The 144,179-nt window shown below is 34.8% G+C and overlaps 6 protein-coding genes, 4 long non-coding RNA genes and 1 pseudogene across 20 annotated transcripts; 7 read left to right on the plus strand and 4 right to left on the minus strand.

Moving 5' to 3' along the window:
* Nucleotides 1-22,111: 22,111 nt before the first annotated feature.
* Nucleotides 22,112-26,919, minus strand: QS (quinolinate synthase). The gene is made up of 7 exons (XM_022033166.2): nucleotides 25,955-26,919; nucleotides 25,090-25,374; nucleotides 24,431-24,649; nucleotides 24,127-24,306; nucleotides 23,073-23,579; nucleotides 22,654-22,815; nucleotides 22,112-22,560 (listed from the first exon to the last, which is right to left on the minus strand). Exons 1-7 carry the CDS (start codon nucleotides 26,741-26,743, stop codon nucleotides 22,495-22,497), a joined length of 2,208 nt encoding a protein of 735 aa, XP_021888858.1. The 5' UTR covers nucleotides 26,744-26,919; the 3' UTR covers nucleotides 22,112-22,494.
* Nucleotides 26,920-29,979: 3,060 nt separating this feature from the next.
* FC2 (LAMMER-type protein kinase AFC2) lies at nucleotides 29,980-33,838 on the minus strand. Of its 2 annotated transcripts, XM_022033160.2 has the most exons (12): nucleotides 33,622-33,838; nucleotides 32,639-32,834; nucleotides 32,264-32,290; nucleotides 32,025-32,178; nucleotides 31,874-31,922; nucleotides 31,663-31,777; nucleotides 31,334-31,425; nucleotides 31,042-31,198; nucleotides 30,893-30,957; nucleotides 30,713-30,810; nucleotides 30,518-30,620; nucleotides 29,980-30,374 (listed from the first exon to the last, which is right to left on the minus strand). In XM_022033160.2, exons 1-12 carry the CDS (start codon nucleotides 33,721-33,723, stop codon nucleotides 30,228-30,230), a joined length of 1,305 nt encoding a protein of 434 aa, XP_021888852.1. In that variant the 5' UTR covers nucleotides 33,724-33,838; the 3' UTR covers nucleotides 29,980-30,227. The 2 variants fall into 2 exon arrangements, with proteins under 2 accessions (XP_021888852.1, XP_021888853.1); XM_022033161.2 differs by lacking the exon at nucleotides 32,639-32,834 and having other exon boundaries at nucleotides 33,622-33,794.
* A 97-nt stretch (nucleotides 33,839-33,935) lies between these two features.
* Nucleotides 33,936-36,184, plus strand: LOC148240092 (uncharacterized). Its single transcript, XR_015816547.1, has 3 exons — nucleotides 33,936-34,371; nucleotides 35,691-35,730; nucleotides 35,811-36,184. It is a non-coding gene; the product is annotated as an uncharacterized LOC148240092 (long non-coding RNA).
* Nucleotides 36,185-36,323: 139 nt separating this feature from the next.
* LOC110807887 (Rhodanese/Cell cycle control phosphatase superfamily protein) lies at nucleotides 36,324-45,682 on the minus strand. Of its 2 annotated transcripts, XM_088211937.1 has the most exons (12): nucleotides 45,313-45,340; nucleotides 45,075-45,170; nucleotides 42,987-43,662; nucleotides 42,766-42,849; nucleotides 39,577-39,684; nucleotides 39,228-39,324; nucleotides 38,913-38,952; nucleotides 38,738-38,812; nucleotides 37,913-38,000; nucleotides 37,688-37,755; nucleotides 36,800-36,872; nucleotides 36,324-36,702 (listed from the first exon to the last, which is right to left on the minus strand). In XM_088211937.1, the coding sequence occupies exons 4-12, from the start codon at nucleotides 42,778-42,780 to the stop codon at nucleotides 36,619-36,621; spliced, it is 648 nt and encodes a 215-aa protein (XP_088068063.1). In that variant the 5' UTR covers nucleotides 42,781-42,849; nucleotides 42,987-43,662; nucleotides 45,075-45,170; nucleotides 45,313-45,340; the 3' UTR covers nucleotides 36,324-36,618. The 2 variants fall into 2 exon arrangements, with proteins under 2 accessions (XP_088068063.1, XP_088068062.1); XM_088211936.1 differs by lacking the exons at nucleotides 42,766-42,849; nucleotides 42,987-43,662 and having other exon boundaries at nucleotides 45,313-45,682.
* On the plus strand, nucleotides 40,286-42,273 carry LOC148240093 (uncharacterized). The gene is made up of 4 exons (XM_088211508.1): nucleotides 40,286-40,526; nucleotides 40,648-41,318; nucleotides 41,627-41,669; nucleotides 41,864-42,273. Exons 1-4 carry the CDS (start codon nucleotides 40,286-40,288, stop codon nucleotides 42,271-42,273), a joined length of 1,365 nt encoding a protein of 454 aa, XP_088067634.1.
* A 9,448-nt stretch (nucleotides 45,683-55,130) lies between the features above and the next one.
* Nucleotides 55,131-55,926, plus strand: LOC148240094 (cytochrome P450 71A9-like; annotated as a pseudogene).
* A 7,246-nt stretch (nucleotides 55,927-63,172) lies between these two features.
* On the plus strand, nucleotides 63,173-64,887 carry LOC148240095 (cytochrome P450 71A9-like). Its single transcript, XM_088211914.1, has 2 exons — nucleotides 63,173-64,141; nucleotides 64,222-64,887. Exons 1-2 carry the CDS (start codon nucleotides 63,239-63,241, stop codon nucleotides 64,852-64,854), a joined length of 1,536 nt encoding a protein of 511 aa, XP_088068040.1. The 5' UTR covers nucleotides 63,173-63,238; the 3' UTR covers nucleotides 64,855-64,887.
* Nucleotides 64,888-83,777: 18,890 nt separating this feature from the next.
* LOC148240096 (uncharacterized) lies at nucleotides 83,778-89,644 on the plus strand. Its single transcript, XR_015816479.1, has 2 exons — nucleotides 83,778-87,196; nucleotides 87,466-89,644. It is a non-coding gene; the product is annotated as an uncharacterized LOC148240096 (long non-coding RNA).
* Nucleotides 89,645-89,979: 335 nt separating this feature from the next.
* LOC148240097 (uncharacterized) lies at nucleotides 89,980-100,568 on the plus strand. The gene is made up of 3 exons (XR_015816480.1): nucleotides 89,980-91,750; nucleotides 92,527-92,592; nucleotides 99,728-100,568. It is a non-coding gene; the product is annotated as an uncharacterized LOC148240097 (long non-coding RNA).
* Nucleotides 100,569-119,382: 18,814 nt separating this feature from the next.
* Nucleotides 119,383-131,165, minus strand: LOC110812804 (uncharacterized). Of its 9 annotated transcripts, none has more exons than XR_015816153.1 (5): nucleotides 130,462-131,165; nucleotides 125,640-126,409; nucleotides 124,989-125,046; nucleotides 124,845-124,886; nucleotides 119,383-123,880 (listed from the first exon to the last, which is right to left on the minus strand). It is a non-coding gene; the product is annotated as an uncharacterized LOC110812804 (long non-coding RNA). The 9 variants fall into 9 exon arrangements; XR_015816151.1 differs by having other exon boundaries at nucleotides 119,383-122,889; nucleotides 123,521-123,607; nucleotides 123,700-125,046; XR_015816154.1 differs by lacking the exon at nucleotides 124,845-124,886.
* Nucleotides 131,166-136,430: 5,265 nt separating this feature from the next.
* Nucleotides 136,431-137,613, plus strand: LOC148240098 (uncharacterized). Its single transcript, XM_088212067.1, has 3 exons — nucleotides 136,431-136,534; nucleotides 137,077-137,155; nucleotides 137,389-137,613. The coding sequence occupies exons 1-3, from the start codon at nucleotides 136,431-136,433 to the stop codon at nucleotides 137,611-137,613; spliced, it is 408 nt and encodes a 135-aa protein (XP_088068193.1).
* The last annotated feature ends 6,566 nt before the right edge of the window (nucleotides 137,614-144,179 follow it).

A 144,179-nucleotide genomic window follows, 5' to 3' on the forward strand; every position in this document is an offset into this window, starting at 1 on the left:
ATGTGATGGAGATCCTTCCTTATCAAGAGAAGATTCATTTTCCTACAAAGGTTAAGCACCACGGAAGATATAAAGAAAGGGGCCCAACTGGTAGATAGGGGAAGTCGTGTTTAGTTACTAATTCTTTTTATTTTTAATGATAATACCTTGTAAGATTTTGGAGATTACTCACAAGAAAATATCATACTTCAAGGAAGTCAAGATTCAAAAATGAATCTTTTCGAAGAAGGGGAGTATGATGTGAGCACAGTCAAGCCAAAAAACCTCCCAAAAATCCAAACAGAGTCCCGAGAGGCGAAGCCCTTATGCAGGAGGAAGAAACCTTGCAAATTGAGAGATTCCCATAAAGTGTAGGGAACCACAAGCAAGTGGCAACCTATGGGAAGAATGGTGCTCACGTGGATAAGGCAGCACGGGAGGGGGCATTGCACCCACAATGCACACGTGCACCTGACCAGGACGATGCATGTATGTAAGCCAGTGTGCAAGTGTATTTGTGCACATAACAGTTGCGTAAAGAAAGTCCCTACACCCATAGGAACCTGCGAGGTTATAGGAATGCAAACCCCTTGTCCAAATTGAATTCTCGCGAGTCCTGACCTAAAGAGGAAACTATTTTCCTTTCTAGTTTGTTTCTTGAACAAGTTTACCACAAGATTGACCAAAGAAAACCCACAAGTATTGGATTAAGATGAGCATAAAGGCCTGCAAGCTTAGAGGAAAACGAGATAAGAAAAGGGGCTTTAATTTGAGCCCAAAGACAATAGTTCATGAGGCTGAAGGACAATAACCATCTTTAGGCAATGGGCTTAGTCCACTTGGCCCCATTGGACCTTAGCATGCAGCATGTTGGAGGTGCACATGTACCAGCATGGATAAGGCCAATAAGAGTTCCACCCACGAATAACTTTTTCTCCCTTGAGACTTTTCACTCAATGACCTCACCATCCCCCAAATTTGGTTATCAGGGTCCTTTTAGGACTATGAAGTGCGAAAAATGTAGTGTTGGAGACTGATTGCTTCCTATAGTCTAAAGAGGAATCATTCTTCAAGAATTAATTAAAATAAAGGAGTTGGAATTAAAAAAAGAAAAAGGAACTCTAAAGTCTATCCTAGCCAATTTCACACATGGGAATTATCCAAAGGATAGGATTTGTTCTTACTTCAATTGGGATACCTTTTAAGGCATATTCAACTCAACTTTTACAACAATAATTAATTAAATATTTAAGACCAAATTCAAGATAAAGACAACATGTAGAATCCGACCATAACACTTCTTTGCTTTAAGAGAGGAAAATTTTATTTTTGATTAAATTATGCATTTTTAATTACTATTTTAATGTATTTTAGATAAAGATTATATTAGGAATTTAATTAGGATTTTAATGTCCAAGTTCGAGTTAAGTGTTAAGTGAAAACCTATATAAAGGCCTCATCGCTAAGTTGTAAAAACAACTTTTAGAAATCAATAAATTAGAGTATTCAGTTGAATATTTTCAAGAAATATTATTTCTAGCTTTGACTTGAGTGAGTGTTCAATCATGAGGGTGCTTTAATCATCCTATTGATGTAGGAATCGAATCGACTTATCGGGTAAACCGTGTCATCTTGTTTATGGGAAGGGGCATAAACAAGGATAGTTATTTCACTTGAACATGGATAATCAATTTTCTCAATCTTCTTAAGCTCATGTTTTTTCTTCTTTTTGTTGTTATGTTTCTTCTTCAAATAACATTGATAATAAAAAGTGGTGTCTTTTGCATCTGACACCTTGGACACCTCATGCAAGTAGACTTGAAAATATGTTTGAATTTTGTGTTCTTTCTATTCATTTAGATGTTAACAATAATTTTTTAAAGTTTAATTGTGACAGTTGTTCTCTTGGTAAGGCTACAAAGTTATCTTTTACTCCTACTTCTTCTAATGTTGATGCACCTTTTAATCTTGTTCATACTAATTTATGGGGACCATCAACATCTTTTTTTAGGTTGGGTTATAGATATTTTATATTATTTATTAACAATTACACACGTTTTACTCGGGTATTTTTCTTGCATGTTAAATCTGATCTTGTAATATAGCAAAAGCATTTATCAATATGATTGAAACACAATTTGGCAAGCTCATTAAGACTTTTCGATCTAACTATGGGAGAACTTTTTTGTTCATAACTTACCATTTTTACTAAGAAAAAAAAATTTTACATCAACTATCTTGTCCCTCCATAACAGAACGAAATTGTTGAATGAAGACATCGACATGTTGTTGAAACTGCCCGTACTCTCTTATTTGATTCTAATGTCCTGTAGAATTTTTGGGTGGAAGTTTGATGGGTGTTGTATCCACAAAAAATAAATTCATATCCTAACAACAAATTAAGAATTGTAATAATGGTGAATAGAGTTAAATTCACAAGGAATTGAGAACCAATATTCTTCTATGGCCAATGATAAAAGTAAAAGCTGAGGGTTTTTATTTTGAAACAAAGTGATTAAATAAAATAGCAAAACTTTAAGGCAATTAAAACAAAAATTAATTTAGCAAAATATCGTAGTAGAAATCAACTATGAGAGAGCTCCAGTTAGAGAAGTAATATCAGTTTTAACTTGCAAGATTGATCATTGATGCAAAGATAATTCCTACTAACTTTCAATAAATTGTGTCTAATTGTTGGAGACACTCCTAATAGCCAATCTTTTCTTAATCCTAAATTAACTAAGAGACACTCATTGATTAAACTTTACTAATAGATAAACCCTAGATAGGCTCCTAGAATTTAGTTTACTAATAACATTAAAAACTAGAAAGACCTGATTCTAACCAGTGAACTCAATCACGCGGTCAATTGAAGTCAGATTATATATCCCCTTAGTATGACACTAATGTACCACTAGCATCAAGACAACCTAAATAATTATATAGTCAAGAATCTTGAATGGTAATATGCTATCATACTATTTGCACAATGGGCCCTATTGAACAGATAACAGATAACAATGTTTGTATGCACCACAGAATACACAAATACTGAAGTTAAATAAGAATAAAAGCAAAACAATTCGATCTCACAATCTCAAAGTTGAAACTTTAATTAAATCTCTAACTAAAAATAGTCATGTTTAGCTTCTCATGTTAAGCATGATATAACATAAAATTGTTTTGGAAATAACTGAGAAAAATACATAAAGAATAGTGGAAGAAGACGAAGTCTGCTTCTCATTTTTCTTGCTGCTATCGGCCTCTTTTTCTTCTTCTATTTAAAGAGTGAGTTTATGGGCATCTAGGGTTTTTTTCTCTTGATTTCAGCCTCCTTTCTATTTTTAAAAGAGTTATTTTTAATTGGTTTCCATATTTTCTCTTATTCCTTTTCATTTTGACAGATTCTAAAAAATCTAGATCTGATGCCATGCTCGGGTGTAAGCCTTGCCCAAGGCTTACCTGCACACAATCTGATGTCAGCTGCTACTTCTGGGCATAAGCCTTGCCTGAGGCTTAGTCACGTACCTGTTGTTGTATATGTACAACACCAGTTCTATTACACTATTTTTCTAATTTTGAATCTTATTTCTAGACCTACATCAAAATAAGCAAAATCACCTAAATTAGGCATTAAATGATTCAAATATACACTCAATCTAAGTAATAAAAGTGACGTTTATGCACATTATGAAATTCCCCCACACTTATCTTGTGTTTGCCTTCAAGCACCACATAATACAGAACACTAATTTCGAACCCTTTACCTTCAACCCATTCATTCCCAATCATTCCATTACAAATAGCTTGTTATATCTCAATCATCGAGTTGTAAAAATAACCATCAACTAGTAGTTTGAAGGTTTGAGTTTCATGGAACCACACTAATGAATAACTACTTTGACTAATATCCAAACATGACATAAGAGAGTTTTATAAATTTTAGCACATAAAAATTTTCATTGAGATAAACAAGCAATACCCAGTAGAACAACCACCAAACTTATTTAGATATAAGGATTTCATACAATTAGTTCATGCTAAAAACAGAAAATCTATTTATAGCTAACTTGAGCACTTTTATTGCTTTCTTGAAATGTTACTAACTTTTTGACATGAGGGTAAAACATTTGTGATGAGTGTATTCGATTACTCAGTTGGTCACAATTTCAAGTGGCTACTAACACTATTCATAATAATTTAATTTGAAATGTTTCTAACCTTTTGACGCAAGGGTAAACATTTGTGATGAATGCACCCAGTTACTCAGTTGGTCATAATTTCATTTGGTCATAACTTCATTTGAATAGAGGACTAGATTATTATTTGTGCTCTTTTTTTGTTCTTTTCTTTTTTTTTTCATATTTTCCAATCTTATACATGAATTATAGAATTCTAGAGACACAAATTCAAACAATTTGTAGTAGAATTCTTTTTAAGCATTGGAATTTACTCAAAAATAAGAGAAAATTAATTTTTAAAGGCAATGCTCAAACAAGTCATGTTTAAGACACATAATCAAAAATAACTATTCATGGTGTGAAAAGATGAAAAACAAGCTAAAAATTCTTAGAAGATGGTCGTAATTACAATTAACTTTGCAAAATCTCACATTTGAGGTGTTTTAAACTAATTGAGATAGTTGTGAAAGTTGGAGCTAAAAATTATTGAAAGCATATTTATGGTGTGATAAAAATTAGACAAAAGGCAAAATAAACAGTGACGAATATCATAAAGAAGGAGGATGCAAGAGAGATAACTGAATGAAATGCCATTATTAAGAGTTTCCCTATTTTCTCTCCTTCCTTTTTATTTTGACAGATTTTTGAAAATTTAGATATGATGTTGCACTAGGGTGTAAGCCTTGCCCAAGGCTTAGTCACGCACTTGCTGTTGTCTCTGTACAAAACTAGTTCTGCTGCATTGTTTTTTTATTTTAAATTTTATCTCTAGACTTACATCAAAATAAACAAAATCACCTAAATTAGATATTAAATTATTCAAATATGTATTCAATCTAAGAAATAAAAGTGACATTTATGCACACTATTAAAGCTATTCATATAACTATCTTCTTTATCAATTGGTAACCTACACTTGTGCTTAAAATAAAACACCTAGGTTTTGTTTGTCTAATAAAGCACCTAAGTACTCACATCTTAAAGTCCATAGTTGTGTCTACTTTGTCTTATTACCTTCGCATAAATAAACAAAGTTATCCCCCCAGTCTACTACATGCGTGTTTCTTGGTTATAATGACAAACATAAAGGCTATCTGTGACATCCGAAATACTAATTAAGTCATAAGGGTGCTAGATACAGAAACAAATTAGAAGTGCATGATAAATAATTGTATGCAGCGGAGTAAATTATTACAAATTCCTTAACAAAATATATATGAGTTCTAATTACACGTATCTAACTGAGGCCAGAAGTGGCAACAAAATATAAAATATCAAAATACAAAAAAAAACCACTTCTTTCACTATTTGAATGAACTCATCAGAGTGTTGGACAAAAGTCACTCAATGTTTGTGAATCTATGAGATCCTCATAGACTTCAAGAGGTAAGTCAGAAATTGGTTCCTCACCATGTTCCTCATCTGGGGGGGAGGGCATGGAAATGAGTGAGTTCCATATACTCAGTAAGCAAAATAGTATTTAAATAACATCACAAAAATTTTAAAAGTAAATAATTATGTCATCAACACTTACCATCAGGGGTCACATCAGGGTCGTTTCTTACTTTATAAAAATAATTTATTTATTAAATAAAATATCATATCTATTATATCATAGTCACAACTATCAAATCAATCATGCTGATAATAGAAAAAATCAAATAAATCATGAAATGCTCATATTTTCGTGTCATGTTTCGCAAAGTTGTTCCGACTTCCATCTAATGAGGGTAAATACGAATTTCTAACTACCCGTTTGAAATGACCAGATTAGATATATAATGATAATTTGTTCACGACACATTTCTGGCTTGCCAAACCATGTCACGATTTATGACCACGACCGTATCAACCACAATGGTTTTAAAAGATATTTTATAGTCACGGTAGTACTTAACCTAAGATGACTCCAACAGATAATTCGCATCACCACTCTCATTAGAGAGTACACCGTCATCCACAGGGAATGGTCCTCTCACATCTTTCTAAATTAGATGGGGGAGGGAGAAACAGAAACCCCTCAGAGATAAAAAACCTAATGAGATACTTGATGCATTATTCATGTCAATATAGATACACATTTTTCATACCATTTCATGCTCAATCTCCTTTTTGTATTTCAAATAATTATCACTAAACTCATGTCATTTAAATCACATATAAATCATCAAGTGCCTATATAATCTTATAACATGCTTTATGAAGTAAAATTAACTTCATTTGAACAATCAAACATAAATAATGCAAATCATAAATTTCAAGCTTTATAATTTTGATTCTAGAAATGCTCCTTAATACTAAATTTTTTACCGAAACCTTGAAGTTTTCTTGCACATTTCTTCTTCTTCTATTTTCCTTCTCTCTCTAGATCACTCTCTCTCTCTAAGCTCTTGGAGGATGAAAGAATGGAATAGAAATGATGAGAAAAAATGGAAAAAAAGGGTTCCTATTTATAGAAAATGGGGACCGTTAGATTTTTGTTATGTGGCAAAATCTGATGAGGATAGAGAAAGTTGAGAAAAAGAGTGATGTGACACGATGCAATGGCAATGCAAAAAACAGAGGAAAAAACTCCAAATCGACAGTGGCTCACGGCCCAAGGCGACAGCGGCTCATAACCCAAGGCGGCACATGACACCCAAGGGGCGATGATGCATTGGCTGAGGCAGCAGTGCACTTCCCCAAGTCGACCGCACACCAGCCTATCCTGCCGTGCAGGGCGCTGTGCGCAAGCCTACTGTTCAGGCCTATTGTGTGGATGGCGCGCATATGGTGCCTGGCCTATCGGCACACGATGGGACGTGCGAGCAGACCAACCTCGCACATTGTGTGGACGAAAAGTGTGCACAATGCGCACGTCCCATACCATGCACGCGGGTTTTTTCTGCTAGCATTTTCCCACAGGTTTTTGCCTCTTTTTCTGTGTTTTCTCCTGAAATATTATTTTTAAAACGAAATGACGAAATAATAAAAATAATAAGACAAAATTTGACAAAAATAACAAAATCATAAAATATAATTTTCAGAATAAAATTAAAAATACGAATTAAATTTACAAAATATGATATAAAATTACAAGATAATTTTAAGATGTTAAAATTGCCTTAGGGCCTGAATAGATATGGGGTTCCTAGTTACAAATTAAGCGCAAAGGTTAGTAGGGTGTTACATTCTCCCTACCTTAGAAAATTTGATCCCCTAAATTTATCTCGAATAGATATGGAAACGTTTCTCTCATCTTGCTCTCTAACTCTCAAGCTGACTCTTCCGAAGTGCAGTTTTGCCATTATACCTTCACCATGGAGATCCTCTTGTTGCGTAAAACCTTGTCGGTCCAACTAAGAATTTTTGTGGAGAGTTCATCGTATGTCATATCAGCTTGTACTTGCGTTTCCTCGTGAGGAATGATATGAGAAGGGTCAAGGTGATACTTTTTGAGCATGGAGACATGAAAAACATCATGTAGACCTGCAAATCTAGAGGTAGAGTAAGGTGGTATGCCACGGGTCCAACATATTTCATAATTCGCAAAAGTCCCACATATCGGGGGCTCAACTTTCCTTTTTTCCTGAACCGTATTTTTTCCTTATAAGAAAAAATCTTGAGAAAGACTTGGCCATCAATGGTGAATTCCAAAGGTTTTCTATGATTATCAATGTAACTCTTCTGACGACTCTAAGTCGTAGCCAAGTTCTTATAGATGATAGCGATATTCTAGATAGCCTCCTGGATGAAGTCTGGTCCCAAACGATGCTGATTTTCAACTTCTCTCCAGCAAGTGGGAGAACAGTAGGGCCTACCGTATAGTGCTTCATATGGAGCCATGTCGATACTGGAATCATAACTATTATTATAAGCAAATTCACATCGGGGAAGATACTCATACCAATTATCGCCAAAGTTGAGTACGCAAACACGTAATATATCTTCTAATTTCTGGATAGTGCATTCAGATTGATCATCAGTCTAGGGATGATATGCAGTACTAAAGTACAATCCAGACATAACACTTCTTCGAAGCTGTCCTAAAAGTGGGAGGTGAATTGAGGATCTTGATCGGATACAATAGATGAGGGAACGCTATGGAGTCGAAAAATTTCATTAACATACAGGGGGCTAATCTACTGGTGGAGTCAGTGGTTCTGATGGGTAAGAAATAGGCAGTCTCAGTTAGTCTATCAACAATGACCAAAATGGTACTACGGCCAAAACAGGTCCTGGGTAGACCAATAATAAAATTTATGGTTATGATGCAAATAAGGCTAAAAACACTCAAGATACTCAAAGAGCATCAAAAGGAGACTTGGAGCAAATTTCAAATGACGTAAACACAAATAGAGTTTGAAACCTGAAAAGTTTCAGTGGACCAGTAACAAGATCAAAAGCAAAGAAGCTTAAAGAGTTGCTCCAAGTTTTCACTCAAAAACATATGGATGATGGGCTGGCCAATTGTGGAAAGTTCAAATATGAGCTTTTTGAACAGCCCAAATTCATAACTTTAATTGGATTTAAGTGATTCGGGATATTTTGGGCTTGTTTGAGTCTTATTGGTAATGGGTGAATAAGCCTTGTGTATGGGCTGGATTAGTTGAGTCGTTTTAAGTATTTTAGATTGTTTTATTTTAGTTTGAGTTACTTAAGCCCATATAGTCAAGTGTAACTCATTTTGGGCTTAAGTCCTATCTTAGTGTTATTACAAGAATGAGCCCATAACTATATGGTGTCACAAATAATTAGTGGTGTTGGTTAAGAAGATTAGAGTTATAAGGAGTTACATAATAATTATATATCTATAATTAGCCTAGTTATTGTTGGAGTTATAATTGTAATTATCACATAATTAGCCTAGTTATTGTGGGAGTTACAATTATAATTATTGTGTTGTAACTTATCATTGATTTCTTTGGCTATAAATACCAAAGGAACTCTTCTTTGTGGACATCAAGAGTTGTAATAAATATTTCAGAATTGAGTTGAGAACGTTTTGGCTTTTTTTTCACTTTATGCACAAGATGTTGATTTAGAATACAATTGTTATCACTTGTATTTCAATTTTGATTTCTTATTTCAATTATTCTTGGTGCTTGTTTGAATTGGGTTCAAGGGATATTATTTATCTTTCTTGGGTTCTATTTAACTTCTACCATTTGGGTGATTGAACAAATTTGATTCCTTTTTACTTGTGATCTAAATTTCATTCTAAACCGATTGAAGAGTTCTAAGATTCAAGCAAGGGTCTTGTGGTTTCGCATCAGGCTACATGCTTCCATTTTAATTCTAGAATCGGGAGGCCCTATAACAAACTATCGAGTCTCTAGTGTTTTGCATTAACTCGTTGACAAGTAATGCATCGGAAGATGTAGTTAACAATGTCCTTCTTCATTTCTGGCCACGAATATTAACACTTCAGGTCTTTGTACATTTTGGTACTTCCAGGGTGGATGGACAATTTAAAGGCATGGACAGCCTTGAGAACATCCATCTTGATAGCGATAAAGACCCAAATCCGGTCCAATAATCTGCACAACCAATCATCGAAAAGCCTAAAATTAGGAAACTCATCAGAAGTGAACTTACTCAAATTTTTGATGATTTCTTGGTCTGTGGATTGAGCTTTCCAATTCTTCGTAAAAAGATCAGGCAAGATTTGGATCTGAACGAGATAAGCACCATTGCTATAGTTGTTGAGGTAGAGTGCCTACATAGCATCTACTAACTTCTAACTAGAGGCCATGGTTTGAGCTAACACAGTGGATTCCTTCTAGCTCAGCACATCAGTGACTACATTCCCTCTATCAGAATGATAGATGATCTTACAGTCATAGTCCTTAAGGAGGTCCATCCAATATCTGTCTCATGTTTAACTCCCACTACGAGAAAATATACTTTAAACTTTTGTAGTCAGTGTAAATTTTAAAGATATGACCAAATACGTAATGATGCCACGTCTTCAACGCAAAGATGATAGATGTCGACTCCAGGTCATGAGTAAGGTAGTTTCGCTCATGGGGCCCCAAATGTCTGGATCTATAAGCAACCATTCTATAATACTGCATCAAAACGCACCCTAAACCAATGTGAGATGCATTACAATAGACCTAAAATCTTCCAGTATCGTCGGAGAGGATCAACATCGGAGCATAGATAAGACGATACTTTAATTCCATAAAGTTTTCACCACATTCATAATCCCAAATAAAAAGTACGTCCTTCCTAGTGAGACGGGTCAATGGAGCAGCAATCTTAGAGAATCCATCGATGAATTGTCGGTAGTAACCTGTTAAACCAAAAAAACTACGTACTTTAGCTACATTGGTGGACGGGTTCCAATTGATCACCGTTTTAACCTTGGTCACATCCACGTAAACTCTTTCGCTTGAAATCACATGACCAAGAAAAAAGACTCGATCCAACCAAGATGAGCATTTTCTGACCTTAGTAAATAGTTGATTCTGACGAAGTGTCCCAGCACTTCAGATAGGTGGACTGCATGTTTTTCCAGACTCTTGAAGTACACTAGGATGTCATCAATGAAAACGATGATGTTTTGATCCAGTGTATGCCGAAAAACTCGATTCATAAGATCCATGAAGGCAACATGGGCATTAGTTAAACTGAATGGCATAACTTTGAACTCGTATAGGCTGTATCGACACTGAAAAGTGGTCTTTAAAATATCTTCTTCCTTGACTCTTAATTGGTAGTACCTCGATCTGAGGTCAATCTTGGAGAAAATCATGGCTCCTTGCAACTGGTCGAAAAGATTTTCGATACGAAGTAGAGGATACTTGCTCTTTATTGTTACCCGATTGAGTTCACAGTAGTCTATGCATAGTATAAGGGAGTCGTTCTTCTTTCTTACAAATAACATAAGAACGCCCTAAGAGAGTGATTAGGGTGAATAAATTTCTGACCAATAAGTTCAGAAAGTTGGTTTTCCAATTATATGAGCTCAGCACAACTCATGCGATAGGCAGATTTTGAGATTGGTTGTGTTCCAGGAAGTAGGTCGATAGGAAACTCTATCTCCTGCGGTAGAGGTAGACCAGGTAGTTCTTCCAAAAAAACTCTCAGAAAGTTGCAAACAATGGGAATGAAATACACAGTGGGATCAACATCCATATTCCTGTTTATTCAATTGTTAGAGAATAACAAAATTAGATTTTTTATTTTTATTTTTTTCGGAGATCGCAAGGTTACAACTTTACTTTCACAATTAATAATTGTCCTATATTTCTCTAACCAATCCATTCCTAGAATAATGTCAAACCCTAAGAAATTTAAGAGCATTAGGTCTACAAATATCTCTATTTTGGAAGCTTTTATCTTATAATTTTTATACACACAGTGAGCTTCTAATAATCCCCTAGAGGGAGTCTCTACAGCTCATATTTCTCTTAAAGGTTTAGACATAATATCTAATTTACAAGTAAATGCACAAGAGATAAAAGAGTGAGTAGCACTTGTATCGATTAAAGCTCTGGTAGGAGTATCATGAATAAAAAACATACCTTAGATAAGGACAAAAGTGAAGAGGGCACCGGGTTCATCAAGGTGATACACACAACCCTGGGCTACAGGTCTGGCCACATCCTTCAGCCACTGAGAGTACTTCTTTATAAGGTGTTGGGTGCTTCTGCATCGATAACAAGCCTGATTAATACGCTGACAGGATAGTTCACCATATGAGCGACCACAATGCTGGCATGGTTGGGAAAGTTGGGTAGGTTGTCCAGTAGGTGGAGGTAGAGCAGGGGGAGGGGCAACTCAGGTTCGTTTATTAGGGTGGCTACTTACTGGGCCAGGCAATCTTCTTCTAAGTTGTTGGGGTTGATATTGATGTTATTGGGTATGAACTCAGGCAATGCGTTGGTGTTTGGCAGATATAAGGTCTTCCACTAATTGGGCATGTTTTAGCACCCCAGCATATGAGTTGGATCTCAGTATCGTAACCCAGTTGTAGATATCGGCACAAAGGCCTTTCAGAAACTTCCGAACTTTACGACTTTTAAGGATATCCATTAGAGGGCCAAAGCTATACAGTTGGACAAATCGGACCGCATATTGGAAACCCATTAAATTTTCTTGGTGGAGGTCCTGAAATTGCTCCTCTCGGACATAAGCTGGGAAGAAGTTATCAAAGAACACATCCATGAAAACTTCCCAAGTGGTAAGGGTAGGTAGGACTTCCTTCTTAAGTCGCCACCAGTGTTCTGCTTCACCGATTAGCATAAAGGCTATTAGGGAGACTTTCTGTTGTTCGATTAAGTCTAGGACAGAGAAAAGCTTTTCTATTTACAAGATCCAGACTTCATGTACTAAAGGGTCAGGGCCACATTCGAAGTGTGGTAGGTTAAGCTTCCTAAACTCTATATGTTATGAGAGTTGACCTCTCGGCTGTTCAGTATTCTGGGGCAGGGTGTTGATAAAGGTTGGCTTGATTCTGTCCTACGACTGCGGTCAATCCTTGGATAGCTCATAAGAGTACAGTAAACTCGGCCTTGGTCGAATGATCCTGGGCCTTAGGTCTTTCGGTACATTCCACAAAAGGTCTCCCTCGCGTTATTCCTACAAAATAAAAAGGAAGACATGAGTTGGTGGTCTAGTTTTGGAAAAGATTACTTATTTTTCCTAGATATCCTAAAAGGTTTTTCTACCTAGCCTCAGTTGTAAGGGATTTGTTTTGCATGACTGCTCTGATACCATCTGTGACATCCCAAATGCTAATTAAGACATAAGGATGTCATATACAAAAACAGATTATGAGTACATGATAAATAATTACATGCAGCATAGCAAATTATTACAAATTCCTTACCAAAATATATATGACTTCCAATTACACATATATAATTAAGGCCAAAAGTGGCAACAAAATACAAAATATAAAAAAACCACTTCTTTCACTATGTGAATGGACTCATCAGAGTGTGGGACAAGTCATGCACTCAAGGTTTATGGATCTACGAGATTCTCATCGATTTCAAGGGATAGATCAGCGAACGGCTCCTTATTATCTTCCTCATCTGGGGGGAAGCATAGAAAGGGGTGAATTTCATATACTCAGTAAAAAAAAACAGTATTTAAATAACATATAAGATTTTAAAAGTGAATAATTATGTTATCAACAATTACCATTAAGGGCCACATCAAGGTCCTTTCTTAATTTATAAAAATAATTTATTTATTAAAGAAAACATCAGATCCATCATATTATAGTCACAACTAATAATTCTGATAATAGAGAAAATCAAATAAATCATGAAATACTCATATTTTTGTATCATGTTTCACAAAGTCATTCCAACTTCCATCTATTGAGAACAGATACAGATTTTTGACTACCCATGTGGAATGACCAGATTAGATATATAACGGCAATTTACTCACGACACATTTCTAACTTGCCAAACTATGACATGATCTATGACCACGATCGTGCTAACCACAGTGGCCCTATCATATATTCTATAGCCACAGCAGTACTTAGCCAAAGGTGACTCCTAACAGATAATTTGCATCACCACTCTTGTCAGAGGGTGCGCCATCATCCACAATGAACAATCCTATCACGTCTTTCCAGACCATATGGGGAAAGAAAAAATAGAAACTCCTCAGAGATAAAAAAACCTAACGAGCATTATGCATGTTAATACAGATATATATTTTTTATACCATTTCATGCTTAATCTCTTTTTCATATTTCAGATAATTATCACCAAAATCATGTCATTTAAATTATATGTAAATCACTAAGTAGGCTACATAATCTTATAACATGCTTTATCAAGTAAAATTCACTTCATTTGAACAATTAAACATAAATCATGAAATCATAAATTTCAAGTTTCATAATTTTGATTCTAAAACTACTTCTTAAGATGTTTAAAAAAATACTAAATTCTTATAGGAATTTTAAAGTTTTCCTACACCTTTCCTCTTCTTCTCCTTTCCTTCTCTCTTTAGACCACTCCCTCTCTCTATAAGCTTTTGGAGGATGGAAGAATAAAATGAAAGTGATGAGAAAAAATGGAAGAGAGGGGTCCCTATTTATAGAAAATGAGAATCATTAGATTTGCACCAAGTGGCGAAATCTGGTGAGGAGAGAGAAAGTTGAGTGGAAAAAGAGTGATGTGATGCGATGCAATAGTGACGAAAAAAACAGAGGAAAAAATCCCAACTGGCGATGGCTCACCGCCTAAGGAAGTGGTAGCACATCTCCCAAGGTGACGCATGATGCCCAAAGGGCAGTGGCACATTGCCTGAGGTAGCAGCGCGACTCCCCAAGTTGGTCGCACACTGTAGGCCTAGCCTGCAGGTGCGCTGGCCTATCCTGCTGCACGCAGGGCCTACAACACGTAGACTTACTGCGTAGACGGCATGAGCACAGGGCGCACAGCGCCTAGCCTGTTCGCCTACGATGGGACGCATGCGAACTAGCCTATCTATGCACGATGTGACGCACGCGCAGGCTAGCGTCGCGCCCCACGTGGACGGGATGTGCGCACAGTGTGCACGTCCTGTGTTGGCCGTGCGCATGCACGCGCGCATAGCGGGCAATGCCCGCACGAGCTGGTTTTTGCCCTTTTTTCCTTCTTTTCTCTTAAAGTATTATTTTTAAAACGAAATAACAAAATAATAAGGAAAAATTAGTAAAAATAACAAAATCATAAAATATAATTTTTAGAATAAAATTAAAGATGCGAATTAAATTCACAAAATACGATATAAAATTACGAGATAATTATAAATGTTCAAGTGGCCTTAGGGCCCGAATAAATAGGAGTTTTCCAATTACAAATTAAATGCAAAGGTTAGGGGGTGTTACACTATCTTTGTTATGATTTTGTAGCAAAAAGAATGCACATTTTTTTTATCATGTAACCTTTTCTGAAAATGTGTATTGTTTTTCTTCTCCTTCCTCTATAACTTTCCATAGTGAATATATTCCTCTTATGCCTTCATTTTCAAATGATTGTATTAATCTTGAACGCAATTTAGAAACTGATTTATCAGAGACAAGTGAAAATAAGTCTTCAATGCCTCAACTTGATCATCTTCTTGAAGGTTCGGCTCCACAATCACCAACATCACCTTCTCTTACTTTACCTCAGCCACGTCTGTCCACTCGTTCTAATTTTGGGCAGCCTCCAAATCAGTACGGTTATTCTCCAGAATGGTATGATCCTTTCACTGCCTATCTTAGTACTCTTAACTACATTCCATACCTTCTACTTATAAGCAAACAACAGAAATTGTATGTTGGAAAAGTGCCATGGATGAGGAAATATTATCTCTTGAGGCAAACTAGACTTGGGACTTAGTTCATGCTCCATTTGATGCTTCAACTGTTGGTAGTAAATGGGTATATGTTTTTAAACTCAAGCTTGATAGTTCTCTTGACAAGTACAAAGCTAGGTTGGTTGCTCAATGATACACACAGGAATACGATATTGACTATGAAAAGACTTTTTCTCTAGTTGCTAAGATGACCACAGTTCGAACTATATTGGTTGTTGTGTCTGCAAAAAGATGGCCTTTGTATCAAATGAAGGTAACAAATGCTTTTCTGTATGGTGACTTACGAGAAACTGTGTACATGAAACCTCCACCAAGCTATCCACTCTTTGATCCGAATTTGGTATGTAAGCTTCACAAGTCTCTTTATGGACTCAAACAGGCTCCCTATACATAGTTTGAAAAGTTCTCATCCACAATTAAATTTGCTAGCCTTTAACAAAGTTCCAATGATCATTCACTATTCACCCCTCATTTCTCTAATAGCATCATTATTTTGTTAGTATATGTGGATGATATAGTTATCACAGGTAATGATCAACATGGTATTGATAAGTTAAAATAACTTTTTCAATTCTTATTTCACTTTAAAGATATTGGGGAATTGACTTATTTTTTGGGTTTAGAATTTTCGCAATCTAAAGATCGTGTATATCTATGTCAACCTAAATATACTGTCGATTTGATCGCATTAGCCACTCTCCCTGACAACCAATCTTGTGTTATACCAATGGAGCTCAACCTCAAATTAATAAAGGATATTAGTCAATCATTGTCTGATCCTACTCTTTATAGTCGTCTTGTTGGCAATCTCATATATTTTACAACGACTCACCCTGACATCTCTGATGCAGTTCAAGTTGTGCAGATCCTCGTAAGTTACACCTTTCTACTCTTCATCAAATCATTTGATATCTTAAAGATACAATGGGTCGAGGTCTCTTTTTTCCTTCTGCTTCATTTATGGAGCTTATTGCCTTTGTTGATGCTTATTATGTTGGGTGCCTTAATACACGATGTTCTACTAATGGTTTGTGTATCTTTTTTGGTTCATCACCTATTGCATGGAAGTGCAAAAATCAAGATTGTGTCAATAAGTCTTCAATTGAAGCAGAATACCATTCCATGTCATCAGTTGGTTCATAAATTATTTAGCTTCGATAGCCTCTTTTGGATTTTGGTGTTTCTTATGATAAGCCTATATCTCTCTATGTTAACAATATTACTGTTATTTGCATAGCTACTAATCCTGTTCAACACGAATATACAAAATACATTGAGGTGATTGTCATTATATTCGTGAACTTGTATAAGAATAGATTCTATGCCTTCTCAAGATCAAGTTGTTGATTTGCTCATCAAATCCATGACATGTGTTCATCATCATTATTTGATTTTTAAATTGATGCTTGTTGACACCTAACATCAATTTGAGGGGGGATGTTCAATGTAATTAGCTATAATTATAGTGATGTTGATTTTAATATTTTAGCTATAATTGTGGTGATGTTAATTCTATATTTTAGCAGATTATGTTTCTTAATAGGTCTTATAATCATGTACTTAATTTGTATATTTCTTAGTTAGTCTTATTCCCTAGTTAGCCTCTTTTCCTTCTTTGTATATATAAAAAGATTGTATTAGTAAACAAAGATTAATTTTCTTTGCCCATCAATTTCTGTCTTTTATTATAACACGAGTGACAAACATATTATGAACTTTTCGCGTCAATATGTCTCATAATAGTCTATACCATATGTTTGCTTAAAGTCTTTCGCCAAGAGTCTTACTTTATACTTCTGAACTGAGTCATTTGGATTCAATTTTGTGTTGTAAATTCATTTAAACACCAATTATTTTACAATCTTTTGGTCGATCTACTAGCTTTTAAGTATTATTCTTTTCTATTTTGTGGATTTCATCTTGCATAGCTTTTACCCAATTTTGTAGTTTCTTAGCTTCTATAAAGCATTGTAACTCAACTAGCAAGAATTTTGAATTTTTAATAGACTTCTTACTCCATTTGGAGCTGACTCTGGAATAGTTGACTCTTCTCTAGCGTTTCTACTATAACTCAGGCTTAAACTTGGAATATAAGTTAAGCTTGAATTAGACTCACCTTTTCTTAGAGTGTTATGTTGATCATATGCCTCGATTATATGAGTATTTGGCTAACCTAATGAGATAATAGTTGGTGTGACTACTTTTTTTAAACCTTCTCTAATTTTTCTTTTCCAAATTATATACCCTGCACCCTTTTATTACTTTATCATAGCTAATAAAAATACATCTTCATTTTTTTAATCAAATTTTGATATGTTCTCAGTTGGTACATGAGTGTAACATGTATAATCAAAAATCTTCATGTGACTAACCACCAGTTTGATACCGCTCCATGCTTCAATTGAAGTTCACTTTGGAACTAACTTTGTTGGATTCCTATTTGAGATATAAATTGTTGTATTTATTGTTTCTACCCAAAAAGTATTAAACACATTTTTTCTTTAAGCATCGATTTAGCCATCTCGACAATCGTGTGATTGCTTATGTCAGCGACACTATTTTGTTGAAGAGTATATGATGCTATCAATTGTCTCCAAATACTGTATTTTCACCCAAACGATCAAAGTTCTTCGAGGTAAATTGATTGCCCGGATCACTTTATAAGACTTCAATTTTATGATCATTTCGATTTTTCACCATGAATTTAAATTTCTTGAACATTTCAAAGGCCTCTAACTTCTCTTTTAGAAAATACACCCACGTCATCCTTATATGACTATCAACAAAAACTAGAAAATACTAGCTTTGACCTTATGATGGTTTTTGTATTTTTCCACATATGTTGATGTGAACTAGCTCAAGAAGTACACGTGCTCACCAAGATCCTCCATATGGAAAAGATGTTCGATACTGCTTGCCAAAGATGCATCCTCTGCATGTGTTCAAACATGTGTTGATAAATGGTAGGCCTTGAACCATACTTTTAACTCTTACCAACCTTAAAGCATTATAGTTGAGATGGTCGAAACTTTTGTGCCATAAATTTGAGAAGTCTGCTACCTCAGTCTGTAATACCACTTCTGAAGCATAACTTATTTACATCAAAAAATTTCTACACCTCTCCATATCAATTTTGGCTAACAAATTATTGTTGTTTCTTCTATCAAAAGTTTTTGCAACCTCCATCTTCAAAATAAATTGCATAACTATTTTATAGAAGTTGTCTGATACTCAACAGGTTTTGCTTCAAATATGAAACTAATAGCATATCTTGAAAAAACTTAGGTCCCTTCTTGTTTTATACAACAATACTACTTTTGCCTTTAGCTTGAACTAGATTACCATTTTCCGTATGTACCTTGGTCTCATACGACACATCTATATCTTGAAACAATTTTTAGTTACTTATCATGTGGTTTATGCAGCCACTATCCTAGTACCAAATATCATCTATCAATTCTATTGTAGTATGATATATAAAGAAGATGTTTTATGGATTCTCTTTTTCTTCAAAGAAATTTGCATGGTCACTAACTTGAGTTTTGTAGTATTTCACGATATGCCTATGCTTCTTGTACTTATTACAGCTTTTTTTTATACCAACATCTCGACATACTATAATTTGATTTCTTGCATACCACATGTTTGAACTCGAACCTAATTCTCTTACAGTTTGATTTTGCTGCTTTTGCACATCTTGTCCATCTTTCCTCTGAGAATTTCTTTGATTTGTCAAGGATGTTTGAGTTTTAACTTGTGTTAAAAGCACTTTCCACAGAGTTGTTCCACTCTGTAATCATTTTATCTCATCTGACTCCAAGGAACTCATTAATTATTGAATTATAAGAATGGACAATTTATTTGACTCTTCAATTACAACAATGATATATTCATATTTTTCAAGCAACTAATCGATATTTTCTCAACTTCTTTTTGATAAGAGATTTCTTCACCATAATTATGCACCTAGTTTACAATCTCGATTATTTTACAGAAGTACTCCTTTATTCTCTCTGTCTCCTTCATTTGTAAATTCTAAAAATTGCCTTCATAAGGTCTATAACTTCATGACAATCACCTTTGAAAATCCCTGGAACTCTCCTTACTATATATTCCACAATTTTTTCATATTTTTTTTTGCACCAATTGTATGTGAGAACAAATTTTCTACAACCCTCTATTGTATGAAAAACAAGACTCTAAAATCTTTCATTTGATTCTCTATTAACCTCTTTGTTTTCTCTTTTGTTGGTTGCTGCTCAATAACAAGTTGAAAATTATCATTCTCAACTATCTCCTACAATCATTGTAATAATAGTAACGTTCATATCTTAATCTTCCAAATATCATAATTTTCTTCCATGAATACGGGAACCATCGTTTGTGCCATACCTATGCCAATACCTGAAGTCATCATTTCAAGATGCTTCTTCAAATTTCACGAACATAAATTCCTACTTCATTAACGCCTGTACTTGAACCAGCCTATGATACTAATTATTGGAACTAAAATGAAGACTATATAATTGTTATTGATGTAAATTATTTAACTAGAGAGATATATTGAAAGCAAATAACATAAAATTTCTATTCAATCAAAAAAGAATACTAGTACACAATAATACATCGCTATATATAGGTACTGATAACCGCCTATTAATTTTTTTCTTCGTAATCACTCATTTATTTTATTTAATTACTATTTAATTTAATATTATTTCATTTTAATTTTTTCATCATAACCGTCCATTTAAAATTTCTTTCATAATCGACAATTTATGATTTTACATAAATAAAATTAATTAATTAATTAATTCTAACAGAAAAATCTTTAACCTGTGAGTGAGAAAGGAGAGAAACGGAGAGTTGAGACATGGTTTATATGAGAAATTTGGCATGAATAAAATGTATGGATTGTAGGACAAGTATTTGACTGTTTAATTGGTTAATATCTTTTTCAAAAAATTAAAAAAATAAAAAAAATAAAAAAATAAAAAGAAGAATAGGAAGAACTGTATGAGATGAATGAGGTTTCAAGATACTCTTAAGTTCCTGCATGGTTATGGCTTTTGTTTAAAGTTTAGATTAACGTTTGTTTTTTTGAGTTCACCATTAATATATATATATATATATATATATATATTTTCGCTGCCGTTTTCTCTCTGGGATTTTGGTTATGTGGTTTGGTGACGATGATATGACCTCCATATGGCTATTGTATCCGCATGAAATGAGGGATTAATAAGGCTCATTGTGGGTATAAAAGTTAATGGAATATTATGTTATAAATAAAAAATAAAATAAAATAAAATAAAAATTTAAGAGGACAATAATAAATAACAAATGAAAAATGATAATAATAATAAAAAGCGTTAAATGAAAGAAAACATCGTAAACGTAAAGAAGCATTCTTGAACAAGTATTTTTAAATTTTAATACGATTGTCATATGACGGACTCGTATGGCACAAAGAGAGAATGATGATTTTGGAAGGTAATTATTTTGTAAATTTTTTCTTATTTTTTATTTTAATGTATTTTAAATTTCTATCTCTTTTTGTTATATATAAATAAAGTAATAAAATCAATGATGAATGATAATGCAAAATACACACATCAATAAAAAGATCAAAAGAAGAATAAAAATAAAATATATAAAAATGATTTAGACATGTAATTCACCAACCAACTAATTAACTTATATCACGATATAGGATTCCCTAAACCTTTTGTGAATTGAAAATTTTTAAAATTAGATTACGTAATTTTTATAATGTATCGATTCCATTTCTAATAGATTGACGGTGACTTTGAAAATTATTTAAAATTTAAAATTTATTTTTTTCAGACTTATTTTTTTTAGTTTTATGTCACCCATGCAATGAGAATGTCAATTTCAACTTAAGGAAGGATGTAAACAATTATTGTATTTCAAGTTGAAACGTAATCCACTACAATAATAAAGATCTTATAAATAAATACATTTTTTTTTTTTTATGGAGAGACCAGCATATCCGTTTTTTTTTTTTCAGTTTTGATATTATTCAATCTGCAGTGTAGTTATAGTCCCCATATTCAACATAGGCTAGCTAGAAAGGCTTATCCCCCTAATTGGTTCAAACTTTACTCAGTAATAATTCTAGTGTACAATTTTATTGGAGGTAACTATAAACAGTGCCTTTTAAGATCCCATGCTTGCATAAAGTCATAAAATTCGAAGGCTTACCAGAGATGTTGGACTCCTTTTATGTCAAGTAACTTCACCGTATTAATAATCGACATAATCTCAAATGAATATAAATGTTCAACTTGGGTCCATAATTAGACTCAATTGGAAGATTCAAATATCTCAATATTCACAAAAAAATACAACACCTACACTGATCACCCTGACTTCAAAAGGCACTTAATAATCACATGACTTACGATATTGGATGGAAGTGTTTATGCTAGGCTGTAGGTTTTTATTCCCCCCTGTCTTTCGTTTTTCCTCTTGTAATTGGAATTAAAAAAAAAAAGTTGGTTGTTATTCATTGACCTAGCACTGTCTTAATGACTCTTAAGATATCATGTATTGATGGAGTATGACCCTTAAAGATATCATGCATGGACAGAGTCAGAGGATCTAATAATAATTTTGATTATATCAACTTTACAAGTAAATTATTAATAATTATATTACTTATTAGTTTTAAGAGTGCATTAACTTAATATATTCCTATAGTCATTTACAATATATTACACTTCTATTTCATTTCATGTATCATCGAATCAAATATAAAATAAAACTGTGATGAACTATTCCTAATGATGAACCCCAAGCAACATATTGTAATCGTGATTCTGTTACATCATTATTCTATTATTACTAAACAAAAATTTCTATTATGGCCTTTATTTCATCCAGCAAACCCATTGATCTGGTAAAATTTTCCCGGAAGCTGAATGGTATACTCCATGGAGAGAAAATCACAATATGCGGCTGTCCTCAGATTTCGCTTCTGCATAACAATTATGGCTTCGTTGGAGGATTACTATCTTCCATCACCAGAGGGATGTAGCACCTGGCAAACTAGCTTCTCTGGCAGCTCCTTCTTAGCCTACAAAAACCAAAAACCAAAAACTATAACTAAATATCCATTTTGTGTTACAGTACTAAGCTTTTAAGTAAAGATTTTAAATTTAATCCTGACCTGAAAATGTCGCATGTGTAAAATTGGCTCACACCCAACGTCTGCAATTGATTTTCCTGAATGCATCTGGGACTTAAATCGGGCAGCTTCATATGGCAGAAGTATATTTTTCTTATCAGGTAGGTTATGGCATACTTTCAACAATGACGCAAGAGAATTCATCTGACAGATCAGAGTAAGACTATATGAGAAGATAAACATCAAAACCATAAATCAATAAGAAAACACCACATGGGAAAAACCATAGAGCATCTGTGGTTTGAGAGATGCCACAGACAGACAACTAAGACTATTTCATGGAGCAGGGAAAGGCCCAGTCTTGCATCCCAGGAGAAGCCTTTATACACATTTAGAAAAAAAAAAAAAAAAAAAAAAAAAAAGAATACGAAAGATTCATAGTAACATGAGAACATACTGACCTTCATGTATGGACAAGATGCACATCCACCATGAATAGAACACCCCTCTCCACTAGCAACTCCAGGTACAATGGGTAGACCAACGTCACCAACTGATTGTCGGTCAGGAGATGAACTTGTTGGTGTTTTTGTCACCGATTCTGACGAAACTGGAAAGACAATTTCAACTTTAACTTTTGCTTTTGTGTCCGAAGATTTTGCAGAACCTAATAGTTCGCGAACTGCTGCAACAATTGAAGTGATCATGCCTGATTCTGTTCCTAGCACAAATTGGAGATGTTCATCCACCTTTCTATCTAATGCTTCTTGAACTCTCTGTTTTATGAAATCTAATATATTTTGAGTGGACCCCACCACCCCCATCCCTCTTCTCTTTGCTTCCATTGCCAAAGAAAACATTTCTCCGGGGACTTCAAGATGTGCAGTTAGAAAGGCATCACAATACATTTCATGTATCTTTTCCACAACTTCATGTCCAAAAAGGTGATGTACAATACATGTCCCATCCTGATAAGAAAAATGAGTTCAGCAAATAACTTAGGACAGTAGTATTCAGGCAACAATGTTAGCAAATGAAGGACACGTGCTTAACTAACTACATTTTTAGCAATCTTGTGGCAGCAACTTAGGCATCATTACAACACAAAATATTGAGATTGAAAGGTAGTGCAGACAACAATTCGCCTGTCGGGGGCTAAACCATTTAAAGTCAAATTTAGCTGGGAAAGAACTATTTTAATCACAAAATGCATCTGACTGCTCTATTTGGTGGTGAAACAGTTTTGCCATTTGCCTTGTCATACTTTCTCCTCTATCTTGCAACGTTTCAAAAACTATGACAAGAATGGAACATATCTGCATATTGGACAGTGTGAAAATGGAATCTGCAAAGCAGAATGAACATATAACCAAGTAACTAAATGTGTAAACTGGTTTCTTCTGATCCTTCAGACAAATAATCCTAGCAAGTTAATACTAAAAGCAATCATGGCATAATATATTTTTTCATAGTCTCATCCTAATAATAGCCGCCGAAGAGCCAGTGAAAACTTACCTGAAAATAGTGCAGGCAAGGTAGCAAAGATTTGATCGACTGTCTGTTATGTTTCGGATGTACCTCAGCTATTTCTTCATCAGTCATGAACGTCATCTGCTGAAACAACTTTGCAAGGTTTGCACCCATGTAAGAATCAGGCCCGTACCAAATATTTAAGTCCGGAATTTGAGAAAAGGCCTGTGGGAGCAGAGGGAAAGTAACTTTGATTAAAGTAGAATCCCGGAGAAAATGCCCTCTTGAGGGCTATTTAATGTTTAATCAACAAAGGAAGCTAATGAAACGAACTCTTAAAATTAGCAACCTGCAGAATTGTCTGGACAACGTTGGAAGATGTACAGGTAATTGTGGGAACAAGCTCATGGGCATAAGCTTTTGTCTCCAGTGAAGTATTTATGTAAATAACATGCAGTGAGGGAGAAGAGCTTGAAGCAGCTTCAAGATAATTCATATAAGCAGGAGCACGAGCAGCATCTGCCAAGGAACAACCTATACGTTCATCTGACATCCTGTATACACCAACCTGCAGTTATGACAGCAGAATAAAATGATTGCTCTAGCAAGTGCCACTCGCATAGACTCCTGTATAAGTCTGTTAATAAAATAGACTCCATTCATCCACAAAAACTAGAAACCAGACACATAATACAGAAAGATCTCCCTCAGAATTTGCCGACCCACCATCAAACTTTAAATGATATGGTGTTATTTGCAATTATCCTATTAGAAATGTCCCCAATCAGCATATACATTTGGTTCTCGTGACTTTCTTTATGTTCCATTTCCTACATGGGCTAGTTTTCATCTATGCTAGCCAGAACCAAGAATTTTATTCCAGTGAATGGACTTGTGCACAAGTAACCTTGTTGAAAACATGTGGAATAAAAACAAATTGTCATCATTTACATCTAACAAGAAAAAAAAATCAATCAATCTAAGTGCCATAACTAAAGACTTATATACCTTCCCGAAACCAGCCTGATCAAGAATTGCACGAACATTCTCTGACATAAAATCTACACCTAAAACAGTTATAAATTCGCATCCAGCCTTTGCCATGTTAACAGCTTTATCTGCCATGACCAATGAATCAGATATATGAATATGAGGCCAGTGCTTTTGTGCAGCAGTTAAGACACCTTGCACTTCAGGGTCCATATAAAAATGAGCGACAACTCCAATTTTCTTCTCCTTTAGAACACTGACGAGTTCTTGAACTTTAGTCTCATCAGGGAACAAATATCTAGCCTGCAAAAATTAGAGTGCAGCTTAGTTTTTTTTACCTAAAAAAGGAAAACAAATTTTCTGAGCATCATGATATTTACATGAATTGCTAAGGAGGAGCATCATAAAGGTACAGAAAGAAAATAGCCGAACTATTATTCATGAATTAGAGTTTAAATATGGCCTTTGCATGAGGAACAGTATCACGAAACTCAGAAAACCTTGCTCCTCTGCCGTTAAACATTGCTAAAAGTAAACAGTGCATATTATCCAGAATGTCTAAGATGGACTGGGCAGAGCAGCGTTTTCCTGCCCATTTCATTGAACTGTACTTGGTATCCAAGATATTATGCATAAAGAGCTTACTCAAGGGAATGAATCCTAAAACCACTAAATCAATACAACATTTCTTAGATTAATATGAGGACAAAACGTCCACTTTCAAGAAGCAAAGTTGTCCATCTTCCTAATTCTCAATGAACTCAGCCCAACTTCACTGTCAAACATCCAAAACAAAGAAAACTAGTTAAAAAGCCACTATCTACACCTGCCAACAAGGATAAAAGTCGAAAAACAATTAAAAGGAAAGACCGATATCGCTAACCTGAGCTTCCGCGTAGCTCCCCTTAGCTTGAACCTGATCAGCAGTCACCACAAGGGAAGGAAAGGGCTCGAAAGGGGCCTTCCCTTCTCGCTCAGCCACCGACGCTTTTGTCCTCTTCTGCATGCTGACCAATATGTTGTGCCACGTATTAACTCGAGACCTCTCTCCTCCCGGCAGCCCCACATTCAACGCCGCCAAATCCTCCGTCTTCATTTTCAAAACCTCCTCTGGCCCAGCTCCGTCCAGCACAGTAATCAGACAGGAGCAGAACCCTCTCGTAATCTCCGAATCGCTGTCTGCCCAGAACTTCATTTTCTCATCTTCATCCATTTTGACCTCCAACCAAACCCGCGCGGTGCACCCCACGACCCGGTTAGCGTCTACCCGAGCCGAGTTGGGCATAGAAGGCAGGAGGGAAGCATAATGCAGCAAACGTTTAATACGATCGACAGGTTCAGGTAGGGACTGGAAATCCGTAACCAAGCGCTGGAGCTTCCATGGCACAAGGTCAGCGGTGTTAGAGGAGGAGAGAGTAAGGGCGGAGCAAGAGAAAGAAGAGGGACTAGGGTTATGCAAAGTCGGCGTGAAGGGAGAATGTGCGGAGGATTGGATGCATCTAACGGATTTGAAGGAAGTGAGAGAGAGAGGTTTCATATGGGTATAAGAGAGGCTAATAGAGTTAGGAGTAGGGTTAGGGTTTTGGGAGAAGGAGAAGAAAGAAGAAGAGAGAGGCGAAGGAGAGGAGTTGACACCAGGTCTGATTGTGGAAGAGAGAGAAGAGGATTCCATTTGCAGAAGCCGGAGAGAGAAGGATTGGAATAGGAAGGTTACAGGGAGAGTGTAGAGAGGGTGTAAAGGAGGAGTGATGTATCTCGAGGAAGAAAGAAATTAAAAGAAGGCGTTAATGGAAGGACGCGCAGAGGAAAGAAGAAAGAAAGGGCGTGGGTTTCAAGTGGAGAAAGAAGCAGAGACCCAAATTCCCAAAAATATTTATAAAAAAGAAAAATAAAAAAATAGACACCAACCAACTTTAGGAAACTACGCGCGAAAATGGAAAACGTCCACTGTGTGAGGCTGCTAAGAGTCGCGAGGATTTGGCTGCTTTTTAGTTTCCCTTTCTAAAAATTTTATTTTTTTAATTTTTTTTTGGCTCTTGGATGTCCCAAAACTATTTCTTCTTGTTTGGAAAAATTAGGAAAGCATTCTTCCCAAGATAAATAAATGGAAAAATCTTGTCTTTTGTTTGACCTCTAAATTGCTATTTCATAATTTTTTGTTCCAAGTTATTGAGTTTGAAATTTTTGGATTCTATGACTGTGGATTTTATGATTCATACATGTCAAAAGTTCAAGAGGAATCAATTCAAGAATGTGAATATTACACGTTATTATTTAGGTTTTAGTTTTGACATGTTCAAGAATTTTGATTTTTATTTCAATAGTTTGTAAATTATCTTCTTGTTCTTATTTTCTTAATTTGGTCTTTTATTAGTTACGTAATTACATGTATTGATTATCATAATACTAACTTATCAATTAATAAATGAAAAAATTAGGAAAGCATTCTTCCCAAGATAAATAAATGAAAAAATCTTGTCTTTTGTTTGACCTCTAAATTGCTATTTTATAATCTTTTTGTTCCAAAGTTATTGAGTTTGAAATTTTTGGATTCTATGGCTGTGGATTTTATTATTCATGCATGTCAAAAGTTCAAGAGGAATCAATTCAAGAATGTAAGAGCTACTTGAGTAAATATTATATGTCATTGTTTAGGTTTTAGTTTTGACATGTTCAAGAATTCTGGTTTTTATTTCAATAGTTTGTAAATTATCTTCTTATTCTTATTTTCTTAATTTGATCTTTTATCAGTTACGTAACCACATGTATTGATTATCATAATACTAACTTATCAATTAATAAAATTTCAAAAAAAAAAATACATATGTTTAATAATTAAATCTAAAATATATTAAATTTATAAGTCTCAGATAAAAGTAAACTAAATTAATTAAATAGGTTTAACTAATTTACAGTTTAATTAGTTTATGATTGAAGAGTACTTAATAATAAATAAATGTAAGATGGATTGTAAAATTTAATTTACAAAAAAAGTAGGATTATAACTAGATTAATCATGTTAATCATATTAACAATGATTAAATTTTCTATATTATGCTTTAAAAATTGATTTTTGATTTATTTGGAAGCTGAAAAAGGAAAATTTATTTGGTAATTTACAAAAAAGCTAAGCATGTATACATTTGCAACTGATTACAGAGAAATGCTGTGATTTCATATTAAAGGTTTCTTCAAGAACAATTATCATTAACGTGTTCTGTTTTTTAATAAATGAAGAGATAGAAGATAATTATAAATGAGTTCGTCTCAAAATTTTAATAATTCCTTATACAACATAAATAATATAATTTGTAGAGAATTTTTTGTGAAGATGTAAAGAACAATAGCCGCTAGTTGTTAAAATTTTATTCATTTCAAAAATTATAGAAAAATATTAATTGTGTCTCACTCATTTGCTCTTTTCTCTTATTATAGCACTATCCGCTTGTATTATACTATGTTTTATATATCTAAATTCTTGTTATTATTTTTATTTTTTTAGTTTAAGAATAAGATTTTGATGAACTAAGGATAAGAACCTCAATTTTTTTCCTTTTTTTTTTCTCTCTCTCTCTAATTTAACTAGTCATATTTTTTTAATGTTTTTTTTTTCATATTTCAGAATTACATATATTTATATTTCTTATTTTAGTAGGGATACTTGTTAATTATTATTTTATTTAAAAATATTATTTATCTTATCATACTTAATTTAGAAAAGTGTAGATATTCTGGTCTACATACAAATTAGTATATAAGTATGGATAATCATTTATTCATCCATGTGGTTTGAAATGTTTTGAGTTATATTAACTTTATCTAATACATATTGGTGAACTAACATTTAAGTATATAATTTTTTTAGGTATATGAATATTTATATATGCGCATCTTTATGTACATAGGCATTTAAGTTTAAGATTATAAGTTTTCATGTTACGTAAACAATATATTCACTGAACTAAGTACTTTGTGAGTAATTATGGTAAAAATAAAATTTATTAGCATTCTTATAGAATATGCTTCAAACAAAAACATATTTTAGCGAGAGAACACCAGAATCAATAGAAAATATATGCCCATTATATGTTAATCAATTTTTTATAATTGAAGTAAAATAAAAAATCTATTAACTATATATAACAGAGTGAGGCAAGACATATTAAATTATATATATTTTTTGTTTTACATATTTCAAGTGTAAGTATGTTTCTGTTTAAGATCTCAAATTCACAAAACCTTTGCTTAGGGAACATCCTAACAAAATCTTCTTTTGGCATTTTCTACATCTAAATGTTTCTGTTTAAGATCTCAAATTCACAAAACCTTTGCTTGGGGAACATCCTAACAAAATCTTCTTTTGGCAATTTCTACATCATTGGTATTTTACATTTCTGCCCTCCTTTCTTGCAGACAAGATCCACAGCAAGATGGGTGAAGCCCTTACGTCTGTGTTGAATGGCCTCATGTTTCCAGAAATTTCTGTTGTGTATGTATCTCATACCAAGATCTTGCAACAGGCACTTTTGGTCAGGTCTTAGAATGTTGGGACAGGGAGAGGAAGGGGATGGTTGCCATCAAAATTGTTCGTGGGATCAAGAAATACAGTGAAGCAGAAATGAAAGAAATCTTATTACTCCAACAGTTGGGAAAACATGGTAAGGGTGCCAATCGGTAAGCGGTCTTCTTTAGCTTAACCCTCACTTGAAATGTAGCCGATTTAGCAAACTTCCTTGAAAAGTTATGGAAAACTGTGTTCCGATATTATGTCTCCAATGTAGATTGAACAGCTGGAAATTTACTCCATCAATTTTACCCTATAGTACTGGATGTACTGCCGAAATTACAACCCTTCAACTGAAGATGTTACTATACCTTTCTGAAACTGACAATTCTTAAAAAGAAAAGTAGGTTAAAATCTGTATCACTTCATTATGCTGGTACAATTTGTTAGCAAAATCAAAACATAACAAGGTCAGCAGGCCATAGCAAAGTTTCCATCAGGCACGAGATTAAAAGATGCCTTGACACTGTTATTTACAAAAATGCCACAAATAGGCCTAATATGAGGCTCACACCAAACCTCTAGCAGGAACCTATACAGTTCAATCAGATATCCCCCAGAAACTAGAAGCAGCATGATGCTCCATCCCTTCTCACCTTCTCAAATGATCCCGTGTGAAAAAAGGATGCCTCAAAGCTTCCCGTGCTGTTAGTCTTTCTGACACATCATACCGAAGCAATCCCTGTACTAGATGTATTAGATCTCCCGCTGAATGCTCCACATGCTGCATTATTAGGTTCTGCAATAATTATCAACACAAAAAACTGTTAATAAACACTTCACTTATCTAATTGTTCGTCAACTCTCTGAGATAACCTAAGGGTAACATGGTAATATATATCTCTTATAAAAAACATGAAAATTCCAATCCAATAAATCAACCTGCAAGCGTGGTAACTTCAAAACAGCTTTAATACTTTCTCTTGAAGTGGCACCATCTGGCCAATCCAACCTACCCCTCCTGACATACTTCTCCGCATGTCGGCTGAAAGATCAGATAGCTTAGAAGTTAGTCCATTTAAAATTTGAGGTTGCTACTTTTTATATACCAATAGACAATTTTGAATTGATACTAACTCCACTCTTTTCAACATATGCTGAGGCAATGGTCCAAGCACCCGCTCCATCATTGCCAGGTGCTCTAGATTCTCATGAGTTTGAAATAATGCCTCACCCTATAAAAGAAGTTCTAGGATAAGCATAAATTCCAGTCTTTGTTGTCAATAAATCTACAGAGCCAAAAAACTTTAAACTTACCGTACACAACTCCACTAAGATACAACCAACGCTCCAGATATCACATGGGTAACTCCATCCAAGTCCTATATAACCAACACTCCATCAATACTCAGAAATTAACATCATCATCATGAAAATACCCAGAAAGCAAAGGGATGACACTGTACCTAGAATAACCTCTGGGGCTCGATAATGGCGTGTAGACACAATATAGTTCTGGTCTTGACGCTCATAAGTTGTACTGCCAAAATCAATCACTTTAATAGAACTAGATTTTGGGATTCTTTTGAAGTACGAAGTATCCTTGGGCGAGCGGGTTGAATTCTGCCAATATAACATTAACAAAATTTGAACATTCAAAGCAATCAGACACATGAAAATGAAGAACATACAACACCTAAAGAGCAAACATAAAACTCGAACTGTACAAAATGGCATCATTAGGGAACAAAAATATACCTTGTAATCAGGAACCTTAACATATTCTGGAGAAACAAGGAGTATGTTTTCAGGCTTCAAGTCTGTGTGTATCAAATGCAGATCATGCACAACTGCAAGTTTGAAAGTTCATATACCATAAGAAACACAGACCACAAATATCAAATTACGTAAAGATTCAGTCCACAACAGACCATACAGGTCAATAGTGTGAATATTTATAAACATGAAACAACTGATGCATACAACTGCAACTCCCATAACCAGTTTATGAATGGATAAATGACTCCAGTAATATACAGCAAGAATAAATGTATAAGAAAGAACTAGCACTGGTAATTACTACACACATGCTACACATTCCAACAGTTGTCTGCCAATCTCACGGACTAGGTCAATGGGAAATGAGCGATAATTGTTTTTCCGTAGAAAATCGTATAAACTTGGTCCAAGCTTCTCAAAGACCTGTTGCAACCATTTAAATTCACCCACAAGGTTTAACCCCAAAATATTTGTGAATTGGGGAAAGCAATCCATTATTACAATTCAATTAATACTTACAATACAAATATGGTTACGATAGTCAAACCAGTTCCGTATTTGCACACAACTGCAAGGAATAAACCAATTTAACGGTCGCCATAACTTTTTAAGGAAGTTTGCTAAATCACCTACATTTCCAGTGAGGGTAAAGCTAAGGAGGACCACTTACCGATTGCCACCCTTATCATGTTTTCCTAACTGTTGGAGTACTTCAATTTCTATCATAGCTGCCTCACGGTATTTCTTGATCCCACGAACAATTTTGATGGCAACCATCTCCTTCCTCTCCCTGTCCCAACATTCTAAGACCTGACCAAAAGTGCCTGTTGCAAGATCTTGGTATGAGATATATACACAACAAAATTTATTGGATACATGAGGGCAATCAACACAGACATAAGGGTATACCTTCACCCATCTTGCTGTGGATCTTGTCTGCAAGAAAGGAGAGCAGAAATGTTCAGAAAATTAATTATTGGATAATTATTGACAAAAACAATTAATCAACCTATGGCCCCCATTTAAATGACAGTCAAGACTGACAAGCAAGAGTTTTTGAAACATGAGAAAAAAGTAAGTTTATAATTATGTATATCCTGACATGCATTTACTTTTCAAAACACAGATTCTGGCCATCATCAAAGAACAATTTTCAAAAATTTGTTTTTGTGTTTGAAGACCAAATCCTCAAAAATATGAATCTAGAAAAAAAGAACCTATTTTTTTCCTATTGCAGAAGTTGCTGAATATAAATTTTTTACGATGATGGTGAAGTGTATTTACAGCGAGATGTTAAATTATCTCCCAGCTCAAACATGTAATGCCCATCCTTGTCATCTTCTCGCCATGGGGGAGAACCATTTCGAGCAACTCCCTTTACAAATAGGGAAGGAATAGTAGTTTGGTCTGGAAGTGCTCCCGAGTATGCAAAGCTTGGTACATTGCCAACCTCTTGTCCAAATAACATTCCTACCTGAGCCTACACATAGCCATCCATTTATGTACCAACACAGAATTGATCAAAATTGTACCCATCCCTCCCTTCAAATATGTTCTGATATACATCTCCAATATTTCCAGAATAAAATTGATTAGAGAATAAATCTCACATAAATAGATAAATAAGACTATAAAAATTGTAAGGAGCAAAATACCCACTAGAATCAAACACAACCCGGCAGAAAACTTCCGTCGGACCGGTAGCACAACTACTAAAGACATTAAATCCAAATAACTAAAGGAGAAACATGCATTAAAGAGATTACAAATGTTCTTCAAGACGAGCAAATCTTGAACCAAACAATTACTAAAAAATATTATTCCAAACGTCCACAATAAAATCGAAATCATCCGCTTATTATTAAGCCACAAAGAACTTAACATAATCCGATTAATCCAAGACTAATTTTAAGATCGAATTTAATTGTAAGAAAGGAAACCCATATTAAAGTTAAGTCCCATAACTATTTTGCAATTGTTATACACCAGATGCAGAAAAACAAAGAAAACAATAAGATTCGATCCCGTTACAATCCCTCGCAGATATACGGACAAAAAACAGAACGCGATCGAGCTAAAGAAAAGAGCAGCACGAAGAAAGCAACCTTTAAACCGAAAGATAAATTCATACCTGAACTAAAATAATCAGATCTAGAAGGTAAAAGAACATAAAGTATAAAAAGTCCACCAGATATAGATCTAAAAAATCAATAATAAATAAAACGAAAGAAATTCAGACGATATAGAGGAAAGACGAAAAACAATACCTTTGATGCCTGAGGCACGACGTCCCATCCTAAACGCGCTCTCTTTCTAGGTCGGCGATCCATGTGCGTATGAGGAAACTCAAGAACGCGCTCCATCTCCATGGTCACAGAAAGATCTGAAACAAACTAGCAGGGCCGAAAAAGAAAAGGACGATATCTGCTTCAACTTTCAAGGAGAAAGAAAACGAAGAAGAGAAGCATGGTATGAGGAACACCAGGTCTAAACCTACTTTTAACCTAACAAATCAAGGGTAAGGCGGTTAGGCAAATATCCAACCGTACACGTGTCTTCCTTATAGCCGTGATCTTTGCCAAATGAAATAAAACTATTAAAAAAAGGTTTTTGTAAACCGTGGTTACAGATGAGTTGCGTCAACCGTGGTTAAGTTAGCTTTTGGTAACCGCGACGCAGAATATGGTTGGTTGATAGTGGCTGGTGGGCCCCATCTCCTCGTAGGGACGCGTGCTCTAATCGCAATGGCAGATGCCGCGCGAATGTACTTGCGTTGTTTGGCTGAAATAGCAGTATTGAAAGTATCTTTAAAAATGTATTATCAGGTAACCTCCAGAAAAATACAAAACCTGAAGATTGGCTACAGAGGGAATGCCAATCTCATTATAATCTCTAAAGAATGTAATTCCTGTAAGAAAAAATGAATACGGGAATGAAAGATAAACCACCTTGAAGCAAGTCAAGTTTAGTGATCCGAAGGCCATGCCATGGTTCTACAGCTCCAAACAAACTAATTTGTATGTTGAATATTACTCCATTGAAATATTCTCAGTTAATATAGAATTTTCACTGTGTTTACAATTTTCACCAAATATAGCACTGAAATTCGTCTCACTTTTTAAGATTCTTTGCATTTAATCTTGTTATTGGTCCGCAGAAACTTTTTAGGTTTGAAACTCTATTTGTGTTTACATCGTTTGAAATTTGCTTCAACTCATATTTTGATACTTTTTGAGTATCTTGAATGTTTTTATCTTTATTTGCATCACATAAGTAGTGCAATAAGATTATAGAGCTACTTTAACAAAATCTACATTTAGCTCACATGGTTCAATCATCCTCAAGCTCTTCACAAGAGCCCATTGTAGCTAGTTTCTCTAGTATTCTTTATGCAATAATGTTAATAAAGTAAATTCAAAGAATAACAAAATATATTGTGGATTATTAATATTGATATTATCACTTCGCCACACTTATACTTAGATATCACTAATAACACTTTATATGAAGTGACCTTGCTAAATGAAAATAAAGTTAAGTGTATCTCATAGGGACCAGTTTAAATAAATGATAATTTGATCCTATAAAATGTATTGTATATATTATCATTTAAATTTAATTTAATATATACTAGAAAGTTGACAGAAGATAATAAATGTTGCTTGATATTCATATTATAATTATATGTAATACTTTATGACATGAAAGAGCGTGTGATATGAAGAATGTGTCGTATTAGTTCAGGCATGGAGGAAAGATCAAAGAACTATATCAATATAACTTTTTTATAGTTAGTTTGGGCCCCAGTCAAGGTAAATATAATATTTTGAGTTGTGACACTATCGCCTAGGGTATCCATTCAAGTCCAGTTCATGACTGTTCTTTTGTAATATGAAGAACACAAATTTTAAACATTGTTTTAATTTAATTTACTATTATATTTTGAAATCCTATAACAAAGTTTCACATGATGGTTATAAATATTTTTGTTCGACTATTGATGATTATAGTAGATGTACATGGGTGTATTTGTTGAGAATTAAGGTTAAGACCGATCTTAATTTATAAAATTCTTTTACTTTAATTGAGACCCAATTTGGTAAGAAAATTAAGGTGACCTGAACTAACAATAGGAAGGAATTAAAGATTAAGGAGTTTTATGCATACAAGGGCATAATTAATCAAAGCAGTTGTGTAGAAACACCAAAACAGAATGAGAGAATTCAAAGAAAGCATCAACATATACTCAATATGGCCAAAGCTTTAAAAATTGAAATAGGCTTGACTTGAAGTACTGAAGTGGCTTTGTTTTGATAATAGTCTATTTGATGAATAGGATTCCATCCTCAACAATTGGTAACAAGACTCCATATGAGGTACTATTCAAAACTAAATCTGATTATAAATATCTTAAGAGTGTTTGGTTGTTTGTCATATACATTAACTTTAACAACAGGAAGATACAAGTTTGGCCTGGAAGTATATACTTCTTGGTTACCCTTTTGGAGTAAAGGGAACAAACTACTCAACATGGAGACAAATGGGGTGGATCATCTCAAGAAATGTTATTTTTTTATGAAGGTGTGTTTTCATTCAGAATTCACAAGGGCAATCAAAGCACAGATGAACTTCTTAATGGATAGAGCTCATGCAAATTCCAACCCACACAGACAGTACAAGGACAAAATGTAGAGCAGTGCAGAAATGCTGGTCCACAAGATCAGGAAGAAACTGTCTTGCATCCCCGCGAAATCAACCCAGGACATTAAAGAGAGAATAAGATTTGGAGGAAGATTATATGTTATTTAAGAATTAGTATAGAGTTCTGCTCTTGCAAGAAAACAACTCAAGACAACATTGCCTGCATTGAGTCTTAAGAATCAATCATAATATGGTAACAAAAAATTCCCAAGTCTTCCCTGAAATATACCACGAAAGTGCAACATCACAAAGAACTTACTGCTCCAAATGAACTTAACAGAACATACATGTCATTAGGCAGAAGAAATCCAAAATTCAAGCATCTGGTTAACCAAAATCTTTTCTCATACCAGTACTTATTACACAAAACTTGATAAGAGAATCACTACACAAAATGGGGGCAAAGGTTATACAATCTGAATGCATCACGGGAACAATTTATATATTCAAAGCAGGTAACTCCCTTTCTTTGCCGACTACGGATTTCAAAGAAGTCTTCAGTGAGTCTACAGAGAAAGCATCATTTCCCTTGGCAAACTACTCTGGAGCCTGACAACAAAAGGTCAGTGAGACCTTATACCCTGAAGATAACGACCTACTTGCTGAGCACCAATAAACAAGGCATCAGCAACAAGAAAGACTCCAATCTGTGGATCACATAATATGACATTATCCGGTTAGATTGGCGCCAATATATTCAGATTCAGATATACCATTACCTGTCCAGAATAAGAAAATACTTACGAGACGGGCAGAATACAGCAATCGATAACCCCAGCCTTCTTTGCCAGCAGCAACTCTTTGTTGGTCTGTCCAACTGTGTATAAAAGGGGAATGACCAAATGTTAATAACTGCATTCAGTGAACTGAAACAGACATAATAAAATGCTAACAGTTTGCAATATCAAAAAGCACAAGTACAGTACAAATCAAGGTAGAAACTTTACACAACAGGATATAAAGGATAAAAATCACACAGTGCAGACCAAGCAAAGTTCAACTACAGGAGTGTTTTAAAGACTGGATGTAAGCTAAAGAAGATATTATACCGAGTTAATAAATTAAAACAGGAACTTTATTTCTTGTTTGCCAAAGTGTCCCTAAAACAGTTGACAATGGGTTATGGTCAATGGCGTAAAGCAGTAAAGCACAAAAGAGGGACCCGTGAACCCTAAGCCAAAACAGCAACTAGTTTTAACACCACCATGCTTTCTTGCTTCTGGTTCATGGGTCCTTTGTGTTTTTCTGCTTTTATGTTATTGACCATATCACATTAAGTTTGTTGATTGATGACTATTTGCAGGCAGACCAGCTAATTTGCATCAAGATTTATGTAAGTTCACCATTGATTCTAAACTATGCCAAAAATAGACGGGTTTAACATATCCACTTCCCATGTGCCTCACATTGCTGAAGTATATAATAGGGTATTCATATGCTCCAAAACAGAAAGCATAAAAAAGTTTCACGGTGAGGGAAACTATATCTGGCTTCGTCTCATACTAAAAGTTATTAAAAAACCATAAATCTGGTTCCTATATGACCTCTCATAATTAGGAAAAATCAAAACAAATCCTAAATTTTTAACACAAGCATCTGATAATGAAGTGGCAACAAAGATGAGACATGTACCCAAGGAACCCTGAGATCCCACCAATTCCAGCAAACCTCAAAGGCTGAGGTCCTTCTCTGACAAGATCCTACACCAATTAGTTGGAATCACCAAAGATTTCAATTTTAGTAACAGAAGAAAATAAGAATTAACCAGAAAATCTGAAACATGAACAAGGAGTTAAAGACTAAAAAGAATAAATGAATGGATATGAAAATAAACTCTCAAAAGAGAATCAAATATACTTCCTCTTCTGCAGACTCAAGACCCCCTTGAACCCAGAAAAGATTTCTATAGCCAGCATTGAGAAGTAGCTCACAAGCAGCTAGAGATCTGCCAGAAAATTATGTTCACTGAAGAAAAATATATAGCATAACAATAATCATTTAAGTAGCAACTCAAGGTATTCAGTTATGGAAAAAATAAGGACAATCTCTGCCCTCCCTCCTTCCCCCTCTTCCCACCCCTAAAGCATAGGAAAGAAAGAAAAAACATAAAGAACTCTGACATGCAGAAAAGGAGGAGAATGAGGAAGATATCCTTCTTTATCATCTTCATTTTTCATTCCAGACCAACAATAATGGAGAAAGAGAAGAAAGAAACCCTTCTCTATCAACTATGGCATTCCGGGTTCATATTGAAATCCACATATTTTTCTTTCCCATCCTATTGTGGAATTGTATCTCAGGAATCCTAATAAATGGTCGAAGTTCCAAAGGCACATTTGAATTTTGAAATAGCCTAAACAGCAGAGGCATGATATCTCAAGAAAAGGCTAGGAAACACAATGATCCTAATCGAGAACCAATTTTGTATATTACAATAAATCCAAAAATTGGCACCTCTACCTGTCTTGGCAGCAATCATTTGACCTATCTCCATCATTTTTGTATGAAAACATGTTTTCATCAGCATTAGAATTCTTTTCTAGTCAACAACATAAAACTAGAAAACTCAAAATGACTGCAAGATATATCACTTCCGAATTAGTTGAGTGGATCACTCAAAGACCTAAATCAGTTAAATGAACCACTACCTGAAATGACAATCAATGTAAATGTTATTATCACCTCAAACCCTTCTGGCAAGCAACAATAAGTTCAGCATCTTTTGGAAACTTTTCCTCAACTTTTAACAAGAACTGCCTGTTAAAATAGCATAAAATAAAAAAATAAATAAACAATAGACTTTTCATAGCATAATAGGCATAAGCAAAACCAAAAAGTAACCAAAATAGTGACATACTTGTAATAAGATAATTTAGGTGCACCGCTCCACCAACCTCCTATATTAATCCAAGCCAATTCAAGAGTGAATGCCACAAATTCCAATGGAAGTTTTCAAATAGCAAGAAAGTTTCTTTCATAATCTAAAGATATGAAAAGAAAATCATTTCAAACCATCTACTCCTTCTCCCATGTCTAACGCAGGAAGTGAAAGATCACGTTTATTTTAAAGAATGATCAGGTAATTCATCAGTAAAATTACAAATAGAGATAAGATTCACAGCAAATAGCTGGAACATGCAACCGATACAAGTTAGGAAGAATAGTTTAATACCCATCACAAAATTGGTGACTTTTCTTGAAAGAGTTCCCACATCAAATTGATCATCAACATCAAATATTGGAATCCAAGTCGAACCTTTCACCCATGCCTTTGATACAGGGAAAAAAGGTTACTACTTGACAAAAGATACTAACCAAAAGATACACTGAAGCAAAATTTTCATAAAAAGGGATACAAGGTTAAGAAATTTTTCTATAGAAAACCGATTATAAACTCTAACAAAGTATTTTGAGTTAAGGACAACCAACGTATGAACAAAAAAAAAGCCAAGTAATTTCATGACCTGAATTTAGAGGCAGAAAAGAAACTGAAAACAAAGTATTGAAAGAAGAAAATTCACCTTCTCACGTTCAGTAGAGGGTCGAACATCAAGTAGTGGTTTGCCAGAAAGTTGAATGGCATACCCTGCTTCTCTTGGTGTCAGAACCTTAACCTTTCCATCCCTGAGCTGCAGATGCAGAATAGTAAAAGAATTGAAAGCCAAAAGTTTTCTCTCTTTTCTTCCTTTGAAATATATGTTCATTACCAATCGAAATATCTCAGCTAAAAGCTAACACAGAACCTTTTGAATGTCATATCGCACACAGGACTGACTGATATTTGAATCCAAAAAAAAATCAAACCATGTTAGTTTAGTTGATCAGTCTAATAGTTTGTTTGACTAACTCTATGTTGGTTAGTCAGTTGTGCTATGTTAGTTGTTAATCAGTTTGTAAAACACAACAGACTTAATACATGTATAAATAGGACATACAAGTACTTCCATCTGTATCAAAAAACACCAATCTTTGTGAATAAAAGAGAAAAGAAAGTTAATTCCTTTTTCTTCTCTGTAACAGAGTTCTACTGTAAACTCATTCTCTTTTTTCTTCTCATCTGTAACAAATTTTACAGCAAACTTGTTTATGTTCATAGTATCAGAGCAGCACCAGTGATAGAAGGCGATGAATCAAGCGCAGAACAACACTACTTCGATTGGAAGAACTTTGGCAATGAATCAGTCAAATGAGAACCCCGGAATTTCACTTGTCTCAATTCCCTAAAATAGCATGACCTATCGTACATGGAGCAAATCAGTCAAAATCGCGCTGGCAGCAAAACATAAACTGGGCTTCGTAACTGGTAAAGTAAGAATCCCATCTGAAGATTCAACAGAATATGAAGATTGGTTTGCAAGTAATGCTATGGTGGTTTCTTGGACATTAAACTTACTCTCAAAAGAGTTCCATGAAGCATTCCTCTTTGTGAACTCAGCTCAGGAACTATGGAATAAACTGGAAAAAAGGTTTGGTGAGTCATATGGACCTCGAGAATACTAGGTGAAAAGAGAGTTAGGATCTACTTCTCAAGGAAACGACTCCCTCACAGTATACCTCACCAAGCTTTGTCGGCTGTGGGATGAGTTGAACAGCATCGTTCCGACTGTGGGATGAGTTGAACAGCATCGTTCCGACTCCACAATGCACGTGTGGAGGATGCACTTGTGGCATTTCAGAACAGGTCTTAAGGCTGAATGACAACTCGAAAATTATGCAGTTTCTCATGGGTCTCAGTGACTCATACGATCAAGCCAAAAATCAAATATTGCTGCTTGATCCTCTGCCTCACATTGACAAGGTATACTCAATGGTTATGAATATTGAAAAACAGCGACAAGTGACAAGCAGTTTTACTGAAGGGATGGATGTAGCAGCCTTAACCACATCCTTTGCCTCACAAAAGAGTATCGGCATAGGCAGAAGCAAGTTCAGAAAGGAGTCGTTCAAGAAGGAAGAAAAATTCTGCATGTATTGTGAAGAGAATGGACATACAAAAGATACATGCTTTAAGCTACATGGATATCCAGACTGGTATAAAGAACTGAGGCAGAAAAAGAAAGGACCTGCTGCATACAAAACCAAAATCAACATGGCAGATACTCCACTTGATAATGAGAAATTGGGAAGTAATCATGAAAAACAGGAAGGAAGTATGATGAGAATGTCCCTGAGGGAAATTATCCAAGAGGAGTTGTCGAAGATGCTGAAGGGAAAGTCCACTGCATATCACAACTTTGTGGGATATATACATAAAAATTTGCAAGTATAGTTTCTGATATAACTTTAAAAAATTCTTATTGGATAATAGATACTGGGGCCAACAATCATATTTGTGCAAATAGCTCCCTGTTTCACAGCCTTAGTAGAATAAAAAGGCTGAGCTTAGTGCATTTACCGAATGGAACAATTTTAAGGGTCAAATATTCTGGAGATATAGATTTGAAGAATGGGCTGACTCTGAAAGAAGTGTTACATATACCTTCCTTTTACCACAATTTATTGTCTGTCAGCAAGCTTACCAAAACTAATGGAGTTACATTCATCTTTCGTCCTGAATTTTGCCTAATACAGGACCAGAAGACTAACAAAACAGTGGCTGTCAGCAAGTCTGTAGGCAACCTATACTGCCTTGATTCCACCTCCTTCAAAACCAGAAAGTATCAGACAGTATGAGGTTCATACCTGTGGCTCTGCTTCAGATTATCTGTTGAATAATGGAATAGTTAGTAATGTAATGGATACCTCAACATGTTGGCATCAAAGATTGGGGCATCCCTCTGCACTTGTGCTAAAAATTACGTTTTAAAGATAATAAAGGGGATCGGTCAGCCGAACCATGTGATGTATGTGTGAAAGCAAAACAAAGGCGAATATCATTTGAAAGTAGTGATAAACATAGTGATACATTGTTTGAACTAATGCATGTGGATGTATGGGGTCCCTATAATCAATTATCCTTTTCTGGTGTCTCTTACTTCTTGACAATTGTAGATGATAAAAGTAGATGCACTTGGACATATCTCATGCAGAATAAAGCACAAACTGGATCTCTACTTGAAAAGTTTATCAGAATGATCACAAAACAGTTTGATGCAAAAATCAAAACAATTAGAAGTGATAATGGAGGAGAGTTTTTGGCCTCTACGTGTCAGAATGTATTCACTGAATTCGGCATAATTCATCACACCACCTGTCCTTATTTCTCACAACAGAGTTGAACGAAAACATAGGCAACTATTGCAAGTAGCTCGAGCTGTACTGTTCCAAGCCTCACTGCCACTGACCTTTTGGGGAGAAGCAATACTGCATGCCGCATACATTATAAACAGACTGCCTTCTGCAATCCTAAATTAGAAAAAGTCCGCATGAAATACTGCATCAAAAACCGCCAGACTACAGCAGACTTAAAGTATTCGGATGCCTATGTTATACAACGAATAATCAACCTCACAAACACAAGTTTGCTCCAAGGGCTTTTAAATGTGTTTTTGTGGGGTTTGTTGCAAAAAAGAAAGGATACAAGCTTCTCGATATTGATAACAATCGATGGATAGTGTAGAGAGACGTAATCTTCTATGAAAATCAGTTCCCATACGCGACTCAAGGACAGACAGAAGCATCAATAGTCGTTCCTCAAGTTTCAATTATTGAATCAAGCACACATCAATATACAGGTGCACAAACAGATGACATCATCAATACTAATTTACCCGATACAAGTACATCGACCGAAGTCCAAGTTTTAGATTCTGATATGCTGCAAATAGAAGGCATCCGCTGTCCCAATCTTGATGCTGAAATAGAAAATGGTAGTCTCACTCTCAAAGGGAAAGTACAAGAGTGAAAAGAAAACCCAATTGGTTACAAGATTACATAACCACTATTAATTGTGCAACAGCAACAAAAAAGATTTTAACTTCACCATACATACCCAAGACCTTTCCCTTTATCTCCAATTCCATTTTGGATGCTGATCACTCCAATTTTTTGGCGAATGTTACCATGTTGAAAGAGCCAAAAACTTATAAGGAAACAAAACAATCCAGTGAGTGGATACAAGCAATGGAAACTAGCAGCATTGGAAATGAACCGAACATGGACTTTAACTGTCCTGCCTCTTGGAAAATCAGCCATCGGATGCAGATGGATCTTTAAATTGAAGCTGAAACCTGATTGGACAGTAGAAAAATATAAAGCAAGGTTGGTTGCAAAGGGTTATCATCAAGTGGAAGGAGTAGACTATATTGACAGCTTCTCACCAGTAGCAACAGTGGTTACAGTCAGAATCTTAATGGCAGTTGCAGCAGCTAAACAATGGCCACTACACCAACTGGATGTTAACAACGCATTTCTCCATAGATTTTTAAATGAGGAAGTGTATATGCAACCTCCAGAAGGCTATGACAGAGCAAAAATGGGAGAAGTATGCAAGTTTCAAAGATCTCTTTATGGTTTAAAGCAAGCATCCAGACAATGGAACTCTGAATTATGACACTTTCTAATCCAATACGGCTTTCTACAATCAAGTCATGATCATTGTCTCTTCTCTTATCAAAAAGATCAACACTTTATTGCTCTCCTCGTCTATGTTGATGATTTACTTGTCACTGGAAATTCAGAAACAGAGATTACTATGCTGAAGATAGCATTAGATGCAAAATTCACCATTAAAGATTTAGGGGCTGCAAAATACTTTCTGGGTCTAGAAATCACAAGAACAGCAACTGAAATATATATTAATCGAAGAAAATATGTTTTGGATATACTTAAAGACGCCGGCCTTCTGAGTACAAAGCCAAAATCTATCCCATTCCCAAGAGGACAGCAATTACATTCAAAGGAATCACCATTACTTGATGACCCTCAAGAATACAGAAACATTGTAGACAGACTCCTATATTTGAGTTTTACTCGCCCAGACCTGACATACGCCGTCCAACAGTTGAGTCAACATGTGCAGACTCCTAGAATGATGCACTTGAAAGCAGCACACCATGTTCTCAAGTACCTAAAGCAAGAACCATCTTTAGGATTATTCTTCCCAGTAGAGAACAACTTCAACATTACAGCTTATTGTGATTCAAATTGGGTAGCATGCCCAGAAACTAGAAAATCCCTCACTGGATACTGTATATTCTTTGGGTCTTCACTAGTATCATGTAAAGCAAAAAAACAATCTACCGTCAGTCAAAGCTTAGCAGAAGTGGAGTACAGATCCATGGCAATGACAGTTTGTGAGCTACAATGGATTTTGTATATTCTCCAAGATTTGAAGATCTCTTATTCTCTACCTATAGATCTTAAATGTGATAACAGAGCAGCAATGCATATAGCTGTCAATCCAGTGTTCCATGAAAGAACAAAACACTTGGATATAGATTGCCACATGGTTCGAACTAAGAGAAAAGAGGGTATTATCGCAACAACATATGTTAGCTTAGCTACTCAAATAGCCGACATGTTCACTAAACCACTCTCCTCTCCAGGCTTTTAAAATCTGCGTTCCAAGTTGTCTTTGGCAGATGCCCACCAAAATCTAACTTGAGGTGGGGATGTTAGTTTAGTTGATCAGTCCAATAGTTTGTTGGACTAACTCTATGCTGGTTAGTCAGTTGTACTATGTTAGTTAGTTAGTTGTTAATCAGTTTGTAAAACATGGCAGACTTAATACATGTATAAGTACTTCCATCTATATCAAAAAACACCAATCTTTGTGAATAAAAGAGAAAAGAAAGTTAATTACTTTTTCTTCTCTGTAACAGAGTTCTACTGTGAACTCATTCTCTTTTTTCTTCTCATCTGTAACAAGTTTTACAGCAAACTTGTTTCTGTTCAAACCACCGCAGTATGAATACGAAATAAATTCATATTAACTAACTACTGAACAAACCCAACTGGAAGCTTCAAGGCCATAATAGTTTAACATTCGTATAAGACGAGTTAGTAATGATTATAAAAATAAAACAAAAATGTGAGAGTTTTTCTGGTAAGCGGTGGCATAATTAGAATTAATTCGTACCATAGCATCCCATCTTTTCTTAGCAGCAGCCATATCTCTCATCTGCTTCAATTCGAAATCTTCTTCCCCAGATTGCATTCGAACAATATCCATTTGCTAAATTATTAAACCAAAAGAATCAAAACTTCGCTTCACTTTGACAGCAACCAAACAGAGTACGATATAGTAAAAGAAAAACATTAAAATATACAAAAGAAAAAGCTCTAACATAGACTAGAAAAAGAGTTTAGGAATGCACATAAAAGTGACGAGTAATTTGACGGGGTCTGCGCCTTATTAAAGATGGCTTTGAATTTGCTTTTGATGATAATCTTAAGCGCTGTTCTCTGGGGAGTTTCGAATGAGAAAATGCTACAGCATTTAGACCATACAGACCTAAAGACTCCATTGTTCAAACCTCTGGATCCACCGAAATTTTATGTTTCGCTTATCTCCTAAGATGGCTAGCTTTAAGGTTTGCTTATCCTGGATATAACAGGTGGAAGGATAATCAAGACAAAATCAGACCGTGTCAGGCTGTCTGCACCCTTCTTTGCATTTCTACTGCTACCACTATGAACATCGGCCCCGCTGTAATCCTCTCACAAGAAGAGCACTGTACGTTTTCCCCTTGCAATATACTCATCAGGCGCGTGTTTCGCACGCATTTGAAATGTATCTTATTTCCAAAAGAAAAACCCTCAGTCCCTAGTTATATTTTTTTGCCAAAATATTAATTTGTCACTTATAATATCGAAAAAAAAAAATTAAAATTAGCCTGTATATTTCTTTTTATTATTTTAGTCCATGATTGTTAATTTCTACTAGTACGTTAGTGAAATGTGTCACATGAATCTTAGTCAAACATATAACACATTCTAATTGATCGTTCGTTGTCCATGTTGAATGTCACATTAGTCTTTATTATGTATTTTTTTTTATTAATTTAATTTTTTTTTTACTTTAAAATATTTCTATTTCAATTTTTAAGTATTAACTTTCACTAACAATGTCAGCAAAAATGTCACGTTAATTCAGATTACACATGTAACACATTCTGTTTGGTCATTATCCATGTTGAATGTCACACACCATCTAACATGACATTTTTAATTCTTAAAACACAAAAACATTTTACGTAGAAAAACAACCTAAATTGACATTTAATCTTAGATCCCCTGAATTCATAATTTTGATACGATATATCATCCGCTTATAACTCAAGAGGATTAAGTTTGTTCTCTAACTTCTCTCTAATTTTCATCCCTTTACTCTCTAAGCCACCAAAATTTGACCTATTTAAAATTTTTCCCAAATTCGAGCTTCTAACTTGGTTTTCAATCTTTAAACTTATTACAATATTTTCATTCAATCCACCACTCAGATTTCCATGCTATCATTTTCTTTGGTTAGCGAATTAGATCTCACAAAGGAACCTTCCTTCTCGACTTTCATTAATAACTTAAGGGTCTTATCATGCATTAGCCTCAATAGGTTCAAGATTCATTATTCCTTGACAGTATCAAGCTATTTTATAAGATAACTATTTTTTGTTTGTTTTTAGCATTTATTATATATATGCTCCTTTAAGATTATAACAAATTATTTTCTCATTCTTATATTTACAATTCCTCGTTGTATAAATATGGACAAAATGTCTTCATATCAATCTAGACAATTATTATTTTTGCCAAGCTTCACATGGTATAATAGCCATAAATAATGGCATTAGTTCCTATCCAAAAACATCGTCACTACCTCTCATCACTCTTTCTCCATTAAACTCATAAGTAAGAACTATCTTTCTTGAAAAACACAATCCCTACACCTCTTAAACTATAAAAAATTAATGGGATATGTTGATGGCTCTTTACATATTCCACCGAAAAAAAAACCAAACCTTAACAAACTTGAAGAAACTGTTTTAAACCAAAATTATGAAACATGGTCTCAAAAAAATCAAACATTACTTTGTTGGCTTCTCTCTTGCCTATCCAAAGAGGTTTTCCTCTATGTCATTGACACAACCTTCTTCCACGAGGTTTGGAATGCCTTAGCCAATACATTTGGCTCCATTTCACATATTAGGCAACTGCAACTCAATGTTGAATTGAAGAACTCGAGAAAAATTATCTGACAGTTTATTGATACCTTTAAAAGGTAAAGTCTCTAATTGATGAACTAATCTATGCGGGTCAAACTATCACACCTTCTGAGTTCAATCCTATTATTTAGCGAAATACAGGAAGTGAATATCACTATCTCATCACTGCTCTTAATTTAAGACTATATCCAATTTCATGTAATGAAATGCATAGCTCATCTCATGGTTCATGAGATACTGCTCAATAATTAACATATTTTACCAGTTGTAAATGCTATTCAAAAAGTTTAAAATCAACCTTGTATTACCTTCACACCTTCATCATCAACCTCTACAACTTCTATCACCATACAATCATTCTCCTCCTTACACCCATAATGCAAAAACAAGGGGTCATGCTAAATATATAATTTATGTAGTCACATCATAGGTCGGTGTAAGAGAAGGTATGAACCACGATCCAATACTGGTGGTAAGGTCAACTTTGTGCATTCAGCAATTGCAAATCCCAATCATACCTAGCAAGCACCTTAGCTTATTGACTGGGAATAAATTAACATGTCACTCCTAGTTTAATAGCATTGCATCTTGCAGATCCCAACCTAGGAAACGCTCAAAAAAGAATTGGTAATAGACAAGATTTAGACATAATTCATGTTAGTAATGCGTACCTTAGTCGCCCTAACAAAACTTTCTTGTTAAATAATATTTTTCAAGTTCTCTCTATTACTTAAAATCTATCGTCAGTTTATAAATTTTTTCTTGATAGTAAATGTTATTTTAAATTTTGGTATTCTTCCTTTTTTATTAAGGATCAAACAACCAAAGAAGTGTTGCTATAGGGACCAAACAAGGATGGTCTTTATATCATGCCGCAACTAGCTGTGAAGGAGGCAAACATGGTACAGTTGGCCTTTAATGACTGGCATAGAAAATTGGGTCACCTCAAATTCCATGTTTATTACAAAATAATTAGGAAAAATAATCTAGTCTCAAGTACTTCTTCCTTGTCTTGAAAGTGTACTGCGTGCACTATGGGAAAATGTCAAAATTGAGTCTTCCTAGAATCACTCATAATAGTCAAGCTTCTCTAAAGTTAGCATTTTTATATGTTTGAGGTCCTTCACCTACATTGTCAAATCTTGGTTTTTGATACTTGTTTATTTTGTTGATGACTTCACTAGATATACCTGGATTTATTTCCTTAAAAATAAAAGTGATGTTTATATTTTTTTTCTCAAATTTAAATCTTTTGTTTAAATCAATTCAATTCAAAAATCAAAGTTCATTAATTTGATTAGGGCGGTGAATGCCAAAAATTACACCATTATTTTACTAAACATAGGACTCTCCATCGCCTTACATGTCCCCAAATGCATGAGTAAAATAGAGTTGCTAAAAGAAATATTGGATACATTGTTGACACACAAATCTCACGTTTTTAGCTCAAAGTGGTGTTCCTTTTTAGTTATGGCTTTGCATTTCTAACAGCTGTATATGCTATCAATTTATTGCTAACTAAAATTTTGAATGGTATTAGTTCACATACTAAATTATTTCACAAATAATTTAATTTTTAAAAATTATACATTTTTTGTTCAAATGTCTTTACCTTACAAAAACCCTATAATTGGTGCAAATTTTCTTTTAAAAGTCAACTATGCATTTATTTGGGTCCTTCAACTAATCATTTTGGACACATATGCTTGAACAAATAATCTTGTAAAGTCTACATAGCCTAACACGTTACCTTTGGTGATAGCAGTTTTCTATTTCGGTCACATAAGGACTCTATGCAAATCATGCCTCCCTCCCTTTCTTCAGCTTGGCTTAATATTTAGAACTCATCCACTAAATTCCAATATGATGTGGTTACTTATTCTAATTTTCAACCTTCAATGACATATGATTCCTTGAATACTGCATCCCCATTTTATCATCAACTAAAACAATCATATCTTATCCTCTCAATCTCCCCCACCTAATACTTTCTTATCTTCTCCTACCAGAAATTCAAATATCCTCCGCTCCTGATATCTGTATATCCTCACCTAACCGAAATTCTAATAATCCTTTATCTCCTATTCTTGAGAACCTAAATCTTATTTTAGACTTATCAAATCACTAACTACCAAATAATCATGTTGTTACCTGATCACCATATCCTAACCGAACCCATCCCGTGACTTTATGTCTCATATTTCTTGCAAAACACTCTTCTTTCCTTACCTTTAAATCCAACAATAAAGTAGACTATCTTTAAACAGAACCATAAACCTACCCCTAAACTAAGTCCTTACCTCAACAGCAACATGCAATGCATGAAGAAATCATTTCACTCTAAACTAAAAATATTTATAATTTAGTGCCAAAGCCCCCTGATGTTAATGCTGTTGGGAATAAGTGGGTGTACAAGATAAAAAAAAAATAAAATTGGATGACTCAATTAATAGATACAAGGCATGCTTAGTTGCCAAAGGATATCACTAACAATCTGGTATTGATTTTAAAGAGACTTTTAGTCTAGTGATCAAAACAACCATCATTCGCATTATTGTTGCCTATATTACTACTTAAGGTTGATTGTTGTAACAAATAGACGTTTTCAATGTATTCCTGCACAGCTATTTAAATGTGGATATTTAAATGGACCAGCCAAGAGGATTTGTTAATCCTTCCAAAATAGATTATGTTTGTAAACTTGCTCAATCTCTATACAATCTCAAACAGGTTCGTAGGGAATGATTTAAGAAGCTTCATTACCTTTTACTCTAATTTGGATTCCATGATTCAAAGGATGTCACATCTTTATTTATATACAAGTAAAAAACTTCTATTGTTTTTCTTCTTGTATATGTTAATGATATCATTATCACAGGCTCTTCTACACATGTTATGTAACATATTATTTAATCACTTCAACGTGAATTTTTAGTTAAAGACCTTGGCAAAGTCTCCTATTTTCTTGGTATAAAGGTCAGTCGTACTAAGGATGGTCTCTTCTTAAACCAAAAAACTATCTCCTTAATATTCTTGATCAACTTAGTATGAATGATGTCAAAGGTTGTCCAATGCTAATTACCATGATTTTTCTGTAAAGTTGATGACACGCTTCTTACTGATGGTACTCAATATAGAAGAATAATTTGTCCACTCCATTATGTCACTATTATACAATTAGGCATATCTTTCATGGTGAACAAGCTTTGTCAATTCATGTACCCTCCCACTGATGGACACTAGAAAACAGTAAAACGATACTCAGGTATCTTGCTCACACTATATCTTATGACTTATTCTTCAAGTCATATTCCTCATGTCAGCTTAGGTGCTTCACTGATAGTGACTGTGGTGGTAGTCAAGATGATTATCGCTCCACTAATGACTATGCTATCTACATGGGGTATAACCTCATCTCTTAAGTCTCGAAAAAACAACCCATTATTGTAAGATCCTCGACAAAAAGTGAATACAAGGCATTAATAAATGGCACTTCAAAACTGACATGGCTTCAAGGTTTATTATCTAAGCTTAGCATTTCATCCTCAAGCTCATCAATTCCCTGGTTTGACAATATTAGGGCAATATATCTTTCTTTAAATCCTGTATTTCATGCTCAAATAAAGCATATCGAGCTTGACTACCATTTTCTGTGTGAAAGGGTAACTGCAGGTCAGCTTTGTGTTCGTTTTATCTCTATTGAATACCAAATTGGTAACATATTTACCAAGTCATTGCTCACTTCTTGGTTTCTCTATCTCTGGCAAAAACTTCATCTCCTCCCCAAATCGACATTAACTTGAGGGGGCGTTATGAGATAGCTATTCCTTCATAGGCTTTAACATATGTTGTATATTTGTTCCTTTAAAATTATAACAAATTATTTTCTTATTCTTATCTTTATAATTCCTCACTGTATAAATATGAGTAAAATACCTTCACATCAATTTAGAAAATTATTATTTTCTATAAGCTTCACAAGCTCTATTAAAAGCACCATGGAATTCATAGAGACTCGTAAAACTTCTGGCATAGACCTCTGAGACGGGTTTAACCAACAAAGTAGTGAGACCCTTAGTGAGAATCAAGCTAGACTCGACCTTGTAAAAAACATTATTGTCTTTATTGCGGGTTTGTAGATCTAGTCCAATTACTTCATTCAATAAACTGGTATTGTTTTCCTTATGGAATTTCAAATCCAGTTCAAGGCAAATTTCCCAAATTAGTCTTTTAGCAGCCCTTAATTTAAATTAATTAGTTATTTTAGTTAATGAGGATTAGATCAAATTTAAAATAATTAGTAACTAAGTTTTAATTTTATTCATAAGAAATTCTATTAAAACTATATATAGTTTCACATAGGAAAAAGTGGAATTGGTAAAAGCATTAAAGGATCGTAAAGTGAGTGTTTGTCATCTGAAATGGAGGGTAAGTATATCTAATAGCTAACCCCAAGCCTTACTTGGATGTTTTGAAAATGAAATGTTTTTGAGCTTCAAAAATTTGAGGTTTTTAAATTAAGTTAAGCAATAAAAAAATTTGTAATTAGTGATCAATTTCGATAACTTATAAAATTGTGAAGTGTTGTTTTTATTCATATCATGTGTTATTTGATCCATCTATGCATGTTGTTATATTGAATGGTTGTGAAATGATGATTTGAGTGATTTAGAATAGTTGTAAGATTGCATGTCAAATGGATGAATTTGAGATTAGTGAAGCTTGAACTTGTATGGAAAGAATGCATTGTAAATTAGTAGGAAATAAATTGAATGTGGACCAGTAAGTATAAGAAAATAGTTAAAGCAACATAAATAAATAATATGTATGATTTGCATATAAAGAAATTGTAGAGATTAAGAATGACTTGAGTGAACTAAACAAATAAATTTCTATAAATAAAAAATAAACAATTTAACTTCAACAACCAACTAAACAAATTAAAACTTAAAACCCTAGTTAAATTAATTTCATAACACTTTATAAATTATATGAAAATAATCAAAGAATTAATTATTAGTAAGACAATGGACCCGGGATGTGTTAAATTAAATTAAGTAAATTCATTAATTAAATTTCAAGCATAGCAATAGATAGGTAAAACAATAAAATCTTAATAAATTAAATTACAATAACTAATTAAATTTAAATTACAAGTAATAATAAAACTTAGGAGATGAATAAGGAAATGAAGTGAAACGAAAAAGATTGAAATTAAAACAACCAGACTAAACAAGGACAACGAATCACAAAACTAACCATAGGATAGATAAAATAAACCCACATCCAATCTAAAATCTCAAGATAAATACAAATCTCAAAACATCCAAATAAATAAGACTTAGATTAATTAGAATGCTTAAATTAAAATAAAGAAAAAATAAATAGAATGATCGAGTTTAAGGTATATGAAAGATTGAACAAAACAAGGTTAAGTCAATAAGGAATGTAAAGTCTTCGAATGAAACTCAAGAAAACAAAACAATCGTACGAATAAAGCAAAGTACAAAGAACATCTCAAACCAAAATTGTAAATATGCATAAGAACAATATAATTGAAATTCAATGGCAGGTGAACCCTGTCAATGAGTGGATGAAAGCCCTTCTAGACGTGGTTGGGATATATGTCTTTTTTGGGTCACCTGGAAAAAACTATTGTGACCAATTCGTGCATGATTGTATTGTCTCTGCTGATGTGATAGTGTGGATCCAGATCTCTAAACGGTACTTATTCTGTTAAATATTGTGCATGCGATTGGAGCGAAAATTGAAATTAGAAAGAATAGTATGAAAACAAAATTTATATCAAACATCAAATAAAAATTTAGGAATGTTTAAACTCTAGGATTTATAGTTTAGAATTAAAACTCTACTTGTTTGAAACTCATTGGTTTCTTAAAATGATAAGATTAGCTTTATATGTATGTTTGATTGTGTACTGTATGTGCATGCCTATGGTATAGTCTACTAGGTAGACCTATTGAGCATGTTGTTTTTACTCACCCCATTCAAATTTTCATCTTTTTCATATAAAAAAGCATAAATTATAGTGCTCAAATTCGAAAATTTGCATTTTGTTTTGTTTTCAAGTATGTTTCATTTTTTCTAATACCTCATAATTTGTAAATTATTATAACAATATTATAAAGGATAAGTAGATGTACTTCTATTTTACATTATGTTGTGACCGGCTAATTTGGAGAATTAGCTAGTGTCCAACGACTATGGTTCCCTGGTCAAATTGCAGGGCATTACAGATATGGTAAGAGTATATAGTGTAAATGCCTTGAAAATCTTACTCATTTAGTCAGAATCAAGGAGGAGAGTGTGTATAGCTAAAATTTAGTGGGTATTGTCATGAATTTGCACATAGATAGAGATATGAAATCTAATTCAAACAGGAATAGATATATATGAGCATATGTGAGTGTTCGGATCACCTAGAAAATTCATCTACGGTGGAAGGAGGAAGGAAAAATGCCTTTTTTTTTTCTCTTGGTTTGAAACTATTTATTGAATTTTTAAATATAAAAAAGAAAATAGAATTAAAAAAAATGAAACAAAAGAAAGAACCTTAAAAGAAAATACACTTAAAAAGATATTTATAGATTGAAAATATACTTAAGAACATGTCTATAAATCTTTATTCCATAAAATAAATATAAAATATACGAATCCATTTTATATAGAGCTAATAATTAAAATAGTAATTGTAACTAATTATAAGTGGAAAATTAGTAAATTAAAACAACTTCCCTAACTAGTGATAGTCTAAATTCTTATAACATCTTAATCTAATATGCCTTATTAATAATATCTATTACTCTTTTTCATAGACATTAGTAAATAACTTTAAGTAAAATAATTTTAAAGTAAAATCGATATATATTTGATAAAACTTGATGTAAAAGATTCTTTAATATAAACAAAATATTATATTTAAGTAATTATTTTATAAAATTAAAAAAAATTTAAAATAATAAAAATGAATAATAATAATAAATAATTTTTACAAATATTTAAATAATATATTTTCTTAAAATTTATTTAATAGTTTAAATTATCTTATTTTTAATGTAAATTCTTAAACAAATATTTTAAGGTAAGGTAATTAGTACATCAACGCAATTGAAATTAGAAAAATTTATCCTCTAGAAAGGGAAATATTGAATGAATTGATTGCAAAGAATGAGTGTTTTTGACTTTGGTGGACTTGAACTGATGATCAAGAGAAAAGAATAAAAACAAAATGAATGCCCTTGTTTTTGTTTTTTCCACGAGGCGGCCACCAACATATATATATATATATATTTTTCCGCGAGGCGGCCGCTAACGTATATATATATACATGTATACAATACATATACATATATGTTATTTTCTATTGCTCTCTCTCTCCCTTTCTTCCTTCTCTCTTCTTTCATGGGCGTATGCACACACAACATCACTTTTTTTTTTTTTTTTATGGTGATGGGTTCGAACTAACAGTTATATATTCATATATATCTTATTTGGACGAACTGGGTATACGTCTCTCATTTCTTTTATCTCCAAAAAACCACCAGGACATTTTCTCCGTTTCTGTTGATGGTATCGGCTGCAGTGCTCTTTACATCTATATATATGTTATATATCTTGTCTTTCAATGAAGAGAAGAAGAAGAAAAAATCAGTCAATCTCCCTCCTGGTCCTGCAGCGTTACCTGTTGTAGGAAACCTTCACCAATTAGTACGTTGCTTAAACCATAAATCCATTGAGAGCCTTTCAAAGCAATGTGGACCCATCATGACGTTGCAATTAGGAGCCATACCGACTGTCGTAATCTCCTCTGCCGACGTGGTTAGAGATATTGTCAAAACCAATGATCTTATTTTCTCGGGAAGACCTCAACTATATGTTGCAAACAGATTTAGTTACAATTGCAACAATATATCCTTCGCACCCTATGGTGATTACTGGAGGGGGGGCAAAGAAGATTGCAATCTTAGAGCTGCTAAGTTCTGATCGCCTTAATATAATTTATATCTATACTTTCATAATAACTTTTTGCATGCATGCAGGACTTGTTCATTGCAGGAACTGATACTTCATCTTCCACACTGGTTTGGACAATGACAGAGCTGATTAAAAACCCATTGGCTATGAAAAGAGCGCAAGAAGAAGTTAGAAGAGCTGTGAATTTAGAAAAAGAGATAGTAGAAGAAGGTGATCTTTCAAAACTAATGTACCTTAAGTTAGCAATCAAGGAGTCCCTTAGACTCCATCCACCATTCCCATTTCTAGTTCCTCGAGAAACAATGGAGGAAACTACTGTCTGGGATTCACAATACCCAATAAAGCAAGGGTTCTTATCTATGCAAAATCAATAGGAAAAGACCCAAAGTATTGGGACGATCCAAGTGAATTGAAGCCAGAAAGATTCTTGGATAGTTCAGTAAATTTCAGAGGATAACACTTTGAGTTTATACCCTTTGGGATAGGGAGGAGGGGTTGTCCTGGAATAAGTTTTGGACTACTGCTACTCGAGCTTATCCTTGCAAATCTGTTGTATCGTTTTGACTGGGAATTATGCGATGGGATAACAAGAGAGGATGTAGACATGGAGGAGGTGTTTGGGGTAGCAGTGTTTAAGAAAACTCCTTTACTCCTTGTACCTAAGACTCAACTTTTCTAATCTTGTAATTGGTATTGTTCAAAATTAAAATAGTATTTGTATTATTTTTTTTCAGATTATATTTGTATTGCTTTGTGAAAAAATATGTGATATATACACTGAAGAAGATGCTATTCTTCTTTAATATCATGAAGAGAAGCTTAAAACAATTGTCATTCTTTGTGAAGTTATTATAATGTAGTAGTTTTTCAATATTTATTTTAAAAAGAAATTTAGGGGATTAGTATCTATATGAAAGTATTTAGCATTAAATACCTACCAATTTATGTTAAGTACTTACATTTTCTTATATGAATATATATATGAGTTGAATTCATAAATTATTTTTTTATTTTTAAATTCTGGATATAAAACTTGCATCATGAGAATTTCAAGTTCTGTAATTACAAAGCATATGAGTTCTTTAAATTATTTAGATATTATGTTGTATGACTAAAATAAAACTTTAATGAGAGCTATATTTACGTTTTCATTGATTTTTGAAAAGAAAGAATTCAAAGTTTTACAAGTAATTACAAATGTTTTAATCAATTATTTACTTTATTTTTTTGCCTAAATTAATGAAAATTTTATGTTCGTGAAATTATGTTTGGTGAAAGTGCCACGTAGACTCAACTTGGACACATGGTATATTCTATTTAGTCATTGTCCATGTTAGATATCACGTTGGTCTGATATAACTTTTTTAATTCTTACAACAAAAGTAAAAAAAAAAAAACTAAATTGATATTTAATTCTAAATCCCTTAAATTTTCGATTTCGATACGATATATTATCTACTTGTGATCCAAAAAGACTGAGATCCTTCTCCAACTTCTCTCTATTCCTTATCCTTCTACTCCTTAAGTGATCGGAATTCTATTCATTTACATTTCTTATCGAATTTGAGCTTGTAACTCAGTTTTCACTTTCCGAACTTGTTAGAATATTTTCATTTAATCCACCACTCAGATTCCCCATGCTACCATCTTTTTTGGTCGTCGAATTTGATCTTCAAAAAGAACCTTCCTTCTAGACTTCCACTAACAAACTTAAGGGTCTTCTTTTGCATTAACCTTAACACGTTTAAAAACATATTCTTCTTTGACAGCATTAAGCTCTGCTGCAAGGAGCACCACAAAATTCAAAGAAACTTGCAAAACTTTCGACATAGACCTCTCAGATAGCCCTTGGACTAGCAAAATAGTGAGACCCTTAGTGAGATTCGAGTTGGAATCAACCTTCCAGAAAACATTCTAGTCTTTATCGAGACAAGCCCTAACCCTAACATGTGACATGTAACCTTCAACCTTGTTTTTCATCGTTCTGAATTGAGTATCGAGTGGCTTTAAATTCTTCCGTTGAACATATTCTTCCACGAATTGAATTTCAAACCCTCAAAGGTAGCTCTTCCATTGGTTGCAAGTTCATTTGAATCTTGATATTGGAGATGAAAATCTCAAGATTCAAATGGATATTTTTTCAAAAAAAAAATTAGGAATTTAGGATTAAATATAAGTTTAGCTCGATTTTCTATTAGTTTAATTGTTTTACCTACATAAGCTTTATATTGTAATAATTAAAAAATACCACGTCAGATGTCATGTTGTTAAATACGTGATATTTAATATAGATAATGACACAAACACAATATACTACGTATCCAACCTGGACCCATGTGGTACTTCTTTAGTAGAAGTTAATAGTTAGAGACTAAAATATAATTTTTTTTAAAGTGCTGGTACCAAAATTAGAAAAAAGTAATAAAATAATTAATTTAAATATTTTAAAATAGCATAAAGATCAAACTAGTATTTTGATATCCTTTTAGCATCGAGTCTATATTGGAAGAAATGAGAAAATACTAATCATACAACCAAAAATGAGTTATATGAAGTCTGTTATTTATATTTGTTTTGTTTACCTCTTTAAAATAGCTCTATAACATTCTTACCACAGAATATACAACAGTCAATATAAATATCCATCTCTTAATAATATTGTGGTTTTGTTATTAGACTCTTATGCAATATCGCTTTCTAAAAGTATCATTTTAATATCAATCTTAGTCCAATTTTTTTGTTGAAGATTTTTTTTTTAAAAAAACTTGATACTCATTTATTAAATCACATTTTTTCTAAATAATTTAACGTATCACGTCTCTTTCTCTATTTCAATTTCAATAAAAAATTTAATTGTCACATAATTTTATAACTATCTCTAGTATACCTTTCAAATTATATATAATTTTCTCACTTACATAATCAATATCATTAATAATATATTTTGTAGTACCAAATAATAAAATTTATGCACATTTAATGCATGTTTCTACACATAATTCATCTTCTATTAATCTCTTAAGTAAGGGTTGCAATCAAACTCATGATCCAATGCATCCAACCACTCAATCCTGTTCCAACATAGTTTTTCTTTGCAAATTTTAAATATAAGTTGGCCCAATTATATAGGGATATTACACCAAGTTAGGCTAAATTAAAGTAAGAGAACCATAAAGCAACCCCACATACACATGTTGCCACCTCTTCCTTCTCTCTTTCATCTTTTTCTTTAGCTTATCAAAGAAGCAGGGGGGGGGGGGGGGGGGTTATGACAAAGAACTGATATTTGACAATCCAAGTTATAACCATATTGAATACATCAAATAACCAACTTAGATAGAAAAGTAAAGCATTTGAGTCTTTTAATATGTATGGAGAATGAAACTTTCTTATGAATTTGTTTTCCATAGGTAATGAAGTAACCATCCCACATTGACTTGAATAAGAGATTCAAAGAATGTCATCCTCTTGTTGAATATGCTCTGTCACCTTGAGGACACATAAGGTTGAATTCGAGAAAATAGAGGAAGTGACCTCTCTTAGTCAAGGCAATCATACGAGGAAGATCGGTTTGGAGCTCCCACCAAAAAAGGAAGTGAACAAAATAAAGTGAACAAGGGAATGCACTCTAACACTACCTTTAAAAAAAGTTTGGGCTTTGGGTTAAGTAGTTTTTTTATTTTTTTTTTAACAATAAGATATGATAGAGGGAGAAGACCTCTTTTTTCTCTTGGCTTTAAATTTTTTATCAAATTTTTAAATATGAACACGAAAAGAGAAGAAATAGACAAAAAAAAAAAGAATAAATAGACAAAAAATAAAAAACAAAAAACAAAAGAAATAACCTTAGAAGAAAAATGGAAAAGGTTGCAACCTAGAGAGAGAATATAATTAAAAAGATATTTATAGATCTTTATTTTATATTTCATTAAATGAATATAGAATATAAGAATTCATTTTATTCACAGCTAATAGTTGAAATAGTATAATTATAACTAATTATAAGAGAAAAGTTAGTAAATTAAGACAATTTTTTTAACCAGTAATACTTTAAAATTCTTATAATATCTTAATATAACATGTTTTATTCAATAACATCTATCACTGCTTATCATAAATATTAATAAATAATTTTTAGTAAAATAATTTTGAAGTAAAATCAATACAATATTTAATAAAATTGGATGTAAAAGCTGCTTTAAATATAAATAAAATATTATATTGAAGTAATTGTCTTATAAAATCAATAAATTTTAAAATAAAAAAATTGAATAATAACAATAAATAATTAATACTATTATTTAAATAATATACTTTCTTAAAACTTATTTTGACGATTTAAATTATTTTAAAAAATATATTTTAATTTTAATATAATTTTTTATTTTAGATTATTTATATTTAGTTTTAAAATAAAAATTTGTTTAAATAGTTTAAAATAATGAAATATTTGGCAATCAATTATTATTATATTTTACTAAAAATGTTAAATATAAGGCTGATAAATATAAATATTATTCGAACAAGTTATATATATCAAAATCTTCAGTTCGTACTTGTGGAGGAAGCGAATTTTGATGTCATTTCTCATATATATATATATTTTTTTTCTATTTTCTACACGTAAATTAAAACGAATTTGATAATTGTATAATATGTAGTACCAAAATATAATAAAACAAAATTACAGGTACCGAAATACTATTACCAATAACTTTGGGTGTCTTTCCAGCTGTCCTCCATCCCCACCGTTTCTCACAATTATCTTACACGCGCTACAAGACAAAGCCACCGCACCGTTTTGTACTTTTTCTTTCTCTCTCTCACACCTCACGACAATAAACCTGTTCACTTCAGTTTCAAAATCTCAAATTAATAATAAAAAAAAAAAATGGAATCTACAAAATCTATTTTCATGTAATTTTTTTTTTCAATTTAAAAAAGAAGATAAAATAATAAGGAGATTTAATTCAATAATTAAAGCTCAAAATGGAAAATTTAAAAATTAAACATAACTATTAACATATACTTTTTTTTTTATAAATAATATCCTTTTTATACTTTCATATCCAATTCAATACTATTATGGTTATTTTTTTACTTAATTAAAATTAAAAAAATAATAAAAATCACAAAAAAGCAACTAAAATTAGATATAAAATTGATTTATGTTTATTCTTATTCAAATTCTATAAGTTTGAATTTAAATTAAATTCAAGGATAGTTTTATATCTTGTATTTTGCCAAATTCTCCCCAGTAATGGAGTGCTTTGAAGGACCTTAAATATACGTATATAGATATATGAAGGAATCTAACATATGCGAATTATTATAATTTTAATCAAATGATATGACAGAGAAAGCCTCTTCTGTAACGGTCCCGGAATTTTAAAATGAAATATGTGTATTAAAAAGGTCAAATGCGGAAGCGTAATAAAAATTTTGATAAACATCTCTTACACTAAAACCAGAAACGTGCTCAAAGTATAAAAGAACAAACTAACTAAAAGAGAAACTCGAAAATAAAAACTATAAATATAACTACGGATTTTTCAGGCGTCCCCTTCGCCGTCTTCCTGCGGAACGGGCTCGGGAACAATGTCTTCCTGATCTGAAATGATTAAATAAGGAATGAGCTACACCAGCCCAGTAAAGACATCACACTATCTCACCGTCACGGAGGTAAATGTGGGTAGAAAATACAAAAAGACCAATGGAGCATAATTTACAACAAATTCTTTTATCAATAATAAAATCCTTTACTATCCACTTACCTCGGTGAAATTCATAAAATAATATACAAAAGCAATAACATTATCATCATCATGAAATCTTATGAGCTGTATAATATAATACTTATCACGCCTTTTGCAATTCAATCATCACACAACATATTTTTCCTCATTTACCAGCCTACTAGTATCCATGGGGATCCATAGGGGTCCCGCTACCCGTGAACCCTTAACACTTGTAATCAGATTCCAGGGCCGTCCCCATACCCCGTCCGGTGTGGGCGCCAAAACTATAAACCTCAATACCCCGTTCGGTATGAGGGTGAAACGGGCCGTCCCCATACCCCGTCCGGTATGGGCGCCAAAACACATAAGGTCTCCATACCCCGTCCGGTATGAGAGACCACAATCCCGGTAGGGTTCCCTACGGACCCGGTCCGTCCACCATCTCTCAGAATATCTAGTCAGGCTGACCACATTATGCAATTATCAATTTACATAACCTTTCACTCCCCTTTTCCCCAGTCAGCATCATTAATTCGCACACAAACAAGCAAACAAGTAATTTATGCCAAACAAGACAACATACAACATCGGGTTCTCAGTCATTCAACCCATAATTAATAAAACAGTAAAATATGCACACGAAACTATGAAATGAAAACATCAGACCTCATACCGCATTTAAAATCGTAAAATAGGCCAAACAACAGCTAACCGACAAACACACCAGACTCGGGCTCCATTAGCGACCTTAAACAATTTCACACATCTGTTGATTCATTAAATACCGTTTTATCATTTATTGAACTTTAATACCGTGATAGGAAATAGGGTGAGGGGTCCTTACTTGTTTCGGGGTTCGACTACGGCTCTACAGTGGGACTACAGGCTGTCCCTAATTTTCCCTGAATTTTTTCCAGGGAACTGAAACGCACTACTGGTACCTGCACGTGTCCCAAAAAATCCCAAATTAGACCCACGGCTCCTTTCGGCCAATATCGCAATTCCGGCACGGCGGCTCCGCCGTGCTCCGGCGATGGCACCGCCGCAAGCGGCGGTGATTCGCATCGGGTTGGCCGTTTTCGGCCGAATTTGGCCACACTTGCATCGGTCCCTGTGATAAAACAACCCTAGGGCCCTCGGGGGGCCAAAAAATTACGAAAAACTGAAGCTTACCGGCAGCGGTGCTCTCGGGTGCGGCGGCTCTCCGGCAAGGTTCGTGTTTTGATGATTTGGCTCCGATCAACCTGTAGAGAAAAGAATGGTGATCACGGTGATATAAAAATTGTATCAAACGGAGGCTGGGAAGGGCCTCATCGGAGGCAAAAACCGAGGAGGGGCGCGGCGGTGCTGTTGGGTTTCGATCGTGTTTTCCGGCCGTTTGGCCTGGATTTTGGCTCCGATTTGGCCACAGGGGAACTCAGCATTGAAAAATGAGCTGGGGGTATGAAATTTACCTCGATTGGCGGTCTGAAAACTCCCCGGTACGGCGGCGGGTGGCGGCGGCTGGCTCCTCCGACGTCTGGTTCGTCTTCTCCGGCGAGGGCAGGCGGCTAGGGTTTTTGTGGTCAGGTGTGGGGTTTTATTTATACCATTTTGTCTTTTGATCACAGCCGTCCATTTTGATTAAATCTGGACCGTCCGTGTTTGATTGAATCTGTGCCGTCCGTACGCGTGCATCTGGGCCGTCCGTGCGCTTGCATCTGGGCCGTCCGTGCGCACGCTTGATCTGGGCCGTCCGATCGCGCGCACGCGGATCGCCCATGTGGCCCGTTCCCGGGTCGACGTGGTCTTGCCACGCGGCAGGTCCTGGTTGGCCAGGACTGCTGACTGGGCCGCTGACGTGGCGCTGACGGGGCACAATTTTTCTAAATTGCGTTTTGACCCCCGGTTTCCGATTTTCTTTTCAAAAATATCCCCAAAATCCTAATTTTTACCCCTTTTTTTCAAAATCAATTTCAATTAAATTCAAATAATATTTTAACCCAATTTTACAATTATTGTTATTTTTATTTTTATTAAAAATTATAAAATAAACTAAATAAATAAAATAAATAAAAATAAAATTAATAATAATAATAATAAAATTTTAAAATTATTGGGCGTTACATCTCCTATCATTGTCGGTTGCCAGAACAGGAGAGCCTCCCATATCTTATCGATTCCATACCAGAACCAATGACATTCATTCTTACAAATACACTTTTTTAGAATTTATTTGTTTCAAAATATATTTAATTAAAATACAAATAATAGTGAAGTTTTATATATACATACACACATATATATATATCTAATTTGGACGAACTGGGTAGTATGTCTCTCGTTTGTTTGATCTCCAAAAAAACACTATGACATTTTCTCCATTTCTGTTGATAGTATCGGCTGCAGTTCTCTTTACATCTGTATATATCTTATATATCTTATTTTTTGACGAAGAGAAGAAGAAAAGAAGATCAGTCAAACTCCCTCCTGGTCCTGCAACGTTACCTGTTATAGGAAACCTTCACCAATTAGTAGGTTCCTTAAACCATAAATCCATTGAGAGCCTGTCAAAGCAATATGGACCCGTCATGTTGTTGCAATTAGGAGCCATACCAACTATTGTAATTTCCTCTACCGACGTGGTTAGAGATATTGTCAAAACCAACGATCTTACTTTCTCTGGAAGACCTAAACTATATGTTGCAAACAGATTGAGTTACAATTGCAGCTGTATTTCCTTTGCACCCTATGGCGACTACTGGAGGAAGGTAAGGAAGATTGCAATCTTAGAGCTGCTAAGTTCGAAGAGGATCCAATCTTTTAAGCAGGTGAGAGAAGAAGAGATGAATGCTACGCTTGATTCTATAGCTCGTTTGTCAACGTCGCCTGTTAATTTTAATGAACAGACATTTTTGCTGGTAAATAATGTAGTCTCTCGTATCATCTTTGGTAAAAAGTATAGTGATGGAGAAGAAAATGAATTTGATAAAGTTTTGCATCAAATACAAGAACTGTTAGGAGAAGATTGTCTTTCAGATTATTTTCCATGGATGAGCTCATGGGTAAATAAGTTTAGTGGATTAGAAGCAAGAGTGGAGAAGAATTTCAGAAAGCTAGACAAGCTCTATGATCAAGTAATGCAAGATCATCTTGATCCCAAAAGATCTAAATTAGAGCATGAAGATTTTGTCGATGTACTTCTTCGGATTAAAAGGGATTCAAGTAATGAAACAGCTCTTACTGATGAACAAATTAAGGGTATTCTCTCGGTATGTATATTAATCTCCTCCTGATCGCCTTAATATAATTTATATCTATACTTTCATAATAATTTTTTGCATGCATGCAGGACTTGTTCATTGCAGGAACTGATACTTCATCTTCCACACTGGTTTGGACAATGACAGAGCTGATTAAGAACCCATTGGCTATGAAAAGAGTTCAAGAAGAAGTTAGAGGAGCTGTGAATTCAGAAAAAGAGATAGTAGAAGAAGATGATCTTTCAAAACTAATATACCTTAAGTTAGTAATCAAGGAGTCCCTTAGACTCCATCCACCAGTCCCATTTCTAGTTCCTCGAGAAACAATGGAGGAAACTCATGTTATGGGATATGCAATACCCAGTAAAACAAGGGTCCTTATTGATGCAAAATCTATAGGAAAAGAGCCAAAGTATTGGGAAAATTCAAGTGAATTCAAGCCAGAAAGATTCTTGGATAACTCAATTGATTTTAGAGGACAACACTTTGAGTTTATACCATTTGGGGTAGGGAGAAGAGGTTGTCCTGGAATAAATTTTGGTGTACTATTAATCGAGCTTATCCTTGCAAATCTACTGTATCGTTTTAACTGGGAATTACCTGATGGGATAACAAGAGATGATGTAGACATGGAAGAGGTGTTTGGGCTAGCAGTATTTAAGAAAACTCCTTTGCTCCTTGTACCCAAGACTCTGAATATTTCTAATATTGCTCTCTTGTAATTGAAATATAAAAAATGTGTTAGAGTTACTAAATATTTTTTGTTGGAATTATTGGTATTTTAAAATTTAAAATGTAATAGTATTACTTAACTAATGAAATATAATAAATGAATTTTTATTAAAATAATATCCAAACTGAATTTAATTTTTTTCATTTTTTTATTTTTTACTTAATGTACTTAAATCACCATTATTAAAAATATATATTTTTTACTTAATGTTTGTCTATAGCTTTTACCCAATAAGAATGCCTCTAATTATAATTAAGAGAAATTTTCTCAACAATAAATTAAAAAAAAGAGTGTATTGTTTAAAAATATATATTACTCTTCTCAGATTATATTTGTATTGCTTTTCTAAAAAAAGAATATATGATAAATATATATACTGAAAAAATACTATTCTTCTTTAAAATCGTGAAGAGAGGCTTAAAACAATTGTTTTGGTAAATGATTTTTAACATAACTTAATATGATGATGATTTATTTTATAGATGATTTAAATTTTGAAGAGTGAAAGCTGACTCATGTTATGGATGGTCATGATTTGATCTTAATATGATGATGTGTGTATCTAATGATGTCGAGAAGATAGAAGAAAAAATTTGAAAATGGATGTATATGATTTATGAATGAAAGTTTGACATATACTAACTTGTATATTATTTAATTTTGAATTTTCTCATTTATTTGTTTAATTTTTTTTAATGAGTTTCAATTTCTTTGTTTCAGTTAAGTATATTAATTCTGCCATGTTTAATGATTTACAATTTACGTATTTAGAAATTAAGATTGATTTTTATTAAATTTTTTAATTAAAAAAATTATATTCAGGCCACTAGGTCTGAACTAGAATTGAGGTACAAAAACTTATTCAAGCCGAACAAGACCGAACCTCATTGTTCACTTCCAGTCAAGTCCAATACAATTTTAAACTATTACACACCTTAAATGCACCCAACTATTCTTTTTTATTCTGATACAATTTTTCTTTTTAATATTAGGTCCAAGCCAAACGGGGTCATAGAAAAATGTTATAACAGGTTAGCTTCTCTTCTTTCTTCTCTCTCTCATTTTATTCTTCAGCTTCCTAAGGAAGCTTTCATGCCCCTTCCATCTTTTTAGGAGGGTGAAAGGGTAGATCTTTTTTCTTTTTGGGTTGGCATGGAAATATCTTCGAAAACTTGAAGTGTATGAAAGTGCTAAAATTATTAAGCCTAACCTGGATTTGACTAGTTTGGGTTTTAATAAACATAATGGGTCTCATATAAATTATGTGAAACATAATTCGACTTCGACCATTTGGTATCTCTACTCCTAACTTCTACTCCAAACTTCTTAAGAGTTAGGATGTAATTATCTGAGAATAATAATCTCGAAATTTGATATTGTTATTAATGAAAAAATCTATTTTGCATGCAAGAAGTTAATAGAAAATAAAGTATTAAATAATTTTAAAATAGAATACAATAAGAGAGAATGCCAAAAATCGAACGTTAAGAAAAAAATCTATATATAATAAAAATAAAATCAAATAAAAGATCACATAGATTAATTTGAAAAAGATTTAGAAAATTAGGAAAAATTTCGTGAATTAAAAAGGATTTAAATGAATAGGATTTTCAAAAAATAGAGTAAAACTGTAAATTTTAAAAATTTCCAACACCTCGGCAGCTAAGGTGTCTGACATAACCAATAAGTGAGCGACACATAGAGAACCACTCAAAAATGCACTGGGTGATTGCAATCGTGCCACGTGTACATCGTGTGGCAGATCATACAACTAAGAGAAAATTTTAAATGTTAAATGGTCCCGATCGATTGAAGATGAGAGATCTAATGGTTAGTATTTAACTACTGAAAATGAATGGGCCAAATTTACTCTCAACTTGATATATATTTTCTTTCTGACTGAAAAAATCCAAGGGTGGGAGGGCGGTGGGAGTGAAAGAGGAGAGGGAGACCGAAAGGGTTGAGGGAGAGATCCTACTACATAAGCGAGAAAGAGAGAGAATACACCAGATAAAGAGAGGAGTAGGGCGGAGCTGCCGCATCGAAAGGAAAAAACCAGTAAGCATGAGCTGATTCTCCCCTGTTTCTCTTCTTTTTTCTTTTTAAAATAGATTTTATGGATTTTCTATGCACATGAAGAGAGAAAATCTCGAACTCAAGGTGAGGAAGCTTTGATCGTGACTAGAAGTCCATGTCGATTTTGGTAAGGATATATTAGTAGATCTCCGTAATTAATCAAAGTATGGTTATAAATAGTTAAAATGTATGTTGTTTGAAAGCTAATGTGTTGATGGAGGTAGATAAATATATTTTTGGTAAGCTCAATTGTGTTATTTAATTTTTAGATATTATTTTTTATGAAGTGATGTATTATTTAGATTTAAATGCATTCGTACGATATAAGAGAAATAATGAACATAGATGTATGCATGTTAAAATGGGTGTGCGAATACTATGAGGGAAAAGGAGATGGATCAGAGGGTGAGATTGTAAAAACTTTAAAATACATGAGCGTAATAGATAACTTTAAGAAAATTAAATTTTTCTATTTATAAATTTGGATACAAGAGTAGGTAGAAAATTGTGAATATTTTTCTCATATGTGGAGCGAAATAGGAATTATAAAAATTAGATTTTATATTTATAAATTTAAATGTCAAAATATGTAAAAATTGTAAGTATTTTAAATACATAGATTAAAAAGGAAATCCTAAATTATTAATTTTTTTTATAGATACGATAGCATATGAAATATTATATATATTTATACTCAGGATGAAAGGGAAGTTCTAAAAATAAAAAATTAGATATTTGATTTGTAATGTGAAAGTGTTTAAAATTTATAAATATATTTCAAACATATGGGTTGAAACAGTAATATTAGAAAATTAGTTCCTAAATTATAAATTTAAAATACAATAGTGTATAAAAATGCAAATATTCTAATATTTGGTTTGAGATGGAAATCCTAGAAAATTGGCCATCAAATTTACAAATGGATAAACCTACGAGTATATTTTAAATTTATATGTGAATTTCAATACTATATAATAAATAAAGAGGGAAATGGGAAATGAAAATAGATTAAAAAATATTGTAAAAAAAGGGGGAGTAATAAATGAGGAATAAAAAGAAATTGCAACATTAATAATAATACTCAATTTTGAAATAAGAAATAAAGTATAAAGGAATCAGAACGTAATTGAAACAAAAGAGTCTTTTAAAAGGTGAGGAAATCCATTTAGCATGTATCTGAGGGGCAAGGTGCATGGGTACATATATGTGGTGAACCCTATTATGGATCCTTACTCAATGATTATCGATAAGAACGATATCGCGCGATGAAATTAAAAAAAAGAAACTTTAATTTTAAAAACGAAATGGTCAATTATGAATTATCAAATTTGATAGATATGTATGATATTCGAATGGAAATATGTTCTGATGATGATTTTGAGTATGGAACATGTGTTAAAGAGTATGGAAATATTATGTTCAAATGATGAATTGATTTTGGGTAGGGAACATGTGTTAAAGAGTATAGAAATGTTTGATAGTGACTATAAGGGAAGAATGAGATGGATACTATGATGTAAAACATTGAATAAAATTTGTAATAGCTAAAAGAATAATAAGAATAAAAAAAGGAAAGAGACATAACTAGTTGGGTAGAAAAGTATATAAAATATGAAATTACAGGATTCTTAAGTTAACGATAGCTTTGTAAAAATAAAAATAAAAGAGAAGTATATTATAATGGACAATAGTACTAAGGGGGTACTACTTGTATACCAAATAATTATATATTAGTCAAGTGGTTAATGACCATCCCAATCTCTTCTCAATCTTTCATGTCATGACCTAACAAAATAGAATCAAAAGTGTCAATCCATCTATGTTTAATTTTTACAAAATCAGTTTTAATATTCTCAAAAGCTCTCGTATTTCTTTCCTTCCAAACTATCTAAAAAATGGTAAGTGGAACTAAGAATAAAAGTTCTTTTTTTGCATATACCCCACCACACCCACAGTTTCTTACCAACCAAATTTGCAATAAACCAATTAATCCCTATAATCCCATAGACAATTGTTTAAATATTGTAAACAGTTGGGCAATTGAGTAAGATATGATTTCATGATTCCTCAACACTTTTGCAAAGATAATATCTGTTTACTAAAATGTTGCATCTCCTCTTCAACATATCAATAGTAAGGATACTACCTCTAGTAGCTTTCAAAGTGAAAAAAGACATTTTGGGAGGAGATTTTGATTTTTAAATCTAATTGTAAGGTGCTATTAGCTCAAAAGCACACTCTTTTTTGCGTAAGTAATTCTAATAGGACTACACTGAGAAGCCCTTATACTTGTCAAGTTTCTAAATTCTGCTGTCACCATTATCCATCAACTTAATATTGGTCAAACAACAGAGCAAGTTATAATATTCTTCCACTTCCCAATCCTTTAAATTTTCATTGATCCTCGTATTCCAACCTCCCTCCCTTAACCCTCATACACATTCTCCACTAGGATATCTCTCTCATAAGCAGTGGATTATATGTTCGGAAACCTGTCCTTTAATTTACCCTCACCTAACCATTTATCCTGCCAAAACCGAATCCCCCCTTCCTAACTTGCCACCTAACGTACTTCATAAATCTATTGCCACCCCCACTAATAATCTTCAAGAGACTCATCCCATATGGTTTATATTTTCCCTTTCTCCCTCCATCCCTTTTCCAATTCTCCCATCTCGCCTCCACCACCTTTCTCCATAGTTTTCCCTCCTCATTGACAAACCTCCACAACCATTTGCCTTGAAGTGCACAATTCATCTTAGCAATAGATCTAAGGTCAAGACCCCCCCCTCTAATATAGGCTTCTTCCCATCGATCCACCTCACTAAATGGTACCTCCTATTCCCCTCGTCATCACCGCAAAGGAATTTGCATTGGATCCTTTTAAGTTTAACTGCAATACTAAACAGAATAGTTAATATAGAGAGATAATAAATTAGTAAATTAGATAAAGTACTTTTGATCAAAATAAGCCTCCCCCTTTAAGATAAAAAAATTCCTCCTCAATCCCACTAGCTTCTTCTTAAACATGTCAACTATGGGTTCCCAAGTGCTAGTTTCTTTGAATTTTGCACCAAGTGGAAGCCCAAGATATTTTATGGGCAATGTGTTAACCTTACATCCCAAATCCTCCACCAATTGTAGCTCATCCCTCCTATCACCAATTCTAATCATTTATGTCATCCTCATATTAATTCTCAAATTGAACACCAACCAAAAACATAAAAGAATACATCTCAAGTGCAACGGAGAGGATAAATCTAGTTCACAAAAGATAAAAGCATCATCCACGAAGAAAAGAAAGGAAACATTCACCAAAAAAGCCTCCACCCCTATGAAAATGCCTTTAACAAGATTCAGTTCACCAACCCTATCCATTAACCTACTAAAAGCTTTTATGACTATGAGGACTAAGAGAGGCGACAGTGGATCCCTTTGTCAAAGGCTCCTAGACGCTCTAAAAAAAGATGATGGTCCACCATTCACCAAAATAGTAAAAGATGTCGTTGAGATATAAGTCAAAATCCATTTTCTTTATTTTCCTCCAAAACCAAGCCTTTTAAGCATATACATAACAAAATCCTAACATACATGATCATAGGCCTTCTCCATGCTAATTTTACAAAGGATGCCCTCTTTTTCTTCTCCACCATATCATCAACAATTTCATTTGCCACCATAACTGCATCAAGTATTTGCCTTCTTGCCGTAAAAGCATTATGATTCTCTCAAATAACTCACCTAGCACCTTATACATTCTTGTAGTCAACACCTTGGCAATCAACTTATAAAGGCTACCCACAAGACTAATATGTTTAAAATCCTTAATAATATTGACACCTATAATTTTTGTTATAATCACCAAGAAAGTAGAATTAATGGATTGAATAAAAGAACCCCATCTATGAAAATTCCAATACGTAGCCATCACCTCTTCCTTAATCACCTCCCAAAACTCCTAATAAAATCTCATGTGAAAACCATCAGGACTTAGTGCCTTATCCCCATTACATTCCTTCAAATAAACTAAAACCTCCTCTTCCATAAAAGGAACCTCTAAACCAACTTTGTTTTCAACACTAATCTGTTTAAAGAAAAGATCATCCAGACGAGGCCTTTGACCCTCATCTTCCTTATAAAGGTTCTGGAAATAAGTCATAGTCTCTATCTTAAGTCAAGATTGCCTTTGATCCTCTCTCAATTGATGCACATCTCCTCAATATAGTTATTTTTTCTTTTGTAATTAGCTAAACAATGAAAATATTTAGTATTTCTATCTCTCTCTTTAAGCCTCTTCTCCCTCGCCTTTTATCTCTAAGATATAACTTTCATAGTCGTGCTGGTAAGTATATCTCTTTTTTTATTACCTCTCCTCTCCTTTGCACTCTTATCCAATAAACTCTCCATTTCTATATTATCTTATACTATAAGCTCCTTAAGGTTCTCCTTAATAATCATATCAGCCATACTTTCCTTTTCTTTGGCCTAAAGTTTAATCTTATTTTTCAGTGCTTTTAATTTGGATGCGAAAATATAGCTGGTCGTGCCACTAACCTTCTTGGACTTCCATACCTCTTCCACTAACTTTCTAAACCCCTCCGATCCAATCCGTTTATTATCTAATATGAACAGACCTGATCCCTAAATGATACCTTCTGAAATAATACAAATAAGGAAATGATTGAAAATAGGCTGTTGCAACACCTTTCGATTAAGAAATGCAAGCTACATAAGCAAAGTGTTAGAGATTAAAAATCGGTCGATTCTCAACCATAAAGGACTATTCTTCTCATTAAACCACATTCATCTACCCACTAGTGGCAAATCAACTAATTCTAATTTATCCATCCACTCCTTAAACTCCTCTATTTTCCCTATATTTATGTTTCCCCCCGATCTCTTCTTACTATGTAACACCATGTTAGAGTCACCCCCAACCACCTATCTCTTCCCCATTTAACTTTACACTGATGAAGCTCATTCCACAACCTATCTTTTTTTTCTCTAGTGCCCCTATAATACACCCTGTAAATGCCCAAGGCTCCCCACCACCCCACTGCTCAAATAAACAACTTAAAGATGCCCTAACCATCTTTATCTCCTTACAGTTAAGTTTATCCCCATCCCATATAATTAAAACACCTCCAGCTACACCCGCAGTCGGTAGAAATGCCAAATCCACCCATCCCATATAATTAAAACACCTCCAGCTACACCCGCAGTCGGTAGAAATGCCAAATCCACCTTTCTATTCTATCATAAACCTTTTACGATATTCTGGTTAATCTCCTCTATTTATTTTTTAAAAAACACACCACATTCAACTTTCATCTTCTAATACACCCTTTAATCACACTCCTCTTCTTTCGGTCATTCAGACCCCTCACATTCCAAGAAATAGTTTTCCCAATAATGAACTTGACTCTCTAAATAAAACCCCCTCCCCCTTCCCATTGCTCTTTTTTCCTTCATAATTAACTAAACACTAAAGCCTTTTTAAGTACATTCCCCCTCTCCCTACATCTTTTTACAAGATTTCACTAATGTTTTATATTATTCCTCCTCTAAATTCCTCAATTCAATCTCCTCTATCAAACTAAGTTTTTTATCCTCTAACCCAGAAAAGAAACCCCAAATAATTTACTAACTTTTAGAAAATTTCTCTGAACACACTTAGAGTATAAATTCAACTTGCACCCCTCATCTGTTATGTAAATTTGGTCACTAGTATCATGGAGGACACCACATTGTATTGGGATCACGTTTAGGGCCTCTACAGTTGGATCATCTAGTACCATTATGTCATACAGGTTCCTCTCTGTCTCCCTGTACAACATATCTCCTAAAGCCACTATTTCCTCCACACATTCTTCCTCTCATTCACCTACTTCAGAATCTCCCTCCATAGAATCTGTCCCTTCTCTATCTTCACTCCCCTTTATATCTTCTTTAGGCTCCTTGGACTTTTCCTCTCCCTCATCATCGACTTTTTGCTCCTCTTAAACCCACTTCTGCCCTAGTTTCTTGCTAGGGTCGGCATGGTCCACCCATTTACCTTTTTCAGCCCCCAAAAAAACCCAGCTTTGGCCCACTCTTCACTTTCCCAAGAGCTTCTCGCCTAACGCTCTTTATGTGATCTGCACCAAGATTGTTTTTAAAATTCAAAATAACCTGACTCACTCCATTTTGACTTGTCATCCCCTCCTTTCTTACTCAGTTCCCTCCCTGCACAGGTCGAGCCAGAATTTCGACCAATGAGGCTTCGCAACGCTTCTTCATCCTTAATTAAATTCGTTCTCATATTCTAGGCATCAAACCATATTAACCAACAACTTTTTTTTTACATCAACTTCAAATGTCAGAACATGATTTTTCTTCATGACCCAATAAGGTGGAACCACGTCACTCTAGCCACCTCATGGAGAGCTTCCATTATATGCCACCACCATTCAGCCTTATCCCTTCAAGTAGAAACAACCTTTTCACTTCACCCCTAGATCCTTATTTCATTTCAGAAAAACACCAAAAAATTATTGTTTCTGTTTCTGCTAAGCACCATTTAAAGTGTTCTCCAGCTACTACTTCAGCTCTTTCTCTGTGCATCCTCTTCCTTACCCAATCTAAACTCCCTAAAACTTTGTAGCAGCCATTTGATGTCCTTCTTTTGGCAGAATATAAATTTTTGAAACCCCTCTCCATTCTCGTAAACCTTAACACCTCTACCTTCAACTACCACATCAAATGTCTTCTTTTCGACTGCCAAAAATTGTCTCAAGCCGACAACCATGACCTCATGCGTTGTCGCCTATGCGTAGTAGACACACACAGATGAGAGAGAGAGAGAGAGAGAGAGAGAGAGAGAGAGAGAGAGAGAGAGAGAGAGAGAGAGAGAGAGAGAGAGAGAGAGAGAGAGAGAGAGAGAGAGAGAGAGAGAGAGAGAGAGAGAGAGAGAGAGAGAGAGAGAGAGAGAGAGAGAGAGAGAGAGAGAGAGAGAGAAAGAGAGAGAGAGAGAGAGAGAGAGAGAGAGAGATAACACTTAGAAAATATTATATAGGAAATGAATTAAGAAATTTAGAATGGTTTCTTTAAAATAAAGACAATTTTTATCAAAATTAATATTTTATTGGTAGTTTTATTGTTTTTTATAATACTTCGATTAGCCATTACGCATTTCAATTAGTGTATTCTTACTGAGCTAGTGTAACTCATCCAAATTCCCAATGTTATTTTTTGATGAGTGAATTTGCAAGTGCACGAAATCATTCAAGTAATAAATGTGTCTAGCTCTCTCCATCAGTCCTCTCTCTTTTCTGTTTCACCTACTGGCAACTTTCCCTTTTTGTCTACATATTTGATTTTTTTTTCTTTTTTTTCTTCCCCAATTTTCATTTTTTTCTTGTTGTCTCCTTTTTTTAGGGAATTATAAAGGAGGGTTTTCTCATGCATGCCTCCTTTTTTTTATTTCCAAGCTCCTCTTTCCCTTCCAGCAGATCCTTTTTTTAATAAAATGGTGTCATTTTGATCATTGCTAGGTTCTGGTTCCAAGCTCTCAAAACAATGTCATTTTGGAGGGCATGAACTGGTTTGAATGGATCTGGGATTGGGTGCTCCATATGTGGGTTTTTGGCCTTCTTCTTCTTTTTTTCTTTTCTCTTTAACATATTTTTCCTCTTTTCTTTAGCAATTCAACATGCATAAAAAATTCAACTCATAAATTAATTTTTAACTCAAAATGCATTCTAATTTGTTATAAATTTAAGTAATAAGGGCATTAAAAATATGATAAAAATGTAGTATATCATTTTTCATATCAAAATTATTAGGATCAGATTCCTAATAAATGAAAACTTTCATCCATGAGTGACAATCTGTTGTAGAGAATTTAGAGGTTATAATTTTTTAATTTTATTTTAGAATTTTTCATACTATAAACGCCTCATGGGTATATATATTCATGTAATGTAAATACATACAATGGATGTTTATGGAAATATTAATTTAAATTATTATGCCTAATTAATGTTTTCATTGGTTCCATTAATTGGAAACTGTGTGTGTACGTTTAAGACTTTGAAAAGGATCGGGGCGTTATATAGGAAATATAAGTTTTGTAAGAGGTGGAAGCGATTAATTTGTATAACTTTTCTAGTTTCAAAAAATGAAGTCATGCTTCTAGGTTTCTCATACCGAGGAAACCCCTTTATTTATTGCATCCACTTGTGTTGGAGTTCTTATAAATTGGGTTCATATTTACACCGTTGCTAAGATTAAATGAGCTTCAATTAAAGCTTATTACATAATGTTACATACATATCTTGTTATATATTTAAGAAGTTGATTCATGTTTTTCCATGATTCAATATTATTCAATAATAATATTGGGAAGAAGAAAAGAAAGAGAAGGGAGATTAAAGGTGGAGGAGAAGCATAGATCAAAGAAAGAGAAATGAAAAAAAACAAATAAAATGAAGAAAATAAGAGAAGAAGTTCTTGTGATTAAGGTTCAAATAACTTGATACAACTTGATACAACATGCTAAGTTCCTTGTTACTCACCTTATAAGAAAAGAAATAGAGGGAAAATAAAAGAAAGTGTCTTAGGAGAACAATGGAGAATGTTGAGTTGAGAGAGAAAGATCTATCTTGAGAGAAATTAATAGTTTTTTTGTGTTCCATTAAATGAATATAGGGCATTATTTTATATCGCCAATTAATAGCAAAAATAGTGTAAGTGTAACTAATTATAAGCTAAAAATCAATAAATTAAAATAAACTTCTTTAATTGGTGACACATGGAAAATCCAAAATATCTTATAATTTGTCTTGTCAATATTACCCCTTATTATCTATCATAGATCTTAGTAAATGAAAAAATACAACATATATCTTGGAAAAATCATGAGAGGAGAAGAGAAGATTACTTTGTGGGGGAGTCATATCACGGGAGTTCTTCGAGATCATCTAAGGCAAAAATGAGAGAAGAGCAAAAGTTCATGAGAATCAAGGAATGGAAACAAAGCTTGATATTAACTTTTGTAGATAATATTGACAAGGCAAATGAGAAGAACCACATAATTAGGTTTTTTTTCCGTAAATTTTAAGGAGGTTAAGGTTGTTTTCATCTACAGAAAAAGGCGAAGTATAGCAATAAATCTATTTGGCTTTATGAGGTATGCTACAATGACGTAGAGAAGAAAAGTTATGGAAGGTGAGTAGATGGCATAATCTTCAATAGAAATAAAACATTGGTAAGGCGTGTGACAAGGAGATTGAAGCAAATTGAGTCCAACATCGTGAAAAGTCTCAGAAGGAAATAGAATATCTGGTTATTAAAAAGAAGCTAAAACAGAGACGAGTTGGGATCACTAAGACCATGACACGATCTATGACCATGGCCATGCCAACCACAGTAGTCCTATATGTTAACTATGGCCATGGTCATACTTCATCAAAGGTAGCCCCTACAATCATATCGCATTACCTCTCTCGTCAAAGGGGTACGCCGTCATCCACAAGGAGTGATACTCTCACGTTTTTTTAGACTAGATGAGGAGAGAAACAAAAACTCTCTCAGAGATAAAAAATATAACGAAACACTTTATGAATTATGCATGCCAATACCAATACCAATACATATTTCTCATGTCTACACATTATTTCATGCTTAATCATTTTTCCACCATCAATTGCATCATATATCAATTTTTATCTCAAGTATTAATCATATAAATTACACATGCAAATAATAAGTTCATATACATTCATAAAACATACATTAACACGTAAAATTACTTCATTTAAGCATAAAATTTAATCATACAATCATTAGTTTAACCTTGTTAATTTTACTCTAGAAATGCTCCTTAGGATGTTTAAAAGTAAATACTAAATTTATTATCGAAACCTTAGTATTTCCTACACCTTTTCTTTTTCTCCTCCTCTCCCTCTCTCTCTAGATCACTCCCTCTCTCTTTAAAGCTCTTTGGGGGATGGAAAAATGAAAATGGAAGTGATGAAGAAATGGTGAAGTAGTGGGGAGCGTTAGATTTGTGTCAAGTGGTGAAATTTGGTGAACGGAGAGAAAGTCAATGGAAAAATTAGATATGACGATCGACGAATGGATGATGTGATGTGACGACAGTGCAAAAACTAGAGAGACGTCACCCAAACAATGGTGACACGTCGCCTAAGCGACGACAGCACGTTGCCCAAGCCAACGACAGCTCATCGCCCAATCAGCAGTGCACCCTGCCCCAGCCTGCTGCCGCACACAGGCCTACTAGGTGCAGGCCTGCTACTCGCAGGCTTATCGCGTGTAGACCTACTGCGCAGACTATATATCAGTTAGCTCCATTGATTGTAAAGGTAAGACATGTTTTGAAATAATCAACTTTTAAAACTTTAGTAGTGTAGTTTAAATACTATTTTTCTTACTGAGTTTCATAAAACTAACCCAAATCTATTTCCCACAGATAATGAGGAAAGTGAACAATCGCTCCCCGATATGCCCTTGAAGCTTGTTTGAATCCGTTTGTGGATTTATAGTGGAATTTGAACACATGTGAATGATTGTATCTCTGATAAAAAATTATTTTGTAATCAAAGAAGTGGCTAAAACAAACATTGTATATATGTTGTCAGCCAACTTCTTGGCCTTAGATGTATTTGAACATCAAATTTTTATAAGTGATGACTTTTTTTCTGCTGTATAATTCTTTTATGCACTCTATCTGTTCTGTTATCGGACATTGTTGCCCCACCAGGTACTGAGATTGCACAAGTTGTATCAGAATAAGATTCTTGGACATCCCTTACATTGATATGCAATGTAATTAACTATGAAAAAATGATTAAACATGAAATGATGTATAGATATGATAAATATGTATTGATATTGACGTGCATAATTCATTAAGTATTTCGTTAGACTTTTTATCTCTGAAAAGTTTCTGTTTCTCCATCATCTGATATAAAAAGATGTGAGATGACTGCTTCTTGTGGATGACGGCATACCCTCTGACGAGAGTGGTGACATGATATGATTGTAGGAGTAACCTTTGATAAAGTACGATCGCGCTCATAGTTAACATGTAGGACCATTGTGGTTGGTATGGTCATGGTTATAGATTGTGTCATAGTTTAGCAAGCCGCAAATTGCTGTTATAAATAAAATTAATTGGTCATTCCACATGGATAGTCAGAAATCTATAGTGCACTCGGTAGATAGAAGTCAGAATGACTTCGCACGAAGAAATAAAATAAAAGAAAGTACATATCATGATTTGTTTGATTTTCTCTATTATCAACATGATTGACTGATTGACATGACCATGACATGATGGATTTGATGTTTTCTTTAATAAAATAAATTATTTTTATAATATAATAAAGAACCCTACATGACTCTTGATGGTAAGTAATGATAGTATTTTTAACTACTTTTAAAATCTTATGAAGTTATTTAAATATTATTTTGCTTACTGAGTATATAGAACTCACCCATTTCCATACCCCCTCTAGATGAGGAAGATAGTGAAGAACTGATCGCTGAACTACCCCTAGAAGCCTTTGAGGATCCCGTGGATGCATGATTTTTTATGAGTGCATGATTTGTCTTGCACTCTAATGAGTCCATTTACATAACGATAGAAGTGACTCTCTTTTGTATTTTGTTATTTTGTCGCCATTTCTAGTCTCAGTTATATATGTAATTGGGAACTTATATATTTTATAAGAGATTTGTAAATATTTGTTCTACTACATACAATTATCTATTATGCACTCGTAATTTATTTCTGTATTCGACACCCTCATACCTTAATTAATATTTGGGATGTCACAATTTCTCACGATATCTCAGAAATTTGAAAACTGAACTTTTCTCACTTGATGGTGGACTGACCCCATGGTCACAAAAACATGGATAACGCAAATAGAGAAGTTTTTCTTCGTTATCGAGCTCACTAAAGAGTAGAAGGTTTCCCTTGCAGCTTTCATGTTTACCAAAGAGGCCAAGCACTAGTGGTGTCTCGGGAAGGTCACCCTACATACTCCAACTACTTAGTACCAATTTATTGATGTCTTCCTCAATAACTTCTTTTTAGTTTGTGCTCGATAGAATAGAGAAGAAGAATTTATGGACCTGTGATAGGGAAACATGACTGTGAGCCAATATGCCGCTAAGTTCATTCAGTTGTCTAGATTTTCCTTAGAGATCATAGCTACGAAAACAAGAAGGCCCGAAAGTTTCTTAAGGGTTTTAGGGTAGACATCTTCAACTGAGTGGCCATGATGAGGCCAAACACCTACGCTAAAGCCCTCGAGCATGCCCAATTGGCCAAGGAATTTTTTGGAGCCCGTTATTGGCACATTCATAATGTTAGAGCACAACACTAATAGAAGAGGAAGTAGATCAATCAGAGTCATGCTAACAAGCGACCCAGAACGGCTCCTGTTGTAGTTGTTCCCCCACCTCCACCTCCTGGTAGTCTTTATAAGTGTGCTCACACATGTCAGCACTATGGTCGAAACCATGGTAATTGACCCTGCTATAAGTTGAACAACACTTGATATAAATGCGAGAGTACAAAATATTTTGTAAAGGACTATCCCCAAAAGCCTAGGGATGTTGTTAGACTCATTGCTAGAGGAAGGGTCTTCCACCTTGATCAGCCTAGTGCTGTGGTGATGTCAGCTATCATTCAGGGTACACTTTCTATTCACAATTTTACTACTCATGCTTTAATTGATACTGGTGCCACCTATTCTTTTGTATTTTGTGACTTTGTTAGGAATTTAGCAATTGAGTCTGAACCCTTAGGAGAAACCTTATTTGTAGAGACAGTATCTAGGGGACTTTTAGAAGTCCATGTAGCGTATAAGGCCTCTAGGGTAAAAGTTTTGGGAAAAAAGTTGACCATAGACCTTATACTCTTATATTTTTCTAGTTTTGATGTGATTCTGTGTATGGATTAAATGGAAGCTTGTCATGTCATTGTTGATTGTTATGATAAAACTATAACCTTTCATCCATTTAAGAAGAAACATTCTTAAGACACATGTAAATGGGAAATTTTGTTTTCTATAACCATATAATTGTAAATAAAACTTAATGTTTTAAATTAACTGTGTTTAGCATTCTTGAGTTTATAAGCATGACAAAAAAAAAAGATAAAGCTGCTTGTTTTTTTAACGTCTTCAGTGTTTAGGTAAATGGATTCTGAGAACTCTCTACAGATAATCCCTATTGTCTGCAACTTCCTGGATGTTTTTTATGAGGAGCTTCTAGGTCTGCCACCCAAGCAGGAGATCAAATTCTCCATCGACCTAACTACAAGGACACAACATATCCCCAAAGCCACTTATCGGATGAGCCGAGTGGAACTTTCAGAGTTGGGTTGTTAGATTGCAGCGCTAAGAGAGAAAAGGTTTATCATACCAAGTAATTCTCCATAGAGTGTTCCAGCCTTGTTTGCCAAGAAGAAGGATGGGATCCTCTAGGTGTGTATTGATTGCAAGGAGCTCAATCATGTGACAATCAAGAACAAGTATCCATTGTGCCATATTGATCTATTTAGCCAGCTACAGGGTGCATAATGTCTTCTCCAAGATTGATATCAAGTTGGGTTATCACCAGTTGAGGGTTAGAGTTGAAAACATTCTCAAGACTACATTTCATTATAAGTATTGCCACTTTGAATTTAGGGTCATGCCCTTCGGGTTAACCAATGCTCTTGGGTATTCATAGGCCTGACGAACCATATTTTCATGTTTTTAGTAGATCAATACATCATTGTTTTCATCGTGATATCATAGAGTATTCTAAAGACCATCAAAAGCATGTTATCCACTTGAAAGTTCTGAGAACTCTTAGACGACACAAGCTGTATGCCAAGTTCAGTAAGTGCTCTTTTTGGTTGGATGAAATTTCTTTCTTTTATCATATTGTTTTTGGTGATGGTGTTTTTGTGGATCCCTTGAAGGTAAAGGCAGTAATTAACTGGAATCAGCCAGCCAATGCCACTAAGGTTCAGAGCTTTTTGGGTTTGGTGGGATATTATCATCACTTTATTGACCTACCTCACTAAGAAGAATGTTGTTTTCTACTAGGACCCCAGTTATGAAGAAAGTTGTATTGAACTTAATCGTCCACTTACCACTGCCCCAATATTGATTCTTCTTGATAATACTGGTGGGATTTAGATTTATTATGATGCATCTCACATTGGCCTAGGATATGTGCTCATTCAACATGGTCGGATAGTAGCTTATGATTCTAGGCAGCTAAAACTGCATGAATGGAACTGCCCCACTCATGACTTTGAGCTTGCAGCCATAGTCTTTACCCTCATGATATAGTGTCATTATTTATATGGTCAAACTTTTGAGATTCACCGGTTAAAAAATTTTGAAGTATTATTCTCCCAGAAGGAACTCAGTATGAGACAAATACATTAGATAGACCTTTTAAAGGACCACGACTGCAAGATCCTATTCTACCCAAGTAAGGGTAATGTAGTCATGGATGCCCTAGCAGAAAGAACTTAGCCTTATTGGCACAGATGATGGTTTTTAACTAGAGAATGCTTGAAACAATTCAAGGTCTCTAATTGAACCATTATAGTGAGGGTGCGTACCTTACCCAAATTTGAATCCAGCCCACTCTTATCGAGAGAATCTAGGAAGCACAGTCTACGGATGCCGAGATTTTGAAGCAAACAGGCAAGTTTGCATCAGAGGAATCTTGTGACTTCAGAATGTTCAACGATGGAACCTTCAAATTTTGAGATCGATTGTGGGTGCCTAATGACCCCAAACTCAGGTTGGATGTTTTGAAGAAACCACATGCATTCAAGTTGTTTATCCACCTAGGAAGAACGAAGATGTATCAGGATTTGAAGCTTCATTTTCGGTGGCCATGTATGAAGAATGATATAGTCTACTTTGTCTTCAGATATCTCACTTGTCAATAAGTCAAGGTAGAACATAAGAGACCCAGTGGTCTCCTGCAGTGTCTCCCTATCCTAGAGTGAAAATGGGAGTATGTGATTATAAATTTTGTCACAGGATTACCAAAGACTAGTTCATATAACAATTCTATTTAGATCATTATTTATAAATTGACCAAATCAACTCACTTTCTTGCAGTCAAGACTACTGACTGAACCAGTAAGTTGGCTAAGTTATATGTCGAGGAGATTATCAGGCTCCATGACATTCCAATCTCCGTGGTGTCTGACGAAGATCCTTATTTTACCTCTCAATTTTGGGAAAGCTTTTAAGAAGTTCTTACCTCTAGTCTTTACTTCAGCACTGCATACCATCCACAAATTGATGGTAAGTTTGAATGAACCATTCAGACACTGGAGGACATGCTATACCTGTGTATTAGATTTTAGTATTAGTGGGAACTAGTATCTACTCCTAATAGAGTTTTCTTACAACAACAGCTATCACTTCAGTATTGTTATGGCCCTATATAAAGCCCTCTATGGTAGGCCTTGTCGATCCCCTACTTGTTAGAATGAAATTAGAAACAGATGTCTCGTAGGAACAGATCTCATTCAGGAGACAATAAACAAGGTTGCCACCATCTGTAAGAATCTCATCACTACTCAAAATTGATAGAAGAGCTATGTCAATAGTCGAAGGAAGGATTTGGAATTTATTATGGGTGATCGTGTTTTCTTCAAGGTTTTTTGTATAAGGGAAACATGTGGCATGGGAAGAGAGGAAAATTAAGTCCTTGTTTTGTAGGACCTTTCGAGATATTTGAATATGTTGGCTCTGTGGCTTACTGCATTGCCTTGCCACTAAAATTCATAGGTCTACATGATGTCTTCCATATTTCCATGCTCAGGAAGTACCACCATAATCCTTCTCACATCATTTCAAATAAAAAACTTCCAGTTTGTTCAGACTTGTCCTACAAAGAGTATCTTGTTGAGATCCTTGATCGAGAGAAAAAAAGTTCTAAGGAATAGGAGGATCCCAATGGTAAAGATGTTGTGGTGGTACCACTCTCTTGATGAAGTTACTTGAGAACTCAAAGATGAAATGCAAGATAAACATCTCGATATGTTTTAATTTTAAAATTTAGACTACCAAAGTTTTTTGTGAGGGGAGGATATGACACCCCTAAACCTTTTAACATTGGATATTGTATTTTGTTTTATTCTCATTTTAAATTGGCATTCTAAAATTATTATTCAACATAATTTAAAAATTATTATTTTAAAATAAAAATTATTATAAAATTGAAGTCGAAGGACCCATGAGCAGGCCTCATGGGAAATACCCGTAGTCCTGCATGCGGATACGCAAGCCTCTATGCCCACAAGCCTGCGAGCCCATGAGCCATGTTGCTGTGCACCTGTAACATGCATGCAGGAACAGTGCGGTGCATCACCTCGAATCCCATCACAGATAGGTCATGTTCACCTGCTGCCCCGCCTGTTCGGTTGCCACATGCCATGCATGCACGTCATGAGGTGATAGCTGGTCAGCCACTTAGCTGATCAAAAACCAAAAGTCGTTACGTGTGATCCAATGGATCAAATACACCCTCCTTTGGCTATTTAAGGCCGATTTTCCTCTCCTCTATTTTTCTTAGTTTTTGTTCTTTTTATTCACTTGGTCGAGAGAGAGAGAGAGAGAGAGAGAGAGTAGAAAGAGAAAAAGGCTTGAGAGAGACGGAACCAAGGAGACCCAAGAAGCTTTCCTCCTTCGCACAAAATTTTTCTAAAAAAAGTCGACAGGTTACCAAGCAACCTTCCTTCTCATTCAAAATCGCAAACAACCTCATTTGGGAACCCGAAAGCTTGAAAGCTAGGTAAGAGTTTTGGTATTTTCTCTTACTCTTCTAAGTGTGATCTTTAGACTTTAAAAACATTTAAAAGTAATGGAATTTCATGAATGATTTTTTTTTTTGTCTCATGCATGAATATGAATTATTTAATGATCATTTTTTGTTGAGTATTGATGGATTTTCAGTGTTTTATCTTTAAATTATATTTGAATACGATTTTGCATGTGTGAAGTGATTTATGGAAATGGAAGTGATTTGTTTTAGATAATAAAATCAGTTTCGAAGTAATTTGGAGGACCAAGGTGCCAAACAGGGTATGGGTTGCGACTATGTTATAATCGTGCGCAAGGGACACGATCCACAACTTGCTTGCATGCGTGCAGCAGTCGTGCGCTGGAGTACAGGCCCCACCAAACGTGTCAGCATGCTTAGGGGGCCTGCAACGAGTGCATGTGCGCTCGTCGCCATTCGTGCGCGTGGGGGCTGGTAAGTCATGCCAGCATGCCGAGGAGCTTGCACACATGAGAGAAGGCCTATCATGCTACGTTGCCTGACCGAGCGCGCACGAGAATATACACCTAATGTGTGTAAGGGGCATGTCCCTGCGCACTCATTCGTGCACTGAACAACCTGCCCAAGCATACCACTAACATGGTACGCCATGTCTGTGGGTTGCGCTCTCTACCTCACTTTTGGGCGATGGCTGAGAGGGTTATTCAATTGAGCCTTGGCCTGAGAAGGTAACTCGATTGCCTAATCTGGGTATATGGGCCCTTGTTTGGCCGGGTTCGATCAAGTGGGCCCTTGTCAGGCCGAGTTGAGGTACGGTCCCCCTACCGAGTCTGGGTTAGGTGTAGTGGATCCTCAATCGGGTTCGATTCGGTTCAATGGACCCCATTGGATGTAGGTCGTGTTAATGGACCCAATTGGGTCGGGTTCAATTAGTGGACCCCATCGGGTCTAGTTTAAATGTTTTGGGCCCCTATCGGGCCGATTTAGTTTATGGACCCTTTTTGGGGTCGAATTTTGATTAATTAGTCATTGTCAGGTTTGGGTTGTTTAACGGATCTCAGTTTGATCCCAGTTCAATGATAGGATTTAGTATGACTGCATGATTGGGAAATGGGTAGGTATTAGAACCAATGACAGACTCAATGGGTCAAACTGAATGCTCTGACCTATGAATTTACTTGTGATTTAGGAACCATTAAAATAATGAAAGATCAAAATCCATTTAACCGTTATCATAGAGAGGTGACCGAATATGACTGCTACTGACTCTAGGTGAATCACTCCCCGTGAATGGTACTAGTGTTCTTTCTAATGAGAGTGGATCGTGACTGATTGTAGAGGCCATAGTGGCGAAGTATGGTCGTGGTTATAGTTTTTAACTACCTCACCATATATTGAACTAAACTATTTTTTGGTGGTCGAGAATCCCTTATGCCCTCTGATGATATAGGTTAAAATAGTTTCGCGCAAAATTTCATAAAATCTATAATTGATCAAATCGTTTGACTATCTAGGTAGGACTATTAATTGGTTATCTATGCTTAGAATGTTTATTGAATTGAATATGTTTCTCATTGTGTTGTCTTGTCATATCATGCTCTTGTTGGTTCTACTATGTTTCTCATTATTCCCCTTTACTGCTTATGTTTGGAAATTTGGTATTTTGAAATGTATTTCAACTAAACAAAAGTACGATGTTTTTGATAGTATTTTAAATAAATTTAATCTGCAACGATCTCTGGTGGTAAGCTTTATTATAAAGGTAAGACACATTTTGAGATAATCAACTTTTGAAACTTTAGTAGCGTAGTTTAAATATTATTTTCTTTACTAAGCTTTATGGAACTTATTCCAATCCATTTCCCTAAAACGATGAGGAAAGTGAAGAATCACTCCCTGAACTACCCCTTGAAGCTTATTTGGATTCATTTACGAATATGTAGTGAACATTTGAGTGCATGTGAATGATTGTACTATGATGAATAATTATTTTGTACTGAAAAAAATGGCTAAAACAAGCATTGTATATATATTTTATTAGCTAACTTCTTAGCCTCAGATGTATTTGAACATCAATTTTTTGTAAGAGAGAACTTTTTTTTCCACTATATAATTCTTTTATGCACTCATATATGTTCTACTATTGGACACTATTGTCCCACCAGGTACCGAGATGTCATAAATACAAACCATACAATTTATATATATAACATACATAAGGTAATAAGAAAGAACAAGTATACTAATTTAGTTTAATCATAATTTGACTTAATTAATTTTTATCCCTTTATTTTACTAACCCTTAAGTTTTTTAAACTTAATTCTATTTTATTTTAAGTTTCCTATTTAAGTTCATTAATCTTATCTATCTATCTCCTAATTCCATTCTTAGTTTTTCCTTTTGATTTATTTCATAGTTTGAGTTAATTTCTATTTAATTTTTATTTTAAGTGAATTTACTAGGTTCTCTAACTAATTACCTTAAATTCATTATTTATAAGTCCCCTATTTGTGTTATTTATAATTTTCTATGTCCATTTATTTTTCTAATTTTCCTTTTTCTATTTAATTCTAATTTTCCTTTTTCTATTTAATTCTAATTTTCCTTTCACTTATTGATTTAATCCTAAACTTAAAACATGAAATAACATCAACAACAAAATCAATCAAGAAAGTATTCTTTGATTTAACCAAAACATCATGAACTCACTCACACAGCTAAGTTCATTCAGTAAAACTAAATTTTATTATATAATGTATCAAAGCATTTAAAGAATGTGTTTTCTTTTGGTATATATTTTAAATTTCAGAATTAAAAAAAAATCACAAAAACCCCACACGCATATACACGTGCGATTTTTCTCTTCTTAGTAGGAAAATCCCCCACCTGCGAGCAAGGCTTGTGTGCGGGAAATGCCTTCCCTTACACAGTCACGGGCCCGCTTGTGCGTGGGGTTTTTTATTCCATACATGCCCATCCGCGCATAAGCATGAGGGATGCTACGCGTAGGCATATCACCTGTGCAAATTGGCACAAGCATGCAATTCACTTGTCGTGACTGTTCCACTGATAGGACAACACTCACACTGGCACCCACGACCTTGTAGGCAAGCTCTTTTCTTCCCTCGCCAGGTGTCAGCTAGCCAGTTCTCCTCTTCAATTATGTCAGCCACCCGAAGCTTCCAACGGCCCGAATGCATTGCATGTAATCTGAGGGCCAAGAATGTCGTGATTGGGAGGTGTAAATGTTGTTTCCTTTCTTCTTTCTTTTTTTCACTTCCTTGAGAGAGCAAAAACTAGAGAGAGAGAGTGGAATTGAAAGAGAAGCTAGTGAGAGAAAAAGAGTGAAAACTGAGAAAATAAGAGTGTAGAAAACAGAGTGTGTACGTGTGCGAGTCTCTTGGCCGAAGGAGAAGATCATCCCATCTCTTCTTAGGTAAGTATTTACTTTATATTTCAAGTAGACTAGCTCTCCCCTTCGTTTATTCGCTTATTCCCTTTCACCCAACATAGAAATCCTTCTTCCAGCTTAGACCGAAGCTTATTATACAACCAAAACATAGCCGAGTTAGACTGTTTTGATAAGCATGCTATTCCTCTTCGATTCTTATTTCCTTTTTCTTTTTTCTTTGATTTTCAATTTTAGACTAGTTCCTCCTTTAAGTTCTAAGCTAAGTTTAAACTGAATCCCTATAAGTACAACAGCACAGAAACCACATATTCAACTCAAAAACTTGACGGCATGGCAATCACTGCACAGACGTGTTGCTAGTTCTTCTTCGTGTTTTTTTAAGCCGATTTACTTGTGCGACTGAGCCGTTTAAACCTTTTGCTTTGAGGTAAGGTTGGTGGTAATTAGTTTCTACCAATATTTGGTTTTATAGATGCATGTAGGGTGATTAAATCTTCGAAAAATGCATGTATATTTACTATTTTAACTAATGCAGAGAGTGTGTGTGTTGCATGCATTATTTTGATGAATTAATTTTGTTTTCATTATGATTTTTTATGGAATATGGCTGTTAAATGTATGTATGATGTTTATAAATTAATTTCAAATGTTAAAAAGAAAGGAAAAATGAAAATTAAATGGCAAACAAAGGTCCGATGCCCCTATCTGTACGGCTCAAGAACAAATGTGCTGGCAAAAGGGGCAGACACAAGTGACCATATGCAATGGTGCACAATTTGTGATTCATAGTAATCATGAGTCCATCAAAGTATTTAAAGGAACAAGGGAAGTTGAATAAAAGGTATGCAAAATAGATAGAGTTTATTGAGACTTTTCCCTATGTGATTCGTTACAAGCAAGGTAAAGACAATGTGGTGGCAGACGCATTATCTAAAAGGAATGCTTTAATTTCTACACTTAGTTCTAAGTTGTTAAGATTTGAGCAATTAAAAAATATGTATGCTATTAATTTTACTTTTTGCAATGTTTATGTTGCTTGTGAATATGCTGAATTTGATAAGTTTTATAGGCATGAGAGATTTTTATTTAGTGAAAAACTATTGTGCATGCCTACATATTCATTGAGCGAATTACTTGTTCGTGAGTCTCATAATGGGGGATTTTGAGTCATTTTGGTGTGCATAAAATTTTGGACTTTCTGACTAAGCATTTTTATTGCTCAAATATACGTAAGGATGTTGAGAAACTTTATTCATCTTGTGTTGCATGTAGACAGGTTAAATATAAGTCCAAATTGCATGGTTTATACACTCCATTGACAGTTTCTTCTCAATCTTGAACTGACATTTCTATAGATTTTGTGTTAGGTTTGCCTAAAACTATAAGAAGTAAAGATAGCATATTTGTTGTGGTTGACAGGTTTAGTAAAATGTCACAAAATCGATGACGCAACAAACATTGTTGATTTGTTCTTTAGAGAAATAGTAAGGTTACATGGTGTACCAAAGACTATTGTTTCTGATCGTGATGTTAAATTCTTGAGTCATTTCTGGAAAACTTTGTGGAGTAAGTTAGGAACTAAACTTTGCATTCTTCTACTTATCATCCACAAACTGATGGTCAAACTAAAGTTGTCAATAGAACTTTGGGAACTTTGTTGCATGTTGTTATTGGTAAGAATTTGAAAACTTGGGAAGATTGTTTATCATTTATTGAGTTTGCATATAATCATATTATTCATTCTTCTACATGTTTTTCACCTTTTAGAATTGTGTATAGTTTTAATCCATTAATTATTTTGGATTTAATGTCATTACCTTTAAGTGAAATTTCTAGTTTAGATGGTAACAAGAAGGCTGAAATGATTAAAGCTATCCATGAGAAAGTACGTGAGCAGATTAAAAAGAAGAACCAAGTTTATGCTCAAAGAGTTAATAAAGGGCGAAAACAAGTTGTTCTTGAACCTGGAGATTAGGTTTGGGTACATATACGCAAGGAAATGTTTTCAAAATAAAGGAAATCAAAGTTGGATCTGAAAGGCATTAGACTATTTCAAGTGTTGGAGAAAATCAATAATAATGTTTATCAGAGTGATCTCCCTAATGAGTATTCTAAGTCTGCTACTTTTAATGTTTCTAATTTTTTTCCGTTTGATATGAATGCAAATTCAAGGACGAATCTTTTTGAAAGAGAGAATGATGCAGACATGGGTTCAAAAGGCATTAAAAAGAAGCATGAAGAAGAGATTACAATGTCAGCCGGTCCAATCACAAGATTTTAAGTCAGGAGGCTAAACATGCATTTCAAGTCTTTGTACAAAGATGAATACAATAAGAACTTAGCATATGTGGACTGTTTGAAGAATAAAAGATGCCCAAAAAAATCATTAATTTTGTCCAAATATGTGGGCAGAATTTAAAATAAATGTCTAGAATTATTTTGGTCATTTTCTAGATAATTAAATTATGTTCATTTTTTACTATGTCATTTAATACTATATTTTTCTAGGTCATTTATCATGTTTTCCTAAGTCATTTAATATCATATTTTCTTAAGTCATTTAATACAATGTTTCTCTAAGTCATTTAATACTACGTTTCTCTACAACATTTAAATTATGTTCATGTTTTTCTAGATCATTTAAATTATGTTCATGTTTTTATAAGTTATCTAATTATAATCCTTTGGCAGAATGTAGATGTTTTAACTTATAAATATCTCACTTTCAATGTAATATGACATATTTTGATTATTGAATGAATTTCATTATTTTTAGTAGAACTTTGACAAATGAGAATTCTTATTATTCTTGTTGCATCAAGAATTGAATTAACTTATTAAGTTATCTTGTGACGTTTATTTATTCTTACTTCTTTCATTCTAATCATTCAAGTTCTCAATTATAGGTTAGTTGTGGGTTTGGTAGGGAGGATTTGTTTAGTATTCTAAGTTATCTATGCTGAATGTATATGTGAGGTTCTAGATGTAATCTTTAATTCTCGGGTTTCGCATCACCTAGTCTTTATTTTTGCATTCTTTTCAGGATTGTAAATTCAATTAGAGGGAAGGGTTTATGTAGGCAATTAAAGTTTTGATATTACATAACATTGAGTGGGTTATAGGAGTTGATTCTATCATCTCCATACCCTCCCACATCAACGGTTGTTGTCCTTGATTTAGTTCTATTAATTGTAAAATAACTTTTATTCTTGCTAATGAATTTTATTTACTTAACTAAATCTACAAAATGATAAGTGTTTAAGTATTTTAACCTATTCTTTTATTGTTCTAAATATTTGTTGTATGATGAAGCTAAATATAGAGTTTTTTAAAAAAAACATAATTGATTAAATTGCATATTCAAGAAATATTACATTTTTATTTAACGATTTTGCAATGGTTGTGTTAGATGCCATTACTCTTTGAAGGTTGTAAGAATCAAGTCTTGCACCCTTTCTGAACATGTTAATGATGCCTAAAAAATTTCTAGAGATATTCAAATTAATAATACTTTATTGCTTCTTTTTTGTTACTTTGGATTGTATTTGATGATTATGGTTTTTTTTGAAAGATGTCTCAACTTGGATCTGGTAGATCATTTAAACAACTCTTTAGGGCTTAGGGCTAAGACTTAGGGCACCTTATATGTCTTGTCTATGATTTTTATTTAGTTAACTTTATCCACAAAGTGAACAGTGTTTAAATATTTTGACATACTTTTATTATTCATATTATCCACTCTTATCTTTAAATTTTTATAATTTATTCTTTTTGTAATCACATGTGCTTAAATACATGTTTCGTCATAAAAAATGTCATATATACTTCTTTTCCTCATGATTTCTATTTTGACATTAGCGATTCAATTAAATATTTGTTGTATGATGAAAATAAATATGAAGTGATGTGATACTCGCTGACAACACACCTAAACCAAAGGGATGCAAGAAGCGAGCAAGTGTAGCTGAACTTCCAGGAAATGAGACAAAACAATTGCGAGGTAGCAATGCTCCAAGTTACTCTGTTGTCGACCAAGTATCAAATAAGGAAGCCGAATCCATTAGACATAGTTCTCGGTCTAGGAGGAAATGGTACCAGAAGGCACCTGAAACTCAAAGGGTAATAGGCCTTACTGCTAAAGAATGACTTGGCCCAAAAATCCCAATCTAAGACGAAAGCCCAAATGTAGTATGGGTTTGGGTACCAGCAGGATACACATGCGTTGCAATGCATGTATAGGATACTTGGCCCGTACACCCACCAATGTTCCCCAGTTACATTATGAGGCAGTCAAAGCGATCTTATACTCTACAGGAAAACAAGAGACAGATAACCTTCTCGAAATAAAGATCTGGACTTGCAGCCCAGCCCGCACGGTTCTCAAATGCGCACGGACCGTGCGCATAAGTGCCTGAATGCAAACACGCACGCGACCCACTAGGCTCATGCAGAATTAACTGTGCGCGCGCAGGTCCACGAGCCGAACATGCGCATCTTATGCAGACGGGCTAGTGGACGGCCTGGTAACCCAACCGCGAGCTTCCTCTCACGCAGATCAGTAGGTTCAACCCAATCCAGGTAACCCAACCGGTCGACCCCCTTTTCCTTTTATTTTAAATTATTTATTTTATTTAAATTACTTTTAAAATGGCTTGTAACCCACTTTTTAAAACCCATGTATTAAAATTAATTTTTGCATGTTTTTTTAATGAATTTCACATGAAAAAAATATGAAATTAAATTTAATATTAATTTATTATAAGTATATCTCTTAGGATTATTTAATTAATTTATTTAGGGTAGAATATTTATTTTATTTTGTATTTATCCTATATTAAGATAAAATTTTATTTAGATTAATATTTTATTATTTATCTCAAGATTTTTGTACTCATTTAGATTGTTCGGAAATGCTATAAATAGACATTTGTTCCTATGATGTAAAATACATATTTGAAAATAAATTTTAGTAAATTTCTTGAGAGCTTTGGCTTTCTTTAGCATTTTTACTAAAATTAGCTTTTCAAGTTTTTCGAAAAGTATGAGTTTTCAGAAGTCTTGTTGAGCTAAGAAGCGAGAATCAATTTATCGGTAAGTCTGTGACGTTTTTTTTTTCTTATTTTATTTCTCTAGTCTTTGTTTTTACTTTCTTTTTAGGATTATAAATTCAATTAGAGGGGGAGAGTTTTATTCTAGGTTTTTATTATTTTGATGTTGTATATATTGAGTGAGTTTTAGGAGTAGATTCAATCCTCCCCACACCCTCATGCATCAAGAAGTTTTTTTTTTCCTTAACATAATTGATTAGGTTGCATGTTCAAAAATTATTATATTTTTATTTAATATTTTTACAGAGGTCGTATTACGTGCCATCACTCATTGAAAGTTCTAAAATTCAAGCCTTGCATCTTTCTAAACAGGTAAGTGATGCCTAAAACATTTCTAGAGGGTATTCAATGAATAATATTTTATTACTTCATTTTCATTACTTTTGATTGTATGTGATGATTATGAGTTTTCTAAAAGATGTCTCAACTTGCCTATGGTAAATCATTAAAACAACTCCTTAGATATAACTCTTTAAGGCTTAGGACTTAAGACTTTAGTTTAAAGATTAGGACTTGGGGCTTAGGGTTTAGGATGGTCTTAGGGTAGTTTTAGGATTAGGGTTTAGGGCTTAGAGTTATTAGAATTTACTATTTATAGATTAGGGCATAGGGCTTTGTACTTTAGGTAACATATCTACAATTTGATAAAAGGAAAAAGATAGAGGTGTTATAATATATTTTTTTTTCTTCATCAAATCTTCTCAGTTAATCATTTAATTATTTTGTTGTGCTATTATTCTATGTAAACAAATTAGAGAGTGTAAATCAAATCTTCCTTTAGTTACTATTGGACTTTTTCTTATTTGGTTATCTTGGTTGTAAGGCCCATTGTGTGTCTTGCCAATAATTTTTATTTGGTTAACTTTATCTATAAAATGATCAGTGTTTAAATATTTGAACATATTTTTTTGCTATTCATATTATTCACTCTCATCTTTAGATTTTTGTAATTTATTCTTTTTATAAGTATATGTGCTTAAATTATATACTTAGTGATCAAAAAATAGAATATATACTTATTTTCTTCACAATTTCTGTTTTATCATTAACGATTCAACTAAATATTTGTTGGATAATGAAGCTAAATATGAAGTTTTCTTTTTTTTTTTAAACCAATTAATTAAGTTACATGTCAAAGAATTGTTACATTTTAATTTTATATTTTTGCAGAGGTCGTGTTACATGCCATATCTTCTTGAAGGTTCTAAGACTCTAGGTTTGCATCGTTTATGAATAAGTTAGTGATGCCTAAAAAATTTTATAGAGATATTGAAATCAATAACATTTTATTGCTTCTTTTTTGTTACTTTGGATTGCATGTGATGATTATGGATTTTTTGACAGATGTCTCAACTTAACTTTGGTAGATAATTGAAACAACTATTTAGGTATAACTCGTTTAGGCTTAGGGCTTAAGGCATAGGGATTAAGATTTAAAGCTTATTAGGGTTTAGAGTTTAGGGTTTATTAGGGTTTAGGGTTTAAAGATTAGGGGTTGTTGTAGCATATTAGGTCTTAGGGCTTATTAGCATTTGTCGCTTAGGGCTTAGAGTTTATTAGGGCTTAGGCTTATTAGGGCTTAGGCTTATAAGGGTAGGAATTAGGGCTTAGGGTGTCCTTAGGGCTTATTAGGGCTTATGGTTTAAGGTTTAGGAATTAGAACTTAGAGCTTAGAGTAACATACCTACAATTTGAGAAAAAAAAAAGAGGTACTATAATGTTTTTTTTTTCTCTTTATCTAATCTTCTCAGTTAATCATCCAGTTATTTTGTTTTGTAGTTATTCCGTAGCCGATTGAAATTGTAAATTTTGTGGATAATTTTTATTTATGAATCTTGATGGCAGGTATTCTTTTATGTATTTGCTTACTAAAAAAATGACATTGGTTTACTGCCTATTGATGAAGGACTTCTCTGACTTAGTTTTCTTGGTTATAGGACATCTTTTATGTCTTACTAATGATTTTTATTTGATTAATCTATCTACAAAATGATCAGTGTTTAAGTGTTTTAACATATTCTTTTACTATTTTAAATATTTATTGTATGATGAAGCTAAATATGGAGTTTTAAAAAAAAACATAATTAATTAAGTTACATGTTTAAGAAGTATTACATTTTTATTTAATATTTTTGCAATGGTCATGTTACATACCATTACTCCTTAAAGGTTCTAAGACTCATGTTTTGCATACTTTTTAAACAGGTTAGTGATGCCCAAAAAAATTTTTAGAGATATTAAAAGTAATAATATTTTATTAATTTTTTTTGTTACTTTAGGTTATATTTGATGATTATAGATTTTTTGAAAGATGTGTCAACTTGGGTATGGAAGATCATTGAAACAACCCTTTGGGTATAACTTTTTAGGCTTAGAGCTCAGGGCTCTGGTTTTAAGTCTTAAGCCTTGGCTCTTAGGGCTCACGGCTTAGAAATTAGGGATTAAGTCTTAGAACTTAGGTTTTAAGGGTGTAGGGTTTAAGGTTTATTATGGTTTAAAATTTAGGGTTTTGTGTTTATTAGGGCTTAGAGCTTAAGGCTTATTAGTGCTTAGCGCTTAGCGCTTTAGGCTTAGAGCTTATTAAGACTTGTTAGGGCTTAGGGCTTATTAGAGCTTAGTGCTTATTAGGGTTTTTTAGGACTTAGTGTTTAGGGTTTAGGATTTAGGGGTTTAGGGTTTACGTTTTAAGGTTTATTGTTTAGGCTTTAAGATTTAGAATTTAAGGTTTAGAATTTACGGATTAATGGTTTATGATTTAGAGTTTAGGGTAATATACCTACAGTTTGAGAAAAGAAGGAAAAAATGATGTTATAATCTTTACTTTTCTTTTCATCCAATCTTCTTAGTTAATTATCAAGTTATTTTATTATGCAACTATTCCATGTAAGCAGCTCGAAAGCTGTAGATTTCCTAATCAATTTCTATTTATGAACAAAGATGTCAGGAATTCTTTTATGCATTTACTTACTAAAAATGACTTTTCTTTGTGACTGTTGGTGAAAGACTTTCCTGATTTGGTTCTTTTGGTTGTAAGGCACCTTGTATGTCCTGTTAATTTTTTATATGTTAACTATCCCTATAAAATGATCAAGGTTTAGATATTTTAACTTATTCTTTTCTTATTCATGTTAGTCACTTCTAAATTAAGATTTTGATAATTTTATTTTTTTTATGTAAGTACATGTGCTTAAATTATATGCTTATTAGTAAAAATGAAATACACACTTTTTTCCCCTCATGATTTCTTTTTTACCAATGGCAATGCATATGAATCTTTGTTGTATCATGAAGCCAAATATGAATTTTTTTTAAACAATTGAGTGAGTTGGATGTTTAAGAATTATTACGTTTTTATTTAATGTTTTGCAGATGTAGTGTTACTTGCCATTAGTTCTTGGCAATATATATTTTTTGTTCCAAGTAGCTTGCTTTGACTTTCAAGGTTTGATTCCATGTGCATCAATTCCTTAAGACAATATATTGCACATGTCTTCTTCTATCTCTACAATCACATGGGATTTGATTGAGTTTAGAGTTTAGGGATTAGAGTTTAAGATTCAGGGTAACATACCTACAATTTGAAAAAAGAAAAAAAAAGTGTTATAATGCTTTTTTTTTGTCTTCAACCAATATTATCAGTTAATCATCAAATTATTTTCTTCTCAGTTATTTTATGTAAGCAGCTTGGAAGCTATATATTTCTTAGTCATTTTCTATTTATGAATCCTGATGTTAGATATTCTCTGATACATTTTACTTGCTAAAAAAGTATCTTGCTTTAATGGCTGTTGGTGAAGGACTTTCTTGATTTGGTTTTCTTGGTTGTAGGGCACCTTATGTGCCTTGCTAATGATTTTTATTTGGTTAGCTTTGCCTACAAAATGATCGGTGTTTAAATATTTTAATGTATTTTTTTGTTATTCATATTATCTGTTTCTAATTTTAGATTTTTGTAGTTAAATTATATGTTTATTGGTAAAGATAGAATAAATACTTTTTTTCCTCATGATTTTTTTTTTTATTAGCGATGCATTTAAATACTTATTGTATGATGAAGCTAAATATGGAGGTTTTTTTTAACACAATTGATTAAGTTGTATGTTCAATAATTATTAAATATTTTGTTTCAACTGGCTTGTTTTAATTTTCAAGGTTTGATTCCAAGTGCATCAATTGCTTAAGGCAATAGCACGTCTTTTTCTATCTCTGCAATAACATGGGATTTTATTGGTTTTAGGATTTAGAGTTTATAGTTTAGGGGTTTAGGATTTTAGAGTTTTAGTGCCACAACCCTCTCTTATAGGGTATAATCGAAACTTATATGAATAATGAATATTATTATTACAAAAGAATGTAGTAATGTCATCATCCCCTTACATATGTAATAATATTTACATATAGTAAGAGACTCTAAAAATTTTATAATTACAATACTAAAAATGTAAATTAATAATTTTAAAATATTTATATTCAGATCTTATTTTTTAGATTGTCTCATTCGTATAATTCACTATTTAACAATTGTATTTTCGATATCTGAAATGATGATAATAAAGTGAGATATATCATCTGAGTAAATTACTGTATTATCACATTATCATATATGCAATACTTTAATATAGACCATATATAAAAATTTAAAAAACCATGCATGATTTACAAAGATAATTTCATAGTTCAAATCATAATATGTGCTTCCCAAAAGCATAGTCAGAATGCTACATTGTACAATGAGTTCAAATTCATCGTTATCATGGAGTTCACAATAAATATATACCTAACTACACCTTGCGTAAGCATAGATTGCCACAAAATCATAATTTTGTCATTCAACCAAAGTAATTATCTACCTCGCTCTTGGTAATTTTAGAAATTTATTAAACCTTTTTTGTATTCTCAACGATATAACAGCCTACTCGACTATTAATTTTATCCCTAATTTTAGGTAAAACTTCAAATTATTTTATGTATACATTGATTCTCAAATAATATTTTAATTGATATTCTAAAATTAATTTTAAAATTAAAACTTTGAAATTTACAAAATTTTAAAATTATAACCTCAAGACTTCTCTAATTTAGTCTCGTTTTCTTCACTAATTGAATCTCGATTTCTTCATCGCTTTCTCCTTGCTTGACTGTTATTTTTTCCTCAAAATTTCTCCAAAATTCTTCCACAATTTTTCTTAAATTTTTCTTCTCTCAATATTATATTTTTTCCTTAATTTTCTCCTTCTCCTCCTTGGCGGTTTACTCTTTGAACTTTTTCGGCTTGCTGATGGTTTTCTCTCACATTCATTATGATGTGAAGGCATGTGGCGGGAGAGGTGGATGAATTCCCCACCATGATTCAGCGTGAACTTTCCTCTTCTTCCACGTCATGCAACCATTTATCAAGAATTGGCCACCATTCCTTTATGGCCCACCACCTCATGCTTCATTTCATCTTTTATCTATTTTCCTTCGTGGCCCTTCCTTCTCTCTCCGTGCATATCTATATATGTAAGTATATAGGTATATTATATTATATAATATAATATATGTAATACTAGTTTTATTAATTTTTATATGTTATATAATTGTTATTAATTTAGGGTCACATCATGCCCCATTTCATCTCATTATTCGATTCCTTAATTTTGATCATGCATTACTTTATATACATATATATATATATTATATACAACCTTAATTATTTTATTTATAATAATAATATATAATTCTATATTATGTACTCAAACAAGCACATCCTCCACTTAGACCATGTAGTTATATATATGTATTATGTAACTATAAATTATATAGATATATATTATATAAATACGTAGAGTTCATTGTTTTCATGGCCACTTCTTTCTCTTATTTATATGTATACATATGTACATATAATTAACTAATTCATACCTTATTAATTAATAACATTAATTAATTTTGTTAATTAATTATTCACATCAATTAATATTCTCATTATTTATAAATTAATATTAATTAATACTTTATATGTATAATATTGACTAATTCACATAATTTTTCATGTGGCATTCTTTCCTTCTCCTCATATATATAATATATATTATAATTTTAGTACAAATTTAATTAATTTAGAATAATATATGTATAATTATAATTTCATTAGCTACTATACATATTTACATATTATATAATAATATTCTATTATATAATTTATAGTACGAATAATTTAAAAAAAATTATTTCTATCATTTTTGATTCTTATATGTAACTACTATTCCTCAAAACCTTGAACTTTTAATTTCAACGAATAGTTCAAAAGTGTTTTAAACTTAAAAAATCACTTTATTCCTGAATTAAGAGATTTAGGATTTCCTTCTAACCCTAATTTTCGTTTTCTCATTTTCTTTTCTCTTTTGATTCTTTTTCTTATTCCTGTATATTGTTTTAAAATATTTCAAGAACCTATATAGGGTTTAGAAATTAAAATTAATTTCAGAGCTCATAACAAATTAATTCCTCTTCTGGGAAAAATCCCTCATTCAAGGGATTTATTCTCTCTAAAACTAATTTTTCCTTCGTTTTCTTTTCTTGATTTCTGATTTATATCCTTTCATGCATTTTTATACACATACACATACTTAATACCCCTATTGTGATAACTCGACTCTCCCCTTAGCTTGTCTCGAGTAGGTGATATGTATGATTGTGTGTATCCATACAATTAAAATCATAAATTAAATTCACATATTAAGTTTCAAGTTAAATAGAGTGAAAATAATGAGATTCAAAGAGCCAAAATTTATTAAGAAGATTTTTTTTTCCTTAATAGAAGAAACCGAGTTCTCTATACTTAAGAATACTTCTCGAGAGTAATACAATAACATAAAAAGGCAAGAAAATATTTTGGAAACATAATAAAACAATCAGATGAAGAATTAGGATAGAAATCCCTCATATAAAAGAGAAAATCCCCTAAGAAGCCCTAATTAACCCTTTTGGGTTGATTTATGTACTGAAACTAAAATACACAGAATTTGAGGCTTAAATTTGATTGAAAAATAGCCAAGATATTAGGCATGCACATGGAAGATAGTTTTGACCTCTTGGGCTTGATTGGGCCATAGATGGGCCAAACTCAAATAAAGCCCAAACCAAAACCATGTGACAGCTGCATGCTTGAAGAATACGTGAAGCACAAGTTTGCCCTAAAAGATTAAACATTAAGTAAGTTATGGAGTTTTGAAGTAAAGGTATGGGCATGGTCTTGAGTTTACTTGCAGTTTGGACCTTTTGGGCCTTAGGAGAACATTATATGGGCCAAATGTTTTTGTTTTGACCCCAAATTTGGTCAGTAAAGAGCTGAAACCACGACTAAATGTAAAATGGGCCAAAAAATAATAATAATCAAGGGAGTTATGGTTGTTTGAAGTGAAGGCATGTGCACGAAGTGCATTTTTGGGCCTTATGGGTTTAGGTGGGACTAAGGCGGTCCAAAACCACTTAAATAAAACCCAAATTTTGCACGGAAGCTCCTTAAAAGGAGGATAAGAATGTGTGTAGCGTCTCACTTCCTCATCAATTTCAGATCCTACAGAGACCATTAAGAAGTAAGTAGTAATAATAAAAAAATCTTTTGCAAGTTAGACATTATAAGAACTCAGGTTACTATTTTGTGCTTTTACTTTGTAATATAAGAAAAAAAAAATTAGACCCTTGTTTTATATATATCTTATATACAGATATCAAAGGATGTAATGTTTATGCACTGTGCTCCGAACACACCCTATGAGAAAGGGGTGGTCGTGATACCGATCGTGCACAAATGGGGACACCAAAGAATTTCAGTGTTACATTCTCCCCCCCTTTTAAATAAATTTGGTCCGTCAAATCTTAATTTACTAGTGATTCAAGAATAAATATTGATATAATTGAATTTTTCTATTTCATTTTAGTTAATTTTGATTGATTTTTTCCACATATAGTGTTGAAAAGTTCTTGACACTTTTCAAGAATGATTTTGTGGCTTGGAAGCAAATTAAAGTGTATTGGAGCAAGATTTGAGTGAAAAAGGTTTGAAACATGAAGATATATTTTTTGATGTGTGAAAGCTACATATATTGCATGTATTAGTTGTGTTGTCATGATATCTACTTATTATGATAGTGTATCTCATTCCTTTATCAATTTCAGATAATAAGGATTCTACTACATAATAATATGTGATACGAAAGAAAAGATGACAAGTTAGAAATAAGGTCATTGAGCCTTATATTATATTGTAGCTGATGTACATTATTCGAGGAATGTAATGCTTATGGATGCTCTATATATTAATGAATGTTAATTTTTATTATTTAATTAAGTATGAAGTGTAAGTGTACTATGGACTTGCTCCATAAGAAAAGGGGGCAAGCTACGACACAATTAGTCATACTTTTGAATGGTTACTAGCTCTACTCTTGATCACTTACTATATACAGTATTGTCATTCCCACTTGACCAGTGGAGTATTTTATTTTGGTGCTTATTATTATAATTATAATAATAATAATTATTATTTTTATTTTTATTTTGCATAGGTATATATATCTAAGTTTATATCAAAATACATTTTCTTACCTAAAGAGCTATTCAATTTAGATAAAAGAAAAAATTTTACGAGTCAAACGATGTAGAAGATATTAAACTCTTAAAACTTGAATAAACTAAATAAGGTCAAATATTTCCACTACTAAACTATTTTCACAAATAATCTTGACACAATACATATAGATTCGATGTCATAATCATTATCATATGTAGTCATAATACAACATGACACATCAAGATCAAACCATGGAACTCCATTAAGATTAAAACCCTTCCCCCACAATTAAATGCAGTATGTCCCCATAGTTCACAAAATAGAAAAATAAAAGGCAATGAAATAAAAAAAAAAACCTAAACTTCCCTAAAATTTTGATGGAGTAGCATCTACTGCAGGCTTAGTGAAGTCTAACATACTAACAAATACTAAAGGAGAACTAAACAAGCAAGTTAGTGGTAAAAGATAGAAGGCAACTAAAATATATGAAATGCAAAGATAAACTGAAAAATAAAAATAAAAAGAAAAAAATGCAAAAGTGAAACTAGCTATCTGAAGCTGTGTATGGTGGGAGCTGAAATCCTATATGTTGAAAGTAAGCCACCATATAATGCTCCATTCGCCTTTGGCGTTCTTCAATTCTTTATTTTCCATGCTAAACTGCTTTAATCTCTCCTCTATGGAGGAACTCGAACTAGAACCTGCACCAACATCGGCCTGGGGAGAGCTAGGCCCACCCCTATCCATGGGTTCATCGACCACTAGATTCGCATCATCTAAAATTCAAGTATTTCTTCCCTTCTTAAACATTAATATTCTTTGAAGACATTTTATGTCTAGGGGATCACATCACAAGCCTTGGTTAAGCTATGTGTTGCTTCATAAAAAACTCCTAAGTTCTCCGCTAGCTTTGTGACATATGATCTAATAAGTATATCACCCTTATTCTTATGTACAAAGCTCTTTATTTGGTGAACAAACCATGCACCCAAATGCATATCTTGATTCCTCATCATGCACCATAAATAGAACAAATCAATTTTAGTAACTACCCCCCTGTACTCTCCTTTTTACATGAAACATTACATGCAATGTATCTATGGAAATATTTGAAGGTATAACTACAGAGAAGAGTGCTCTTGGAGCTACTTGGGTTATAATTAAGATCTACACGACGAATCTCAGTCCAAAAGTGAGTTGGTATGAATGAAGTAGGGAAATCAACATAACTATTTCAATATGTAGCATTATTCACATATTTAGAAGTATAAAAGCTACAATGCACTACAAATGTAGAAACTTGCATGCTAAAGTCCCTATTCATGAGACAAAAATGAATTGCACCACCGTTTTCTAAACCATCATCAGAAAGTACAAGTGTGGTTAAGAATTCATAGGTTAATTTCCTCTAAGATGGCGTACGGATGTCCATAGGAAGTTCTCATCCAACACTGGTAATTAACCCCATAATTTCATTCCGCAAACCCAATTTTGCCAAATCAGAAAGACAAACATACATGTGAAGTTCAATTTTGTGCTTCTTTATGTATTGAAATCTTTCTTGATGTTTTTCATTATTGAATGTAAGCATTCAATCAATCACTGCCTCAGGTGGTGTAGCAATACTTACTTGGGTAGATGTCTTTGATCGCTTTCTACTAGTAGACATTGTCCTACACTTACAAGAAAATTGTTCAAAGTGGGGTACAATAGAACAATAAGAATAATTCCTAAAGCACCTAATTGAATTAATCTAACTTTATCAAATAGTTCCATAATTTTAACATGATTGACAATGGTGAAAAACATCTAGCAAAGGCATACATTATGTACAACAATACCCAATTCGGGTTCAAAATCAATTATACACTTTAGAACACCAGATTTGAAATTCATGGCATAATTAGGACAAAATCAAACATAAATCACATACCCAAACAAAACTCATATCAATTCAACCAACAACTCACATCAAAATTACCCAAACATAAATCACATGCTCCACTCGGCCATCTCTAAATAACTGTGAATGGTCTCGACCACTTTGATTTCAATTTTCCTAGAAATAATCAAAGTTGAGAGTTTAAGCACATGTCCAACCTTAAAGTTTTGTTGCAATATGGGTTGATCATACCACTTCTTTATTCATTCCTTGTAGATCTTTACATTCTCATATCCATTGAGACGCAACTCCTCTAACTCATTGAGTTGAAGGGCCAGATGTTTACCTACAGTTTTCAAATTAAACTTCAAGAATTTTAATGCCAAATATGTTTTATGCTCTAACTCTACCGGTAAGTGACATAACTTCCCAAAGACAATCCAATATGGAGACATACCAATAAGAGTTTTAAATGCAGTCTTGTATGCCACAAAACATCATCAAATTTCAATGCCCAATCCTTTCTAATGTGCACAACAATTTTATCAATGATCCTTTTTAATTCTCTATTCGAGATGTTCACTTGGCCATTAGTTTGAGGTAGTGGTAGCTAATCTATACTTTACACCATTTTTAGTTAGAAATTTTTCTAATTGTGTCTTGCAAAAATGTGTACCCTTATCACTAATTAAAGCTCTTGGTATACTAAACCTAGTGAAAATCTAAAATTACAAACTATCCTAGCATCATTAGTAGGAGAAGCATAAGTTTCAACCCATTTAGACACATAATCTACAACAACTAAAATATACTTATTACTATAAAAACTGGAAAAAGATCCCATGAAATCTATTCCCCCACACATCAAAAATATTATATGTTCTTTGGCATTCATCATATGATTGAACATACATGTGGGCATCTTTAAACACATTAAGCCAATAAAAACCTAATTGAAGCACCTTTGTTGTAGTTCTTATGGCTCCAAAATGTCCTCCAACTTCTTTAATGTGATAGAATTTGAGGATCTCATCAATGTCATGATTAGGGATACATCTCCTTATCACTTCATCTGCACATATCTTATGCAAGAATGGATCCTCTCAAAAGTAATTCTTAATGTCATAAAAGAATTTCCTCTTTTGTTGATAAGAAAAATCACTTCGAATAATATTAACAAGGTAATTAGTAAAATCCGCATACCAAGGAGAGTTACCTCAACCATGTATAGTTGCTCATCCAAAAAATTATCATTGAATGCATCTTCATGAGTTATTTTGTCTTTTGGATTCTCCAACCGATAGGATAGTCTGCTATCAAGTTTTCAACTCCCTTCTTGTCCTTTATCTCCAAATCAAATTCTTGAAGTAGGACCCATCTAATCAATCTCGGTTTCGTATCTTACTTAGCTAGGAGATGCCTCAATGCCAAATGGTCTATAAAAACAGTCACTTAAAAAAAATAAGATCATATCTAAATTTGTCAAAAGTAAGGATAACAGCTAGCAGTTCTTTCTCGATTGTTGTGTAATTCTGTTGAGTATCTGTTAGAGTTTTGCTAGCATAATAAACAGGTTTGAAGTATTTGTTCCTTTGTTGTCCCAAACAGCTCCGATTGCATAGTCAATCGTGTCAAACATGATTTCGAAAGGGGGATCCCAACTCGGTGCAACCATGATGGATGCATTGATCAATTTTACGAATCGATGGTAAAATCGTATATGTCCTAAAAAAACTCCTCACTGTTTAGACTGAAACTGGCAGCGATGGCTTCTCTATTGCCTCTATCTTTGCCTTGTCCACCTCAATCCCCTTGTGTGACACCTTGTGGCCCAAAACTATTCATTCCCTTATCATGAAATGGCACTTCTACCACTTGAGCATCAAATTGGTCTCCTTACATCTCTTTAATACCTACTCAAGATTGCTGAAACATGCATCAAATGAGGTACTAAAAACAAAAAATTCATCCATGAATACCACTGCAGTTTTCTCCACCATATTGGCGAAGATTGTTATCATACATATCTGAAAAGTTGTCGGAGCATTGCACAAGGCAAAGGGCATCCTTCTATAGGCAAAAGTGTCATAAAGACACGTGAATGTTGTCTTCTCTTGATCCTCTAATACAATGGGAATATGAAAATAACCAAAAAGTCTCTCCAACATTTGATCAATAAAGGGAAATGGAAAGTGATCTTTTCTTGTAGCATCATTAAGCTTCTAGTAGTCAATGCATACCCTCCAACCTGTCAGCGTTCTAGTGGGAACAAACTCGTTCTTCTCATTAAGAACTACCATCATTCCTCCTTTCTTTGGTACCACTTGAACCAACCTCACCCAAGAGCTGTCCGAGATTGGATAGATGATTCCAACATCACAAAGCTTGATCACTTCTGCTTTCACCACCTCGTTCATCTTGGGATTCAACCTCCTTTGGGGCTGCACACAAGGCTTATGTCTATCCTCCATTAGAATTTTATGAGTGCAAAAAGAAGAGCGTATCCATTTTATGTCAATAATCTTTCATGTTATGGCAGCTTTATCGTCTCTCAATACCTTTAGTAGCTTCTCCTTTTCTATATTTGACAACTCTGAAGAAATAATCACTAGTAACCTGGAATTCTCCTCTAAGAATGCATACTCTAGGTGTGAGCGCAACGGTTTCAACTTCAACTTTGGTGGCTTCTTAGTTGATGGTTTGTCTTTTTCTCTTCAATAGAGCTATGAATCTCCTCAAATTTGAAATTCTTTGGAGTGTTAAACTAAGTTCTTGCTTCTAGTAAAGCTAATTGCTCCTTGACTTCTTCATTCTTCATGTCACTCATTTTTCCATTCATGATATTTTGTTCCAATGCATCTTTAAAGTAATGTTTTTAGAATACACTTTGGATGACTAGATCAAGTGTATCAATCATGAAATAAGCATCATCTAAAGTAAGTGCATATTTCATGGATTCATATATATAAAATGTAATTTTCTCATCAAATACCCTAAAAGTCAATTTACCATCATGAACATCAATTAAATCTCTAACAGTTGCTAGAAATGGTTTTCTTAGGGTAATTGGTATCTCAGATCACAAAGTCTACTAGAAATATAAACTTATCAACCTTAACTAGCACATCTTATATTATTCTAACCAAAATTTTAATAGATCTATCTACTAATTGTAAAGCAATCTTAGTAGGTTTAGGTTCTCCCAATCCTAACTTCTTGTAAATATCATATGACATCAAATTAATACTAACTCCTAAATCACATAATGCTTTTTCAATTAAAAAATCACCTATGTCACATGGAATAATAAACTTACCTGGATCCTCCAATTTTTGTGGCATCTTATTTTGTAGAATAGCTTAGCATTCTTCATTAAGCATCACAAGGCTACGTCTTCCAACTTCATCTTGTTAGAGAGAATCTCCTTTAAGAACTTTGCATAGCTAGATATTTGTTTTAAAACTTCAACCAAAGGAATGTTAATATGCAATTGTTTAAAAATATCCAAAAACTTACAAAATTGCTTATCCAAGTGTTGTGGCTTCAATCTCCCCAGACATGGAATATTATAGAGTTCTCCTCCTCGATTAGGAAACTCCTTCTCTTGATCTCTTTCCCTTTTTTCATCTTTCTCCGCATTTGGGTTGCTCTCATTTGCTTGTGTTCTCTTTCTTGGTTCCACTTCTACTAATTGTTTTTACTCCTCAATGTTATAGCATTTACATGCTCTCTTGGGTTGGTCCCTTGGGTACGATCAGAAATCAACTTTGTTAATTGCCCAATTTAGTTCTCTAAACTCCTGATGGAAGCTTTATTATTTTGCAGCCTACTGCCCACTGCTATTATGAATTTGGTGAGCATATCCTCCATGTTTGGCCTTCGTTCATTGGGTGGCTGAGCTGGTGGAGCATGTTATCTTTGAATATTTTGATTGCCCCATGAAAAATTAGGAGAATTTCTTCATCCAGAATTGTAAGCATTAGGATAAAGATTCCTTTGTTATCTTTGAGCATTTCAAATATATTTCACATGTTTAACTTGTTGAGACAGACCCCGTTGAACTTCAGAATTTTGAAGTTCCATTGTTTATACTGTCACCATACTCATGTAGTCTATCTTCTAGATATTTGTAGGCTGCCTCAGGTGTCTTGTTATTCAATGTTTCTCCAGCTGCTGCATCAATCATGGTGTTGATGTTGGTGGCGAGACTATTGTAAAATGTTTATACTTGAAACCACATAAGTATACCATGGTAAGGAACTCTCCCTAACAAATCCCTATAGCGATCCCAAGACATACAAATATTCTCCATCTATTAGTGCAAAAATGGTGATGTCATTCTTCAACCTAATTATCTTTGAAGGTGGAAAGTACTTGGCTAGAAAGTGTTGATTCATATCCTCCAAAGTAGTATGAAACCAACCGATATTGCATTTAACCAAGCCTTTAGCTCTATCCTTCAATTAAAAAGGGAAGAGCCTCAACTTGATTACATCACTGCTCACTCTATTGTGCTTGAAAGCGTCATAAATATCTAGAAAATTAGAATGTGTTCATTAAGATCTTCAATTGAGAACTCAAAAAATTGTACACTCTGCTAAATCATTTAGATGATGGCTGGCTTAATCTCAAAGTTTTAAGCTACTATAGCCGCTACTATAGCATTGTGATACTTGGTTCAATTCCAGTAAGAGATGGAATAGCATAATCCATCATTGTGCGCTCTTATTGGTAAACTTAATCCATCATTATGCGTTATCTACAAACTGTTGGTCAAACCGAAGTTGTCAATAGAACTTTGGAAACTCTGTTGCGTGCTGTTATTGGTAAGAATTTGAAAACTTAAAAAGATTGTTTGTTATTCATTGAGTTTGCATATAATCGTACTATTCATTCTTCTACATGTTTTTCACATTTTAAAATTGTGTATGGTTTTAATCCATTAATTGTTTTGAATTTAATGTCATTACTTTTAAGTGAAATTTCTAATTTAAATGGTAAAAAGGGAGCTGAAATGGTCAAAGTTATCCATGAAAAGGCACGTGAGCAAATTAAAAAGAAGAACCAAGTTTATGCTCAAATGGCTAATAAAGGGCAAAAACAAGTTGTACTTGAACTAGAAAATTGGGTTTGGTTACATATGGACAAGGAAATGTTTCTAAAACAAAGGAAATTAAAGGTAGATCCGAGAGATGATGGACCATTTCAAGTGTTAGAGAAAATTAATGATAATGCTTATTGGATTGATCTCACTTATTAGTATTCTAAGTCCGCTACTTTTAACGTTTCTGATCTTTCTCCATTTGATATGAATGCAAAGTCGAGGACGAATCCATTTTAAGTAAGGAATGATGTAGGCATAGGTTCAAAATTAAAGAAAATCATGAATAAGAGATTTCAATTCCAACTAGTCCAATTACAAGATTTCAAGCCAAAAAACTAAAACATACATTTCAACACTTAGCAGATGTGGACTGTTTGAAGAACATAAGCTAAAGAAAATCATTAATTTCGTCCAAGCATGCAAATAAAATTTAAAATGAATATTTAAAATTATTTTGGTATGTTAGATATTTAAATTATGTTCATGTTTCCTTATATCATTTAATACTGTATTTCCCTATATCATTTAATACTATATTTTTCTAAATCATTTAAATTATTTTCATATTTTTCTAAATTATAGATCTCTTGGCAGAATATAGGTGTTTTAACCGATAAATATTTTTTTTTCAAATGTAATATTATACACTTCGATTATAGAATTAATTTCATTACCTATGGTAAAGCTTTGATAAGTTAAAATTCTAATTCTTCTTATTGCATCAAGAATTAAATTAACTGATCAAATTATTTTATAACTAAATTACAAATTAGTTGAGTTTGGTAGAAAGAAGTTGTTTAGAATTCAAAATTATCTATGCTAAATGTACATATGATATTCTCAATATTATTTAAACTATAACTCTTAATGAATTTTTTTTAAAATATCAAAACATAAATTTATCATGAAGAATAAAAATTTATTTTTTTATAATTAATGTAAAAATTAAATTAAAATTACAATTTTTTATTTTTGATTATAAACTAAAAATATTTTAAAAAATATTTTTTACATAATATTTATTATTATCCTTTCTATGACAAATAAAATAAATTTTTTTAGAACTTGAAATTATCTATGCTAAATGTACATATGAAATTCTCAATATTATTTAAACTATAATTCTTAATGAATTTTTTTTTTAAATATCAAAACATAAATTTATCATGAAGAATAAAAATTTATTTTTTTATAATTAATGTAAAAATTAAATTAAAATTACAATTTTTTATTTTTGATTATAAATTAAAAAAATTTAAATTTTTTTTTTACATAATATTTATTATTATCCTTTCTATGACAAATAAAATAAATTTATTTTAGAACTCCAAATTATGTAGCGCCCGGACCAAAAAAAAAAAAGCCACGTCGGCAGCCACGTCAGCAGGCCCGGTCAGCAGTCCCGGCCAACCGGGGCCTGCCACGTGGCAAGACCACGTCGCTCCTAAACGGGCCACGTTGGCGATCCGCGTGGGCGCGATCGGACGGCCCAGATACAATCGCGCGGACGGCCCAGATTTAATCAAAAACGGACGGCCCAGATTAAAACAAAATGGACGGCTGAGATCAAAGGGCAAGGGGTTATAAATAGAACCCCCACACCAGACCACAAACCCTAGCCGCCTGCCGCTCGCCGGAGAAGACGAACCAGAGGCCGACCGCCGCCACCCGCCGCCGCACCGGGGAAATTTCCGACCGCCGATCGAGGTAAATTTCATACCCCCGACTCGTTTTTCCACGCTGATTCCTCCTATGGCCAAATCGAAGCCAAAATCCCGGCCAAACGGCTGGAATACGCGGCCGAAGACCAGCGGCGCCGCCGCGCCCCCTCTCGGTTTTTACCTCCGACGAGGCCCTTCCCGGCCTCCGTTTGATGCAATTTTTATATCACCGTGATCACCATTCTTTTCTCTACAGGTTGACCGGAGCCGAATCACCAAAACACGAACCTCGTTGGAGAGCCGCCGCACCCGAGAGCGCCGCCGCCGGTAAGCTCCGTTTTTCCGTGATTTTTTGGCCCCCCGAGGGCCCTAGGGTTGTTTTCTCACAGGGACCGATGCGAGTGTGGCCGAATTCGGCCGAAAACGGCCAAAAATAGCCAACCCGAGGCGACTCGCCGCCGCCAGCGGCGGCGCCGTCGCCGGAGCACGGCGGAGCCGCCGTGCCGGAGTTGCGATTTGGGCCGAAAGAGGCCCTGTGCCTAATTTGGATTTTTTTTGGAACACGTGCAGGTACCGTTAGTGTGTTTCAGTTCCCCGGAAAAAATTCAGGAAAAATTAGGGACGGCCTGTAGGCGCACTGTGAATCGTATTCGGATCCCAAAAACAAGTAAGGACCCCTCACCCTATTTCCTATCACGGTATTAAAGTTTAATAAATAATTAAACAGTATTTTGAGACTTTATAGATGTATAATTGATTGAGGTTGTCAATGGAACCTGAGTCTGATACAATGTTGGTCTGTTATTGTTTGATCTAATTTTCAGTATTGAATGCAGTATGAGGTTTGATGTTTTCATTTTATAGTTTCGTGTGCATATTTTACTGTTTTATTGATTATTGGTTGAATGACTGAAATACCGATACTGTATGTTGTCTGTTTGGCATGAATTACTGTTTTGCTTATCTAAATGCGAATTGATGATGCTGATTGAGGGAAAGAAGAATGGAAGATTGTATAAATTGATAATTGTGTAATGGGGTCAGCCTGACTAGATATCCTGGGAGATGGTGGACGGACCGGGTCCGTAGGGGACCCTACCGGGATTGTGGTCTCTCATACCGGACGGGGTATGGAGATCTTATGTGTTTTGACGCCTATACCGGACGGGGTATGTGGATGGCCCGTTTCACCCTCATACCGGACGGGGTATTGAGGTTTACAGTTTTGGCGCCCATACCGGACGGGGTATGGGGACGGCCCGTTTCACCCTCATACCGGACGGGGTATTGAGGTTTACAGTTTTGGCGCCCATACCGGACGGGGTATGGGGACGGCCCTGGAATCTGATTACAAGTATTAAGGGTAACGGGTAGCGGGACCCCTATGGATTCCCAATGGATACTAGTAGGCTGGTAAATGAGAAAATGATATGTTGTATAATGATTGAATTATAAAAGGCGTGATAAATGCTATGTTTTACAGCTTATATTATTCCATGATTGTGATAATGTTATTGTTTTCTTATATTGTTTCATGAATTCCACCGAGGTAAGTGGATGGTAAAGGTTTTATCATAAATAAAAGGATTTGTTTCAAATCATGCTCCATTGGTCTTTTGTGTTTTTCTACCCACCTTTACCTCCGTGACGGTGAGATATCGTGATGTTCTTACTGGGCTAGTGTAGCTCACTCCTTATTTAACCATTTCAGATCAGGAAGACATGGTTCCCGAGCCCGTTCCGCAGGAGGACGACGAAGGGGATGCCTAGAGACTCTGTAGTCACACTCATAGTTTTATTTTCGAGTTTCTCTCTTAGTTAGTTTAATCTTTTATATTTTAAGTACGTTTTTGGGTTTCCGTGTAAGGGATGTTAACCGAAATTTTGATCTCGCTTCCGTATTTAATATTTATAATATAATTTCCATGTTGAATTACCGGGGCTGTTACAGTTGGTATCAGAGCCGCATTTCCTCGGACCCATCCCTTACACGATAGTGCCTTAGATAAATACTCACCGATATATCGTTACTCAATCATTCCTTGTGAATGCAGGTACACGGGAATGAGGAGAGGAAGGCCCCCACTAAACCGAGCGGCTCAGGATAATTCGCTTCGGGAGGATCTTGACAGACTGTATGAGATGGTGGAGGCTCTCATAGCTGCCCAGCGAAGGCAAGAGGAGAGAAGGGAGTTACCGGGACCTCCTCCGCTAGCGCAGGTTGAGCCCCCGCTACAGCAGGCTGATCCCGTACCACCCCAGCAGGAGCCTGTTCCTCCACAGTACCAACCGGCACCACAGCCGCGGTACGACCCGGTACCACAGCCACAGTACCAGCAGGCGCCGCCACAGCACTTTCCAGTGCCCCCACCACATCAGCAGGTTCCACCACAGGGTCCCCCAGTTCACCCTCAGCCGGTCCCAGTCCCTCTGCCCCGGGACCCTGCTCCTTCCCTGATCGACCCCGGCTTCATAGAGAGGTACAGGAGACTGAACCCTTCTACCTTCTCAGGGGGATCCTCGTTCGAAGAAGCCCAATACTGGCTGGCAGAGACTGAGAGAGCTTTCGAGACCTTGGGAGTAATTCCTGAGCAGAGGACTGCCATTGCCTCCTACATGCTGGTAGGGGAAGCGGTACGCTGGTGGGAGCTCAAGCAGGCCACCCTGCCTGTACTAGTTACTTGGGAGCAGTTCCTAGCGGCCTTCCATGCGGAGTATCTCCCTAAACACATCCAACATTTAAAGGAATTGGAATTTGCTCAATTGGTCCAGGGTAATATGACAGTGTCGGAGTATGCCCACAAGTTCCTAGAGCTGGGCCGACATGCCCCGGAGACATTGTTGGATGAGGGCCGAAAGGCCAGGAAATTCTAGTGGGGCCTCCGCCCGGCGATCAGACAGCACTTATTGGTGATGGAGCTCGAGACATATCGGCAGTCCTCGCAAAGGCGCAGATCATAGAACGGAGCTTCGACACCCGCCCTCAGCTAGCGGGAAGTTCCCGACCCTCAGCCCCGCTCCGCAGGCCAGCGCCTACCATGCCTGTCCAACCCAGTAAGAGGCCCAGGCCTGCCGTTCAGGCCCCTCTTCAGGCTATGGGGGCAGCACGTGGGAAGATCTGCCAGTACTGCGGCAGGGATCATGGGGACCGACCCTGCTACCGCCTCAACAACACCTGTCGCATATGCGGCAGTGCCCAGCACTATGCGAGGGAGTGCCCTAGAAACCAAAATCAAGGGAGGCCTCCAATCCAGGGCAGAGTTTACAATCTTACCCAGAAGGATGCCGACGCAGACCCGGACGTGGTACATGGTATGTATACTATCTCTGGCCACATTGCTCATATTTTGTTTGATACTGGTGCATCACATTCTTTTATTTCACAAGTTCTTGCTTTCAAAATTTGTGTATCACCTGATAGACTTGATTCATTATTGCTTGTATCTACCGCTGGGGGGGAGACATTGCTAGGAGAGGTTGTCTACAGGGCATGTGCCGTGGAGATAGCAGATAGAAAATTGAGGGTAGACCTTATAGGGTTAGACACAGGGGATTTTGATGTAATCCTAGGAATGGATTGGCTAGCGGCGTATCACGCCACCATAGACTGCTTTAATAAAAAGATTGTATTTAATCCTCCCAACGAGGAGCCTTTTACAAGTTAATAAAATTATCCAGTACTGATTTCCCGAATGACAAGTTTTTCTTGATTTCCAGTGCCTTAATCTTGTATTTTCTCTAACTAGGTAAACCCAAGAAAGAAGTTTGTATCCAAGAGATTCCAGTAGTCCGAGACTTTCCAGACGTATTTCCGGATGAACTGCCCGGTCTACCAAGGGACAGGGAGGTCGAGTTCACCATAGACTTACAGCCAGGTACCCAGCCCATCTCAGTAGCTCCTTACCGAATGAGTCGCATCGAGATGGAAGAACTAAGGAAACAGATCACTGGCTACAAGACAGTGGCTTCATTAGGTACAGTGTTTCCCCATGGGGTGCCGTGGTTACTTTTGCAAGGAAGGGAGATGGAACGTTGAGACTGTGCATTGATTACAGAAGGATAAACAAGGTAACAATCAAGAACAAATATCCTCTTCCTCGGATTGATGACCTTTTCGATCAGTTGCAGGGTGCACAAATCTTTTCTAAAATAGATCTACGATCAGGTTACCATCAGGTAAAGGTAAGAGCGGAGGATATCCCCAAGACGGCATTCCGAACCAGGTACGGACACTACGAGTTCCTGGTTATGCCGTTTGGGCTAACCAACGCCCCGGCCATCTTTATGGATCTAATGAACAGAATCTTCAGAGAGTTCTTGGATCAATTTGTCATCGTATTCATCGATGATATCTTAGTCTACTCAAAAAGTAGAGAAGAACATGCTCGTCATCTTGCCCAAGTCCTACAGGTACTCAGGGAAAAGAAGTTGTATGCAAAGTTGAGCAAGTGTGGATTTTGGCTCGAGCAAACCGCCTTCCTAGGACATGTTATATCGAAGGAAGGGGTGTCGGTGAACCCCGAAAAGGTTGAAGCGGTACTTGGTTGGGAAAGGCTGACAACAGTTAAGGAAATTCGCAGTTTCCTAGGGATGGCAGGTTATTACCGCCGATTTGTTGAAGGGTTCTCTAGTCTAGCAGCTCCTCTAACCCGACTCACAAAGAAGAATGCAAGGTTTAAATGGAATGAGAACTGCGAGAGGAGTTTTTCAGAATTGAAGAAGCGACTGACTACTGCACCCGTGCTGGCTCTACCGAGTGGATCAGGAGGGTATACAGTTTATAGCGATGCCTCCTATCTGGGTCTGGGTTGTGTCCTGATGCAGCATGGAAAGGTTATAGCATATGGGTCTAGACAGCTAAAGAATCATGAGAAGAACTATCCTACCCATGACTTGGAGCTTGCCGCAATCATACACGCCCTGAAAATCTGGCGCCATTATTTGTATGGAGAGACCTTTCAGATCTACACCGATCATAAGAGTTTGAAGCACATCTTCACTCAGAAGGATCTCAACATGCGTCAGAGAAGGTGGATGGAACTCCTCAAGGACTATGATTGTGACATCCTATACCATCCAGGTAAGGGCAACGTAGTAGCCGATGCCCTCAACAGGAAAAGTGCAGGCACCCTGGCCCATCTGATGGTTTCAGAATGCAGGTCCATTGGGGCCACGCAGCAGGTTCGACTGCGAGATCTGAAGAGGGCCACATGTTTGAGCCATCTAGCAGTCCAACCCGAGTTAATCCAAAGAATAAAGGAAGCCCAGTCAATCGACCCCGCCCTAGTAACCCGCAAGAAGGATGCAGAATAGGGAGTGAACTCAGAATTTCAGATCTCTGCCGACGGATTGATTCGTTTCAGGGACAGAGTGTGTGTCCCAGACGACATTGAGTTAAGAAGAGACATCATGACAGAATCCCATAGTTCAAGGTTCGCCATGCATCCAGGAAGTACGAAAATGTACCAAACTATGCGACCTCGGTTCTGGTGAAATGGAATGAAGAGAGATATAGCCGACTTTGTATCTAAATGTTTGGTATGTCAGCAGGTCAAAGCAGAACATCAACGCCCGGGCGGGTTACTTCAGCCTTTACCGATTCCGGAGTGGAAGTGGGAACATATCACCATGGACTTCGTATCGGGACTACCCAAGGCACGATCGGGACATGATGCTATATGGGTAATTGTTGACCGACTCACTAAGTCTTCCCACTTCCTGGCCATCAAAATGACTGATCCCTTGGACAAGTTGGCAAGGATGTACATCCGTGAGGTAGTCAGACTACATGGAGTTCCAGTAACAGTGGTATCCGACAGGGATCCCAGATTCACTTCTCGGTTTTGGAATAGTTTCCAGCAAGCTATGGGAACAAAACTGTCTCTTAGTACTGCCTTCCACCCCCAAACCGATGGACAATCAGAGAGGACAATTCGTACGCTGGAGGATATGCTCCGAGCTTGTGTCCTTGACTCCGGGGGCCATTGGGACGACCACCTACCCCTGATAGAGTTTACTTACAACAACAGCTACCAAGCAAGCATCGGCATGGCCCCATACGAGGCGCTATACGGGCGTCCGTGCAGGTCGCCGATCTGTTGGGAGGAAGTGGGCGATAGAAGATTGTTTGGCCCGAATTTGGTAGAAGAAACCACGTCCAAGATAGTTAAGATCAAAAAGAACATCCAGACAGCTCAGAGTAGGCAGAAGAGTTATGCCGATACCCGGAGAAGGGACCTGGCCTTTGAGAAAGGCGACCGGGTGTTCCTTAAAGTCACCCCCTTCAAGGGAATTAGCAGGTTCGGCAGGAGGGGAAAATTAAACCCCAGATATATTGGACCCTTTAAAATCTTAGACAAGATTGGTACCACTGCCTACAGACTTGCACTGCCTCCTGAGCTCTCCCGGGTTCATAATGTGTTTCATGTATCTATGCTACGTAAGTACAATCCGGACCCTTCTCATGTTTTGGCTCACGAACCGCTTCCACTCCGAGAGGACTTGTCTTATGAAGAAGTACCGGTCAGTATCACGGACCGAGAAAGCAGAATACTCCGCAACCGGGAAATATCATTTGTAAAAGTCATGTGGCAGAACCACACGCCCAGGGAGGCGACATGGGAACTGGAATCAGAATTTAGGGCCCAATATCCCCATCTGTTTGACCAAGAGTAATGAGGCAAATTTGGGGACCAAATTTCTTTATGGGGGGGAGAGTTGTAACGCCCGGACCAAAAAAAAAAAAAAAAGCCACGTCGGCAGCCACGTTAGCAGGCCCAGTCAGCAGTCCCGGCCAACCGGGGCCTGCCACGTGGCAAGACCACATCGCTCCTGAACGGGCCACGTTGGCGATCCGCGTGGGCGCGATCGGACGGCCCAGATACAATCACGCGGACGGCCCAGATTTAATCAAAAACGGACGGCCCAGATTAAAACAAAATGGACGGTTGAGATCAAAGGGCAAGGGGTTATAAATAGAACCCCCACACCAGACCACAAACCCTAGCCGCCTGCCGCTCGCCAGAGAAGACGAACCAGAGGCCGACCGCCGCCACTCGCCGCCGCACCGGGGAAATTTCCGACCGCCGATCGAGGTAAATTTCATACCCCCGACTCGTTTTTCCAAGCTGATTCCTCCTATGGCCAAATCGAAGCCAAAATCCCGGCCAAACGGCCGGAATACGCGGCCGAAGACCAGCGGCGCCGCCGCGCCCCCTCTCGGTTTTTACCTCCGACGAGGCCCTTCCCGGCCTCTGTTTGATGCAATTTTTATATCACCGTGATCACCATTCTTTTCTCTACAGGTTGACCGGAGCCGAATCACCAAAACACGAACCTCGTCGGAGAGCCGCCGCACCCGAGAGCGCCGCCGCCGGTAAGCTCCGTTTTTCTGTGATTTTTTGGCCCCCCGAGGGCCCTAGGGTTGTTTTCTCACAGGGACCGATGCGAGTGTGGCCGAATTCGGCCGAAAACAGCCAACCCGAGGTGACTCGCTGCCGCCAGCGGCGGCGCCGTCGCCAGAGCACGGCGGAGCCGCCGTGCCGGAGTTGCGATTTGGGCCGAAAGAGGCCCTGGGCCTAATTTGGATTTTTTTTTGGAACACGTGCAGGTACCGTTAGTGTGTTTCAGTTCCCCGGGAAAAATTCAGAGAAAATTAGGGACGGCCTGTAGGCGCACTGTGAATCGTATTCGGATCCCGAAAACAAGTAAGGACCCCTCACCCTATTTCTTATCACGGTATTAAAGCTTAATAAATAATTAAACAGTATTTTGAGACTTTATAGATGTATAATTGATTGAGGTTGTCGATGGAGCCCGAGTCTGATACAATGTTGGTCTGTTATTGTTTGATCTAATTTTCAGTATTGAATGCAGTATGAGGTTTGATGTTTTCATTTTATAGTTTCGTGTGCATATTTTACTGTTTTATTGATTATTGGTTGAATGACTGAAATACCGATACTGTATGTTGTCTGTTTGGCATGAATTACTGTTTTGCTTATCTAAATGCGAATTGATGATGCTGATTGAGGGAAAGAAGAATGGAAGATTGTATAAATTGATAATTGTGTAATGGGGTCAGCCTGACTAGATATCCTGAGAGATGGTAGACGGATCGGGTCCGTAGGGGACCCTACCGGGATTGTGGTCTCTCATACCGGACGGGGTATGGAGATCTTATGTGTTTTGGCGCCCATACCGGACGGGGTATGGGGACGGCCCGTTTCACCCTCATACCGGACGGGGTATTGAGGTTTACAGTTTTGGCGCCCATACCGGACGAGGTATGGGGACGACTCGTTTCACCCTCATACCGGACGGGGTATTGAGGTTTACAGTTTTGGCGCCCATACCGGACGGGGTATGGGGACCGCCCTGGAATCTGATTACAAGTATTAGGGGTAACGGGTAGCGGGACCCCTATGGATTCCCATGGATACTAGTAGGCTGGTAAATGAGAAAATGATATGTTGTATAATGATTGAATTACAAAAGGCGTGATAAGTGCTATGTTTTACAGCTTATATTATTCCATGATTGTGATAATGTTATTGTTTTCTTATATTGTTTCATGAATTCCACCGAGGTAAGTGGATGGTAAAGGTTTTATCATAAATAAAAGGATTTGTTGCAAATCATGCTCAATTGGTCTTTTGTGTTTTTCTACCCACCTTTACCTCCGTGACGGTGAGATATCGTGATGTTCTTACTGGGCTAGTGTAGCTCACTCCTTAGTTAACCATTTCAGATCAGTAAGACATGGTTCCCGAGCCCGTTCCGCAGGAGGACGACGAAGGGGATGCCTAGAGACTCTGTAGTCACACTCATAGTTTTATTTTCGAGTTTCTCTCTTAGTTAGTTTAATCTTTTATATTTTAAGTACGTTTTTGGGTTTCCGTGTAAGGGATGTTAACTGAAATTTTGATCTCGCTTCCGCATTTAATATTTATAATATAATTTCCATGTTGAATTACCGGGGCTGTTACAAATTATCTATGCTAAATGTACATATGAAATTCTCAATATTATTTAAACTATAATTCTTAATGAATTTTTTTTTTAAATATCAAAACATAAATTTATCATGAAGAATAAAAATTTATTTTTTTATAATTAACGTAAAAATTAAATTAAAATTAAGTTTTTTTATTTTTGATTGTAAACTAAAACAATTTTAAAAAACATTTTTTACATAATATTTATTATTATCATTTCTATGACAAATAAAATAAATTTTGTTAAAAATAATTATTAATTTTAATAATTTTTAAATAATTAAATACTTAACTATCAATCATCTTCTTAATAATAAGTACCCAATATATATAAATTATTTAGTTTTTTATCAATTTGCTTATAAGTTATTTGTTTTAACTGATTAATATTCATACAATAATTAATTTAAAATATAAAGTAAATTTAAAAATTATATATGAAATCTTTTATTTATTACAATTTAATTTATAATATTTTTATTTATTTTTAATTTTTATTTTCTAATAAATAAATACAAAATAATTAAATCATATTTCAATACTTTAAAAATAACTCAAATATTATTATTAATTAAATAAAATCTATTCAATTAATAAAATAATGGAAAAAGATAAAGGAGAAGAAAGGAAAAATGACAAGAAGTCTAAAATAAGTATTTTTTAAAGAATAAAATGAGAATTAATAAAATTTAATGATGGTACAACCAAAACAAAAATACGAATCCGTCAAAAACTACCAAATCAGTGATTTAAAAAATTTAGCTAAATTGTCTTTTAGATACCATTAAACACCATAAACTAACTATACCATCGGCAAACAAATATAATTTTATCATCCCACGACCATATTCTACATTAATGAACCATAAAAATAACATCATCCAAACATATAAAAAGTGTAATGGCCCCGTAAATTTAAATGAAATATATGTATTAAAAATATCAAATGTGGAAGCGTAATAAAAATTTTGATTAAAATTCGTTACACAATAACCAAAACGTACTCAAAACATGAAGGAACAAACTGACTAAGAGATGTACTCGAAATAAAAACTATAAATATAACTATAAAGTCTTTAGGCGTCCCATTCGCCATCTTCCTGCGGAACGGGCTCGGGAACGTCTTCTTGATATGAAATATTTAAATAAGGGATGAGCTACACCAGCCCAGTAAAGACATCATACTATCTCACCGCCACGAAAGTAAAGATGGGTAGAAAAAAAAATGACCAATGGAGCATAATTTATAACGAACTCGTTTATTAATATAAAAACCTTTACTGTTCACTTATCTCGATGAGATTCATGAAAATGATATATGAAAGCAATAACATTATCATCATCATGAAATCATATAAACTGTATAACATAACACTTCCACGCCTTTGCATTTCAATCATTAAACAATATATTTTCCTCTTTTACCAGGCTACTAGTATCCATGGGGATCCATAAGGGGTCTCCGCTACCCGTGAACCATTAACATTACAACCTGATTCCAGGACCGTCCCCATACCCCGTCCGGTATGGGCGCCAAAACCATGAACCTCAATACCTCGTCCGGTATGAAGGTGAAACAGGCCGTCCCCATACCCCGTCCGGTATGGGCACGAAAACACATAAGGTCTCCATACCCCGTTCGGTATGAGAGACCACGTTCCCAGTAGGGTTCCCTACGGACCCGGTCCGTCCACCATCTCCCAGGATATCTAGTCAGGCTGTCCACATTTTCTACTTATCAATTCACATAACCCTTTTTTCTTTTTCCTTAATCTCAATCATCCAATCATACACAATATGTAAACTAGTAATTGACACCAAATAAGACAATACAGTACCGGGTTCACCATAATACAAACCATAATAAAGAAAACCATGATTCATGCATACGAGATCATAACATAATTACATCAAACATCATGCTACATTTAATACTGAAAATTAGATCAAACAATAACAACCGACACTGTATCAGACTCGGGCTCCATTGGCAACCTTAATCAATTATACATCTATAAAGTCACACAGTACAGTTTAGTTATTTATTTAGCTTTAATACCGTGATAGGAAATAGGATGAGGGGTCCTTACTTGTTTCGGAGTCTGAATTCGACTCTACAGTGCGCCTACAGGCTGTCCTTAATTTTCCTAATTTTTTTTTGGGAAACTGAAACGCACTACTGGTACCTGCACGTGTCCCAAAAAATCTCAAATCAGACCTAGGGCCCCCTTTCGACCAATATTGCAATTCCGGCACGGCGGCTCCGCCGTGCTCCAGCGACGGCGCCGCCGCTTGTGGAGGCAATTTGCCTCGGGTTGGCCGTTTTCGGCTGAATTCAGCCACACTTGCATCGATCCCTGCGATAAAACAACCCTAGGGCCCTCAGTTGGCCAAAAAATCACGAAAAACCGAAACTTACCGGCGGCGGTGCTCTCGTGTGCGGCGGCTCCTCCGGCATGAGTCGTGTTTTGATGTTTGGCTCTGATCAACCTGTAGAGAAAAGAACGGTGATCACAGTGGTATAAAATTTGCATCGAACGGCGGCCAGAAAGGGCCTCATCGGAGGCAAAAATCGAGGAGGGGCGCGGCGGCGCCCCTGGGCTTCGGCTGGGTTTTTCGGTTGTTTGGCTGATGGTTTGGCTCCGGTTTGGCCATAGGCGGACTCAGCATCGAAAAACGAGCAAGGGGGAGAAAATTTACCTCGATCGGTGGTCGGAAACTTCCTCGGTGCGGTGGCGGGTGGGGATGGCCGGCTCCTCCGGTGTCTGGTTCTTCTTCTCCGGCGAGGCACTGGCGGCTAGGGTTTTTGTGGTCAGGTGTGGGTGGAGTTATTTATACCCTTTAGCTTTTAATCTCAACCGTCCATCAAGATTAAATCTGCACCATTCGATCGCGATTTAATTAGGATTAAATCTGGACCGTCTATCGTGATGCAATCTGGGCCGTCCGTGCGCGTGGGAACGGATCTGGGCCGTCCGATCGCGCGCACGCGGATCGCCCACGTGGTCTGTCCCCTGGTCAGCATTCCCTTGCCACACAGCGCGTCTTGGTTGACCAGGGCTGCTGACCGGGTCGCTGATGTTGCTGCTGACGTGGCACAACTTTTCTAAATTGCGTTTTGACTCCCGATTTCCGATTTTCTTTTCAAAAACACCTCAGAATCCAAAATTTCACACCTTTTTCCCAAAATTAATTTCAATTAAATCCAAATAATATTTTTACCCAATTTTATCATTATTATTATTTTTATTTTCATGAAATTAGAATAAATTAAATCAAATTAAATTAATTAAAAATCAAAAAAATTCAAATAATTACAAAATAAAAAAAATAATAATAGCACTCAGGGTGTTACAAAAAGTTCTAAACCTAAGCCTAAGCCTAAGTCGTAAGCTCTAATAAGCCATAAGTTGTTAGCCCTAAAACCTAATAAGCATTAACTAGCCTCAAACAAGCCTTAATAAATCGTAATCCCTAAGTTAGAAGTCATAATAAGCCCAAAGCATTAAGATGTAAGCCCTATATCTTAAGCCCTAATCTCTAAAGCTCTAATAATCCCTAAACCCTAAGTCCGAAAGCTTTAAGCCCAAATAAGCTCTAATAAGCCCAAATAAGCCCTAGAAATCATAAATGCTAAACAATATGCCCTAATAAACCCTAATAACCCCTAAACACTAAGCCTTAAACCCTTAGTGCTAAGCCTTAATATGCCCTAAGCCCTAATAAGGCCTAATTTAAATAAGCTCTGATAAGTTCTAATAAATCTTTACAAGCCTTAAGCCCAGAGCCTTAAACCCTAAACTCTAAACTTTAAACCTTAAACTCTAAGCCTTAAAAAGTTGTTTCAATGATCTACCAAAGTTAAGTTGAGACATTTCAGAAAACCCATAATCATCACATACAATCTAAAGTAATGATAAAAAAGCAATAAAATATTATTTATTTGAATATCTCAAGAAATTATCAAGCATCACGAACGTGTTCAAAAAGGAGCAAGACTTGAGTCTTAAAACATTCAATAAGTGAAGGCATGCAACATGACTGGTACAAAAACATTAAATAAAAGTTTAAATAATATTTAGTTTATAAAGAATACAAGAAAAAAAAAGAACAAGAAATGTTATTGACACTAACTCTAATGAGTTGTGAAAAGACAAAGGTATTTATTCAAAAAATTAAAAGTTCCAACAACAATTTAAATAACATATTTGTGCATATTTTAAGTTAATTAGTTCAATCTTCTTTGTTCTTTCCAAGGAAATTATCCTTTTATTCTTTTACCATAAGACAAATTGAAGTTTACTGCTCACAATCTCAAAACCCAAAGGCAATCAGCCTCTTAAACAAGAACTTATCAGCTAGCTCTCATATGGTATACCAATCCAATTGATGCTATATAATCAATTTCCCTGCCATATAATAAGACTTGAATCCATCGTTAGTCAAATATTAATAGCATTGGCAAACACCATCAAACATGTCAATGTCTATGTATTTAATTCAAGTATATAAGGAATTAGACCTTGCTTTGGATTGAAAATCAAAAACTTGAGAAGGTTTTTAAAAGATCTAAACGAGAAGGGGAAAATGTAAAACAAAAGGAGAAAAAAAACTATACTGACGCAGAAAATTAATTTGCTCTGACTTCCCCACGCATAAAACATAATGGTGCCACCCTTTAGGCACTCACCAAACTTCACATCTCAATCTTCCAACCCTATAAGTAAATAAACTTTTTTCCACACAACCTACCTTTATGTAGAGATCAATTAGAATAAGGGACCCTCAATATGACTCTAGAGTACTAGGAGCCTGCTTTACTACTTAGAATAGTGACATGAGTTAAATTAGAAAGCCACACTTCAAATAGAGCATAATGGATGGGAGAATAAGAGCAAAGAAGATCTCTTATTGACAGTATAGCTTCTAGAAGTCTGTAGACTAAGAGGCGATAGCCAACTAGTCTGCAGAAGACATCCATGCTTGCACAACTCAGATGCACTTACAATTTTCTAATCAAACAAAATAACCACAACTTACCTCCCTCATAAGTAGCAAACAAGTGGGCCACAGGAACATTTAACCGCAGTTAATCTGGCTCCCATGAGTTAAAAGATTCAATTCCTTCTGCTTGTATATGTGCACATTTAGTGAAAATTAAATCCTAGTTATGCTTTTCACTTCTATTATAACACTATTTTTTCCTAATAAATGTATACCTAATACTCCAGCGAAGAGATATGACATCAGGTCACTTCAAATTCACATGCCTTCAACTCTTAAATTTTGATCAGCTTACAACCTTTAAGACTCCGAAATGGTTCTACATCCAGTCCCTAAAACAAAACATTCATGTAAGGAGTTCCTGCTCTTGTACATCATATCTGCCTTGTGACTTTCCTAGAGAATCACCAAATAAAGATAAATTACACAAACCATCAAATGACTAATTGTTTGTTCAGAAAATCCAACTTTCTACATAAACCTAACATAATCATAACTTATAAATGCAATACTCCCATGTACGTCCCTGTTGTCCATCAGGCATCGGAAAAAAAGTTTAAAATACCAGTAATAAGTTACCCTCTGAAAACACCATAAACACTTTTTAGTGTTAGCATAAAAATATAATACCCATCGATCTCAAGCTAAATCCTCCATGTAAAACATATCCATGAAATTGCCAAAATATGCAAAGTAAGAGAATGTTATATCCAAATACTGAATCAAAAGAATGATTCACTGCAGTTATCATTTAATTGGTTAAAAAAATAGACAGAAAATAAAGTAATGTTGGACGCACATAAGCATCAAATTTTATCAATAACCAAGAAAAATAAAAATCTCTCACCAAAAAAACAGGCTACCTTGCAAACATCATAATATAACTACGCTCTGTCAGAACACAAAATTGTTGTGTTATAAACCATACGTACACATCACTTTTTTTGCTGAAGACAAGTTAGATAATGAATTGAAAGTATAAATGTACAAGGTATAAAGAGATCAAGAAAAGAGAGAAAAAAAAATAGCTAGCTAGCTAAACTTAAAAATTTTTCATTAAGCACAAGCTAATAACTAATAATATTTTCTTTTCTTTTTAAATTTTTGTTTTCTGGATAAGATCCTAAAACTGTATCAATGACATTGGATTTTGATTCATATTTATTTTTTAGCAGCCAAACCGATGATCTAAAAACTAGGATTAAAGAACAAAAAACTTTGTTACCTTCGCTAATCATGATCCACTAAAATAAACACAACTATCGTAACCAAACCTAGATCAAAACAAAGCCAAAAACAAAGAGCATAAATACACACAAAGAAAACAAATCTAAAATAAGTCAATTCTTAAAGATATTACCTTTAAAATGTTGTTCATTGCTGGAGGATGAGGTTGAATAACCTTGACAGAGAAATAATTCGAATTCCGAACTCTAAAAAAGATCACAATTTGAAAAAAAATGCGAGAATGGAGAAGGAGAAAGCAAAGAGATCTTTAACTCACAAAAAAACAAAATCTATATCCTCAATCCGAAGTTGAAACTCACAAAGGCTCTACTTTCCTGGTGCAAGAGTAAAAATATTAAATAAAATCAGCTTGTAGAACATGGAAAATATTTTGGAGACTGAAATAATGTATAATTTAATGGTGAAATGTGCACAATGAAAGGAGTACAGAGAGCAAAGAATTGTAACTGTTATATTTTGATATAATAAAATCAGAATTTATAAAAAATTTTCTTCTCTCAAACTACAGGAATGTTATCCTAAGCCCTAACCCTTAAACTTTATGCCGTAAATCCTATGCCCTAACCCGCATTGGAAAACATAAATCAGAACTGAAGAATGGATTTCTGGGAATGGTGTAACTGGATATGGAGAAAGCAAAAAAACCAAAAGATTTCTGATTCTGACAAACACTTATCACTTTTTTCCACATGACCTATGTTAGATCCCACCCATCTGCAAGCCTAACCTACCAACAAAAGTTAATGCTCAAAAAAGCACAAGATATAAAAATCTCATCAATCACTCCTTTCTCGCTTTCAGTATCTAACAGTTAAAAGTGAGGAGCAAGTTTAAATGTGTAATTAAATGCCTAAAAATTAAACAAATTAACCATAGAAAAGCTAATTTCTTTTTTTGGTTGGATCACCTTCCCATCACCAATAACCCAAAGTATATGCAGTAACTCAAGGAGCTTTTTTTCCAAATCTCTAACAGCATCATGACACCTTTGAATTTTAGCAAAAGTATTCATTATCTGTGAGCAAAGCACAAATAGTAATTTTTGACCATCTAATATCAGAACATAATAGGTATTAATTGAATCTAAAGGAAATCTAAGAATTCTCAGGAGAACTGGCCACATTATAATTGGATTCTCCTTAATGGTTCAAAAGAATTTTAAAAAAGAGGATCACAGTGAGGAAAATAGGAGCAAACCTGGCCTCGCGCTTGCTCCTGAATGGCTTTCAGAAATGTTTATTGACTGTCTCCAGTCTCAAAAAATCTCTTAATTGTTTGTGCATTAAGGAAATCTTAGAAACGGACTTGCATAGAAAAAATTTATTGAACACTTAATCACTGAATAATTTACCTCTTAATCAGCTATTGCTCCCATTACTAAACAAAACAAAAGCCAAATACAAATCAAGATTCCAAAATATTGCAAAAAAAAAAAAAAATAGAGCTTTAAATTGTAAACACAGGGCTTTGACAGAAAGCAAGATCGGTGTTCAAACTTGTAAAAAAACACCTCTCAACAACTTCCAGCTATTCTTGATGAATGGTTTCTCTAAAAGTCTGCAAAATCTTTCAGACTGTAAATTTGACAGTGTTAATCTAGACCAAATGATGAAAGTAGTTATTTTCTGACCAACCTGAAATTCAGCCATCTTGTCTTTCAATTTCTTTTTCAAAGAACTGCAAGAGTAAAAATATTATATAAGATAAGCCTGTAGAGCATAGAAAATATTTTGTAAAAGGTGAAATAATGTATAATTGAATGGTGAAATGTGCACAAAGGTGAGGGGTGCAGAGAGCAAAAGAATTGCCACTGTTATATTTTGATATAATATCATCAGAATGTATCACTTTTTATAAGTCTGATCCTAGTCCCACTTAGTGAAGTTAGTTCTACAGCTAACTGTGCACAACTCCACTTCCAACAACAAGAAAACATGCAATTTTGCAAAGTGACCACTTATTACTTTTTCAGTTGAATGTGTGTGTGTGTGTATTATTGTGTGAAGTGTTGACAAAAATAAAGGGCGGGGCCTAATTTATTAGATTTCACACCTCTAAAAAGTATGATAATATTAGATTCTAAAAATGAGCACCTGTGTTTCAATCATAAATATCGAAAAAGAATAACTCCTTTCTCTTTCATCTTTTGCTGAACCAGCTTTAGGAAAAAGAAAATTAGAATTTTGTCTTTTTTGTTTCTTATCATTTATACCACTCTTCAAACAACAAGAAAAACAAACTGTAAAACATCCCAACTTTAACGTGAAATTAACACAATGCAACAAAACTTTGGAATATAAAGCCAAAGCATGAACTTTTTGTACTACAGAACTGAGAGTGGCAGTTCATTTCCAGCGGAAAAACTTCCATCTAGACAATAGTGATAACATTTGGTTTAGTCTACCAGCAAATAGTTTGTATTCAAGAATGATGGAGAAGTTATTTCCCGGGCCCAGATGGCTTTAATATGGGTTTTCTACAAGAATTTTGGGATGTATTCAAGAAGGATCTGACTGCCCTCTTCAAAGAATTCCATGAATCTGGTAAATTTGTAACATCTTTAAATTCTACATTTATTATTCTTAGAACAAAAGTAAAGGGAGCCTCAAACATTAAAAAATTCAGACCTATTAGTCTAGTGGGCTGTGTTGATAGTCAAAGTCGTTGCAAAGAGGATGCCTAGAATACTAAATAAAGTGAACGGTGAGGCTCAACATGCTTTTGTTGGTAGGAGGCAAATTCTTGATGCTGTTTTGATTGCAAATGAGAATGTTGATGACCTTATAAACAAGTGCGGGGAAGACATTTTGTGCAAATTAGACATGAAAAACCATATGATCATGTTAACAGGAGTTTTACGAATTATTTACTATTGAGAATGGGTTTTGGGGACAAATGAACAAGTTGGATGAAGTCTTGTATCTCAACTGCTTCTTTTGAGGAGATGGTGAATGGTGGTCCTTCTTCTTTCAGAGAACTTAGGTAGGGGGACCCCCTTATCCCCTCTACTTTTTATCTTAGTTATGGAAGCATTGAATAGAATGGCAATGAGAGCAAGACATCAAATTTTGTTTAAAGGCATAAATGTTGGTAGAGGTGATAATAAGGAAGAAGTGACACATTTGATTTTTTGTGGATAACATGTTAGTTGGCGAACCCAAGAAGTAAGCCATATTAAATTTGAGATGTTGCTGATGGGCTTTCAAGCAATTTCGGTTTTAAGTATTAATTTTGCAAAATCTGAGTTTCTGTCGCTGGGTGATCGGGTTGAAAGAGATAATCTGGCTAAGATCGGTTGTAAGGCAGTTGAGTTACCTACATAATATTTGGGATTACATTTAGGTGCTAATTACAAATGCAAACAGACATGGGAACTGATTGTAAACATAGTTGAATAAAGACTTACAGGATCGAAGAGTAGCTTATTATCAAAAGGGGAGAGATTAACCTTCACAAAAAGCACTTTAAGCAATCTACTGATGTATTATATTTCCCTTATAATTATTCTAATGAGTATAGCTTAAAAACTGGAAAATATAGAGTGCAAGTTTCTTTGGGGCGACTCTGTGGAGCACAGAAAATTCCATTTGGATGCCTGATGTGAGATTAAGAAACCTCTGAAACTGGGTGGTTTTGGGGTCAGATTGCTTATTGAAATAAATCAAGTTTGGCAGGGAAAATGGTTATGATGATTTATGAACAAGGAAGGGACTTTATGGAGGCATATTATTGCTGCAAAATTTGAGGTTGAGGATAGCGGATGGTTCTCGGGTCTGCTTGGCATTGTTGCTGGGTCTGCTTGTGTGCAGGTATTGTAGCACACATGCACATGTTGCGCGCATGTGGGCTGCGCACGCTTAGTTCACGTGGGCCATCTTCCTCAAACATGAGGTTTCTTACAATTCTTCAAGCAAATTAACCTTACTTGAGCTTTTTAAGTCTTCTAGCTTGAACAAATTTAATCCATCTCTTGGAATAATCCGAACTAAAAAAGTAGTTAGGAATGAAATTACTTTTTTGTTCTAAGCGTTCCCATTTAAGAAATTGAAACTTATTTTCCTGTTTGAGTAGAGACCTGCTGGATTCTTTTTTTATGCAGATTGATATCTTTGACACCAAATTTGGGCTATCCAATATCACATCAATTTGTTGGATAGATTTCAAGCCTTTCCACAGTCATGTCACTAACCCTATGCCTAACAACATCTCTAACTTTACTTTCTCATTACCCTCTTCAATTACTTTTCCCTTTATACTAATAAGCCATTAAGCCCCATTTTTTAACAATCAAATTGACACCCAATTAACGTACTTTCCTTTATCTTAATTTCTTTTCCTAAATCTAACTTTTGGTTCCCTTACCATACAATCATTCATCATTTAGGAATCATGATTTATAGCTACCTTCTTTCACAATCACTTCCTTTCTCAAATCTACAAAATTAGTTACAATTAAAATACCTAGTTTATTACTAATTAATGTCAATTTAGATTATTTAATTTCTTTGTTAGTCTTCCTAGGTTTTTTAAGCAATTCCTAAAATGTCTACTAGTTTTATTAATTCTTTACTTTTGTCTCTAATTTCTAATATTTTATATTCTAAGTTAAAATTAAAGTTCCTTGTAGCCTTACCCATCTTTTCTATCTTGCATTTATCCCTGAGTTCTTTCTTTCTAGTTGTAAAAACAACTTTTAAGAAACTTATTATTTTTCCAAAACCTCTTCATTTTCAAAGTTCTCCTTTTTACTTAATCTCGTTTGAAGATCCCTTTTTCACTTTCAAAACACGAATGTATTTTAAAATCTTAAGTTTTATTTCAAATGCATAATTTACTTTTCCATTTTATCCCTTTCTTTTTCTTTATCATTATGATTCTAACCCCTTTCTCCTAAATTAATCTTTAAGTCATTCTATTTAATAAACACTTTTTCTCTTACTTGCTTTTCCAATCGCTTTTGTGATCATGCTCGGTTTTTAGAAAACATTTGATTTCTTTTTCCATTTATGATATAAAACATTCACATACCATGCTTTCCAAGTTACAACATACAAATTAAAAACATGTAAACACACATGCACCCCTCGATCACCAACAAATGATGTACAATACATGCAAGTTTTTCAAAAATTAATTACCGATCACACCCACAATATAGAAAACATGCTTGCACGTATCAATTACATTACCCCTATTCTTATCTCAATCGATGCGCGATTATGTACTGAATTCGAAGATTCAACCCTAATCGAATTCCTAAAGCAAAATCACCTAAACAAATCTACAAATGACCGTTAGTAAAGTCTTATTACTGGAATCAAATCTAAGAGAACTAACACTTACCGTTTACCCTTTTCGAATCTGTTTCACTTATTAAGCCATAGAATCACAGAATACAACCTGCAAATAATGGATCTCGCCTCGGTTAATGGATGAATTGAGATCCAGATCCAATGCATCCATCTAATACTGATTTCATATCCATATTTCTTAGTTTTCAGACGGCTTCTAACACCTAAACTAACTAACAATACGAATTTATACTCAATCAATCTCAAAACATCTAAAAACACGTAATTTAAAAACTTCTCGCAAGTTGAAGATTCAGATTTCCCTAGATGCTCCTCGGTTCAATGTCTAGAAGGTGAATTAATCTGGTTCGGCACTTGCAAGCAAAATCAGTTAGACTCGGTCGGTTCAAGTGAGAAAACCAAAGAAGAAATTATTACCTCACGCGACGGCGAAGAGTTCTCGGATTGCGAATCCGCCATGTGCACAACCTCAACGCGAAGTGGATCCACACAGTTTTCCCATCCCATGTGCGAACACGCACCCATGTAGCGATGAAAGCACCCGCGCGCGCGGTGCACTCAGCCTTATTGGCCCATGTCCCCTCCCCCCTCCCGCGAGTGAAAACCGCACATCAGCCCTCCCGACACCCGCATGCAGCTTCCCTTGCGCATGAGGGAATAGCCCCCTGCGCGTGAACTCGCATCCACGATAACCCTCCCTTGTGGCCTAGCCTCTTGCGGTTGGCTCCTCCACTCACACACACCACCCTCTACCCAAATCTCCCTTGCTCGCGAGTAAAACAGCCCGCCTCTCTCTTTTCTCGCTCGGTTTCCTTCCCTTACGGGCAGAGGCTAACTCAGTCTGGCTTGCGGTTGCCCGCTTGACCCTCGCGCTCGCAAGCCACCTTGCGCCTCCACTTTTCTCCCTCGAGCTTGCTGCCTTGGCCGCTCTCACGTCTCCCTCTCTTCTTCTTTTTCCTTTCTTTCTCGTGCGAGATCGTCGCTGGGGGATTTCTCTTCTTTTCTAATCGGGCTCGCAGTGGCTACCGCAAACCACCCTTTTTCATTAGAGATGTGGCTACGCGATCTCCACTTCTCTCACACCCGATGGCCATTTTGGCCAAATGAAAAGTAGACTCTCTCGGCTACCTTTTAAATATACCTAACTCCGGTCGTCAGATCTCCATGGAGAGATCTAGACCATCAGTTTTGCTAGGGGCAAAACCATCATTTCATGTCCAAGATCTAATTTTGGTCATTGGATTGAAGCCCCTTAGATTTTGATCGTGCGATTTAGGGCTTTATTAAGGGCATTTTAGTCATTTTACACACATGAAATCTCAGTTGTTAGATCAAATCTCTCGCAATCCAGACCGTGCACCGATCTGCAATCAAGGCCGTTCAATCGGCCTAAGCAAGAACACATCTGGGCCATTTGTTTGAATTTCGAATGAGGTGGAATCTGCACCATTTGATCGATCTGGGCGGGAAACAATCCCCATCTTCAAATTGCACATGGGCAGGAATGAACCCCACAATGCAATCGGCCATGCGCGAGAGGATCAGGGTTGTTCGATTGCCCCTCACGCGAATTGTCAATCATCACGTGTTTTACGCGAATTGCCAGGCTGACAATCCACTCTCGCCCGTGGATCACCATGCTGGCAATCCGACATGTGGATCGCCACACAAGCGATCCCTTACATGTTGTTGCCACGCGGCTGGACACTGTGGTGTCCCCCACAAGGTCGAAACCCATTGGGGGCACGGACACATATTCTTCTTACATGGCCCGCTTCTCAAATTTTGCAGAGGGCCCAACCCCCCCTGAAAATTCATTCGTTTGGGACCCTGGCCCTATTTTGAAGCCTCAAAGGTCCCAAAACCCCCTGATTTCGTCCGTTTTCATTCCTAAATATTTTATTTTACATTTTTAAGTGTTTAAAATTCACTTTTATATTCTTCCTAAAAATGAACCTCATTAATTAATTAAATTAATTTATATTTTTATGTACTTTAATATTTTTCGTTCCTTTTGATTTATTTATTATTTTCAAAAATTTCTCTTTGGGTTTTAGTAAATTAAATTATAACTTGGAATTTTGGGATATTACATATATTTAAGTCCAAAAATAACTTAAATAAGAATTTAGGAACCTACATGCGAAAAATCAAGAAAATCGAAGGTTGTTTGGGCCCAAATGTCTCCTCTCCACTCCTAGTCATCATCGAAGGGATTTAGACAACACTTAGCGGAAAGATTTGCCAAGTCATTTGGGGGAATTAGATTGAGGTGAGTTCCAAAAATTCAATAAGAATGACAATAATGAAACAACACAAACACGTTTAAAAACATTCATCAATGCATTTAGTTAAAAGCACATTTACCATTAAACAACCATATATCTCATTCTTCTTTTGAGCCAGTAGTACCATTTTTTCTCTTCTCATATCATAGTGCTAATACATGTAATACAAACTGTAACGACCCAATTTTCTCTAGACGAATTTCTTGTATTGTGTATGGCTATTTAAGCATATATATGCATGCAGAGAGATGAAATAATGTTAACGACTAAGTTTTAAGTCAAATGGAATGAAAACTATGAGATTCGAATAACTAGAATCCCTTAAAAAAAGTTTTTCCTCAACAAAGGAAAAATTGAGTTTTTAGGCTTAAGAATGCTTCTCGAGGTTAAAACAACCTCATAAAAGGTAAGAAAAATGCTTTGGAAAAGTAAGAGAATAATTGAATGAAGAATTCGGAGAGAAATCCCCCATGTGCATGGGAAAATCTCTCAAGTGAGAGAGAAAATCCCCTGGGAGCCTTAATTAACCCTTTGGGCTTGATTTGTGTTCTAAGACCAAAATACACAGAATTAAAGACTCAAATTTAGCTAAGGACTAGCCAAGATATTAAGGAAGAAGTATGTGGAAAATGAAAATGTCCATAGAAGCAAATTGGGGAGATATGAGGTCAAACCTTGAGGCATTCACATGAAGGAAAGTTTTGAACTTTTGGGATTGTTTGGGCTATAAGTGGGCCAAATGGACTTAGACTGTAATACCTAGAATTAATTTTAAAATATTTAAAATTAATGTATAAAATATAATTTTTAAATTTATGAATTTTTATTTGATATAAAAATTAAGAAAAATAGGTGGATGATGAAACTGAAAACAATTTTGGAAAAAATGGGTAAAATTTTGGTTCTGGGGGTATTTTTGAAAGAAAAATAAAAAATTAGGGGTCAAAACGCAAATTAAAAAAAATATGCCACGTAGGACCGCCCAGTCAGTAGTCTCGATGAATCGAAGCGTGCTGCGTGGCAAGGCACGCTGACACGGTGCCACGCGGGAGGCCACGCTGACATTCCATGTACCTGCGATTGGACGGTCCGGATTTGATCCTGCGCATGTGGACGGTCTGGCTCCGTTCCCTCTTTAAACATGATTGTACGGTCCAAATCAAATCGTGATAAACAGTTCAGATTCATTTCCTATTTAAATGCGATCGGACGGTCTAGATCAAACGCGATGGATGGCTCAGATTAAAAGGAGACGGATATAAATACCTCACTTCACACCAAACCCTAACCGTAGCCACCAGCCCCCCTACTAGAGAAGAAGAACCAGTCGTCGAGAAGGGAGCCCAACGCCGCCCACCGCCGCGCTGGAGCCACCTCCGACTGCCAAAAAAGGTAAAAAATTCTTTTAGTTGCTCGAATTTGATTTTGAACACCCCCTGGCTAAATCGGAGCAAAAGGACAGACGGATGAGCTAAAAACCGCAGGTAAAGCTCAAAGGCACCGCCGCAGAAAAAATTGAAAATGACCTCCGATGAGACATAGTGATAATTAACTATATGGTGTCACAAACAATTAGTGGTGTTGGTTAAGAAGATTTGAGTTACAAAGAGTTACATAACAATTACATGCCTATACTTAGCCTAGTTATTGTGAGAGTTACAATTGTAATTATTGTATTGTAATTTATCATTGATTTCTTTGGCTATAAATACCAAAGGAACTCTTCTTTGTGGACATGAAGAGTTGTAATCAAATATTTCAGAATTGAGTTGAGAGTGTTTTGACTTTCTTTTCACTTTATGCACAAGGTGTTAATTTGGAATACAATTGTTATCACTTGTATTTCAATTTTGATTTTCTATTTCAATTGTTCTTGGTGTTTGTTTGGATTGGGTTCAAGGGATATCATTTATCTTTCTTGGGTTCTATTTAACTTCTACCATTTGGGTAATTGAACAAATTTGATTCATTTTTACTTATGATCTAAATTCTATTCTAAATCGATCGAAGAGTTCTAAGATTCAAGCAAGGGTCTTGGGTTCTATTTAACTTCTACATTTGGGTGATTGAATAAATTTGCGTCTTTTTTACTTGTGATATAAATTCTGTTCTAGACTGATTGAAGAGTAACTCTAAGATTCAAGCAAGGGTCTTGGGGTTTCGCATCATTTGGTATTAGAGCCAGGTTCACCAAGTAAATTAGTCTATCCTTATTTTGTTATCTTTATTTTCATTATTTCTTACTAAAAAAAAGGAGACAAATTTGCATTCAGCAAAAAACAATCAGATTAGCCTAATTTACTTAATTGTGCAAAACACACTTCAACCAATTCTACATTGTGTAATTGAAACATCTATTGTTATTTTCCTTTTATTTATCTCATATAACATTCAAATACATTTAAAATTTGAAAGGAAAACTCGTTTCAAGGTTGTTTGTTTGGTTGAGATGGTTTCTGTAATTTTTGGAGTTGTTTGAAAACAATTCACCTCAGTTGAGTTTGTTTTTATCCAAAACTGTTTGTTTCACTTAATTTGAGTGTTTTGAGTGATAATTAGTGGTGCTATTAGAGAATTACAAGTTCTGTGTATTAAATTTCAGATTTACCATTTTTTTCTTGCATCTTTAGTTTTCATTTAATATTTCTGCCCATTTGCTTCTTATTACATCTTGAGTAATAATATTGATTCGTTGTTGCCTAATTAACATAAAAATCATCATACACTTATTTCCATATCAAGTTTGTGCTCTTCATCTTTTAGAATGTTCTAGTTTGCTTCTAGAGTTGAATTCGTGTATCTTGTTTCTTTAAAAATTTTTTATTATCTCTAATTAAAATTGAGTACATAGTGATAATTAATTGTTGTTTGAATTGACCATTTTGTATAAAGTTATAAAAGATTGCTTGAGTTGTAAAAAGCAAGAGAGTGTGAGCTCAAAAGAGGGTAAAAACCAAAATTGAGTGAAACACGAGTGCCCATATTACGAGAGTAAACACGTGAGGGAGTGATTTGTGAGGTTACAATCTATTTTGTTTGTCATCAAAATTTTAGATTTGAAGATGGAGCCACAAGGGAGTGAAAGAACATCAAAAGATCAAGAATTCATATCTCAAAGCAATGTAACAACAATTTGAGAGGATTCAACTAGCTATTGGCGACATGAATGAGAAACTAGAGAAACAACAAAGTGAGTTAAATCCATGATAGGGGAAGCTTTCCAAACCAATCCAACGGCAAAAAGACTTCCAACACTACCTTTTGATGAGGAAGTGGAGGAAGAATTTGATGACTAAGCTACTTTGGTCAATGAAGGTCGAAATTATGGTAGGGGTCGAAACGATCTTGATAAAAATATTGGGAGCATCAAAATAAAAATTCCATCGTTTCTAGGCAAGAATGATCCGAATGCTTATCTTGAATGGGAGCACAAGGTGGAGCTTATTTTTGAGTGCCACAATTATTCGAAGGAGAAAAAGATAAAACTTGCGATCATGGAGTTTGGAGAGTTCATTGTGTGGTGGGATCAACTCATCACAAGTAAAAGGAGAAATAGAGAGAGATTTATTTCCACTTGGGCTAAAATGAAGGCTGTCATGAGAAGGCGCTTTGTTCCTACTCACTACTATAGGAACTTACATAAAAAATCGTAAGGCCTTATACAAGGGAACAAGAGTGTAGAAAACTACTACAAAGAGATGGAGATAGCCATGATAAGGGCTAATATTGAAGAGGATAGGGAAGCTACTATGGCAAAGTTTTTAAATGGCCTTAACAAAAACATAACCAACATTGTAGAGCTTTAACATTATGTGGAGATTGATGATATGGTGCACATGGCTATAAAGATTGGAAGACAATTAAAGCAAAAGGGGAACACAAGGCAAGCCAACACTTAAATTCCAATTGGAGACCAAATTAGAAGGGAGATAACAAGGCTTCCAATTCAAAAGAGATGACAAAACCAAGCCAAAAGATACTAATGATAATAAAAACAAAGGTATTTCTAACTCCAAAACTCCTAGGAATAGAGATATCAAGTGTTTTAGATGCTTGGGTTTTGGTCATATTGCATCTTAATGCCCAAATAAAAGGGTAATGGTGATGTGTGGTGATAGTGTTGAAATGGATGATGAGAGTGATGTGGAGGATGAAATGCCTCCTTTGGAGGATTGTAGTGATGGGGAAAACACCTATGAAAGGTAGATTGTTAGTTTCTAGGCGTGCTTTGAATTTGCAAGTAAGGAATGATGATGAGGGGGTTAAGTTGTAAAGAGAGAACATTTTTCATTCTAGACGTCTAGTGAATGAAAAATTGTGCAGCATGATTATTGATGGGGGTAGTTGTGTAAATGTGGCTAGTACCTTGTTTATTGATAAACTGAGTTTGGAAACTACAAAACATCCTAAACTTTATAAACTGCAATGGCTTAACAATAGTGGGGAGGATGAGCATGTCATGCATTTGAGGCAACTGTTTGACACATTGCACAAATTTCAACTGTATAATAACATGAAGAAATATACATTTTGCATTGATCGCATCATTTTCTTAGGATATGTTGCGAGTGTAAAAGAAATCAAGGTAGATAGTGAAAAGGTAAAGGCTATTCAAGAGTGGCTGACACCTAAAAGTGTAATGTAATGCGCCTTTATTAATATTGCCTAATTTTGATTCAACTTTTGAAATTGAATGTGATGCCTCTGGGCTTGGGATAGGTGCTGTTCTTATACTGGATAAAAGTCTCATTGCTTACTTCAATGAGAAGCTTAATGGTGCACAATTGAATTATTTCACCTATGACAAAGAGTTTTATTCTTTGGTAAGAGCATTAGAGATATGACAACATTATTTATTACCAAAAGAATTTGTGATTCACACCGATCATGAATCTTTAAGGCATTTGAAAGGGCAAGACAAGCTTAATAAATGACATGCAAAATGGGTGGAATTCATTGAGTCCCATATGTGATCCAATATAAGCAAGGAAAAGAAAATGTGGTAGTTGATGCGCTTTTAAGAAGGTACATTCTTATCTGTACTCTTTCTACAAAGTTGTTGGGATTTGAGTTTTTCAAAGAATTATATGCGTATGATAGTGATTTTTTAAATGTTTATGTGGCTTGTAAACATGCGGCATTTCAAGACTTTTATAGGCATGATGGTTTTCTATTTAAAAAGAGAAAATTATGTGTGCCTAATAGTTCTATTAAGGAGTTTCTTGTTCGTGAAACACATAGTGGTGGTTTAACGGGACATTTTGGGATTAACAAACTTTGAGCATTCTACATGAACATTTCTTTTGGCCTAATATGCGCAAATGTGTTGAGAAAATTTGTGCGCAGTGCATCTAATGTAGGCAAGGTAAGTCTAGAGTTCAACCACCTAGATTATATATGCCATTACCCATTCCTACACATCTTTGGGTTGATATTTCTATGAACTTTTTGTTGGGTTTGCCTAGGACTAGAAAAGGTCGAGACTCAATATTTGTTGTTGTTGATCGTTTTTCCAAAATAGCACACTTTATACCATGTCACAAAACAGATGATGCCACACACATAATGGATTTATTTTTCTGCAAAGTTGTTAGAATATATGGCATTCCTAAAACTATTGTGTCTGATAGGGATGTTAAGTTTTTAAGCCACTTTTGGCGAGTTTTATGGTCCAAACTTGGGACCAAATTTTTATTTTCTACTACTTCACATCCACAAACAGATGGTCAAACTGAAGTAGTAGATAGAATACTTGGTACATTATTACGTGCTTTAATTAGAAGGAATGTTAACTTGGAAAGATATGCTACCATTTGTTGAATATGCTTATAATCGGAGTACACATTCTTCTACTGGATTTTTTCCTTTTAAAATTGTGTATGGTTTTAATCCCTCAACTCCACTTGATTTGTTGCCTATTCCTATAAGTGACATTTCTAATTTGGATGGACATAAGAAAGCAAAAATGGTTAAAGCAATTCATAAAAAAGCGAGGCATAACATTGAAAAGAAAAATGAATAAGTAGCATCCCATGTCAATAAAGGGAGGCGCAAGATTTCATTTGAACTCGGAGATTGGCTGTGGGTTCATATGCGCTAGGAATGATTTCCATCAAAATGGAAATCTAAGTTGGATGCTCGTGGGGATGGTCCATTTCAAATCATAGCCAAAATCAGTAAAAATGCGTACAAAGTGGACCTACCAGGTGAGTATAGTGTTTTGGCTACATTTAACATATTTGATTAATCTTCTTTTGAAATTGATGTAGGAATTAATTTGAGGAAGAATCCTTTTGAGGGGAGGGGGAATGATGCAAACAAGGCTAAAAACAATCAAGATACTCAAAGAGCATCAAAAGGTAACTTGGAGCAAATTTCAAATGACATAAACACAAATAGAGTTGTAAACCTGAAAAGTTTCAGCGGACTAGTAACAAGATCAAAAACAAAGAAGCTTAAAGAGTTGCTCCAAGTTTTCACTCAAAAACATGTAGATGATGGGCTGCCCAATTATGAAAAGTTCAAATATGAGCATTTTGAACAGCCCAAATTCATAACTTTAATTTGGTTTAAATGATTTGGGATAATTTGGGCTTGTTTTAGTCTTATTGGTAATGGGTGAATAAGTCTTGTGTATGGGCTTGATTAGTTGAGTTGTTTTAAGTATTTTGGATTGTTTTATTTTAGTTTGAGTTAATTAAGCCCATATAGTCAAGTGTAACTCATTTTGGGCTTAAGTCTTGTCTTAGTGTTATTACAAAAATGAGCCCATAAGTATATGGTGTCATAAACAATTAGTGGTGTTGGTTAAGAAGATTGGAGTTACAAGGAGTTACATAACAATTATATGCCTATAATTAGCTTAGTTACTGTGAGAGTTACAATTGTAATTATCATATAATTAGCCTCGTTATTATGGGTGTTGGCTATAAGTATTAAAGGAACTCTTCTTTGTGGATATCAAGAGTGGTAATCAAATATTTCAGAATTGAATTAAGAACGTTTTGGCTCTCTTTTCACTTTATGCACATGGTGTTGATTTGGAATACAATTGTTATCACTTGTATTCATTTTTGATTTCCTATTTCAATTGTTCTTGGTGCTTGTTTGTATTGGGTTCAAGGGATATCATTTATCTTTCTTGGGTTCTATTTAATTTCTACCATTTGAGTGATTTAACAAATTTGCTTCATTTTTACTTGTGATCTAAATTCTATTCTAGACCAATTGAATCTTGGGGTTCTGCATCACTTGGAGTGTGTTTTAATCTCCGAAGAAAAATTCAGGGAACCCGAGGATCGCCAGTAGGTGCAGCTGAAAACTTAGAGTTTCGGACATCGATTCGAGTAAAAATTCCTTACTCTATTTCTTGTTATGGAATTGAAGTCTAATTATAAATAATATGGTATTTTGTACAATTTAAAAAATCTAGATAATTAATCACATGTTACTAATAGAGTCATGACAAGTTATTACTCACTATTGATCCTGTTTTATTGATTTTACTCTTTTAAATGCATAATATTACACTAAAGTTGGTATGACGATGTAGTGGTGTTTCCTTGATGAATGTATTGTTTGTTCTGTGTGATTTATGGTTAAATTGTAAAACTAAAAATTAAATGTAAACGGAAAATTGTTTGATTAAATAAATGATTGAATGATAGTCTTACTGGATATCTTGAGAGGTAGTGGACAGACCGGGTGCATAGTTTCTACCGTGAATGTTGCCTTATACTGGACGGGGTATCGAGAATTGGTATTTGGCGCTCATATCGAATAGGGTATGGGGACGGCCCGTTTCACCCTCATACTGGACAGGGTATTTAGAGATGGTATTTTTGGCGTTCATACCAGATGGGGTATGGGGACGGCTGGTTACTTGAAAATGTTGAATAAGGGTTCACGCATAGTGGGAACATCCCTATGGACCCCCATAGATTGGTGTTGGCAGAAAAAGGAAAAGTTGTTATTCTAATTAATTGAATATGAAATTATGATATTGTTTGTGTTGTTTCCTCTATAAGTTAGTTTTGAAAATTTTGCTGCGGTAAGTGTACAATAAATGATTTTACTTATGATAAATGAAATTAGTTAAATTAAGAGCTACATTAGTTGTTTTCATGATTTTTACCAACCTTCATTTCTATATCGGTGAGTAGTGTGACATTCTTGTTGGGCTAGTGTAGCTCACTCTTTCATTAATCATTTCAGATTAAGAGGATCAAGATCCAGATCTCAATCCACAAGAGAGTTGCGAATATGATGTTCAGTTGTTTACTTTCTATTTATTTCTTTGATTATTTGTTGTTCTTTTAGAAGGGTTATTCTCGTAGCCCTATTAGGTATTCTGAATTATTGTGTAAGGAATGTAAACTCTAATGCTATTATTTCGCTTCCGCATTTAATTTATAATTTATTTTCTTTCAAGTTATAGATCGTTATAGTTGGTATCAGAGCCGTGTTCCTCGAAACCATTCCTTACACAAAAATCCTAGGAAACACTAAAGAATGAATTATCACTTAACCATTTATTGTGAAATGCATGTACAGATAGATGAGGAGAGGAAGATCCCCACTAAACCGAACAGCCTGGGAGGGTTCACTTCGAGAAGATGTTGACCAACTATTTGAAATGCTGGAGAGACTTATTGCTGCCCAGTAAATTCGAGAGGAAAGGAGGGAGCTATCTAACCCTCTCCTGCTACCACAGGTTGAGCCACCCCTGCAGCGATGAGTCTCTCCACCCCTGCAGTGGGAGAATCCTGAACCACCCCTGCAGCGATGAGTCTCTCCACCCCTGCAGCGGGAGAATCCTGAACCACCCTTGCAGTGGGAGAATCCTGAGCCACCCCTTCAGCAGGAGAAGTTCTTTGGAGCATCAAACTGAGTTCTTGCTTCTAGTAAAGCTGCTTGCTCCTTGACTTCTTCATTCTTGATGTCACTCATTTTTCCCTTCATGATACTTTATTCCAATGCATCTTTAAAGTAATTTTTCTAGAACACACTTTGGATGACTAGATTAAGTGTATCAATCATGAAATAAGCATCATCTGAAGTAAGTGCATATTTCATGGATTCATACATATAAAAAGTAATTTTCTCATCAAATACCCTAAAAGTCAATTTACCATCATGAACATCAATTAAATCTCTAACAGTTGCTAGAAATGGTTTTCTTAGGGTAAATGGTATCTCAGATCACAGAGTCTACTAGAAATATAAACTTATCAACCTTAACTAGCACATCTTATATTATTCCAACTAAAATTTTGATAGATCCATTTGCTAATTGTAAAGCAATCTTAGTAGGTTTAGGTTCTCCCAATCCTAACTTCTTGTAAATATCATATGACATCAAATTAATGCTAACTCCTAAATCACGTAATGCTTTTTCAATTAAAAAATCACCTACGTTACATGGAATAATAAACTTACGTGAATCCTTCAATTTTTGTGGCATCTTATTTTGTAGAATAGCTTAGCATTCTTCGTTAAACGATGACCAAGGCTATGTCTTCCAACTTCATCTTGTTGGAGAGAATCTCCTTTAAGAACTTTGCATAGCTAAATATTTGTTTTAAAACTTCAACCAAAGGAATGTTAATATGCAATTGTTTAAAAATATCCAAAAACTTACCAAATTGCTTATCCAAGTGTTGTGGCTTCAATTTCCCTAGAAATGGAATATTATAGAGTTCTCCTCCTCGATTGGGCAGCTCCTTCCCTTGATCTCTTTCCCTTTTTTCATCTTTATCCTCATTTGGGTTGCTCTCATCTACATGTGTTCTCTTTCTTGGTTCCACTTCTACTAATTGTTTTTACTCCTCAATGTTATAGCATTTACATGCTCTCTTGGGTTGGTCCCCTTGGGCACACTCAGAAATCAACTTTGTTAATTGCCCAATTTGGTTCTCTAAACTCCTTATGGAAGCTTTATTATTTTGCGGCCTACTGCCCGCTGCTATTATGAATTTGGTGAGCATATCCTCCATGTTTGGCCTTCGTTCATTGGGTGGCTGAGCTGGTGGAGCAGGTTATCTTTGATTATTTTGATTGTCCCATGAAAAATTAAGAGAATTTCTTCGTCCAGAATTGTAAGCATTAGGATAAAGATTCCCTTGTTGTCTTTGAGCATTTCAAATATATTTCACTTGTTTAGGTTGTTGAGACAGACCCCGTTGAACTTCATAATTTTAAAGTTCCATTGTTTATGCTGTCACCATACTCATGTAGTCTATCTTCTAGATATTTGTAGGCTGCCTCAAGTGTCTTGTTATTCAATGTTTCTCCAGCTACTGCATCAATCATGGTGTTGACATTGGTAGCAAGACTATTGTAGAATGTTTATACTTGAAACCACATAAGTATACCATGGTGAGGAACTCTCCCTAACAAATCCCTATAGTGGTCCCAAGAGATACAAATATTCTCCATCTATTAGTGCAAAGGTGGTGATGTCATTCTTCAACCTAATTATCTTTGAAGGTGGAAAGTACTTGGCTAGAAAGTGTTGATTCATATCCTCCCAAGTAGTGATGAAACCAATTGATATCGCATTTAACCAAGCCTTTAGCTCTATCCTTCAATTAAAAAGGGAAGAGCCTCAACTTGATTGCATCACTGCTCACTCTATTGTGCTTGAAAGCGTTACAAATATCTAAAAAATTAGAATATGTTCATTAAGATCTTCAATTGAGAACTCAAAAAATTATACACTCTGCTAAATCATCTAGATGATAGCTGGATGGCTTAATCTCAAAGTTGTTAGCTACTATAGCCTTGTGATACTTGGTTCAATTCCAGTAAGAGATGAAATAGCATAATCCATCATTGTGCGCTCTTATTGGAAAACTTAATCCATCATTATGCGTTATCTACAAACTGTTGGTCAAACCGAAGTTGTCAATAGAATTTGGAAACTTTGTTGCTTCTGTTATTTGTAAGAATTTAAAAACTTAGAAAGATTTTTTGTTATTCATTGAGTTTGCATGTAATCGTACTATTCATTCTTCTACATGTTTTTTACCTTTTAAAATTTTGTACGGTTTTAATCCATTAACTTTTTTGAATTTAATGTCATTGCTTTTAAGTGAAATTTCTAATTTAAATGGTAAAAAGGGAGCTGAAATGGTAGAAGTTATCCATGAAAAGGCACGTGAGCAAATTAAAAAGAAGAACCAAGTTTATGCTTAAATGGCTAATAGAGGGACAAAACAAGTTGTACTTGAACTAGAAAATTGGGTTTGGTTACATATGCACAAGGAAAGGTTTCTAAAACAAAGGAAATTAAAGGTAGATCCGAGAGATGATGGACCATTTCAAGTGTTAGAGAAAATTAATGATAATACTTATCGGATTAATCTCACTTATTAGTATTCTAGGTCCGCTACTTTTAACATTTCTGATCTTTCTCCGTTTGATATGAATGCAAAGTCGAGGACGAATCCATTTTAAGTAAGGAATGATGTAGGCATAGGTTCAAAATTAAAGAAAATCATGAATAAGAGATTTCAATTCCAACCAATCCAATCACAAGATTTCAAGCCAAAAAGCTAAAACATATATGTCAACACTTAGCACATGTGGACTGTTTGAAGAACAGAACCTAAAGAAAATCATTAATTTCGTCCAAGCATGTAGATAAAATTTAAAATGAATGTTTAAAATCATTTTGGTATGTTAAATATTTAAATTATGTTCATGTTTCTCTATATCATTTAATACTATATTTTCCTATATCATTTAATATTATATTTTCATAAATCATTTAAATTATTTTCATATTTTTCTAAATCATCGATCTCTTGACAGAATATAGGTGTTTTAACCGATAAATATTTTTTT

Source organism: Carica papaya, chromosome 9, assembly GCF_054855325.1.
Source record: "Carica papaya isolate Zhongbai chromosome 9, ASM5485532v1, whole genome shotgun sequence".
Lineage (NCBI taxonomy): Eukaryota > Viridiplantae > Streptophyta > Magnoliopsida > Brassicales > Caricaceae > Carica > Carica papaya.

Bases quoted from the DNA above. Each gene is read 5' to 3' on its own strand.
- LOC148240093 (XM_088211508.1), top strand. From the start codon at position 40,286: ATGACCTATCGTACATGGAGCAAATCAGTCAAAATCGCGCTGGCAGCA. The intron at 41,319-41,626 runs GTATAGTTTCTG...TGCCTAATACAG, and splicing joins ATATACATAAAAATTTGCAA to GACCAGAAGACTAACAAAAC. The intron at 41,670-41,863 runs GCAACCTATACT...TACGTTTTAAAG, and splicing joins GGCTGTCAGCAAGTCTGTAG to ATAATAAAGGGGATCGGTCA.
- LOC148240098 (XM_088212067.1), top strand. From the start codon at position 136,431: ATGGTGATGTGTGGTGATAGTGTTGAAATGGATGATGAGAGTGATGTG. The intron at 136,535-137,076 runs GTAGATTGTTAG...ACTGGATAAAAG, and splicing joins GGGGAAAACACCTATGAAAG to TCTCATTGCTTACTTCAATG. The intron at 137,156-137,388 runs GTAAGAGCATTA...CTTTCTACAAAG, and splicing joins ACAAAGAGTTTTATTCTTTG to TTGTTGGGATTTGAGTTTTT.
- FC2 (XM_022033160.2), bottom strand. From the start codon at position 33,723: ATGGAGATGGAGCGCGTTCTTGAGTTTCCTCATACGCACATGGATCGC. The intron at 31,199-31,333 runs GTATATTTTTGT...TTATATTGGCAG, and splicing joins TTAAGGTTCCTGATTACAAG to AATTCAACCCGCTCGCCCAA. The intron at 30,811-30,892 runs GTAAGTTTAAAG...CTTCTTTTATAG, and splicing joins TCTTAGTGGAGTTGTGTACG to GGTGAGGCATTATTTCAAAC.
- LOC148240095 (XM_088211914.1), top strand. From the start codon at position 63,239: ATGACATTTTCTCCATTTCTGTTGATAGTATCGGCTGCAGTTCTCTTT. The intron at 64,142-64,221 runs GTATGTATATTA...GCATGCATGCAG, and splicing joins AAATTAAGGGTATTCTCTCG to GACTTGTTCATTGCAGGAAC.
- QS (XM_022033166.2), bottom strand. From the start codon at position 26,743: ATGGAATCCTCTTCTCTCTCTTCCACAATCAGACCTGGTGTCAACTCC. The intron at 23,580-24,126 runs GTAAGTTTTCAC...TTTTCTTATCAG, and splicing joins CTTGCCTGCACTATTTTCAG to GATGGGACATGTATTGTACA. The intron at 22,561-22,653 runs GTCAGGATTAAA...TGGTTTTTGTAG, and splicing joins TACACATGCGACATTTTCAG to GCTAAGAAGGAGCTGCCAGA.
- LOC110807887 (XM_088211936.1), bottom strand. From the start codon at position 45,462: ATGGAGTCTTTAGGTCTGTATGGTCTAAATGCTGTAGCATTTTCTCAT. The intron at 45,171-45,312 runs GTGCATTCCTAA...TTAATAATTTAG, and splicing joins AAATTACTCGTCACTTTTAT to CAAATGGATATTGTTCGAAT. The intron at 37,756-37,912 runs GTATATTTGATT...TAATTGGTGTAG, and splicing joins TTGAGTCTGCAGAAGAGGAA to GATCTTGTCAGAGAAGGACC.